General features: G+C 48.3%; 1 protein-coding gene across 1 annotated transcript; it reads left to right on the top strand.

Annotated features, from left to right (window-relative positions):
• The first annotated feature begins 378 nt into the window (after positions 1-378).
• On the top strand, positions 379-99,371 carry LOC135808288 (uncharacterized). The gene is made up of 13 exons (XM_065321456.1): positions 379-1,186; positions 4,032-4,349; positions 5,220-5,531; positions 6,402-6,713; positions 11,220-11,489; positions 11,903-12,181; positions 13,262-13,522; positions 18,041-18,316; positions 29,041-29,319; positions 47,548-47,805; positions 55,024-55,091; positions 64,671-79,207; positions 98,039-99,371. Exons 1-12 carry the CDS (start codon positions 619-621, stop codon positions 79,176-79,178), a joined length of 17,709 nt encoding a protein of 5,902 aa, XP_065177528.1. The 5' UTR covers positions 379-618; the 3' UTR covers positions 79,179-79,207; positions 98,039-99,371.
• The last annotated feature ends 37,399 nt before the right edge of the window (positions 99,372-136,770 follow it).

The raw sequence follows: 136,770 nt of genomic DNA on the forward strand, positions 1-136,770 counted from the left end.
GAGACAGACAGAAAGGCAGAGCGAAGCGAATACGTGCACGGGGACTTGCACCATCTACGATCGATGAGCAACTAACTGCCTTGGCTCGTCTCCCCTGAGTCCCCTCGCATGTCTCTATTCGCCTCTATGACATGTATATTTGTATATTTGTAATGTTATCCACAGTGACCTGTGTGGCATAGCGGCGTGACGAGCGTTGTAGTAGGCAGGCACCAGTCGACTATGTTGAGGCTACCAGGGCACCCTGGCCTTGCTTGTCTCGGACACGTACATGTCTACCCCTGGATGGGAGTCGGCACGAAGTCTTTTTCTTAGAGCGCAACTCCTTGCTGCTGCCTATTTGACATCGAATTTAGAGACGAATGGTTCGTAGTTTCCTCAGTGAAAGGCGGATATCGAAATTTTTGTTGGAAACGGAGCTGCTGGTCGCTTTTTTCTGAACCATAATCCTATGCTGCATTGCAGTCCAAGATTACTATTAGATCGCCTACAAACTGCTACTTGCTGTGATCAGGTCATCTTCCCGACTCTAGCTCCCAGTAAGTGTCCAGTACACGCTATGTTGAGACAAGAAGCCTGTTTTTCCAGCTTTCAACTTGAGTCCTTTTGACCTGAACCATGAGCGAGCAGTCGTCGGGGTTGCAAGTGCGGAAGAAATCTGGCCTCAAACCGCCGAGAATCGAGCACTTCTGTGTCGTGGTTCGCGATACTACCCACTGTGAAGATGAAGAATTACAGCTCAAAGACGGAACTCATGTTCTCGTGCTCCCGGGAGAGGCGAAGAAATCCCCCACTTTCAAACGGCTAAGGACAAGACTTGAAGGCGACGGACGTGGAGATTGGGTCAAAGTGGAATATTTCGACGACGATGGACAGCAAGTCCATCGCTATGTTGACACTCGTGATCTTCGTCCGGAGACACCCATCAAGGTGAAGGAAACTGCCAATTATAAGAGCAAATATTTTCAGCTGTCCGAAGGCGAGCGAGTTCGAGTCCTTGGAAAGGCCACACAGGCCAGTTCGTTCATGCGGAAAGCAATTGAATGTCAAATTCCAGTTCCGCAGTGGGAACACTGGGTCAAGGTGCAGCGTATCGACGGCGGAGGTAAACTTTATAGTCAAATTCGCTACGTCGATGGAAGGAATCTCTCAGAGTCGCAAGTAGTGGTCGCTTCTTCACGTGCAGGTAAGCTGAGCAATAAGCAAACTGCAAGGTTGGTTGTTTTTTATTTTACTTCGCACATTCAAACGGGATGACGAAAATGATCAGATGATGGCGAAGGCTTAGCCTAGAAGTGACCATGGTGACTATGGAAGAACATAGTAAAGGCTATGGAAGAACATAGTGACTAGGATACTAATAATTGCGAGTAAACGGGGGGGGGGGGGGGGGGGGGAGGATATGATGTATCTGTGATACTACATGAGGATTACTGAACTGCACGGGGAGGGAGAGCAGAGCTATCAGCAGTAACTCAAACTACTCCCTACAGGCGTATGGTACACATGCATGCTTAAACTCAGGTAGCCGGGTAATCGTGCGGACCTCACCAGGGAGAGCGTTCCACAGCAGAGCACCAGCAACAGAAAATCTCCGCTGACCGCAGCAACTACGGTTTGCCTGGCTTAGTAGGCCATTTGGCTGCTGATGGCGGGTAGGGGTGCCTTGTGCCGGGGTCAGAAGCTGGGCGAGCACAGGGCTGGTGCGGGCGTGGATGCACCGCCAGATGGTAATCAATATTTTCTGCCTGTATAGCTCGCTGACACGGTACAGGTGTAACCCGTATACTCTCAGTAGCGTCTTCCCAGCCGAGGAAAAAAACGCCGACTATTTTTCCGCTGCCACCATTGTAACCCCCTATACTCTCAGCACTCAAGACTCTCAAAGCACATACTTGTAGTAATACGTACTTCCTCCGTTAACAAAAACTTCGTGATGGACTTTTGAGGGACTGGTTTGCGCACAAACTGCCGTGAAATGAGTCGTGATCACTTTCTCGGCCTTCCCTGGCATGCCATGAAAGAGGTATGATGCGAGGAAAGCGACCTTTCACAACAAGCCGAGCGGAATCGATGGTTGCGCTGTGGCAACATAGGTACTAGGTGATGACAGTCGTGGCGAGCGAAACTGAAATACCACTTCTCCGAGGGACAATGCGCTGCTTGGCCTCTCTACTACTCTAGCACTGAGTTAGAGAGGGATAGGGACTTATGGAACGGAGCAGCGAGCCCACACAATGAGCGAGTGAACAAGGAGCTGATCCGATCGCACGGCGCAATGAAATAAATTTGAATTCAAGTAAGTTCTTGTTCAGCCTGCGCAAAGCCCAGATTCGAATGCTGATGACCATGAATTCGTTTAGAAGTCTGCAGTCCGACGCGAGTCTCGTGGCTAAGGAAAGTCGACTGGACTTGCTAGCCGCTGCCGTTCAGTGCTGGTAAGAGTATCGATCAGAGAAATTGGAACCCGTTTGGCTGGGACTTTACTCCTCGTTTCGCGGAGTTCTGGAGAGCGGAGATGAAACCAGGGAGTCGTAAAATATTTGTACAACTCCGTGGTGGAAACGAGTAATCGCCACCGCGGCGGATCATGCAGATTGAAAGCCAACTTACTTGAACCACAGCGACATCAAGTTTAGCGGAGTGTGATCAAAGAAGCCGAGGCAAGACTGAAACGAGCTGAACAACGACTCTAGAGTAGAGAGCTGACGACTCGCGTGCAGCAGATGACGACAGCGACGCAGGGTCAAAAATGAGTCGAGCGAAAGCGACGCAAACTGAACTCTCTGCTCATTCCGCCAACAGTTTCTTTAGTAAAGATGCTGTACATAGGCTGAACTACCTTCGTCGAGTGATTTGCAGTCGATACAAACTGTTCTTGACCTGTTCTAAGCGTTTTCATATCCATCAAAATCCATCACGAAGTTTTTGTTAACGGAGGAAGTAAGTTATCAGTGTTCATTGTCTCACAAGGAGAAGAAGAAAAACAAGGCAGTGCGAGTATGCGCACAGCTATCCAGGCATTCCGGCTACGGTGTACTATTTATGTGTATACAAATTACGTGTCATAAAGTAGCCATGCCACACAGGGAGTGAGCAGTGAGCAGCGGCTGTATGGCTGTCCGGAGCGGGCTGCCATCGGTACAGCGAATGGCTCTGTTTTGCGCGGTTTGCAGTTGTTTCAGTTGAGCCTCTCGCATTGCGGCTGAAAAGCAGCAGGAGCCATAAAGCAGGTCGGGCATTATGACCGCCTTCACATACACCTGACGAGAGTGTCTTTATAGGCTTCCGCGTGCATGCCACAGGGCGCCAATTTTCTTGGCAACCTTGGTGAGCACATAGTTTACATGGGTGTCCCAATCTAGGCGATTGTTCAATTAGTCAACAAGGTGCAGTGTACTGCTGTAGTCCACATGCAATCGTCGTAATAAGATTGGGGCGCTAAGTATAATTAATTGTCTTGGTCCGTGGAGGCTGCAGCCTTTCGTTCGTCAGACATTCCCAATCGAATGTGAGTGTTGATGTGATTTGATGCTCGTGTATGATCACGTGACTATTACGTCATACATGGATATTTTGTCTGTATGTCACGTCACAACCAGAATGCGCCATGGACTAGTCAGTCGCCCCAAGTGCATGCTTGGCTTGATCTTGTAGTCTGTTCTTTGACTCGTCTTCTCCACACATCGGGCCAGAATAATGACAAGCCAAATGGATTTTTTGCCAAGCTTAGCATAATGGGCTGTCTCAAGAAGAAGAAGAATTAGTGTGTATGTATGCACGCATGCTTGTGGTGGTGTGTGTGTGTGTGTGGGGGGGGGGGGGGGGGGGGTGGTGCGTTCGATGGTGTGCTCGGTTTTCACGTGTTCCTAGCATGGTAGTGTAGCGGGAAAGTTGCGGTTACCACAGAGCCTCCCTGGATTTCTCTGTTGAAACTCAAACTTGTTTTGAATGAAAACCGTCACCTGTGTTTAATCATTGTACATTCTCTTTACTGTTCATTCTGGATGTGCACTCTGTACTCTGGCTAGGTGTGGCCTATACACGTGTCTCTTCGACATCAACATCGCCGAGTGATGACAATTCTGAGGGCGGGAGTGCTCCAGTGTCAACTAACCCTGCGTCTGCGCAAGCGTCTCGGCAGAATGTAGCATCTACATGTACTGCAACTGTCAGCCAGATGGGACATCAGGAAGTACCACCCAATTGTGGTGATCTGGTTGGTTCTTCTGAACCAAAAGCTGCCCGTGGAAAACCTGTAGCTCCGGGCACAGTCAGTGGCAGTCTTTCCAATGGTGGTCAGTCCAATGGTACTTCGATTGGTTCATCTGGAGCAGTATCGGGCAAGAGTAAGTCAGTAGTACTTCTTTTAGGTGTACGCCTCGCATGCATATGAGTGCTGTAATTTTTGCGTACGGTGGAGCTCGGATAAGACGTACCCTGTCGGGGAATGGAAAAAAAGTACGTAGCATCCGAGGTACTTCTTATCCAAAAATGGCTCCTGCGGCTCCACAGTCCACAGATACGATACATGTACAGTACAGCCAAACCTCGTTAGGATGAACAAGTTTGTTTGTCCTATCGAGAGTTCTTCTTATTCAAATCTGGCAAAAAAATTGCTATGCATATCATATGGATTGTGTTAATATGTGAAGGTGCATGCTGTGGCAACTGTAAAACATTTTTCATAACATAACCCAGCAACAGGTAAATACAATGTGCAATGAATTCATGACAGCATTGCATCTGCCTTGTAACATGTTTTGCCAGTATAAGAGGCCTCGGCTATCGGAAAACAACTACATCCAGCGTACCCATGGGGACCGAAAGGTCGTACTACACGCTGATTTTGTTCAACTCACGCTTGAAGTTAGTTCATCTTCACGAAGGTTCGCCGTACAGTGTTCGTCGTAAACGAATAATTTTGACTTGATATGATGTCTGGCCAACCATAGAATTGGCCCTAGTTCGTACTAAAGGAAAGTTCGCCTTCTCAGTGTTCGTCCTAACGAGGTTTGACTGTATGTCAACATGCTCAAAATTCTTTCTTGCACTGCGAAAATATGTACTGGTAAGTGCGCCAAACCAGGCTTCCCATGCTGCAAACAGCCTCCTCCGCACATTCAACATACCGTATTTCCGCGAATTTAAGTCACACCTTTTTACACTACGCTTCTCTTTACTGTTCATTCTGGATGTGCACTCTGTTCTCGGGCTAGGTGTGGCCGATACACGTGTCTCTTCAACATCGCCGAGTGATGACAATTCTGGGGGCCGGGGTGCTCCAGTGTCAACTAACCCTGCGTCTGCGCAAGCGTCTCGGCAGAATGTAGCATCTACATGTACTGCAACTGTCAACCAGATGGGACATCAGGAAGTACCACCCAAGTGTGGTGATCCGGTTGGTTCTTCTGAACCAAAAGCTGCCCATGGAAAACCTGTAGCTCCGGGCACAGTCAGTGGCAGTCTTTCCAATGGTGGTCAGTCCAATGGTACTTCGATTGGTTCATCTGGAGCAGTATCGGGCAAGAGTAAGTCAGTAGTACTTCTTTTAGGTGTACGCCTCGCATGCATATGAGTGCTGTAATTTTTGCGTACGGTGGAGCTCGGATAAGACGTACCCTGTCGGGGAATGGAAAAAAAGTACGTAGCATCCGAGGTACTTCTTATCCAAAAATGGCTCCTGCGGCTCCACAGTCCACAGATACGATACATGTACAGTACAGCCAAACCTCGTTAGGATGAACAAGTTTGTTTGTCCTATCGAGAGTTCTTCTTATTCAAATCTGGCAAAAAAATTGCTATGCATATCATATGGATTGTGTTAATATGTGAAGGTGCATGCTGTGGCAACTGTAAAACATTTTTCATAACATAACCCAGCAACAGGTAAATACAATGTGCAATGAATTCATGACAGCATTGCATCTGCCTTGTAACACGTTTTGCCAGTATAAGAGGCCTCGGCTATCGGAAAACAACTACATCCAGCGTACCCATGGGGACCGAAAGGTCGTACTACACGCTGATTTTGTTCAACTCACGCTTGAAGTTAGTTCATCTTCACGAAGGTTCGCCGTACAGTGTTCGTCGTAAACGAATAATTTTGACTTGATATGATGTCTGGCCAACCATAGAATTGGCCCTAGTTCGTACTAAAGGAAAGTTCGCCTTCTCAGTGTTCGTCCTAACGAGGTTTGACTTTATGTCAACATGCTCAAAATTCTTTCTTGCACTGCGAAAATATGTACTGGTAAGTGCGCCAAACCAGGCTTCCCATGCTGCAAACAGCCTCCTCCGCACATTCAACATACCGTATTTCCGCGAATTTAAGTCACACCTTTTTACACTACGCTTCTCTTTACTGTTCATTCTGGATGTGCACTCTGTTCTCGGGCTAGGTGTGGCCGATACACGTGTCTCTTCAACATCGCCGAGTGATGACAATTCTGGGGGCCGGGGTGCTCCAGTGTCAACTAACCCTGCGTCTGCGCAAGCGTCTCGGCAGAATGTAGCATCTACATGTACTGCAACTGTCAACCAGATGGGACATCAGGAAGTACCACCCAAGTGTGGTGATCCGGTTGGTTCTTCTGAACCAAAAGCTGCCCATGGAAAACCTGTAGCTCCGGGCACAGTCAGTGGCAGTCTTTCCAATGGTGGTCAGTCCAATGGTACTTCGATTGGTTCATCTGGAGCAGTATCGGGCAAGAGTAAGTCTGTACTTCTTCTAGGTGTACGACTCATATGCATGTGAGTGCTGTAAATTTTGCGTACGGTGGAGCTCCACAGATACGATACATGTACACGTGTAGTATGTCAACATACTCGAAATTCTTTCTTGCACTCCGAAATGTACCGGTAAGTGGTAAGTGCGACCAAACCAGGCTTTCCATGCTACAAACAGCCTCCTCCGCACATTCAACATACCGTATTTCCGCGAATTTAAGTCACACCTTTTTACACCATGCTTCAAGGGCAAGGAAGGGTGTGCGACTTTCAATAGAGTGTGACTTCTTACTGAATGTATTGAAACAATATGGCTCGGACCTGAAAAATGGGTTGCGACTTGTACTCGGGGAAATACGGTAGTAAAGTACCTGTCAAGCGAACCTGTTACGTGCACATACGAAAACACCAACATAGTATGTAGTATGCGAGGCTAGGACTGTGTTTACATGAGGCGTTTCGACCCGGTTTGAGTTCGACCCAGGTCGAATTTCAACCCGCCATGTTCACAGATTGACTGGAGCGTTTACACGACGCACTGCACTTGACCCGGGTTGATTTCAACCCTCATCTTGAGGGGAGGGTTGAAATCAAGCGCCAGGTTTGCACACGCAAATGTTGCGCGAACCTTTTTCGAGTTTGACTTTTCATGATGGAGCAGTATGGTCAGTGCATACATTTACAAGTACCGGTACATGCACGTGTTGTACTGCACTCGTTGCAAATCGTTTTCGATTAGGTAATTTAGGGTCCTTTCGTCGGTTGTGCTGCATCAAACATGTGCGAGTCATGCAGATACATACTTTGTACATGTTTACAGCCTTGTCTGTCAGTTTAAGTAGTCAGAAGGTCGCTTGGCCGAGCCAGCGGTCTTGCTTCGGGAAAATAATTGATTTTAACCCTCAGGTGCCGGTAGGTCGATTTCGACCTATGCTGACAGTGCATACTAAAATCGAGCACAGAGCCAGTCTCGTGCATCGCAGGTGCCTGATTTTTTGTACAGAGACCCTTCAGTAGCTGGCCTGTAGATAGCAATAGAGAAAGGAGGGGGGTTGCATTTGAAAAAGTCGAGTCGTGATCAACGACGATCGCGCAGATCAGCGGAAGTCAATCGAGCGTGGCAGCCTACGCACGCGTCCCGCAACATGAACAAAACGTTGCTGTTTCGCTTCGTTTTCGACTAGTACAGTTCATGGCTACTACAGCTGACCTCCGTCATGGACGCTGCAGGAGCGCTTGAGTTGTTTGAAGAGCTGGAGGCCGATGATGCCTCTGTAGAAGAAGAATCAGAAGACTACGATGGTGAATAATCTGACGCTCTTTTCCCTGGCGGAAACCTGCCGTCATCAGATGAGGAAGACCGACTCAACGATGATTTGGTTTTCGGTGAATTTCTTGAGAACAGCAGCTCTTCAGACGAGGACAAAATTTCCGACGATGAGCTTCAAGAAGCTGTAGGGCGAGGGCAAGCGCAGCCAGTTCGTGGATGCGCTCCGCTCGCGCTGCGCGGAGGAATTGCTCGCGGCGCTGGTCGAGCTCAGCCAGCTGATGGAACAGCTGATCGTGGCGTGCGTGGCGCGTGTGGTGGAGGCCGTGGCGGAGGCCGTGGACGAGGTAGTGGATTCGGCGTGCTGAGTGGTGTTGGCGACCAAGATGTTCTTGGACTAGCGCAGTACCCTGACCCTATTGTAAATTTTTCTGACTTGAAAATTCAAAAATCGGATTTTGCTGTGTCTTGCCATTCAGAATACATACTTTTGTCACTACATCATCTAAGGCCGATTCCACACTACGCCGAAAGTGGCTTTGCCTTGAAGGCATAAAGTGGCTTATAAAGTGAAGCTGCATTCACACCTACAAGTGTCGATCACGGGACTTTGCTTTGAAGGTTAGACTGTGAGGCTTTCCTGTGCTTGATCTAGCAACGGCGGTAGTGGAGAGGCTCTTTGTTGGGCCAAATCCTCGAATATCACCCATTTTCGCGTGCCCAATCTTGAAATTTGACCACGCTAGCGCGCTGTGTAGGCGGATTCCAGATCATAGGTCGAATATTTGTCAACCTCGCCAACAGGCATTCCGGTGGCAGTTTTCGTTGTGTATGTCTCGTACAGTCCTTTCGCCTTCGTTTTCATGTTGTCGATTTTGGAATGGACGATCGACGCAGTGTATTGCCTCCTCCCGGAGCTGTTCAGCAAACAAATTCAGCTTGATGGCGATCTCCTCCGGCGTAGCTCCTGCGAACTGTACCGGCCGGAGGTCGCCTCAAATATCCGCTCCAAAGCTCGATCAGCTTGCCCTCAAGCTCCTGGCTAAACATGACCCTAGGCATTGTTGACAGCTCACAACTCACCACGACTGAAAGATACGACAGGGAACACATTCGGAAAAAATCGAAAGGCTGAAGAAAAGTCAGAAAAGTGTCCTGAAAAGGTAAAAAGTTGCCTTGAAAGAGGGTGCTGGTGTTGCTTTGTAGACAACAAGCACTTTTCACTTTCGCGCGTTTCTCAAAGTGATCACCATGGCAACTTGCCTGAAAAGTGCCTGAAAAATGGCTTTTAGGCAGGATTTGGTGTAGTGTGGAATCGGCCTTAACGGTTGCGGAGATATAGGCTTTCCAAAAAATTGAGCCAAAACTACGAAAAATCTAAAATTCAGTCAGGCACCAAAGGGTTAATTGTCACCAGTGATTAGTTTCAGCCTCATATGTGCTGCACTGGCAAGTCCACAAAGGCCAAAATGGGAAAGAGCTCCAGGACCTAAAACTGTCAGATCCCGTATTGTTGTGAGCATTGGATCGAAGGGTCGTGACCATGAAGAAACTGCACTGTTTGCCAAAAGAGCAGCGTTCTAAGTAGGCCATGTTCGCACGAAAAAATGACTGCGGCAACCTGAAGGAGTCCAAGCAATTAGGCATCGAACAGCATTTAGTGCACTCACATCACTTTTCTCTGTGCCATCTGTTATGCTTAAATCCATGGTCTGTACATGATCTGTACGCCATACGCTGCTCTGTGTGTACTGCACATTGTACATGCATGCACTCTACACTGTTGTCAACTGCTTTGCCATGTGTACATTATTCTGTAGTGTTTGAAGCAAAGTGCGTACTCTGCCAGCGACCGTTGGTCTGTACACCAGCTATGTCAGTTATTAGTTTCCTGATTTCGAATAGTTCCTTGCTTGTCGTTCTGAAGTATAGATGTAATAATTGTACTCTTGCTCATGTAGTTCTCTGTCTATCTTATTCTGTATTCTGGCGAATATTACACCACCGACTCTGCTTTCCAGAGACAAGATAGTTAAAATGCTATTTTCCGTGGTTGGATTCACCCTCCCTTCCTAGTATTGGCTATGTATTATTATGTGCCATGAAGTGGAGATGATAAAATAAAATAAATAATTGTCGGTTTTGTCTACAAGAGCCACAGTGTTTCTTCTGCATTTGTTGCAGATGCATGGCTCACTTTTGACTGTCCATTGTGGGCAATTCAACATAATACCGAGGCTCTCAGCCCTAAACCAAGTGCATGAAGTTCAGGCATGGCGCCATCCTCACTCTCAAATGTAGAAAATGTCTGTGGTCTCATCCTGCTTATGTTTGGTTGACAAAATCATTTGAAATAGCATTGGTGCATTCACGCACTGCTGGGGGGGGGGGGGGGGGTACTGTGGCTGCATGACGTCACGGCAAGGTGCCCGAGCTTCACATATCCAAATCAAATCATCTCTAGGATGCTTCTTCGGAGAGATGTAGAGATGTGGGACTAGGACTGTTCAATTGAGCGGAATTTTTCATTTTTCACCGGACTGACCCTCTAGTCCAGGGTTGTTCAACCCCCTAAGTTTTGTACCACTTGTACCACTGCGATTCACTACTTGACTCAACCTTCGGCATTCGACTATCTTTTAGTACAGCACATCTGATCACCTAAGGCCGGACTGCTGGTGCCGAGGAACAACGGACTATGCGCAACCAACAAATTATGCACATGCCTACAAGTACAACATAAAAATATGTAACAATGTAACATCTATAACTGATCTTTGTAAGCAAAAAGAACATGCTGCAGCACTTAGGTCATTTTCTTGAGTCTACACCCCCTTGTTCATGAGTTGTTTCTGCACTTTTCATGCCCATTTGTCACACTTACATTCTATCTTTATCTTAGGCCTCGTAACCTGTTTTCTCACTTGATCACTTTGCGAACTTAGAAGTTGCGACTTCAGTCAAGTGTCAAGTTCGGCAAGAAGCGTGTGTTCCTAGTTGGAACAATCAACTTCTTGATAACTTTAGTTCCGTATTTCCAATGATGATTGGAGCTTGAAAATTGATTCTGGATACATAATATTTCAAATGTTGACCAAGTTGTCATGTTGCGTGGTGATGTCTGCGGCATTCATACTTTTTATGCTGTTGTTAACCATCTATAACTGCTTCTCATTGTTTCATCAGTATTTCTGTTGGTGTTGTGCTGTAATTGCTCATGCAGCAACTCTCAAGCAGCTCTCTGCCACGGAAGCCTTGCTGAGATTGCCACACCCTCCAGACTTCATTATAAAGGAAACATCTGAATGGACGATCACAGCTGGGCCAATTAGTCCGGGCGAGACAGCACCGTCGAGGCTGGTTGTTGATGCCAGGGTTTCAGCCATTGAGGAGCATTATATCTTGACTGGGCTTGAGCAAGGCACCACATACCTCGTTTCATTGCAGCGGCAAGGAACTGACCGTGTGCCAATGCAGCTAATATTTTCTCAACGTACGTAATCTGGTAGTAACCAACGCTCAATAGGTTACCCTCTTACATAATTAATTATGGCTAGATAATTGTATTTGATTGCAACTCACCTGATGCCTGACACCCTTTGGATCCTAACTGAGGCAAGTCACGTCATTGCTGGAAAGCTTAAGTTAGGCCCGGGAAAACATGTTGAGGCATAGCTCACTGTTACGGGTATCACGGCAATAGCAAATTCTGGGCTATGTTGTATCACATAGGTATGAAATGAATGTGGTAACTTGATGTACTTCACCTGGATAAGAGGACCATCTGGCCAACGTGACCACTTTTTCCAGTACCTTGGGCGGTCATTTTAGACACTTTTCACTGTACACAGAGGGCGAACATACTATTGCTTAGAGGTGCATATGCATTCTTTGTGACTTCTCCAGATGGCAAGCTTGAAATTTCACAGCCTTCCCGTCGATCAATAAAAATCAAGTGTCCTGCTGTGGATAAGAAAAGGTTCAGTTCTTACAATATCTCTGCGTTTGAAATCGATGATTCCAAAACCATTCGGGCAAGTGTGGAAGTGAATGAGTGTTCTTTTAGTACAGACCACTCATCAACTACCTGTGAAAACCTTCAATGTGGAAAGTCGTACCGAGTTGTTGTACAAGCTTGCGGAAATGATACTGAAGCCGCTGAATTCCACGAGGACTTTGTTAAAGGTATGTTAAGAAGTGCCCCTTCATTCATGTACATGTACCATGATCCCACTCATAATGTATGTTATTTTTTGCTAAGTTCCTAAGTTCCTACCTTCTCAACCCGTCACCACCCTACGCTCTCAGCCGAAACAATGCAGGGATCATAAACACACTAGCACAGCAAGGACACTTTCGTTGACAGATAATTGGTACGCCTCTAGACAGCTGTTTCGCTCCTTCGAGCTCATCAGTAGAGGATTATAATGCTGATAATGGAGTGTAAAGGAATGATCATTCTTATATAGCTTTCACACTATTCTCACGTTTAGCAGCTTTACTATGCCAATTTCCTTTGTGGAAAGCGCGCTCTTGCGCAATTTCTGCTGTATAAGAATGATCAAAAGAATGACAAAAATATATTATATTAACTGGTTTTGAGGGAAAGAGACAAACGGGAAAAGTCTGAAGAAAAAATTGACTGTCACCACCAGGACTCGAACCAGGGACCCTCGCTTGTAGCCAGCATTATATCAAAATAAATTCTGCTTGCCGGGCCTTCCCATTTTTTTCTGAAAAAAAGGACGATCATCAAGTACAGTATATTCTTTGGCCTGGCCTAATCTCAAATTGGCAATTGAGCATTCTGAAGTTGTCCATGGCGCCACTCTCATGAAATTTTAGTGGATCAGGCTAGCCCCTACCAGTCTCCTCCATTCCCATTCTCATCTGGACGTCCCGGCAACAGCCGTAGGACCTGATGTATAGACTGCTCGAGGCCTGGAAATGAACACAGCTTTTTGAGCAAGGGATTGCGTAACTGTTCGAAGGGATGGAGCCGCATCAAGCTGGCCACCGCAGGTTGACCATCCACTGTTACTGAGACAGTGTGGATAGGCCGGGCCCACAGGGACAGCACATAGATAGGAGAAAAGCTGTGGCATGCGCACATTTGCTTGTACACTCATATCCCTCAGACCTCTGAAGCACATTAGTTTCCAGATGAAAAGATAGTCTCGGAGAAAAGATAGTCTTGAGTGTTTCAAAGGCCATACTGGCTTAATCAGCTGTATTATGTTCTGGGCACTTCTTTTTGTACTGCAGCGGGTGACTTCAGTGTCAGATACGAAACAGCTGGCTCAGCAGTTATCGTGTTGCATCCTGGACAGTATCCAGCCCAGTATCAAACTGTTCATTGGAAGGTAGCTGGTACTACAACCCCAGGGCCTGGAAAGGTTATTGACATCTCTAAGGACAGCGTCAAAATTGAAGGCCTCAAGGCAGACAAGGAATACATTGTTGAACTTAAAGGCGAGGGTACTTCCGATCTATTGGCACGCTACACCCATCTGATGGTAGAAGAAAGTAAGAGCATGTGCTTAGTGCTAAATGTAACTGTAAGCATAAAACCAGAACAAGATGGAAGTAGCTAGGTGTCTGCTTACATGATCTATGCTTCGAATCCCGTCAGGCGAAATAGCACGTCATAGTACATTCGAGATCAGCGGGAAGAAGATGACGACGTCCACTAATTTAGTATCTGTGCACACGAATCTGCTATGTGTGTTACTCTGTGTGTCAGCTATGGCATCATCGCCTGTGGTTCCATGCCTAGCATGTACGTCTGAACCATCCTGCAAAGTTTGAATGACGTAGGCATAGCCAGCAATCGCATGTCACCACGTACTTTGAAAATCAACATAATTTTTCGAATCGACCTTTTTTCCGGATCACTTTTCAACGAGGACGAAGCAAAGTCGGCCGAACGAAGCCTAGAGGAAGAAAATCACCCTCTCCACTTCACCATCACGATACTGACATAGATACGAGATGAAACAACTAAAAAATCCACAAGAAAACTGTACGGCCATCATCGCGCTGACTTTGGTCTGACTTTGGTCTGAGAATTTCTATCACGATCAAAAATATACGAGGAGCACTCAAAAATAAGCCACAGACATACCTTTATCGCTCTCTACTCCTTTTTCAAGGCACAAAAGTCGAGTTTCCACTTTCAAACCAGGAACCAGACATACCAGTGGTCCTTTTCAGCTGGTCCACGTGCGCAGGAAAGGTTCACCAAGGGGCGCAGAGCAGCATCCATTCCAGAAAAAGAGCTAAAATACGAGTGAGACTGCATGACTGAGTACATGAGTACATGTATGAGTACATGCAGAAAATAGTCAATTTCAGCGTTTCTGCTCCAAACAGCAACTAGCTTCGACTAGAAACAAAGATTACACCAAAGGATCAAACAACAACCATTTTCTGCAGTTTTTTTGCAGATGGCTTCCTTGTGCTCGGCCCAGAACCCAAAAATCACACCTCGGAGGAGTACAAAAATTACAACTCTCAGATGTCCTCCATTGCTGGCCATGTTGAGCGATCGCTCCGCGAAACATACTGTCGTCGGGGGTTTTTAATCCCTCGCACGATAGCCCTTCCGATTACTCTCTTATACATCACACGCACGCCACACTCAGAGGACAGGTTATTTTCGTCTTACTCCAAGGAGAGTCTCAGGAAGAAGGCACCCAAAAACAACCAGGATGCGCACGATAAGCATGCAAGCATGCGCACAACAACAAGAACATGTACGATAATCTCCAACCGGCGCAGTCCGCGCGCGGTCCGCACCAACGTGCCAAAAGGGGCACACACGTGCCAAAAGGGCAGGGACAACATACTTCCACATGAAAAAAATGCATCCTCTCCTGAGGATGGGAGAGAAGAAAACAAAACGAGAAGACAGACAGGAGAAAAAGAAATCAAATGTGAACAACATACACATGCAGATACGCAGGGCCAAAACAGTAGGATACCATAGTAACTCCGGACAACGGGGGAAAAGCCAAAGCAAAGGGGTGGAAAGAAAACAGACTGGGCCCACCCATAGAGGGAACCGCCATCTTTCAGGCGTGGGCCCCCGGAAAACAACCACCTCGCCCTGGTGCGAAGCCAAGGCAAACCGATGGTACGGCGAAGACCGCGGCAGCTGAACCGGGTGACCAGTCATCTGACAGCACAGGAGTTGTCCGGAAAACCATCACGCAGCCGATGGGGCTACGAAAACTCACAGATACACACACAGAAAGAAAGAAACAAGGACTGACGCAAACATCTCAGCAATACTAGGAGCCAAAATTCAGACAAGAAAAACCACAAGAAGGAATGGCAGAACAGCAACGTTGAACACGCCTACGGATACAGGGGCAGTCTATCCATGAGGACACCAGATAGCACACAAACAAATCGGTCACCAATACGCAAACAAAAATTAACATAGAAAAACCACAGGGCGCTACCCTGAATAACCACAGGCCTCTAACCTGAAAAAACCACAGGTCTCTAACCTGAAAAAACCCACAGGGATTGAACCTGAATATCACGCGTGAAACACAACCGCTCACGAAACACAAAAAAAACACCGTCCTGAACCCTACTGGGACGCACAAAGGCCAGCCAGCAAAACACGGAAACCGAACACCCGCAAGGCGAACCGATACAAATAAGCGCTGGATCCCACCAGCCCACCAGGCAGACCGTGGCTCACCATGATCGGACGCCCCCCTAGGTGAAATGAAGAGACCCACGTGCCAAAAACACAAATACCAAACAACACGCTCACAGAAATATTGCCACCCGAACCGTCAACGAGAATCTCAGAAGCATGTTGCACCACTGGGCGTCAGCCATTCCACATGAGCGGGACAACCAGGCGGAGCACTAAAACGCTCGACACAAAACATGAATACTAGTAAAACGAAAAAGAAAGCACTTGTACTTGAAACTGGAAACGACGGAGTGCCACCACATCGAGTAAATCGATGGGGACATCTACCAAACTGAAACAAAAAATCAGACGACACAGGATCGGAGCAGTCCGACGACACCGAAACGACGTGCACCAGTGCACAACACAGGGCGAGTAAGCAAACACGAGCAAAGCTACCCATGCTGACTACCATGATGACGTACCAAGCAACACGATGAGCATGCACGACAGAACGGACAACAGAACTTTCAAGTCAGAAGGTGTGAAAACACAGTGCACACGACCACTCGAACAGCCAGAGGCCGGAGGGCGACAATGTACACTGGTTCAAAACACCGCACACACAACGTGGGCCACAATCATGTACTAACAAGAGCGAGGCTCGAACGAGGTACTTGTACACAAGAGAACAACCCGGGACTTCAATGCCACGAAGCGAAACAATTATTTTTAAAATCCCAAATCGAAGACTAGTACCAGGAGAACTACGTACAAGGTACCAAACATTACGCAGGGCAGACAAAGCATGCTCACCTGAGTAGGAGCTCCGAGGACAGGGTTGAGCAGATGGAGCAAAGCGGAGCCATGGCGAGGACGCGTGGAGAAGACAAGATTTGAAGCCACGGCGAAAACGAAAACGATCTCAGGGTCGTGGGAAACGATGCCACTAGCTGGGCGCCAATTGTCGTCGGGGGTTTTTAATCCCTCGCACTATAGCCCTTCCGATTACTCTCTTATACATCACACGCACGCCACACTCAGAGGACAGGTTATTTTCGTCTTACTCCAAGGAGAGTCTCAGGAAGAAGGCACCCAAAAACAACCAGGATGCGCACGATAAGCATGCAAGCATGCGCACAACAACAAGAACATGTACGATAATCTCCAACCGGCGCAGTCCGCGCGCGGTCCGCACCAACGTGCCAAAAGGGGCACACACGTGCCAAAAGGGCAGGGACAGCATGAGACTCTTAATCTCAGGGTCGTGGGTTCGAGCCCCACGTTGGGCGCCAATTGTCGTCGGGGGTTTTTAATCCCTCGCACGATAGCCCTTCCGATTACTCTCTTATACATCACACGCACGCCACACTCAGAGGACAGGTTATTTTCGTCTTACTCCAAGGAGAGTCTCAGGAAGAAGGCACCCAAAAACAACCAGGATGCGCACGATAAGCATGCAAGCATGCGCACAACAACAAGAACATGTACGATAATCTCCAACCGGCGCAGTCCGCGCGCGGTCCGCACCAACGTGCCAAAAGGGGCACACACGTGCCAAAAGGGCAGGGACAACAATACCTTTTGAAATTCTCTTCATAGTATATCTTCCACCATTGAAATTTCGAATTTCTTCGATTTTTGCTGAGAGGGGTGGCTTGCAACCTCGATATGGCTTGTTCCAGGCATGCTTTGGAGCCATCGCCTGTTGAAACAATGGCGGGAAGCTGCCCTGCAACTGTTCCAACAGGAAATTAATCGATCCGAGAAAGCGCGAGTCCGCGAATCTCGGTTGAATATTGAGTATTTCAAGCCGCGAGGCTTTTCACGACGAAGATGGAGTTCTTTTTGGAGATGGACGTCGCGGCAAAGGACATGGTGTCCGACTTCTGGCGTCTGGTGAAGCCAGGGATCATTTGTCCAGTCAGGTCGGCAGCCTAACCGTTGGTAAGCTTGTGTTTGGATCCCGTTCTGCTCGATGTGGCAGATCACAAACAATTTGATATCGCACAAATTGATCTCAGCATCGTGCGTACGGTATTTTATATTCAGAAAATCCCAAAGTGTCTCTGTATGGCCGTCCTATGCCACGAGAAACTCCAATCAGGCTCCTATGTCCTCTGCCTTCATGATTGAATGTCCACTTCGTTTGAACAACGAACACAACAATCGAGGACGGCTTTGCAATGAAAAATACAGCCATACAGGAGCTGAAAAAAAGAAGAAAAAACGTGCTCATGATGAGACTCGAGTACATGCATACTCTCCCAGCAGGTGAAACGCAAATTTTTGCGAAAAATGCGTGTCGCCGACTGACCAGTAATTTCGCCTGACGACTATAATATCAGCCAATGTTATTGTTTGCATATCTGTGTGTGCCCTCAACTCAGGGATTCGCTATATCTCCTCCAGACAGACCTCTTCCACTACATGTGAAATCATACTTAATGATAAAATGGTGCGCTCACCAGGAATAAGCAAATGGATAGTTGAATTGAAAAAAGCTGATTCCAATTTCCAGCCTATCGAAAACTCATGCAGGGAGATTGAGTGGCCCAAAGGAGAAACACGGCTCAACATTGATGGACTACAGCCAAATGTCTACTTTCTGTCAGTAAAAGCAGCTGGACGAGATGACCTGGAGATTGCGGCCATCTTCAATCAACGTAAGTGCATGGCATTTACTGAAAAACCTGTCAAACCAAATTAGGTCAAAGTGATGACATAGCAATTAACGATTACTATAATGCAAAGCGTTGTTTGCCTGTAATCGGGGCAGGGTATGGAAGTTAATGTTAGCTTACACGTCGTCCTACCGGTAGGACCCAAGAAATAGCTCTGCTCAGTGCTTTCGGTTGAGAATCGTTCAACAAAAATTGTTGAGAAGAAATCTTTGTATGTCAAAGCAATGGTATAAATTCAATACCATGTCTGGTGCATTGCGTGTCGGTGCAGTTTTGTAATTCAAAATGGCCGCACATACTCCGGTCTGAGTGCTGGCAACTATGCCAAGCATGGTTTTTGACCATGACATATCGCGTATGATGAGGATTTATGGTCTTTGTTGCTGCATGACAGCACTGACTCACAGCACCCTTTTCGTTTGTGCTTTGCCCGATTGGGCACCCACTGTAAAGAGCACGATACAACACTTTTCCATACATGTCCGACTCACTTTCCACACTATTTTTCCTATAATCCCACAACTCCCGAGAACAGGGACAGATCAATAAAGAACACCTTCTAACCAACAAGAGAATTAGGAGCTTGTGTCTGTGACGAGGGTTGTGCCACGGGGCACTAGGATCTCACGAAAACATTGGTCCTTCGAGCCGGATTCTCTGCGGAGAGGGTCCGGCATCGCCATACTCGAACCAACCAGAGAGCTGAGGAGCGTCGCGGATCGACGCCACAGCGAACCTATGTACACCACACGGAGTGGCCGTCTGTCTCGTGCACCGACGCGATTCGGAGACGACGACAACGCAACAGCAGCAGCGGCAGCCCAGGACGACGCCGGCAAGTCAACGCAGATGGCTGACATCGTCAAGACGGAACAAGAGGCTGAGCTAAGTGAAATCACTCGAGGTGGAGCTGGAGAAAGCACCAACCAGTTAGGTCCTGGTCTCCACACACCAAATAATTATATGCCTGTTTGTTCTGCTGTTCGTAATACTAATGTTAGTAGTTCCACGAATGAGTTTGTTCATGAAAGTCATGAAAACAATTTTGAAACATGTAATGTTCCCTCTACAAGTAGGCCGTTTTCATATTCGCACACACGCACCACATCATGTTGCTGTAGATTTAGCACCTCACCAGCCGTACGCTGGCCAGTCCTTTTTAGGTTCCGATTTGCATGACACTCACACGCGCTCTGTGACCCCGGCTGTTCCTTTTTTGCCTCATGCACACCAAAAGCGTGTCCAGTACACAAACGACGCGCAGATCGGCGAAAATGCAGGCCTTGCTGCAGCCAGCGCAGGGTACCAAAACGGGAGCAGGTCGATGAGCGCTCGTTCACTCACCACTTCATCAGCAACGTCTTGCAGCAGCCGGCGCTCGCTCCGCTCAATCGACGAGCTCGACGCGGAAGCGGAACGTATCGCCGCGGAGGAGCTTGCAGAAGTAGAACGAAAGCTGATCCGCAAGAAGCTAGAACTCCAGAAGAAGTTGAACAGAAACCGGTCAAGCGGCAGCAGTAATGCCAGCGTCCGATCAAGTTCGTCCCGTCGATCACGGGAGACCGGCAACGGATCCGAGCTGACATGCGCGGATCGCATTAGCCTAGCTGAGCGCGCACAGCGCGCCGAGCGCGCGGAGAGAAACATGGGAGCAGCGCTTGAGGAAGCCAATGGTCAAATCCAGGATCTGTTACTGGACCACCAAGTCCAAGGTGAGCAGGCTTCAGGGAACGAGCCCAATGGCACACGTCCTACCCCTACAAGTGCAAGGCAGTCACACCCCATGAATCTCACCACCCACCATTTCATGGCAAGGCAGTCCACTGCCAAGGACTTGCCTCAGTTCTCTGGACATGCTGACGAGTGGCCAGCATTCATCTTCGCCCTGGAGCACACGACCAGAGAGTGCGGATTCTCGAACGGGGAGAACCTTGGACGACTGCAAAAGGCGCTGCGCGGAAAGGCAAAGGAAGCTGTACAGGGGATGATGACTCTCCCCGACAATGTAGGGGAGGTCATCTCCATCTTGAGGATGAGGTTCGGCCGCCCGGACCAGATTGTCCAGAATCTCATTCTGAAGACGAAATCACAGAGAGGCATGAAGTCGGAGGAGGCCATCGAGGTACTGATTGAAATCAGCGCCCTGTGCCGAAACCTTGTGGCCACTATGCGAAGCACAAAGTGCACCGGCCATCTCTACAACCCTCAATTGGTCAAGGAGCTAGTTGGCAAGCTGTCTGGGGGGCTTCGGATCCAGTGGGGAGAGTACGTGCTTAAAACCGGCACAGACCCGCACCTGGACACCTTCTCTGCCTGGCTTCAACAGAGGGCCAAGGCTGCATGCCTAGTCGCTCAGCCGAGCCCATGTGACGTCACTCATGCCACTCCACGCACAGGCCAAACGTTCACAGTCGTGGAGGCCACCGCCGGTAAGCCACATTGCCTATTCTGCAGCAAAGCTGGGCACACCACAAGTAGCTGCCGTCAGCTAGCCGCGGAGCCACTTAACGCCCGTCGGCAGTTCGTTAGTGACAGACGGCTGTGCTTCCGCTGCCTTGGCGAAGGCCACCTGCCGAGGGTATGCGAGGAGAAGGCCTGCTCGTGTGGCAAACCCCACCATCCGCTACTACACCGTGATGGCCGCGGAAGTGTAGCACCGCTAGGACGCATGTCAGAGACGACATACACCTCGGCAACCCATGTGTCGGAACACAGTGGAAGGGTGCTGCTGAGGGTGATTCCGGTCACGGTACGAAACGGAGACACAGCGGCTGATACATACGCACTCCTGGACGAAGGCTCAACAGTGTCCTTGATTGAAAGCGAACTGGCGGAGGAACTTGGACTTGCAGGACCAACGCGGCCCCTGAGGCTGTCATGGACGGATGGCAAGCAGCACCAGGAGTCCAGCTCCAAGGTAGTAACATTCAGCATAGCTGGCAGGCAGAGACAGGACAGCTTCACCTTGACAAACGTCCACACTCATGCCAAGTTCAACCTGCCAACACAATCAATCAACCCTCAACGGCTGAAAAACTGCCCCCACCTGGAGGGACTTGAACTACCAACGCTGTCTTGTGCCAAGCCCAGACTCCTAATCGGACAGGATAATTACAGCCTGATCGCACCACGGGTGATCGCGGAGGGCCCTCCAAACGCACCCGTAGCTACACAGACCAAGCTAGGGTGGGTTGTTCATGGCAAAACGATCGCCGACCGCTGCAGAATCGATGAAGGCGTGGTCCTCTCCACCTGGGGTCTCGACAGCGACCTCCATGACCTGGTCCAGCAGTCGTTCGCCCTAGACTCCCTCGGGGTCAAGCCTGCGAAAATCCGCAGCAAGGCTGACGACCGCGCACTCCAGCTGCTAGACACTCTCACCACGCGTACCGGACGCCGGTGGCAAACGGGGCTTCTCTGGCGGGAGGACAACATCACCCTTCCACGGAGCAAGGCAACGGCTGCCCAGCGTCTCGAGCAGCTGGAGAGGCGCCTGCGGAAGGATGACACGCTTGCACAAGGCTACCAGAGCAAGATCGACAGCTATTTGGAACAGGGGTATGCCCGGAAGCTGTCACCTGAGGAGGCCACCCACCAGCCAGAGCGGACATGGTACCTGCCACACTTTGCTGTGTACAACAAAGAGAAAGGCAAGGTGCGACTGGTGTTTGACGCCGCGGCAAAGTCGCATGGAAAGTCTCTAAACGACTTCCTCCTCACCGGCCCCGACCTCCTGACGCCGATCACACAAGTTCTGTACAACTTCCGACTGTATGAGGTTGCCTTTGGTGCAGACATCAAGGAGATGTTCCACCAGGTGAAGATGCGTCCCGAAGACCGTCATGCACAACGCTTCCTCTGGCGCGACATGGATGCAAGCAGACCAGCTGATGTGTACCAGATGGACGTGATGACGTTCGGCGCAGTCTGCTCACCAACCGCCGCCCAGTTTGCGAAGAACATCAATGCGCACGACTTGGCTTCCGGAGATGCGCGAACCGTGACAGCCATAGAGGAGTGCCACTATGTCGACGACTATTTCGACAGCACCCCAACAACCGAGGAAGCTGTAGCACTGACTCGCAAGGTGATGGACGTCCACGAGGGGGGAGGGTTTGTGATCCGTAACTGGGTGAGCAACTCTCCGACGGTCCTCGAGAGCCTTCCATCAGATCTGAGGTCACCAAGAATCGTGAACGTCCACAGCCACGACCTCCCCATCGAGAAGACCCTGGGCCTCCGATGGGACCCTGCGAAGGACACTCTTGGCTTCTCCTGCGGCACGAAGCCAGATCCAAAGGCACCAGTCACGAAGCGAAGCGTCCTGCGACACACAATGTCGGTATTCGACCCACTCGGCCTGGTGTCCTGCCACTCCATCATCGCACGCATGCTTCTCCAAGACGTGTGGAGAGCTGGCATAGGCTGGGATGATGAACTCCCTGCATCTCTTGCACTGAGATGGACAGATTGGGCTGCAGAGCTAGACCAGGTGGCCACCGTAGAAGTGCCACGGTGCTACACACCGTTGATTGCAGTCGCTACAGACATCCAGCTGCACGTGTTCGCTGACGCAAGCGAGAAAGCATACGGCGCCGCTGCGTACTTGAGAGTAGCGAACCACGGTACTCAGCTGGCAGTGTCCCTAGTTGCAGCGAAGGCACGCGTTGCTCCACTGAAACCGGCCTCGATACCCCGTCTGGAACTCCAGGCTGCGGTCCTCGCCTCGCGCCTATCCTGTACCGTACGGGAGCAGCTGCGTATTTCAATTCCACGGGTCATATTCTGGACAGACTCCAGAACGGTGCTGTTGTGGATACGCTCGGACGCCCGGCAATTCAAACCATTTGTGGCCCACCGGATCGCGGAAATAACAGACACAACAGAAGTAGATCAGTGGCACTGGGTACCGACAAGACTGAACCCAGCCGACGACCTCTCCAGAGGCATCTCTGCCCAGCGCTTGCAGCCGGACGATCGCTGGTTTGGCGGCCCGGACTATTTGAGGCAAGGCGAAGCAGACTGGCCCGCCGAGGAGACTCGTACGCCGGACCCGGATGATCTCGAGCTGAAGCGTGCATTCAGTGGCGTCCACGCAGCAGCCGGAGACAGCTCAGAGCCACCCAGCCTGAAGGCAGCACTACCAGAGATCGAGCGCTTCTCAAGCTGGTGTCGCCTGGTAAGAGCAACCGCCTGGGTGCTACGCTTCACTCGCCACCTGAGACACGGAGGAAGAGACACTGCCAAGCCGTCGCTGACAGTCCCCGAGCTACGAGCCGCGGAGAGTCTTTGGTGGAAAGCTGCACAAGCGGAAGGCTTCCCAGAAGAACTCGCTGCGCTCCGCAATGGCAAGCCAGTCAACAAGGACAGCCGCCTGGTCCAGATGACACCCTTCATCGACGACAATGGCATCATGCGCTCTGACAGCCGCGTACGGAACGCAAAGGTTGAAAACAAGAACCTGCGCCAACCTGTCTTGCTCCCGCCGAAGCACGCCTTCACTAGGCTGCTCATACAGCAACACCATGTCTGGTCGTTACATCAAGGACAGGATCGCGTAGTGAACGAGCTGCGTCAGAAGTACTGGGTACCCGGTATCCGCACAGCGGTAAGAAGCACCTGGAGCGAGTGCCAGCATTGCAAGAATCTCCGTGCCAAGCCGCAGCCACCAATCATGTCGGCCCTGCCAGAGTGCCGCACTGACGCCTTTCAGCGACCCTTCACACGGACAGGACTGGACTACTTCGGCCCGCTGTCTGTCACTGTTGGGCGCAGACATGAGAAGCGGTACGGCGCTCTCTTCACTTGTCTCGCCACCCGAGCCGTTCACGTGGAGCTGGCGCACGACCTGTCCACAGACTCAACGCTAATGGCCATCCGGCGATTCATCAGCAGGCGAGGCTGTCCACTGGTGATCCACTCAGACAACGGAACCAACTTCAAAGGCGCCGCCAAAGAGCTCCGCCAGGCCATTCGTGAGCTGAATGAAGCCCGCATCCAGGACCAGCTTTCTCATGACGGCATTACATGGTCGTTCAACCCGCCGGCGGCACCCCACATGGGCGGAGCCTGGGAGCGGCTCGTTGGATCCATCAAGACCGCACTTCACGCCATCCTCAAAGAGCGCCATCCCAAGGAGGAGACCCTCCTGACCGCACTGGCAGAAGCAGAGGCACTCGTGAACAGTCGACCTCTCACACATGTCAGTCTGGATGCCGCCGACGACGAGGCCTTGACTCCGAACCACTTCCTGATCGGTTCCTCGTGTGCCATTCTTCAAGGAATCGCGCAGGCAGGAGATGTCTCGCTGCGGCGCCAATGGCGCGTTGCGCAAGCCCTTGCAGATCTGTTCTGGCGCCGTTGGGTTCGCGAGTACCTTCCAACTCTCGCTCGCCGCACAAAGTGGAACCGCCAAACGAAGCAGCTCGTCGTAAACGACATTGTCATTATCGCGGATGACAACGCACCACGGGGTTCCTGGCCCAAAGGTGTCATCTCAGCTGTCCATCCAGGCCGCGATGGTGTTGTCCGTGTTGTCGACGTCAAGACCGCATCAGGTAGCGTTTTTCGCCGACCCGCTGCGAAAATTTGTGTACTGGACGTGCGTTCGTAGAGCTGTCATGCCTCCCGCACTTCTGAGCTGCAGCTAGCTGCGCTGTTTTTTTTCTCTTTTTTTCTTGTTTTCCTTTTTCTTGTTTCGTGCGTCCATGGACCGTCCACCCTTATTTCTACTCGAATAACACGATGGTTGCTAGGTTTAATACAGTCTTCTTCGCTTTTCTTCTGTTCTTTTTTGCATGTTTATGTTAACTCTCCCACGGTTCGTAACCAGGGGGGAGAATGTTGCTGCATGACAGCACTGACTCACAGCACCCTTTTCGTTTGTGCTTTGCCCGATTGGGCACCCACTGTAAAGAGCACGATACAACACTTTTCCATACATGTCCGACTCACTTTCCACACTATTTTTCCTATAATCCCACAACTCCCGAGAACAGGGACAGATCAATAAAGAACACCTTCTAACCAACAAGAGAATTAGGAGCTTGTGTCTGTGACGAGGGTTGTGCCACGGGGCACTAGGATCTCACGAAAACAGTCTTTCTCAGCTCGCCCTCTCCCTGGAGTACAAATTCATATCCAACTTTCGCTATTTCCATGAAGTTTACTAATATGCCCTATAAGATCACCTCCAAATTTGTGGACTCCATTGTTAGTCCATTATACATAGTTTGGGGTCAAGTTTTAGGTGAATGTTAGAACACAGGCCGTGTAGCAGATCAGTGTATGCTGACCGGGGTTGTATGATAGCTATATCAAATGCACACTCCACGTGCAGGCATCAAACCAGGTGTGTTGGGAAAAGCAGCTGGCCTGCAATTAATCATAAGCTCTGACCCGGATAAAGAGAAAGAGAGATTGGCCAGTCTGCACTTAGTGTTTTCAACTCCAATGGTGTCTCAAGGTCCCACCTCACCCTACATCATCATAATGCAACCATGGGGGAATATCCTTAGCAGATATCAAGGAAATATTATAGACAGTGATCAAGTGGGGAATCTGGAGGGGGGGGGGGGGGAGGGTGACACTAGGAAGGGCAACTGGGGAAGGGAACAAAACAACCACAAAACCCATTCCGGACTAGGAAAATTAAGGTGAGGGCCACAGTCAATAATTATTTACAGACCAACACAACATAGGCAGCGCTGAATACACTGGCTAGCTTCAATGATAAACAGGGCAAAAAGCCCTATTACAGCATATGCTGCATTTCACTGCCTCACCTGGCAAACTCGCACGACACTACAACCCTCGCACCCCTCCACCCTTCTTCCGTGCACAATGGGATGATGTGCTCCGCTTTAACCCTTATCTGCCCATTAAAAGACTTTGTGATACAGGAAGGGGTACTGTACCGGTTTGTCTCAGAGGGCTGCGTTCGCGATCGCCATCCTCGTCACAGCTAGTACTGTTTTCACTGTCACTGTCATCGACGTCCTCTACGTCTTCATCAGACTCTGAACCTGATGAAAATTCAGAATCCGAACCAAATAAATTTTCATCAGTGTTAGGTACCTCCTCCTGTACGTTGTACAACCTTTTCCAAGCTGGCCTTCATGCACCCTCGTACTCACATTTTGTCTCCTTTTGTCACCTTATGTTCCGTTGGCCTGGATAGCTACTTGCGCGCCCATATTTGCCATAGCTACCCAGTCCCTTTATCTTGCCGCCCTCACTCGATCTCGCTCTCTCTTCCATAATGTAGTCGTTTCGTTTGTCTTGGTCTCCGTCTCTTCGTCTTTAATAATTGTCTTCCCAACTACCCGTTCCCGTTGTCCGTTGTGTCTGGGAAGTACTCGTCCTCTTCGTACTCAACATCAGGTTCGCGCTCATCTGATTCACTCTCGTCGTCGAGAGTGCCCTCCTCGACGTCCGATTCACTGAATGCAACGATCTTCACATTGTCGTCGTCGTACTGGTTGAGCAAGGAGAGCTTTGGCAACTTGTAATAAAATTTTGACAAACTTTGTAACTGGCAGCCTATTGCTTTCTATACGTCGTTGGAAAACTGCTGATCTCATGCGCTGTCTACCAAACCACTATCGCCATGCCTACAACGATGTTTGAATTCGCACTTGAAGTGCAGCGTTGAAATACGACAATTTTTGTACACGTTGGCGGATAAGGGATAAAAAAATCTTGGGATGCCAACGCATCACTTCCCAAATACCATGTTAAAAAAATTAAAAAAGAGGAAGTCCGATGAAAAGTGAAAAGTTCAGGGTCTATAGAGTTTGGGGCGCCGAGTCTAATGGTGCTGGTCCCACGTCTCTGCGACAAAGCATTCAAGAGATATTGTGATTTGAATATTGTAAGTTAGCAGGGATGCTAATAAAAAGATCTGGCAGTTTTCTTGGAGACAATGATGTAAATATCTGGCAGCTCACACTTTTGAAATCTGAGCGTTTCAACTGGTGCGGACGGCTCAATCCTTCTAGTTAGAATACCTAACTGCCTTGGTCGTGAGGTACAGGGTAAAGTCAAATTGGAGCCAGAGGCTTGACTTGTACTGTGCAGGGAGCGGATAAAAGCTCCACCAGCACACAGGTAATGGCTAGCTGCACCCTAATGGCTACACTTCCCGTTGCCGGCAGCACACCTGCACCTGTTTTCCAGCTGCTGAAAATGATCCATATCCATGGCGAGGAAGACCTTGTCCTGTTTGTGCTTGGTCTGGCTAGCCTAGCAAGACACGCTGACTACGGCACCTCCCTTTCCCAGAGTCACGGACACCTAACTTACGTACCCTTCCACCACACATTTTTGACCGTGCTTGAATGTCGCAATCATCAGGCAACATGAGGATGGGGTGCCGACCATGCCAGTATATATGCCAGGAGAGGGTGGGTCTTGCGGCGCTGTATGAAAAGCTGTGTGTGAATGTTGGGGCTGTATAGGCTGAGGGCTAGCGGTGTTATTTTAGGCAGGAGGCTGTGTGCAGTGTGTGTGGTTGTTGTATGCAGGCGGCTGTAGGCAGGCGGCTGTAGAGGCAGTGACAGGGCTAGCAGTGCAATGTTAGCGCAGAATGTGTGGCTAGTGTGGGCAGGATGTAGTGAGCAAGGTTTGTGGATGTTGTAGGCAGGAGGCTGTGGAGGTAATGACAGAGCTAGCAGTGTGATGTTAGCGCAGAGTACAAAAAAGCAACATGTATATGGCTGGTTTGGGCAGGGTGTTGTGAGCAAGGTGTGTGGTTGGTGTGGGCAGGAGGCTGCGGAGACACATTACTTCCTCCATCAAGCAAAACTTCATTGCATTTTTACAGTTCAGTCCAAAGCATTCTATGGCTACCAAAACGCTTTGCAAAGTGGCAAAGCAACATATGAGAGATAGATATTTACAGATGTCACACAGCTCGTTCGAAGCAGTCCAGCTTCATTCTTCATCTGAATTTGATGACGACTCACTCCTTGATAACATTGAGTCGGCATCCTTGCTGGCTTTTGCCTCCAGCGCTGCCAGCTTTTGTCCTGCAGCCTTTACAAGTTGCCCAGACACGATTTGATCGAGGAGATCGCCAAGTTCTTCGCTCGAACTGTAAGCTTGATGACCTCCACGGCTTCGCTGGTAATTGTTGTCTCTGCTGCTCAGACTCCCCAGAATGCCATGGAAAGAGCCATACAGACACAACCAAACGCTCCTCATCTTGGCAGCGGGGTACTCGTGCCAGCATGTTTCCACAGCCTGCAGAAGCTCCTTTCTGGTTTTCTTCACCACGACTGACACGTCTGTCTTCAGGCTGTGGAAGAACGCCAAGTCGTCAACGTTGAGATCAGGATTTGCCCCCCCCCCCCCCAGAGCTGCGAATGAGTCAAATTTTCAGTGCCGGCTAGGCGGCTTTGGAACATCGTCTATAGAGCAGCAGTGACTGTTTCAACATGGCACACCACTAATTTTGCAATCGGCACGGTTCTGTTTCTCCGTAAGGTTGGCAAGGAGGAGTCCACTGAATCCGTGCCTGGAAACATTGGGATGCCCCAGGGGGGAATGACTCATCCCAATTCTGTTCATCTGTTGCATACATGTAGATGAGGCATTGCCCAGGGATGATCGCTTCCCACTAATGCCAGACTATGATCACCGTATGTGGCTATCATGAAAATAAATCTCCCCTAATTCACCATCTACTTTGTGTTGGTATGTTTCAGTTGGGAACTGCTCTGCCAGAACAGTAGCCGGTGATGTTATGATTTCGCTGCCACAATGCAACCTTGATCTGGTAGAGTACTTCGACCTGACGGCGTATGAAGAGCAAACATTTGCAGGAGGCTCACCATATCTGACTAAACGTCTGTCACGGCAAGGAGAACACAACATCCCAAAGCAGCGATTACCCAATGGAAACTGTGTTTTTCGGTTGGTGCCAAGGATGAAAGAAACAGATACCGAAATTCTCTGCACAGATATGGAAATTCAGTACAATCCACGTGAGTTTACCTGCTATCGCGTACTACAATTGTATTCACTACTGATTCATTGGATTTACCTGGCTGTCTAAGCTGTAAAGATAATCCAAATTCACAGACAGAGACCAAACAAGAGGTCCATAATCTTACCTCTTGCACGACCCGTTTGAAGCACCATGTATTGTATGAGCCAGGGACTATAGAAGCTGCCCTACGACGTTTAATATCAAAATCAAGTTACGAGGTTTCAAAGTCACGTGATTCAAAGGTACTTCTCTTTTTTCCCTCTCATTTTTAAATTTAAACTCCAACGCAGCCACTTACACACTTAGGACACTTCACTTCTCAACTCCAAACTCCAGAAACGGTCTCTTCACTGCGATTTCAAATTAAAATTTACATGCCGCCAAATTACCGGGCCTGGCCTATCATCAGGATAATGCCCATCATCAGGATAATGTAAATTTTAATTTGAAATCGTAGTGAAGAGACCGTTTCTGGAGTTTGGAGTTGGGAACTGAAGCCTAGTTTTAATTAGGCGTAGTTGGTTACCACCTTCATCTCATTCTCACCATTGGCAGGCTTACCTCGAGCCGTGGGATGTTGTACTTCCTCCGTATACTAAAACTTCGTGACTTTTTCAACGGTGTTTTGAGCAAGAACCTGCTCAGCGAACCACGCCAAAGGCTGTCATCGACAACCTACATTCATGTTGAGGTAATTTTGGTTGATCCCGAACAGATTCTCCATGGAAGCCATGCGTGTGAGGATGTTGCCGACAGGAACTCACGAGTCAAATGGAAACAAAAAACTAACACCTACTTGCTCGAAATTGACATTGTGACAAAGTGGAGCTCGCGGCTGGAACACGGAGGCACGCGACACTCGCTGCCCTGAATTGAAGCTGGCCACGCTCGTACTTGCGGTGCGCGGCCCCATAGATCCACGCAGCGTGAGAACATAATAATTTCGGTTCCTCTCGCACGGCAAGATGAAACATTTCAGTCGTAGTGCAACCAGCGCAGACTCTGGATCGGAATGTCAACGACCTGGCTTTCTTCGCCTCTCTCCAGTCAGACGTCTCCTTAGTCGCCAAGGGGAATCGCAGGGACCTCCTCAAAGCAGTTGTAGAATGCTGGGAGGGTTATCCTGCCGAGAAAATGCAAAGCTTGTGGATGTGCTTGAGCGACTCGTTTCACGGCATAATGGAGGCCGCAGGTTGGAACGACTGCATATAGTTGGCAGCGATTCGTACAGAGCTCTGGAAATGAAGAAGAAGTAGCCAGAGTCCCGCGTCATATCATCACTGCAGCTGAAAAAAATCTGAACGAAATGCGAGGGAAGCAGTGACTGTTGGCAATGCGGGGTCAGCGTCGTCAGGTGACAATGACACGAGCGACAAAGATTCTGAATGAACTCAATCTCATTCGTCTCACTTGCTTTTTCTTTGTATACATCTTGGAAACAGGTTAGACAATGCCACGAGTGTTATTCCAAGTCAAACGGAACAATTCCAGAGCTGTGCGCAGCCTTCAAAGAATGTCACGAAGTTTTTGTATAAGGAGAAGTATAAACAAATGAATAAGCTCCATGAAGCGCAGGTTGTCAGTTTTTGTTTTGTTTTGACAAGAGCTGTCCTCTTGTCGATGACAATCTTCTATGAAAACAAAAGGCTGCCACGTGATTGTTGAGTACTTCTCAAGTGTCCGCTTATGTACATTGACTATGGCTACAGCAAAGCAGTTCGAATCTCGCTGGAGTTTCTGATGCGGCAGCGAAAGTGCTTTGATCAGGACGAGAACATTTTACGGATCAAGCGTCAGCACGTTTGAGTCGTCGATTTAGACTCCGAGGTGGACACCGATCGTGACACCACACCACCTCAGAAGAACACATACAGCACTGGAGTTACAGTAAGTAGTTCGAGTGCTGCTAGTGATGTCAAGCCCTGAAACCGGGGAAATTCAAACACTGATAGTGATGCCTCTGTCGACAGCTCACGTCAGGCGAAATTACTGGTCAGTCGGCGACACGCATTTTTCGCAAAAAATTGCGTTTCACCTGCTGGGAGAGTATGCGTGTACTCGAGTCTTATCCTGAGCAAGTTTTTTCTTCTTTTTTTCAGCTCCAGTATAGCTGAATTTTTCATTGCAAAGCCGTCCTCGATTGTTGTGTTCGTTGTTCAAACGAAGTGGACATTCAATCATGAAGGCAGAGGACATAGGAGCCTGATTGGAGTTTCTCGCGGCATAGGACGGCCACACAGAGACACTTTGGGATTTTCTGATTATAATACCGTACGCACGATGCTGAGATCAATTTGTGCGATATCAAATTGTTTGCGATCTACCACATCGAGCAGAACGGCTCAGGATAAGACTCGAGTACACGCACACGGTCGGCAGGACCTGACTAGACAAATGATCCCTGGCTTCACCAGACGCCAGAAGTCGGACACCATGTCCTTTGCCGCGACGTCCATCACCAAAAAGAACTCCATTTTCGTCGTGAAAAGGCTTGAAATACTCAATATTCAACCAAGATTCGCGGTCTCACCCTTTCTCAGATCGAATCATTTTTTGTTGTAGCAGTTGCAGGGCAGATCCCCGCCACTACTTCAACAGGGGATGGCTCCAAAGTATGCCTGGAACAAGCCATATCGAGGTTGCAAGCCACCCCTCTCAGCAAGAAATTCGAAATTTCAATGGTGGAAGATATACTATGGAGAGAATTTCAAAAAGTATGTTTCGCGGAGCGATCGCTCAACCTACGTCATTCAAACTTTGCAGGATGGTTCAGACGTACATGCTAGGCATGGAGCCACAGGAGATGATGCCATAGCTGACACACAGAGTCACACACACAGCAGATTCGTGTGCACAGATACAAAATTAGTGGACGTCGTCATCTTTTTCCCGCTGATCTCAAATGTACTGGGACGTGCTATTTCGCCTGACGAGAATCAGGTGACAATTCCGCTGTGCACGCACCTCAGCTACCAGCAACGGAGCAGGTAAAGCAGGGTCTCCTGGCAAACGTGATTGATTTCAGAGGGGCTGTGGCTGTAAATCGAAGAATCGTGGACATACAATGAACACGAAAAATGGTGCACATATCATTTGCTGCAAAATCACGTAGCATATTATGCTATCATAAAATAGGTAATTAGGCCCATTTTGGCAGGTCAGATGAACTTGAAATGTTGTGTGAGCACCCTTCCATACCGTATCAACATTTTGAGCGAAACATATTTTCACCAAAAAGTGCAGCAGGGTGGTTTCTCTAGGCCCTGGCTCAATATTATTATCAGCTTTTTCGCGTTGACATCACCAAGCAAGCTTCGCTAGTCTTCGCTTAAGCCAAATTGAATGAAGAATTGGGAGCGCGCAGGGTCAATGAGATGCATGCACATATGCATGTAACTCCAGAATAGGCAACACAGAAAATATCAAAACAGTCCTAAAACACGCATATAATATAATTGGGCCGCAATCAACGAAAACGACCCTTAGAGGTTTCGTAATTATTTTCTTCGAGAAAAGGTCGATTTGTGGCGTGCAACTATTTTTTGATCGCACTGTGAACAGCGCAACAAGTTCTTCTTGAACTTCTTGCTTGATGTACTGGTTGAAGTAGTGTCGAGTGTTGACTTAGGTGTTCCTTCGTCTTGTTGCGATGGCTGTGGATGCCAGAGCTGCTCGCAGAGCACGGGCGACGGTCATTCCGTACAGCTCGAACCTGGCAGGGAGTGGATGCTGAAGTAGCTCGCAGAAGTTCAGAGTGAGGATGCCAGTAAATTCCAACACTAAAATAGCTATGATGTCCAGAACTGTTTTAGTTGACAATAATATTATTATGATTGTGGCAAATTCCAAACTCACAGCCTGTGATCAAAGAGTCCATCACATACGAAGCACACCATCACGGGCACCCTGTCATTCTGATCTCGCGATAAGATGATGAATATCTCGAGGTGCACAAGCCATGTCGACAGGATGGTGTAATCACAAAAGTCATCACCCGCTGCGAAGCGGCTCAAGCTGGCCGATGACTGTTCAGAGTCGGAAGATGAAGAGTCTCCCTCTGAGATAACATCTGAGTCTGAGGCTAGTGATAGCAGCAATGTCGGGTCTTCCGCTAATAGTCCATCGGCCAAGTCTCAAAATCGAAAGTGGTGATGCACTGAGCTTCCAACTAAACGCGACCATACCCAGCACGTAGAGAATATATCAGAGAACACGATTCCGTTTGTTGGACGTGCCGAATTCAGTCCAGGGCGTCGATACGAAGCGTTCTTCGTCGCCGAGTTTTTTACTGTGCGCTCCATTTGAGAGTGCGCAGAGTTCTGATCGAGAGTTTTTTGAGCAGATTTTCAAATTTTTGAGGCTGTCAGCTGACAGCTGTCAACCCTAAATGGCACTTAGTATGTGACAGGCAATAGGTTTTGGTGCCACCGTATGCCTTCTAATAAGTTCTATCTTCCTTCGTTTCACTTCGCTGCTTCGCCCACTACCTCAGGAGATGACAGCGTACCTGCACTAGTCAGCTCTCGCTAACCCTGTCTCTCTTTCTCCGTCTTAGCGCTCGTCATTCGTGTCCTTCTGCTGGGGCGAGCTTGATACTGTTGTGTCGTAGTTTTTAGGCAATAGTGGCTGTTGTTCGCGTGACGATCAGGATTTATGGAGAAAGACGACGACTCGCCAAGTTCCCATGCAGCCACAGACGGCGTAGCAATTCTTACCGCCAACCCTTCGAGCAACGGAACCGGCCTGAGTTGGAAATCGTGTCTGTGTAATTGTGCCACGATACGGATGAAACACACAGGCTCACATGTGACGAGATGAAGATAATCTCAACAGGCTGACGGAAATCCAACAGGCTCACGGGAACGCTGCAGTTATGGTCGGAGACGCGGAGTTATTTAGTCACTGGTTCGAGTGCTGTGTGCTCTAACACAATTGTAAAAAATCATGAAAAAGCGAAAATAATGCAATGGTGGGGCTGAGTGGTGTTCTGTGGAGGAGACGTCGCTGTCTCAGTATTCAACGCCGGACCCTGTATTTCAAGTCTGTGGTCATGCTTGATCATAAGATCCTGTATGGCTCCAATGCCTTCTCAGCATTGTTGGCGGGTAAGCACCTGGATCATGTCCAAGTACTGCGGCTCTGGTGGCTTGAGGGACGTACGGGTGCTCGCCGTGCACCCCTGCCGGCAATCTGCTAGTGAAGCTTGGTACCTACTGTGTCCGGGAGATTTTCATCCAGAAGCTGATCCCATGGGCTTGTACAACGAAGTGTCGTGATGTTTGAACATGGCCTGGGCTTATGCGGGAGCATGGGTTTATACGTGGGTAGGCTTATCCGCAGGATTTTACGAGAGCGTTACTTCCTCCGTAAAGTTTTGTTTTCCACGGCTGAGCGTAGCGAAAGAGTGCAAAAAACCTATTTTTCATTCACAAATATTTTCGTGCATTTGCTCTTGTTCTGCGATATTCCGTTGAACCTGCCATTGTGGTCTTTGTGTTTCCTCGTGGTAGTTGCAGTTGCCCGCCCACCCACCCTGGTTTCATGGGGGTCTTCCGCTGTTCGTCTTGATATTCTATGCCGATGTGTGTGGCTTATGATTATGACATACACCGGTTATTACATACAATTTCTTGTTGTCTCTATTCTTGGGTCCGACTGGCAGCGGGGCAGGACTTAATGATATAGAAAGGTTTTTGGCCGAAATGCGTGTTTTCCTCTAGCCCGGTTGAGCGGTCACGGCTAGCAATGTAGGGAGTTGTCACTGAATCGTAACCAGCTCAAACAAAGCACTCACACATTTACAACAAGACACTCTTTCTTGATGTTATACATAGTTTCATACAACAATGGAGGAATAGAAGAAGAGGGAAGAGAAGGTCATAGTTACAGTACTTGAACAGTAGCCAGCAGCAGCTCACGACGCCATCAGGACCGAAGAGAAAGAGAGTGAAATGAGGAGAAACCACTGCCGTTATGTTATACACATCCCATATTTGGATCTCGACCCCGGCATGGTTCATACACACTCCATTACCCCCTACCCCTGCATGCAGTAATTGATACACATTCCATTACCCCCTACCCCTGCATGCAGTAGTTCATACGCACTCCATTACCCCCTACCCCTGCATGCAGTAGTTCATACGCACTCCAATACCCCCTACCCCTAGCCCTGCATGCAGTAGTTCGTACGTACACACTTCATAACCATATTTGACCCATTTCCCCGCTGCCCCTAGGCCCTGCATGTAATAATTAGTACCATACACATTTGTAGCCCGTTTCCCCTCCTTCTGCCCCTGCACATAAAAACCATCGTACATTTGATCTAATTACATCCCTTTATAGTGTACATAGTCGGGCTATAGACAACATTTATACCAGGGCCAGGCACTGGCGCCTAGCAACAGCCAATCAGAGAAGCTCATGTAACTACTCTGTCTACTACAAAGAGTAATGAGTAATGATTACATCATTGGCATAAATGGGAAAAGACACAAAAAGGTAACACATGCAATTGTGGGATTCGAACCGGCAACAGTCATTCCAAAGGTCAAGGAATTAGCAGTAACTTCTATCAAGGCCTCACTGAGTGTCACCATGCATTATCACTACTACTACAGAGTCATTGTTTTCAGGCGCTCCCCTGCTGCCCAGTCACCCATGTTCACCACTGGCCATGCTGTTTCACTTGATTGTGCGTCCTCTTCTCCCGCTTGCTGGCGGTTCTTTGACTGATTTAGATGTTTTCGGCTGTTTATCTATTATGTGGCTGCGAGTGTGGTTTTTGCTTCTACTCATTTCTGGAAAACCAGTATGGTGGTGAGTGTGATTGCTCCGGTAGACCGATACCCCATGTACTGAACAGTTGCTTTGTGAGTGAAAACAAAAACTTTGTGATGGATTTTGATGGATATGAATACGCTTTGAGCAGGTCAAGAACAGTGTGTATCGATTGTACTTGAAACCACTGGACGAAGGTAGTTCAGCCTACTTACAGCATCTATACAAGCGAAACTGTCGGCAGAATGACCAGAGAGTTAATTTTGTGTCGCTTTCGCTCGACTCATATTTACCCTGCGTCGCTGCCGTCATCTGCTACCCTCGAGTTGTCATCTCTCTCGACTCGTCTTTTCAGCTTGTTCAGCCTTGTCTCAGCTTCTTTGATCACACTCAGCTGAACCTTTTTGATGCCACCGTCGTTCAAGTCGGCTTTCAAGCTGCGTGAGACGCCACGGTGGCGTTTACTCGTTTCCACCAGGGAGTCATAATTCTCTCTCGAAATATTTTATTCCCGTAGCTATGCAGAAGACGTTACTTCAGTAACGTCTGGCGCTAGCCAGGGTCCACACAGCTTTCATTTGGTGCTTTTTTTTTTTTTTTGGCGGACGGACCTCCGTCTGGCGCTATCCCGTATCTGTCCCGTACTGTACCGTACCATCAAAGACAGCTGGCCACAAACAGCTGGCCACAATATTCAAATAGGGCTTTCAAATGCAAGATCATAACGTGAAGCAACTTGGAAGAATGACTATGAATGCGAAGTGTATCGGGTAATGCATGTAGGGCGATTGTGCGGGTTCGAGTCCCAGGTTATGCCTTGAAAAAAATAGGAGAATTGAAAAATTTATAACATCCCTATGCTGTTTTGTGTAGGTCATCAAGGTGGTAGACGGTGTTGTATTACCCTCGACCGTACCTGTCCCGTACCGTACCGTACCATCAAAGACGGCTGGCCACAAACAGCTGGTCACTATATTCAAATAGGGCTTTCAAATGCAAGATCATAACGTGAAGCAATTTGGAAGAATTAGTATGTATGCGAAGTGTATTGGGGATGCATGCAGGGCGATAGTACGGGTTCGAATCCCCGGTTGTCTTGAAAAAAATAGGAGAAAAGAAAAATTTGAACAAACGGAAGTAACAACAATTTGATAACCGCAATCAGTAATACAAGCTGGATCGACATTTGTGTACACTGTATTCATGTATTGTAAAACTGTGGAGACAATGTGCAATAAAACGATGAAAAATGTGAAGAAATTGTGTAGAGAAAGAAAGGGATTCAAACAAGTTTTCGTACAACACTCATCAGGAATCGTCGTTGTACTAAAGGACACTGAAACAAAAATTGAACTATTATAGAAAATCTAAGTTAGAGAAATAACACTAAGAGCAACAACAGTGAAATTTACAAGTGTGAATTTTAACAATCAAAGCGAGAAATGAAGGAGAAAGGAAGGAAAGACAACGTGATAACACATAACAGCAGTACATTAAACCTAGAACATTAACGGCCAAGCTTGGCCGCACTAAACACGACAAAGTTCCAGACCATCGGCCCGGTTGAAAGTTTTGATCGAACAGAGAAAGTAGAAAGAGAACTAGTAGCTTACTTTAAGAAACTGAAAGCCGACGGAGAAATATTCTCCAATGATTTCGATCGCATAAAACCGACAGGCACGCTCCGGCCTAGGCTATATGGCTTACCAAAAATACACAAGCCCACATGTCCAGTACGTCCCATCCTTTCTATGACGGCCTCGCCTCAGTATTCTATTTCCAAGTGGCTGTGTATTTACTTACAACCAGTGCAGGACCACTATTGCGAGCGCACTGTAAAAGACAGTTTTGATTTCGTCGAAAAGCTCCGCAACAAGCCTGTACCACCCAACGCACACATGTGTTCGTTTGACGTCGTCAGTTTATTTACTAATGTGCCGATTGAAGAAACTGTTGACATCTGCATGGATGTTTTGTACCGTAATAATGACATTGACACTCCTTGGATATCTGAAAGAGCGTTTAGACGATTGTTGTTGCTGGTCACAACTGGAGTTGAGTTTTCGTTCAACAATGTCATGTACAAACAAGTCGATGGTGTCGCGATGGGTTCGCCCCTTGGTCCAGTATTGGCAAACGTGTTTGTCGGTTACTGTGAGTCGAAGATTGATGATTCATTGTGGCCTGACCTTTATGTACGTTTCGTGGACGACTCATTCACATATTTTAATAATGAGGAGCGTAGTAACGAGTTTCTGGACGTGTTAAATGGTATTCACCCTGCCCTTCGTTTCACATGTGAGCATGAACAGTCCAACAAGTTGTCATTTCTGGATGTGCTGGTGGAAAAAACGAGTAGTGACGTTCTGACAACCGTTTATCGTAAGCCGACGTTTACTGGTCAGTACATTGTATATGACTCTTATTGTTCGTCTCAATATAAAGTAAACTTAGTGCGTAACCTTGTAGACCGTGCGAAGCGTATTTGTTCGTCCTGTAAGCTGCAGGAAGAGCTTGACTTTCTCCGGTCAGTTTTCGTTAAGAACGGGTACCCTGAGTTTTTGCTGCAGAAGTTGTTGAAAGTCGAACAAACTACTAAGGCTCCTTTGTTTGGTCCTGCTCGTTGTCCCGTCTATTTATGTTTGCCTTGGAAAGGACAGGAGTCAACTAAAGTTTGTAGTGCAGTCAAGTCCGTTGTTCGTCGAACATACTGTAACTCGTATACTCTCAGTCTCAGCACTCTCTGCACATACTTGTTGTTACGTAAGTAGTTATCAATATTCGTTCATTGTCTCACACAAGGAGAAGAAGAAGACAAGGCAGTGCGAGTATGCGCACAGCCTATCCATGCATTCCTACGGTGTACTATTTATGCGTATACAAATTACGTGTCATAAAGTAGCCATGCTACACTATCCTCCTCCTACCAAAGATTCACGCCCTCGTGAATAGAGAAAGAAAACAGAAACATAAAAAATAAAATAACTCAGGACATAGCAAAATCAGTAAACCGAGCAGGCAGTCCAGCATTGCGAGCAAGATGGGCTCTGGTTGACTGCGGGAGCGTAGACGACAGCGGACTATGGTCGCTGTCGAGGGCATGTGGGACATACTGAGGCATCACTGGAGCAGCAGGTACTGGATCCTCCAGCGGCAGGGACGCAGATGGCGACGGCAGGTAAGCGAGTTTCAAGCGGTTGAAATGCAGCGTCTTATGGCGACCATCAACATCGACAACGTAGGACGTTGATCCAAAGACGGACACAATACGAAATGGACCACGCCAAGGGCGGTGGAATTTGCGGTGTTCACCAGGGTGAATGACAGCATCCTTTACGTAAACAAACTGGCCAGCAGCTAATGGCGCACCCTTGGTTCGGCGGTTGTAATGTTCTTCCTGGTGCTCATGGGACAGATCAGCGAGCTCTCGAGCTTGAGCATGTACAACACGCAACGCAAACTGTAAATGGCGAACGTAACTAGTGGATTCAAGAGACGCTGGTTGTGGCAAACCAAACACAACATCTGCCGGCAAACGCAATTCAGTGCCGTACAACAACTTGGCAGGACTGTGACCCGTGGACGCATGGACAGCAGAACGGTACGAAAGCAAGACAAGAGAGAAGGTAGCATCCCACTCAATAGATGTAGGGGTGATGTGCGCACGGAGTAGACCGAGCAAAGTGCGATTGAGCCGCTCTACAAGTCCGTCACCTTCCGGATGGTAGGGAGTAGTACGGGTCTTGTGAATACCCAGCAGACGACATAATTCAGCAAAAAACTTAGACTCAAACTGCGGACCCTGGTCGGAATGCAGTTGCTCAGGGGATCCAAACCGTGCTATCCAGCCATTGACAACAGCCACAGCGACAGCTTCTGCAGTAACGGATTGGAGTGGAAAAGCTTCTGCCCACCGAGTGAAGTAATCAGCCATAACCAACAGATATCGATTACCACGGGGTGTCTCTGGCAATGGACCGACGATGTCGAGGGCTACGAGCTGAAATGGGTAGCCGGCATACATTGGCTGGAGCGGAGCACGCTGGGCATCAGACTTGAGCCTAATCTGTGCACAAGTGACACAACACGCCACAAACTCCTGAACATCTGATGCCATTCCAAACCAGAAAAAACGTAGCCGCGCTTGAGCTAATGTTTTATCTACACCAGGATGATTACAAGACGGAAGAGCATGAACAGCCAGCAAAGCTTTGCGTTGAAGCACAAATGGGACGACAAGACGGGGTGCAGTACCGACATGATCATGATCGGAAAATGGAGGTGATATGTACAGAACGCTGTCAATGAGACTTAGCTGCTCGGCATTCGCCCAGAACAAACGCATGGTACGACTAGTGCCAGAAATTAAATCTTCAGGAGGACGCACAAATTTTCCACTCACTGCATTGTACCATGACAAGACCACTGATAGATCAACATCCACAGCTTGGGAAGCGGCCAACTCAGGTGCGGAGAGACCAGCTAGTACAGGAGTGGCGACCTCCACAGACGCCGTTGTGGCAGAGGAACTAGCTTGCTCTGGCTGATTTGCGGGAGTCTCGAGATGGGAGGGTTGCACCTCCGGCAACAAGGAACGCGACAGACCATCTGCATTCAAGTGCTGCCGACCCGGCCGGTGAACAGTAGTGAAGGTGTACTCAGCGAGTTGCTCCACCCATCGAGCTTTTCGACCGCGTGGTTCCTTCACGGACATCAGTGCGGTGAGGGCAGTGTTGTCTGTGCGAGCAATAAAATTCCGGCCAAGCAAATAGTGCCGGAACTGATTCGCGAAATGGACAAGGGCAAGCGTTTCCCGGTCTGAGGCATCATAATTCCTCTCTGCCTTCGTCAAGACCCGGCTGCCGAACGCAATGGGGCGTTCCTCGCCATCTTGCATTTGGCTGAGGACAGCTCCAATGGCCACCTTGCTAGCGTCAGTGTCCAAAATAAAGCCGCCAGACGAAACAGAAAAGTCGGGATACGCCAACACGGGGGCTGTTGTCAGTGACCGTTTCAGAGAGGTGAATGCCGCATCACAACTCTTTGTCCACATAAAGCTGGCATTCTTCCCTGATAGAGCAGTCAGGGGTGCAGAGCGCTGAGCAAAGCCACGGATGAACCGACGGTAGTACCCAGCGTAACCCAGAAACACACGTACATCTCTCACCGACTTCGGTACAGCCCACTGCTCGATAGCTTCAACTTTGGCCGGATCCGGAGCCAATCCGTCAGCCGAAACCTGATGACCGAGGAAGAGCACTTTCCGTTGGAAGAACGAACATTTCTTCAAGTTGAACATCAGTCCAGCAGCACGAACGCGGTCAAACACCGACTTGAGGATCTGGAGCTGTCCAGGCAAGGTAGAACTGGCATTCAGCACATCGTCGAAGAAAACGCGACAGAATGGCTGGGTCGGCACATTGCATAAGCCATGAAGCACCGCTTCCATCACACGCTGGAAAGTTGCCGGACCATTTCGACATCCCATTGGCATCACGGAGAACTCGAACAAACCCAACGGTGTGGTAAAGGCAGTCTTGGCCTTATCTTCCTCGTCCATAGCGATCTGCCAATAACCTGAAGCTAAATCCAGGCAAGTGAACCAGGAACAGCCGGAGAGTGAGTCTAGCATGTCATCAACTCGTGGGATGGGGTACGCATCAGGCTCCGTAACACTGTTCAACTTGCGGTAGTCGATACACAATCGAAGAGATCCGTCCTTCTTTGGAACGAGAACTATGGGTGACGCCCAGGGACTAATAGACTCTGTGATTATACCACGGGCCAACAGATCATCCAGCAAAGCTTGTAAAGCCTGCCGGCGGTGGTAGGGTACACGACGCGTAGGCTGCTTAACTGGCTTTGTCTCACCAGTACTAATACGATGTGGGAAAACATCACAATGACCAAAATCACCCTCCTGCAAGATAAACAAGTCATGATTCTCCCGGAGAATCTCTGTAAGTGTGCTCTTCTCAGGTACTGACAGATGACTCTGAGAGTCAACATATGTACGGATTACCTCGGCACGTTCAGGGGATAGCACAAGCGGTGGCGTATCCGCAACGGACGAAACAGTAGGATCATTATCCTCGACAATGAAGTCCTCGGGTACAGGAGATAACTCGGCAATGTTAACATCTTTAGCAAGAAGCACTGGGTGGTCAGAGTGATTTTCCAACACAACTACCACACGGGACCTGTCAGGTCCAACCGTAACCACACCGGGGGTCACAGACACATCTGGAAACTTTGTCAAGAATGAGTCAAGTGGATCAGCAACACAGTCCACAGTTACAGGTGCCTCTTGCACAGACATGCACGGCACCAACACTACATGGCCGGCAGGCAGAGTTAATGCACGACCAACAGTGACACGAGAAGAGTACGTGCTCAGGTCTTCCTGAGAATTACTATCACTAACACAAGAGTCAGATACTGGCGCCGGGTCCTCCGCAACGGCCGTACTAGGTTCCGATGGACCAAAACTGGTAGCTTTCACTCCTAACGGGACTGACAGGTCTTTAAAAGTTAAGGTGCCTTGAGCAATGTTCAGTAATGCTCCATGGTCAAACAAGAAATCAGATCCCAAGATCATATCACGGCGGATATCAGGGGACACTACAAATGCATGCAAAAATGAGCACCCTCCAATGCAGCATTCGATATCTACAGCACCCAGAACCCGAAGTCCCTCACCATTCACCGCACACAAACGGGGGGCAGCTTGCAAAGGCACATCACCATACGTGGACAATAATGTTTGTTCATGCAACAAAGAAACACATGAACCAGAATCAATTAGTGCAGTTACGCTCTTGCCTTCAACATTGAGGTCTAGGGTAGGGACGACAGATGATACAGCTTCGATTCGCGCCTCATCTGATGGCTCCTCGTGGACGACTGGTAGTTGTCCCACACCACCAGTCGTACTCAGTTTCCCGAGCGCCAAGGGTTGTGTGGGCAATCAACAGCAAAGTGGCCAGGTTGTCCACACCCAAAACAAATCGGCGGTTCATCGCGACCACCACGACCATACGCCCGTCCCCGTCCACGACCACGTCCACTGACACGAGACTGGCCATCGGGACTTGCTCCTGCAGTGACTGGTGTTTGCGGAGCGACAATTATTTCTAAACGACCGAGTCTCTTTTCAAGATCTGACATTCTTGAATCAAACTTCTCAAGCACTTGGGCCAGTCGATCACGCTCTCCAGCGTCATACGCACTTGCCTTGGCAACAGAAGCACGGTGTACAGCTGGTGATGGGCCAGGTGGCTGGCTGCGGAACGGCAACGCGGCGCAGGCCGAGCCATCGTAGTCACCAGTTACATGTACAGCCTGAGCGAAGTGAGACTCTACAGGCATCCGGCTCTGTTCCCTGGCGTAGATTGCCGAGACCTCAATTGCTTTTTGGACCGCCAGTTCAATGCTTGCTGGTCGTGGCGACGACAGAGCCAGGCGCATATCTTTTGTTGGCTGACCATCGATGAAAATTTGCAGCAGCATCGATTCTAGTAACGGGCCCTGTTGGCCTGGATATGCTTTGGCAGCAAGGCGGCGGAGCTCCATGGCATATGCATACTGCGTTTCATGGGCGAGTTTCAGGCGCTGGCGTAAAGCTGCTTCGTGCATTTGGGCCTGCTGTGGTGGCTCCAGGCGACTGCGGAGCGCTTCAACGGTGTCATGAAACGAAATGTCTGCATCAGATAGGAGAATGGTCTCCAGCAGTTCATGGGACGTGCCTACGAGTCTTGTGGGTAATAACAATAGTTTTTGTTCCTCACTGTACCCGTTCAGGTGGCATGCATCGTTAAAATGTTTGAGGTAGGCCGAAAAATCTTCATTTCCAGCACGACCAAATACTTCGGGTAACAGGATTGGTCTCGGTAAGGCTGAGGCACTGGCAGGCTTGTCATACATCTCGAATGACAATGGACTAGGTGACCGTGTCTGCTTTTTCGACTTGCCCATCTTGCGTTCGAGATCAAGTTCAAAATTTAAACAAAATTTAAAATTTAAAAAAAATTCTACAAAAAAAACCCTGCAATGCAAATGTCACTCGCGGCCTACCCGCCGGCGCGGCCCGTACCGTGAATCCGTGATGTGTCAAGCTACGTAGTGCGTATAGGTCTAGCTAGCTAGCTACACAAGTAGTAAGTACTGCATTGTACATATGGAGTTACGTCATATGCAGGTGCATGCATGCACAATCTAGTACAGTAGTACTACAACAAGTACAAGACCAAGGCCAGGGCAGCTGTAAGTATGCACGCACACCCACGTCCACGTAGAACTATGTGCAAAAATAATTGTAGTGAAAATTCTAGCCCTTTTTACACCAAACAAAACTGTTACTCATGCACAGCGAACGATCAGTCAAGAAGTAAAGAATGGAAAACGAGACGAAGGATAGAATGACCAATACTAGTAAATTAGAACTTAGTCTGTGGGCTGGTCTCCCGAGTAGCTGGAACTGGTCTCAGACTCTCTGGAACTTGTCGACTCTGCAACTTGTCTCTCCTGCGGAGGCGTCTTCCCAGCTGAGGACAAAACCGACGACTATTTTTCCGCTGCCACCATTGTAACTCGTATACTCTCAGTCTCAGCACTCTCTGCACATACTTGTTGTTACGTAAGTAGTTATCAATATTCGTTCATTGTCTCACACAAGGAGAAGAAGAAGACAAGGCAGTGCGAGTATGCGCACAGCCTATCCATGCATTCCTACGGTGTACTATTTATGCGTATACAAATTACGTGTCATAAAGTAGCCATGCTACAATACTATGCAGTACACTTTGTGTCAGATTTTACGACGATGCGTGCGTTTACGGTGCGGAAGGATGTCCTACCAGCCCTTCACCTTAGTCATCTTATTTACAACTTTGAATGCCGACAATGCGCTAGTCGGTATGTTGGTAGGACTGTTCAGCACCTGAACGCACGCATCAAACAACACACACCACGTCACATACTTCCACCTTGCGCACAACAACAAAGACCGAAGCGAGGGCGACCTAGAAAACAACCATTAACCACACAGCCGTTGCCTACACAACCCGCGGATCCTGGCTCTCGGACTGTGCTTGCTCCGCCGTCGTTGGTGGCGGTGGTGGAGGAGAATGGGCGTGGTGGCTCATCGGGTCGGCTTGTGTCGCCGCCTTTGCTCCGGCCGTCGGTGGTTCCCTCGTCAGTGCCCCCGGCGGCTTTGGCTGGGGCGGTGCCGCTTGCGGTCCCGGTCCCACTGCCTCCTCCTGATCCTCCGCCATCGGTTCTTGCGGCGGTGGAGCTTGCCAGTGGCAGACCGCGAGCAACACTGACAGCTGCATTAACACTACAAATGCCGACTCAAAAAGACCCACCTTGCATATCAGTAACTCCCACGCCAACACCAACAACGCAATCTACAGCAACTACAACTAATCCACCATCCAAGCCCATAATTGAAAGACCAAGACGATCAACAGCCAACTACAACAGAAGCTACGCACTCAGCGGACGAGGGCGAAAGGAGGGACGTGATAGCAGGGGGACGGCCGAGTTGAGTTCAATGGACCCGGTCAGGCGGTATGGACGAGACAGAGAGAGTACAGAGGAAGCGGAGGATGGAACGGACGGCGGAGGGAGCAGTGAGTCGGAGAGCGGTGATGGGAGTGGTGGTGAGAGTGCCGGTGAGAGTGTTAGTGTTGTGCGTAGGTTTCGTGGTAGCAAGTCTTCAGTGTACAATCATCTGCTGGCTAGTCCTGATTGTTGCGGTGCGTATTCCGACTCTTCGTTCACTGTATTGTGCCGTGGTCGTCATGGTTATGGACTACAGTTAAAAGTGTTGGAAGCTATCTATCAGCGTCTGTACAAGCCTAATTTGTGTGTACAGAAAGATAGTATAATTGGGTTGAAATTGTTCAAGTAACGTGTCGTGTTTAGTGCGGCCAAGCTTGGCCGTTAATGTTCTAGGTTTAATGTACTGCTGTTATGTGTTATCACGTTGTCTTTCCTTCCTTTCTCCTTTGTTCATTTCTCGCTTTGATTGTTAAAATTCACACTTGTAAATTTCACTGTTGTTGCTCTTAGTGTTATTTCTCTAACTTAGATTTTCTATAATAGTTCAATTTTTGTTTCAGTGTCCTTTAGTACAACGACGATTCCTGATGAGTGTTGTACGAAAACTTGTTTGAATCCCTTTCTTTCTCTACACAATTTCTTCACATTTTTCATCATTTTATTGCACATTGTCTCCACAGTTTTACAATACATGAATACAGTGTACACAAATGTCGATCCAGCTTGTATTACTGATTGCGGTTAAAGAAAAATTTACTTTGCTTTTTTTGCCTAGGTCATCAAGGCAAAAAATGCATAGCGTAGGGCCCTGAGCTTCCAAGCTCTCTCGTAACTCCCTGGTTTCCCCTCCATCATCCAGAACTCCGCAAAATGAAGAGTAAAGGCACATCCTAACTGATTCCATTTTCTCTGATGGGTACTCGTGTCACCACTGAACGGCAGCGGCTAGCAAGTCCCGTTGACTTTCCTTAGCCGCGAGGCTTACGTCGGACAGCAGACTTCTAAAGAATGCATGGTCTTCAGAATCCGAATCTGGGCTTTGCGCAGGTTGAACAAGAAGTTTTGAAATCGGAATCATTTCCAGGGGCGTAGGAGGGGTTTTGGAAGTGGTACGACCGAAGGTGGGTGCGGCCGAAGGCCGTGTTGGAGGGGTCCGGGGGACCTCCCCGTGAAAATGTTGTAAAAAAGACACAAAATCCTGCGTTCTGGGGACTTCTGGCACACTTCACACACACTTCTGGCGCAGTGTGCATGCAGTCGAGTCAAGTACAGTAGACTCAGTCCGACTTCAGATGAATAACAGATCTACGAGTCTAGAAAAAGGTCAAAGTCTGATGCGCATATGCATCGATGGATCCTGATTTTTTTATTACGGTCTTGCACGTTCCGGACGGACCACACTTTTCGAAAAGTGGTACAGCCATGGTCGTACCAGTCGTAGCGGGTGCTACGCCCCTGATTTCATTGCGTGGTGCGATCAGAGCAGCTGCTTCTTCACTCGCTCATTGTATGGGCTCACTGCTCCGTTTGATCGCTCTCTATCACTCTCAAACTCAGTGCTAGAGAGGTCAAGCAGCGCATTATGTACTCTGAGAAGTGGTATTTCAGTTGGGCTGCTGCCCAACAACATAAATGGATATAATGAAGCTTCAAGAAGCATCCAACTCTCATCAGGAAGAAAACGTTGTACTGAAGAACAAAAATGCTAGATCGAAGTAATTTCATCATTGTCCATCACATTTTTCGTTCTCCATATTGTTATCACATTGTTAAAATAAAGCCGTTACATATGTCGATTCAGCTCATCCTTTTGTTCGCAATTTTGAAACTGCTCACTATTTGCTGATGTAGCTTGTGTTGTCTTCCTTCTATGCAGGTGAAAGAAGCCTGCCAAGCCGGAAAATCACTAAACCTGTTTCATTTCGGGTTAATGAAAATCTGTACCAAGGTACAGGCCACATGTTTGCTTACCGAGCAGACATAATAACAATCACACCGCATTCACCGCATTTGAAATCCACTGACTATCGGATTTGCAACGACAGTACTGGTGAGGAAATGACTGCGTCTGCTGCCAGAGTCAACAAGCTGATGACAAGAAGACAGGAGAACATTGTCCACGAAGGCTATTTCCGTGAGTTAAATTCTAGTCACTGCACTTCTTTGGCTCTTCTTGCATTGTTTTACTCTTGTAGTCTGCTATTTTGATGGATGGATGATATGAGTAGGGGTGATGCTTTTGAAGTGAGAATACCTTCTCCCCTGGCCTCTGCCACACAACAGTGCAACGCTCTGTTAGCTTCTTACTACTTCTCACAATTATGGTAATGGCGGAGAAGGAGAATGGCGAAAACAGGACTCAACGAAAAGACAACGGGAGAAAGACACGAAGAAATAACAAAGAACAAGCGATGATAAAGCGACGACAATTCGGGACAACCAATCAGGGACCAATACGTACAGAACACATGACCAAGACGAAGACAGCGGATCCTCACACTCTGACAACGCGTGCTCTTGCATGCACCGCATACCTTAAGCGTCACACATCACACCATATTCGCACGTACACCTAGGCCACATACCGTAAAGTCGCGGATAAAAGCCGGGTTTCCATACAAGCACATCGCGGATAGAAGCCTGAAAATCAAACGGGTCAAATGCATATAAGCCTGTCGCGCGTAGAAGCCTGGCTTCTATGCAAGCGTGGATCGGGTAGGTCAAGAGTGCATGCGCTATGTACGGTGCATAGTAAAACTGCCGCCATACCGGTAGTCAGTGGTAGATCTACGCGTGTCGTGCGTAGAAGCCTGGCTTCTATGTGCATACAATCCTGGCAAAAATATCAGTGGTGCATATAAGCATGGTTTGCATACAAGCCTGGTTTGCATTAAAGCCTGATGCAGAAAGCGGCTTATATGCTTATAAGCCCGGCTTTTATCCGCGACTTTACGGTAATTATGACATCAGACATTGAACTCTACAGGACAAGAACCAAATACAACAACGTGCGTAAATCATAATCGCAACATAACGACACCTTTTGAATAAAGGTCGACCTCGACTCTCGACTCAGCGCAAACGAAGAAATTCCAAAGACCAGAAGAGGGGAAAAGAAACAAGCATGCATGTGATGTGATCTGAGCCACTCTGGGTTCCTGTCTATGTCGGGTCGGCCGCTGTTGTGATCCCTCTGATTCTTTTTTACTCTCTTTCTCACTCCTGTGTGCAGCCACACCATACGTGCTCCCACCCCTAACACACCTCAGTCACATGCACACCCACATACACACGCATACAGCAACAACAAACAGCCTCTGCGGAGACAGCAGCAACAGCAAGAAAGACAAAAAAGAACTACATTTCTCGTTTCTTTCCTACGTCAGCCAACGAGAAATGAGGCATTTCTCTTAAGTGTCAGGAACGAATGACCACACGGCATGAGGACAACTATTTCTTCTCAACAGTATAGTGACTTCGATTGAATATAATGACTAAATCTAGGACGGTTTCAAATTTTTGAAGGACGCTTCACGCAGCTTCATTACACTTGATTAGTTTGTAGGCAACCCGCCTACACTCAAGAGAGAACTGCATTTCACACAAATCCATTTGAAGTATCGTTTCAACGTTTCGGTCTTCATCACCATCATTCCTGATGATGGTCATGAAGACCGAAACGTTGAAACGATACTTCTAAGGCCATCATCTTTTCTATTTATGTTTCGCGTCGTCCGCACGCATACGTTTTGATTTGTTTCCGACAAAATTTAAAAAAATCGAACATGTACAGTGAGTGTATGATCGTGCGAGTCATCAGTGTGGACTGGTTGCTTGTTCGGCATCTGCGAGCAGTATTCTATGAGCTTACACCAGACCTCATCGATCGCCTCAAGCTGAGAGGATGTGTGGTTCCGGAGCTCTTTGCACCGCTGCTGAAGTCTGAGTACAATAATCCAGCGAAGCATGGGCACCAACGGTTGCCTCCTCTGTCCAAAGTGAATATTTACTCATGCTGATAACCCAGATTTTGTGCTTCGATGTACGATTTTTCTTTCGAATGTACACCACGCACGAGCTATTGTGCTATGTACAGTGCTATACACCTCTGATGAGCCTTTTTATTATTTTGCAACTTTATATTTTTTCCGCCTCTCGCATATGATTCTGGAAGTTGTACTGGCGCGAAACATAGATATAAAAAATGATGGCCTAATGGATTTGTGTGAAATGCAGTGCTCTCTTGAGTGTAGGCAGGTTGCCTGCAAACTATTCAAGTGAAATCTAAGACCGCCAACTATTTATAGCATGCAAACAGCGTATATGAAAAAAGCATACACATACATGTATATAACAGTTTAGCCTGTGCTTCACACAGCCGGACATGTACATGCGCATGCATGCGGACCCACACGCATGAACAAGCACACACAGAATAATGTGGGTGAGTTAAATTGGATAGATGGAGTGCTGGATTCGAGCAACTGGTGCAATGTCACATGACTCGGCAAATGAGTAGCAACGCGAAAAGACTCTGCTGAGTCGCGAACAGGCAATGACTCAACTGAGTCGCAAGCACGCAAACAGGGCAATCAGTTGTGAGCGGACATCTGCGAATCCAGCACACCACGTAAATATTCAGAATTGCTAGGCCAAAATTTACCAAATGGCTAACCTTTGCAAGCTGTGACGACACACTGTACTTAAGGGATGCTGGCATACCCATGTAGCGCAAACATACATCACTCTTCCAGCGTCCAGCGGCTGGGATCAGAGAGTCGGGCACACCGGCCATTGCGGCTGTCGTAGCAGCACCAATGCAGAATGAGTGCCCGGAATACAGGTGCAGATTTGGCACACCAGATGCTGCCAGCAATGAACGTGCAGTGGTGGTAAATGCCGCACGAGTAAGCTTTTGTCCGTCTGAGAGCACAGTGGCCCAGTGGATGGATGATGGCGGGTATTGAGCAGGTATGCTGTCATCGCTGCCACGAGGCAGTGCGGTTGCGTGGCTCGGCCAACGAACAATGTGCCCCCACTGCCCAGTGGATCTGTTTTTGACTTTGGCAGAAACAGCTGCATGTTGCCGTCTGCGAGTCGAGCATCAGTCCTCCGAATCTCCCCTGTAAACTCAGAACAGCGAAGGAAGCCGTAAAATGCAAGCAGCATACATGCTTGGTACAGCAGACGGTCATGTCGGTTCAGTAGTTCCATCAACTGGCACGCATCCACTATTTTGCGGAGCACAGGCATGGTGATAGGAAGGCGAGGTGTGATAACAGCTGTGCCATGGCACCGTCCAATGCCCTTTACTACTCATTTCAGCAGCCAGGCATCTTCCAGCGGATCCCCCAAGCCTTGTTCAATTTGGGCGTTGCACACTGCACTGAGGTAGACAGAGATAGTACATGGTCTTACTAAGCGAGCGAGGAATGCGGCAAAACAATTTAGCTGATAGTCAGTAGCTGGGAAGGGTTTCCAGAAGCACAACTGGCAGTAAGCACTATATCTGCTCTCACCGGTCGAATAGGTGCACCGTGTGTTCCGGGCAATGGCGCATGCAGCATAGCAGCTTACTTCCCTATGTACTGGGGCCAGATCACTTCGCCCGGCAGGTTCTTGGCGCTGGGAGCAAGCCACCGAAATGCCTGCATAGAGAAGCGTGACAGAGAATCAGCAATCTTGTTCCCTGCAATATGGATGGCTGAAATGGTAACGTTACGTTTGGCGCAGACAAAGAAAGTCCGCGGAGTAGTTGCATCACTGGGGCTGATTTGCTACTGCCCGACTTTAAACAGTCCACAACTACAGCATTGTCACAGTGAATACGGATACAGAGCTTTGCCCAGGAATGGTCCCAAGTAGCGCAAGCGACTAGCAGGGCATACAGCTCCTTCCAAGTGATGTCTCTCTCCACTTCTTCTCGGGTCCAAGCGCCGTTGATCCTCCAGCCGTTGTTGTAGGCTCCCCAGCCACGTGAACCACTTGCGTCTGTGTAGAGTTGTAGATCTGGCAATGGAGTCCAGTTGAGGTGCAAGAAGAATGATTTACCGTTCCAGTGTTGCAGCAGGTGCTGCCACCGCCTGATATCTTTCATAGCATCAGAGTCCAGTGTTATCTTGTAGCGGGGCTCTTAATACCTGGTGTACACCGACCAGAGCCGTCGAAGAAATGTGCGCCCTGGGACGACCACCTGTGCTGCAAAGGAGAGCTTCCCCAAAAGGAACTCGAGGCTGCACTGAGAAGTAGAGTAACGCTGGAGGGTGGCTGTAAGCAGAGATCTGAGCTTAGTCAGTTTGTCGGATGGGAGCCTGACTCGCTTGGAAACGCAGTACAACTCGATTCCAAGAAATGTAAGACACTGAGCACGGCCTTCCATCTTGTCTGGGGCCGGGGTACGCCTAAGAGCATGAATGTGTGGAGCAAGATAGGCGGTTAGCAACAGAAAGGCTAGAAACGGCGTTCAGAAAGTCATCTAAGTAATGCAAAAGATCACTTTTGGAGAAATGATGCTTTATGATCCATTCAATAGCATCAGCAACGGTGTTGAAAATGAAGGGACTAGAGCGCAAACCAAAAGAGAGCACTTGTTTGTAATAGTAATGGCCTTGCCAAAAAATACCAAGCAGCGGGAAATCTTCGATGCACATACTTGACCTTTGACGCCCCATCTCCAGTGGAGATGATAGGCTACTGAGTTGGGCAGTACTTGATGTGACGCTTCAAATCGACACTTCTCCTAAACGCTCTGCCGCATGCGCAGTGAAAGTCCTTTGGTGCCGGGGGAGGAAGACGATGTTGATGGACCCGCCTGCGCCATTCCGGGCGATCTTGCGCGAACCGATACCACTCGGACTCCGGAATATCCAGTGAGCGCAGATCACCGACAATCGTATCTCGCCAACGCTTCTTTGACCCGTGGGGGGGGGGGGGGGATCTGCCTGAAGGCGCTCTTGGCATCCAGTTTTGACAGGTAAACTGGAGGGGTAAAGACATAATCATATTGATGGCATCATCAATAGTAACATATTCAGCGAGAATATATCAGTAGGTATGCCGTCATTGACACTCGTCCCGAGTGGACTAGACAGGTGGTGGATCATGCGCATCTTGCGGTTTTCTTTGGCACTGCACCGACGCCCGAGCAATGCATAAACGAAAAAGGGGGTCGAAGTGAAGGGGCCAGCAGTTTCCCTTCGACTACAGGAGGCAGCTAACTGGTCTGATATAAACTGAGCGTGTTTAGCAGCGGAAGGGAGATTAGGAGAATTAACGTTAACAGTACGATCACCTGAAAAGCCAATATCGAAGCCATGATGCAAGCCACGCAGAACATATCGTGAAAACTGTGGGTCTGGGTGGGTAGATAGCAAGGAAGAAAAGCGGGTAACATACAAAGGTGAGCAGAATGTGGAAGCGTGGAGAGTAATGGCTGAAGGCAAACTATTGGAGTTGCTGACCTTACTGAGAAGTGGTTCGGGATTTGGTCCCAGCCTTGGGGCACTGTTGGCCGGAATGGTTGCCGCCGCATGTATTGCAGACATGATGGAAGCGGCAGGACGACTTGTGCTGGCATTGGCCAGAGTTGAAGTTACGGCAAATGATGCGGCCGCTCTCAGAACGGGTGAGCGTGGACCCGTGCTGATACTGCTGGGGGCTTCTATTTGGACGAAAAGGACACTGACTGGATGGAGGGTGCACGGTGTGGCATGATGGACATGCTGGTCTGGCCTTACCTGTGACGGATAGCTGCCACAAATTGTTGTCGATAATGTCAAGACGCTTGCCTGGCTGGAGTGAGGCTGACAGCCGAATTTGCTGGTCATAGCTGAGCCAAGCAGCTGGCAAATACTGGCGGTTGGCTTTGAGGATGATGGACTGGTACGCCAACAATTCGTGGAGACAGTGTGGTGCGTGAGTACAGACAACCCATGTGTACAAGGTCCAGGCCTCTAGCCATGTTGCGATGTTGTGCACCCGCCGTTTGACTTGGCGACCGTCACTGGTTTCAACCAGTTCCAGCGACTGCTTACTTCACCCAGACTGATTGGGGGTACGAAGCTCGAACGAGCGGGATTCAGGTTGAGAGCAAAATTGCTTAGCCCCTCGGGCAACAGTAAGTTCAGCTCAATGAACTCGCCTTTCACGATGCGATCTTGCAGTGACTTGGGCACGGAGAGGTGAGCTGCTGCCGAGGTTTCGGCACTGCTAGCCACTGGCGCAGGCGCAATCGAGCTCAACCCGGGGATAGAAGGAGCAGGATTGGACAGGGTGACAGTTGCCGTGGTTTGAGAGGCCGCCTCTGGTGCTCCCGACAATGCTGTGCCGATTGCAGCTGATACTTCTTCGCGCACCAGACGCCGCAGTTCCTGCTGAAAGGTGTCATGATCCGAATTATCCCGGTCCACCGTCAAAGCAACAGAAGCCGCAGAAGCCGCAGTAGCAGGAACGGAGTCCTCACGTTCGTCTACGGCTCCCTCGTGGCGGTTTATCAGGACCGATTTGGTGCCAGATGGGTCTAGGTCGCGCTACGAAGAATAAGCTAGGAGCAAAACTGTGAAAGCCAGGCAACAGCAGCGAACTCAACTTTCACAAAGGCAACACTCAAAGTAAAGCATGTGGGAAAAGTTTGGAGCAGAAGGAATACGAGGTGTGAGCTGCAACCTCTCTTGGCGCGATTTCGGAGCTGCGCTGTAGATTCGCGCCGTGAATCTGCGTCATTGATTAGTGTAATCAAGCTGCCAGCTGGCAGGTGTTTATGCGGCGCTAACACGCTCTAGCCACTGGCTAGTGCGATAGTATACAGTAAATCGCACCTAGCACATATCGCGTATACCATGCAGTAAACATCAGCGGTACGGCGGAGTCGAGATACAACATTGAAACGAATACAATGTCATAAGCGAGAAGGCCTCTCACACTTGAGAACTTGCGGTTTTGTAACAGCCGCCCTCCATGGTTATCCCTGCCAGCTCCTTCACCCGGTTATCCCGTGATGCCACCAGCACTTTCTGTTTCTCTCTGTCGGTTGTTGCCTCTTCTTGGGCATGGGACATGCTAACATGTTTTTGAGAGCAAAGTGAAAGAAAGCAAACAAGTAAAATTTGAAAGGAAGAGAAAGAGACTGCTTTCTCAATGAAAGGATTTCTGAGAAAGACATTTTGCTCGCACTCCAAGTCAGAAATTCGTCCATTGAGTAAGCAGTCTCTTTCCCTCCTCGGGTTCAAATTCTTTCTATGTGCACATTTTAAGTTTCTGTTTTATCGCTACTTTCTTCATTTGTTGAGCAGTTGTAATACTTTTTCAAATGCTGACATGGACGATATGTTTGGCTTCTATTCTTTGTGCACAGGATCAGATTATAAATCCCATGAACCTAAACATGGATCAGATAGGCCTGTACCTCACTTTGCACGCGAAGTAAGAATTTTGCCTGCAAGTTGTTCAAGAGCAATGTCTGTAACGACCACATGTCATCGGGCCTGTCCATATTTCTGATTTGCTCAATGTTGGCTCCTTTCTTGGAGACATAGTTGGTTTTGTTGCCAACTTTGAGCGAAATCATAAACTTGACCATGCCCACTGATAATTTGGTCATTCCACAGACAATAGTCGTAACATGGCAATAAATAAGATGAGTGCACTCATAACAACACCAAAGAAAGTCACTGATGAAAGTCACGAGAAAACGTTATGGAACTTTTAACTCTTGATTTTTTGATGTTGTTATAACTTATGAGTGCACAATTGATCATATTAAATTTTATTGCCATTCCACAGACATTGACTCTTTTTGAATTTATAAGAGTGGTGAGGTGTCGTCCGGGTTCGTATGTGGAAAGTGGGTAATGCTGGTGAGCAGAAGCAACCTGCTTTTCCTGGCTGGAAATAGATGGTAACTGACAGATTGCGGTTAAAATTGAAAGCAAATGAGTTTTAACTGTGCAGTACTGAAGAAGAGAATATGTTTGCTCGCCAGTATTTCCCACCGTTTAACCCTCTGGACCTGGAAGATCGATAACAATCGATACATATTATGTACTTCCTTCGTGTCACTAAGTTGCCACTCCATTTCAACAATGTTCAACAATATCAATGTATGGTATCGTGCCTAGCACGGGGTAGTGTGAGGGGAAGGGCTACTAGTATGCCGTGAATGGATGAAAGAATAACTTGATACAGGATAGGACATCTCCCCCTTTTTGAAAAAAATCGAAGGGACCGAGGGGAACAGAAAAAAAGGATGAAGAGGAATAGAAACATAACAGCTGGAAAAAACTGTAATGGAGCAAAGGCAAGACAGAGACATGTACAGGGTGTACAACACCAATCACAGAGAACAGAACTAGTCAATGATCGGGAGAGAGAGAGAGAGAGAGAGAGAGAGAGAGAGAGAGAGAGAGAAAGAGAGAGTTACATGGTAGTGATCAGTCTCTGCGGTGGCTGGATGTTATGGCGAGCACGGTCAGTTGGCTGCGGTGTAGGCACAGGTTGTTGTTGCGGGACTAGCGCGGCCAGTGGTACTGTTGGCACCGGTCCGGGAGGAGCCACTGGGTGGAGTAACTTCCCTGCAAGACGGTTTCGGCGCAGAAGACCGGATGAGGTGGCAATGTTGTAGGAGCAATCGGTGAGTTGCTCAACCACTGTACTCTCGCGCTTGTTGTCCACCCACACTTTCACTCCCAGTGGCAGAGGGAAGAGCAACTTGGTTGCGTACCTGTGGCCAACAAGGCTCTTCAATAATACTTCACACAAGGGTCGTAGTAGACATCGTAGGCAACCTGGTTCCAACAATCACTCGATTGAAAGACAAAGAGACAAAAGACAAACGACAAGAAAACCTGAACAAGAAGGCCCGAAAAGGACCAAGATGTCCAGAAAAGGATAAAGAAGATAACGTAGTACCAAATTATCGTACAACACAGCAAGATGTGGGGGAACCATGCGCGCGACCGCGCGGGTTCACAAAAGCTCCCGTGGAACAGATATGGATACGTGATGTCAAAGAAAGCGAAAGGGTCAAGAGTACAAATCTGACACGGCTTCTAGAGATGGATACGTGATGTCAAAGAAAGCGAAAGGGTCAAGAGAACAAATCTGACACGGCTTCTAGAAGACACACTACACTACTACGTCATGAGTACGCGACTGCACAGTCAGCGTAACTATAGAAAATATGGCGACTGGTCTGCAAGCAACGACCAGGTGCAGAACAAAATCAAACAAACAGAAATATTCAAAATACGGTTGTGAAAGAAAGAAGAAAAGAATGAAGCTGAAGGGTTACACCTGTCAGAGGGTGTTAGCACCCGATGCTGGGTGACAGCAAACCCTGTCAGGTAGTGGTAAATAATCCTAACACTTCTGCAGCAGAACTTCAATCGCAGCGAAAATACATCTCAGGTAAGAAACTCTAAAACTCTTGCAATAATTCGAGCGTCTCAATCTATCGCGATCCACTCACAACATACGCATGCAAACAACTCGAAACAGAGAATGTATCGGTCTGCGACAGTACCATTGATCGAAGTGATCTTCCTGGCGATGCAAAGTCTCCTGCTCCTTGGCCCGGAGGGTGGTGATGTCTGGCCAGGATGGTTGCAGGAGATCAGGTGGGCACTGAAGATTGGTGCGGAGCCTGTGGCCGTACAAGAGTTCGGCAGGGGAATAGCCATTGGCCACGGGTGTCGAGCGAAACGCTAGGAGGGACTGGTGTAGATCACCCGGTGCACTGATGAGACGCTTGGCAGTCTGCACAGTGAGTTGTGCTTCGCGGTTGCTCTGTGGATGCTTCGGGCTGCTTGTCCGATGCGTGACGCTGCAGGACATCATGATTTGGGCAAAGGCGTCGAAAGCAAACTGCAGGCAGTTATCACTGACGAAGATGTCCGGATAGCCATGGACAGCAAACGCACTCTTTAGGTGAGTAATGACGGCTTGAAACGTAGTAGATGAGAGGCGAGCGACATCAATGTATGACGAGAAATAGTCGACGGCAAGAGAACAAAAACCAGAGTATGCAACTCGGGATGGTTCCTGTGGGAGCGTAATCCGTGCAGTACGTCATTTCTGACGGCATGGTAAGCCACAGGTACGGTGAAAAGTTGCGTAACCAGTCGCGGTGGGGCAGGTCATTGAGTTTGTCCTGATTTCGGTTTTTTGATACGGATAGCCTGGTGAATTTACTTGCCAGCGGATGTACGCAGCGTACACAGTAACACAAAACACCGAAATCCTAAAACAGGACGTTTAAAATCCTGTACACTCGGCTGGTTTCCGACTGTGAAACGCGAAAATTTGAGCTGTATGCAAGTCGCTGCTTGGATGACCCCATCAGGGTGACGTAGTGCACAAACTGCGCTGTTTCAGATCTGATATGCACAGGTGCACACTCTGGTTTATGTACTCTTGTCGACGGTGATCACATACTGGTGGCCATCAACATCGCAGAGATCCGCTGCCATGGGCGTTCTGGGCTCTTTGAGGTACCTTGGTGACCGTTGTGCAGCTTCTGGAGGATCTCAGGCTGTAGCATGGATGGAACAACCAGGCGAAAGCCGTGGCACAGGACACCTTGCATGTCGGACAATTGGCCTCGCTCAAGGTGGAACGGCTTGATGTCATCGGGAATGGATAGCTGGCCAGCCATTGGTGATGTAGCGCATAACACTGGACAGCACCGGATCTTCTGATGTAGCTTTGGCCAAGTTGACGAGAACGGATGGGCTCGTGAGATCCTCGGCAGTAGTGGACAAAAGCATGCTGATATCATCTAGCAGAACATTGTTGACTGATGCCGATTCTTGAGCTCGTGAAAGTGTGTTGGCCACAACCAGATCCTTGCCTGGAACATGTACAGCATGGACTTCGAACCGGAGGAAGCGGACAAGCATGCGTTAGCAGGAAACCTTGTCCAGGTCTCTGGTGTTAATCAGTGGCACTAGCGGTGTGTGATCCGTCTGCAAGGTGAACCGTGGAGTGCAGAAGAGGTACTGGCCCAGGCTCTTGCACGTCCACTCAGCTGCGAGGCATTCTTTTTCAATCTGCACATAGCCTTGTTCCGTCTTGGTCAGAGCACAAGAGGCGTGGGCCACTGGGCACCAGCCACCATCGTGCTTCTGCAGAAGATCACCACCAATGTCGTAGCTGCTGGCATCTGTACTGACCATGATGGGACGCTTGGGGTCGTAGTGCACTAAGCATGAGGCTGAAACGACGAGCTCTTTCAGCCGACGGAATTGGATTGGTTTATTTAACGTCGAATAACAAACAGGCAGTGTTGCCTTATCACATGAGATCGACTAAAGTTACAGGTACACAAATGTAAGGAAAAGATTAAAAGAAAAAAAAATAGGAAAGATTGCATAATTATTTGATCAGTGAGCAATGTAAGTCAGTGAATTTTCAGGTGGGGTAAGAGGGCGGTCCGGAATTGACCTGGTTTCTTCAGTGATCGTAAAGATGCAGGCAACTTATTTCAGAGAGCGGGACATTGATATGAAAGGCTGTGTGTGGCAGCGGCAGATATGATCCTCGGGAAAAGAAGCAGGGGAACATCTGTGCTCCTCGTTCGACGGGTGTGAGTGCGTCCTGCTGCGGTGAGTCCCTGGACCAATCGGTGTCAGTGTGCAGCAGGAGCTGACGGAGGAGCGCTGAGATCGTAGCCAATTCAGGGATAAATCTGGCGACGTAGGTAAAGAGACGAGGAACGGTGGAGCTCGGGAACATTCGTAAGCTCCTTGAGGTCTTCAATGGCAGAGACTTTGCTGGTGTCGGGTTTCACACCAGACCCGCTGACGATGTGTCCCAGGTGCTTGACCGATGACTGCTTGAGGTGGGATGTGTCATTGTTCAGAGTGATGCCGGCATCGGTGAGCCCTTGCACGTTGTGTCCAGCTGGTGGTCGTGTTCAGCTTCGTTAGCGGCGTGGACCAGAACATCGTCCGTGAATACCTCCGAACCTTTGACGTGGGACAGGAAATATTGCAGTCGTCGCTGGAAGATCTCCGGTGTAGAGGTTATACCGAATGGCATCCGGAGGAATCGGAACCGACCCACGGGCGTGATGAAGGTAGTCAGTTTGGATGCGGACTCTGTGAGAGGCACTTGGCAGAGGCCATTGTTGGTATTCAGAGTAAAGAAGACAGTGGAGCCGGCGAGCCTAGCCAGTGTGTCCTCAACTGTCGGAAGAGGGAAGTGCTCGCGCTTCACTTTGCCGTTAAGCCTTTTCAGGTCGACTCAGAACCGTACGCGACCATTAGGTTTACGCACCGGCACCATAGGAGAGCACCAGTCAGAGGGACCCGTTTCCCGGATGATGATGCCCATTTCCTCCATACACGCGAGCTCTTCTGTGACCTTGTCCTGTAGAGGCAGAGGCACGCGGCAGGAAACACCACAGTGGTGCGGCGTGTCATCCTCAATGAGCTTAATGTCAGTGTTGTGAAACCACAAGTTCTCGAGAGTGAAAGGCCTTCTCGCTTGTGGCATTGTGTTCGTTCCAATGCAGTTGTATCCCGACTCCGCTGTACCGCTAATGTTTACAACGTAGTATACGCTACATGCGCTATGTGTGGTTTGCTGTGTGCGCTGTAGTTGTATGTTGTATGTGTATGTTTTTCTCATATACGCTGTAATTTTCCTGCTATAACTACCTGGTGGTTTAAGTGGTATTCATACATTCATTCATCCATTCATTGTTCATTGTTATTAGTCGATGGAAGTGAAATATACTGTTGAGAATAAATAGTTGTCCTCGTGCCGTGTGGGGTCGTTCGTTCCTGACACTTTAGAGAACCAGAGGGTTCACAACATTTGGCGACCACGCCAGGATACGAAGCGAGCATGGCACAGGAACTATGCATCATTGAAGCCAGCTTTATCGCTAGCGGAATTCCGTATGGATTTAAAGGCGATAGGTTGAGAGAATACGTGGAGAAGAGGCTCTGACAGAGCGAGGAGTTTGAAGAGCGCAGTGCTAGACGGCAAGAGGGTGCGCTCCGCTCAGAGTTTGACGAAAAGCTCAAGAAGATGAACGAGCGCATCGCCAGCAGTAAATATGAGGGAGCAAAGCGAGATTTGCTTGCCTCACGCGAAAGGACGCCGGACAAGGCGCGGAAGACTTTGCTTACAGACAAGCAGCGGTCAGAGGAGTATTCGAAGCCAGTAGGAGGATCAGATCCAAGGCCCACTGGGTCGGTGCAGTGCATGGCGACATCGGTCGGAGACGCTCAGAAGCAGCAGGAGTCTCGGTCGAACGACGTAGAGGCGCAAGACATAGAGGCGCAAGACGCAGAGGCGCAAGACGTAGAGGCGCAAGACGTAGAGGCGCAAGACGTAGAGGCGCAAGACATAGAAGCGCAAGACTTAAAAGCGCAAGGCGTAGAAGCTGAGAAAATGAGAAGGGCGATACTGGCTAGCACGGAAGAAGTAAGCGGCGAGACTGTGTGGAACACGGAGATCGAATGCAGGTTATCTGGTCCAGCGTCCGCCCCACGAGGCAGTGGCCCAGTGACTGTGTTGTGTGTGATAGCCCAGATCGGCAAGCTTGGTGTTGAGAATGTTGAGGTGAAGCCGTTCGGTGCGGAATCAACCCAACAGCGGATGGACAAGTTCGCCATCACGATCCTGGGTAGCTCCGCAGTCATTCCGGTATGTGCTCTCGTGAAGCCAACGTTAGAGCTTCATCTGAAGTGCGCAAGCCCGCAGACCATTGCTCAGTTGGCAGAAATGGTGAGCACTCGTAATATTCCACCTTGGCCACCGCCACAGCAGCGAATGACTCGTTCTGGGCGTGTAGTCAGAGCCCCGATCTCTTTTGACTTATGAGTTGTACGGCGGTGAGAAGCCCTTTGGTGGGGAGAATGTTGTGAAACCACAAGTTCTCGAGAGTGAAATGCCTTCTCGCTTGTGGCATTGTGTTCGTTCCAATGCAGTTGTATCCCGACTCCGCCGTACCGCTAATGTTTACAACGTAGTATACGCTACATGCGCTATGTGCGGTTTGCTGTGTGCGCTGTAGTTGTATGTTGTATGTGTATGCTTTTCTCATATACGCTGTCATTTTCCCGCTATAACTACCTGGTGGTTTTAGTGGTATTCATACATTCATTCATCCATTCATTGTTCATTGTTATTAGTCGATGGAAGTGAAATATACTGTTGAGAATAAATAGTTGTCTTCGTGCCGTGTGGGGTCGTTCGTTCCTGACACTTTAGAGAACCAGAGGGTTCACAACAGTCAGCGAGAGGCCCAACTATACAACCGATGGACTATGTTGAGTTGCTGGCACATGATTCTGCTGCATCTAAGCGCTGGATCAGGCGAAGTCGTAGACAGTTTCTGCGACCCAACAGGTTGGTAGATCCGGGACCATCAATAACTACGATCTCCATAGAGAACAGTTCACTCTTGTGCATGGTGTTTGCAGTGAATTGAGGCTAGGAAGCCAGCATAGCGGATGTATTGCCTTGACAGCTCACTCCTGCACCCAGTCCAGCCGATTCAAGTGGAAAGGAGCTGCCCCCATCCAGACGATTGAGCAATACTCCATAACAGGCCGGACAAAGGCTTTGTAGGCTCGAAGTCAGGCAAGAATAGCCAGCAAGTGAAATGCCTTGCGCAAGGCTCCAAGTCTCTGCGTTGCTCGGACTACAACGGTTCTGATATGCTGGATGAATTTTTGCTGTTGGTCGAATGTGACACCAAGTACTTTGATGGAGGGCTGCTCCTCAACAGGAGTTCAATTGAAGACAATGGGGGGGGGGGGGGGATTAGCCAGTCACGGCGATGGTGAGAGCTTGTAAGGGCCTGGGATTTGGCTGGCTCGAACTGCAATTTCCAATCCGAGCCCCAGCTGGATACGAGGTCAACAGCAGCCTGGAATATATTCTAGAGTTGTCAGGAACAGCAGCGAGAGTTGAGATTTTGGCGTATAGGGTTGTATCATTGGCGAATGAGGCGAGGTTGGAGCCGATTGGGAGGTGGTCTTCGAGGTCGTTGACCGTACGTGTGAGTATGGTGTGATGTGTGACACGTATGGTACTCAGTATGTGGTACATGCAAGAGTACGTGTTGTCAGAGTGTGAGAATCTGCTTCCGTCTGTGTGAGAGTGACTGTCAAGTGAATGTCGTGCATGCACAGTGCTAGTTTCGTCTGGGAGTGAGAGTGATGAGTGATTCATCCGTGGTCTGGTTTTCTTGGTCTTGGTCATGTGTTCTGTACGTATTGGTCCCAGATTGGTCGTCACGAGTTGTCCTCGCTTTATTACTGCTTGTTCTTTATTTCTTCGTGTCTTTTCCCGCCGTCTTTTTGGTTCAGTCTCGTCTTTTCGTCTTTCTCCTCCTGCGCCCCAAGTAATTAGTTTATTATTGTGAGAACTACTTGTGAGAAGCTAACAGATGATCTGTGCTTTGTCGTGTGGCGGGGCCGGGGGTGGGTGGGGGGAGGAGGAAACGGCATTGACACAACCCTTTTGTGTTTCACAAAGCTTGGTGAAAAGCTACAACAAGCAGCAGCTGGAACACCTGGTGGCAACTATTACAATAATTACAACAGGATGGGTTGTGCCCATTGTCGCTCACTGTCTGCCGGTAAAAAACTCGACCATCATGCTTTAACCCTTTGGAGTCCGTAACTTTTTTGCTTCCGCAGAATTTGTGGCAGTCACGAAAATGCGCACACCATTTCCAACATAACTTTGGTTCTACTTCACCAATTTTGAAGATCTTGGGCTTGTTGGAAAGCTCTTGATGAGAGAAATACAATGAGCCCAAACTCGCCAAGCGAACTATTCATTGTCCGCCACAACGTGCCCCAAACGCGAGTCCAGCTCCAGATCTAAGACGAAATCGGTCTCCTGTAGCCATTTCACTGAATCTAGCTCGGAACTGTTCAAATTTTTTCGAGTAGAAGCTTACCTTGCCGTGACTTCGCGCCGCGCCGGTCCTGGCACGTGCCGCCTGTCATTAAGCTGGGAAAATCCCATTTTTCACGCACTGCTGACTCGCAGCACGCTGCGCAGAAATTTCGAACTGTTTGATCGCTCGCCGCTCACTCAAACTTCATCTCAGAGACTTTGGACCTGTTCGAGGCGATAGCTGAGAGTTTTCTTTACCATCTAGACCCTTCGATTGTTGAATTTGGTCAGGATTTGGCCGAGAACCGAAAGTTTGACTGCGCCCACATGCCTACAAAATGCCCATGGTTCGAAATCGAACCATGGACTCCAAAGGGTTAATCATGTGATGCAGGCTGCAAAAGAGGGAATTAAGGGTTCGCAAGAATCTATTGAATCATGGGCAGTTCTCGAAAGTGGAGTCGCTACAACCTTGCCGGAGAGCAAGGCTGAGTAAACACCACAACAATTCTTGCGCCTGCACTATCTACTATAAATGTAAATCATTGCTGCAATGTTTGCTTGCTCGTGGGCCGTAGGTCCGTTGTGTACACAATAAATAAGTCGTAATTAACTATTTGAAAGTAAGGGACAATTATATTGATGCAGGGATGGCGGACGTAGTACACTCATGATTAATAAATCCCTTGGTTATGGAAACGAATGTTGCTGCTGTGGTGATAATTTGATAATGTCGAATAAAAAGCTGAAACAGGTTGCACTTTTTGGCAATGCAATCATTATGGGCTCTATCAACACTGAATTAGGAGCAGCACTCTTGTGGTTCATCCTTGTTCTGGCCAGGAAGCCTTAGGTGCTTTTTATGAAAGTGACAGAAGTATGCGTACATTGACAACAACACCACCCCCGCCGTTGTGCCCTCTGGCCTGCCACACACACTTCCCATAACAACAAGTGGTTCCTTTGGAGCACTGAAGTATAATTCCTTCTGAGGGCTGTTTCGGTCTCTGAGACCTCATCAGAGAAAGTTGATTTGGTGGTGGTGTAGTCAATGTGCACAGAATTTCTGCGACCAAATGCTGCTGCTTACATTCTTCTAGAGTTACAGAAGGTTTTCTTTTGCTTTCCCCTTTTTTGCAGGCTAAGAAGAATTGGAGCTTCGGATTCTACTGTTGGAAAGAGTTATCAAGCCAACTGACATGGTACATGGATGATGTCAGCAAGAACAAGGCTCCAATGAAGTTGACCAAAATGACAGAAATCACTTCCAAGATGCACAGTTTCAACGATGAATTGTTCTGTCACATTGTCACACAATTCTTGAGCCAGCAGGGTGGTTCACCAATTGGAACAATGTTATCACTGGCATTTATTGATGGTGTCCTGGCAAGAATACAACATCCCACTGGAGCCGAGTGGTTGAACCTCCTGGCAAAGTTTAATTTTGTTGTTTACAAGCAAATGACACAAGCACATTTTCTGGAGGACATGTTGGGAAATATATCAACGCCAACAGAATTCGCATCTGAGCTTATCCAATGGCAACATGCAACTTCAAGAAGACTCTGTGATAATGTTATCCGACATTTGGCCACTAAATGTGATCTTAGAAGCTCACATTTGCTTCTGTGGGTCATTGCAATTGACTGGTGGCTTGATCTTCAACAAAGTACACCTGATCTGCATGGCTGGGAGAAATATTTTCGACTTTTCCACTTGACTGACCCGAACACGGACATTTCCTGTTTCCTGGATGCACTGGATTACTGTATGCGTACATCATTTCCAGAGCAAATCACCTCAGCGCTAAAGCCATCCATCCTTCTCTCACTTTTGGAGAAACTGTGTCCAAGATCTGGAAAGGGCTTGAATGAGAAGACCATGGAAATTACGTGGAGACTGTTTCTCTCGTTCTTTTCTGGCGAGGACTGCACTTGGATGACTCCGTTACTTTACTTCTTCATTGAACGAAGTAGCCAGGATCTGTCCGTACTTGCTTTGATTCTGAGATTAGCTCCAAAGCTCATCACAACTACAATGGCCAAACAGATATTGGACAAAATGGTTCACAGCACATTCTTGAATGCTGCTCGTGGCGTGGATGCTGAATTGCGCAAGTTCACCTCAAGTCATGGTCCGCCCAAGTCCAGTCAGGAAAGTCAGTTGAGAGCCATGGCACTGATTGGTGATGCTTTTGTCGACATGTGTATCACGCGACACTTGCATCCACCTCTCGATGAGTTGTCTACGGCGATTCGAGAATTTCCACAGTACAGCTGTGCTTATCCTGCAGTTACCTCCGTGTTGAAATCGAAATTGTGCCTTGAACCAACCAACAACTCAGCGGATTCTGTTGCACACTTACTTGACAACTACACAGCTAGCCATCATTTCAATCACAAAAACAATCTGGACAATGTCTTTGAGAACATTCCAGCCATTTTGATGATTTGGGGTCAATGTTGTGACTGGAAATGTAAACCATTGGCCAAATCTATCTCAACGTGCTCAGTTATGTGGATGAAGCTTGATGACACACTTCAATCTGCTCCAACTGGTTGTTCATTTACATTACCTGAGTATAACTTGCAGGGAGTGGACAAGCTGAGCAGCGAAATCATCAGATGTATGCAACAGATGTCTGAAAGCGGGAAGGACATCAGTCTGAACTCCGGTGCCGGCATTTTCTGGAGAGCCTATTGCCAACGCATTCAAACCCAGACAATCAAGATGCTTCAAGGTACTGGGAGCAGCAGGATCAGCAATGCAGAAACTTTATGTTCAAGCATAAGCAGCCCCGATAGAAATTCCAAACCAGTTATTGAATCCATGGTGTTTGAAGCAATCCTCAGCGCATTCCAGAACGAAAATGTGCTTACTCCGTTTCACCTTCATCCCACTCTTTCTGGCATGATTCTTGCTGGCCACACTGCACTGAGATTGAAAGAGGATTGCACCTGGTTTCATGGGCTCGTTCCTGTAATTTCGTCAACGCTTGAAACAATCTCAGGCCTCAACCGATCTATCCAACGCTTGGAGTTCACAAAGGATGGGCATACAGTGTACGAAAGAGCCTGGAGCAACTTACAGTATCTTTTTGAAAAACTGGGCCTTGATACAGTTGGCGACCTACGTGGCTTTGACGATGTCACGGAATATCTTCAGACAACTAGACCTGTTCTGGCCTGGCTTCACAACCACAGTGTGCCACCCTCTGGTTCACTTCTTTCTGAAGTCGACAAGGTACTTGGAAGCCCCAAACCTACTCTAAGAGAGCTGGAAGGTCTTAGACTAGCAATAACGCATAAGATCACTGAACACCTTGATGTGGAAATCTCATCCGACTGTCCAGTCACAGTGTTCAAATTCATTCTGCACTTCTCATCCAGCTCTTTGTTCCAGAAGCAGACCGACAGAAGGGTTCACGGACCTTTTCCTGTTGGGATGGAATGGCCTCGTGTAATACGCACAGAGATACAGAAGGCTCACCGTTTCTTTCAGAGTATCCTGCGAGGAACTATTCCGTATGGAGAATTCCAACCGTTTTCAAGTATGTTGACCTCCACTTCAACAGAACTTGGTATTCTTACCAACTTTCAGTCCTACCAGCAGCACATGTCAGACATTGACATTGAGCAGACCCTTGATATACTCAACTGGATATCTTCAGAGAAAGAAGCCGACATTGTTCATGCCATCAATTCTATTCAGGATGATACTGATGGCAGAGTGATTCATGAAGGAGACAGCGACTTTGACTACCTTCAGAACATCCGATACAACATTAACGAAGACTCGAGCATCAAAGACCTGGCAAGCACTCACAAGGATCTAGTTGAGCTGCTATCCCAGCTTGACAAATGTCACTTTGATTTATTCAAAGAGATCAGCCAGGGAAATTGTAGCAAGATCATTGACTACTTCCGCCACGAGGATTTCTTCTCACCGTTGGGACAGCGTGACTTTTTGGAGAAATACGAGATATTGAACAGACAGATAGATGCTCCTGCTGACACTGGAATCATACAAGCCACATTGGATGCCCACCGTGCCCTTTCTCCAATGCTAACACCGTGGCATGACAAAGAGATGAAGGGTACTTCATTAAAGAAAGTTTTGGAGGAAATGTCAACATCTCAGGTGAATGCTGGTCACCTCATTAACTACAATGCAGACTTTGAGCGGGTCGCTACTCTATTCGGCACAGCAACAGAAGGCATGATGGAGTCTTTTGAAAAAAAGGTTCAGAAGCTCAATGCTGGAGCAGAGCTTTTCGTTTATCTTCAGAGAGACGCTACTAAGTGCTTAACCTATGAAATAGTGGAGCAAGTAGATGGTATTGGTCACGATGGAAAACTTGGATTACAAGCACATATCAGCAACACTACTCTTCATGAGTTTCAAGTAAATCTCCGGTACCTGAGTTGTGATGACGTGTGTCAAGGTAAACACAGCAACGTTCGACCCATTGCTGAGACTTCCAGAAGGTTCTCAAGGAAGCTCGACTATGCCTTGGAGCTTGTCCAGTGCTTCCGTGAACTCAATTCACTGGGTCATCCACTTTTTCAACAAAGTAAATGGAACTATCAACTAGAGGAAGATCGACTTTGCACGGAGGTCCAAGTGCTTCGCCAGATCAAAGCAGAATGGGAAAGTGTGCTACAAACATGCCGCCAATCTTGCAAAGTTCTGGCATTCTTGAGCAATATGGAAATATTCGACATGGTTAATTGCCTTCTGCCTGAGCAACTTCGTGCACATGGAAAATCGATCACTGGCCTGCGTGGAAAGCGGCAAGAATTACCGCGACATCGAACCTTCGCAGATTTGAGTTTCAAGAACCAATTGAGGCTTCTGGAGAATTTTATCTCTGTCGATGGAATTGCAAATATCGAGGACCAGATATCAACTTCCAAGTGCAGCATTGCAAATTTCACTGATGCGGTTGAACTACTGACGCATACTCTCCAAAAGGCGTTAACACGTCCAGTGAACTGTCCTGGCCACACTCATGGCAAGCAAATTGTCTGCTGCGCTCCGGATGGTTGCAATTTGACACAAGCAATCTGTGTGGCAGCTGCCATTTCCTTGACTGTCTACAAGAGTGTTCCTAGCAGCTCTCAGCTCCTAATGTGCTATAGGCATACAGCTGTGGAGGAAGTAATCATCTTCTTTGACCGAATATATGCCTTCAACCTGAATTACATCCTGGTGGGTGTTGATCTTCTCAGCTATGATTGCCGGCTGAAGTTACTGCAGCTACAGAAAAAGCTCCGCGCTATGCACTCGGACTACTCCAACTCTTCAACCGTCCATTACATCTGCGTACAAGAACGCTCTTGCAAGTGCTGGCCAAACGAGCATGTATCGATTTATCCCAACATTAACTTAACATTTGATGTGAACACCTTGAAACGTGCCTTGAACCGGTTGAGAGTGGAAGGAGGCAGAATGTTTCCGGTGTGCAAGGCAGTCCTCGGAGCATCTGGATGTGGAAAATCACACTTCATTAAGGAGAAAATCGGTGAGGACCATGTGATATGTATAGCAAGTGAGTCCGAGTCTGGAGAGTTGACAGCGAAGCTTTCTTCACTTACTACTCACTCCAAGGTCCACTTCAGCATCTCACACCAAGCCAACAAACATGACGTCAACCAAATCTTCTTTGAGCTATTGCTCTGTCAGAGTTTGAGAGTTACACTGCAAAGCAGATCATTCCTGTTACCTGCAGATTTGCAATGGGAGTTCTACATTGAGCTTCCAAGCGAGGATACATTTACAAGTGAAGAAGTCCTTCAGAAAAATGCTCACGAAGAGTTCCCCATCGTTTGCATCGCAAGTGATGAATGTTTTGTTGATTCAAAAATTCATCAATTTCAGATCAATGGGCAATCGCCTGCTTCTGCTGTGATAAGCTCTTCAGATTTGGAAAGGATAGCATCTGTAGTTCTCCACTATACCCACCATTGCCAAAAGGAAGTGGACAGCGTCATGTCAAAGATCGACCCAAGTCAAGATTGTTCTCTTGAGCTGCAATACAAGGACAAGTTTCAAAACTTACTGGCCTTATTGCTCAGCAAAACCAACCATGATCAAGACAAGTGGTCACGAATCCAAGAAGTGGCATTCATGAGATATCTTCGGGATAGGATTCAGTTGTTTGACAATGAAGTGTTCAAGGCGGCGCAAGCATCCAGCATGGCCAACTGCTTTTTACTGCTGTTTGAGCAGTTTATCACAGAGGCAAACTACCTTTGCACACGAGAGTTTGTTTGCTCATGGCAGCAATGTTCAATACCTCTCCTGTTCAGGGATCCAACATGCATTAGCTTCTTTGCTGCAAAACCACCAAATGCTCGGCATCTACCGCACCCGTTGGAAGGCTTGGTGCTGAAGTTTTTTGATGGTCATCGAAATGAACCCAATCGCAGCTGGTTGTTGAAGCTCTTTAGGAAGGGGTCGAATGCAGTCCCAGTGGAGCCCACGCTACTATCCTGGCGAGCTTTATGCGAATCTCCTGATGCTTGGGCAAAACATCTCGGCTATTCATCAGGAGATGATCTGAAAAAAGCTGTTGATGTCGAAAGATCTGAACTATCATGTCTAGAATGCCTGGAGTGGAATTTCGGATTGCCGCCTACTAAGGAGGGCATTCGTGTGATACAACGCCGGCTGGAACAAGAGAACTTTGTTCTTACTTGGGATTATACCTACAAACTTCTTCTAGTTGATGAGAGACAACGAGCAAAATTGCCTTTGATAATGGTTGGTGAAACTGGTGTTGGTAAAACATTTCTCCTCCAAATGTACACAAAACTCTCAATGTGCAGAAGTCTCTACAGTCCAGAATACGCAAACTCATCTTCTAAGAAGAGAGCAAGCCGTTGGATACAGGAATGGATCACCCGGCTTGATGAGCACCTCACTGCTGATTTTAAGCTTTGGTTTCGAAGCTCATTTCCTAATGTTGGCCATTTAGATCAGCGGGATGTCGTGCCAAAAGCTACGTTGCTTGCCAATGACGATGCTACCGAGGATGACCTTGAGATGGTTTTGGAACGCCTAGTAATTGACATCTCCTCGCAGTCGTGCTGGAACACAGTTGGCAGCCAATTCATTAAGGATTTCAAACACTACCTTCAGTCTTGTCAGGAAAAGACGCCCCTGGAGCCAATGGACGAGGAGTTCAACACCTTGATGACAATTACTGCTCCAACAGCCAGCCAATTCAAACACATGCTACGGAAGGTACTCGATGCTGACTATGAATCTTTGTTCTTGAACAAGCTTCTGGACCCTGGAACCAGTCGGCAAGACATCCTACAATTCATTGGCCAAGCATGCGCTCTTGCAAAGCGCTGCTCTCAATGTACGGTTGTTGTATTATTTGATGAGGTCAACACGTCTGAGCATCTAGGTATGTTGAAGGAAGTCATTGTAGATCACATGTTGGATGGTGAACGCCTGGAAGACAATATTTTCTTCACGTGTGCTATCAATCCACCACCAACACAGTATCCCATTCAATCTACAGGTCTGGATGATGAAGTACACAGGGTGGAGTACAATGTTAAACCATTGCCAAAAGTCCTGGACGAAATGAAGTGGATCTACAAAGGACTTTCTGATGGTGCACAGCTTGAGGAGTTCATTCATGGAAGAATAAAACTTCAACGGACTCTGATCACGTCATCCCGAGCCAATATCCCAACAACAGTGCTGCGCGAGTTTACACTGATCATGACGAGAGCACACACGTACTGTCGACAGTTTGTCGGTATCAATTCTGTCAGTCAGAGAGATGTACAGCGGGTGTTTATTCTCATCCCATTCTTTTGGATTGTAAATAGCAACGCTATCCAGAGTGCAGAGCGCGCTGGCAGGTTTGTGGAGTCCGGCACCAACGAGGATCTCAGGAAGTGTGTATTTCTGTCCATCGCTGTTGTGTACTACTTCAGGCTTGTGCTAGCTAATAAATCTGCAAGAGCCAGCCGCGAGGACTTTGCTCACTACATCCATCTCTCTGACCCCGCCATGTTTCACCAAGGTGACTACGAAGGATGTCCTAAATGTGGACCTATCAGCAGCAGCACTGACACCTTAACATCATTTCAGTGGATCATCAACAGTTTCATGGATGCCATTATCACCCGCGAATATTTCAGAATGGACGAAAAAGTAGCTCTAACTGATGCACTGAAGGAGAATATCTTGTGCACTGTTGCATGTGTGCAGACTGGAATTCCTCTTGGAATCATTGGCCAGCCAGGCACATCAAAGACCCTCAGCTGGATGATTGTCAAGGAAAACCTCCGTGGAGTCTATTCCCCAAAGCTGTTCTGCCGTCAATTCAGTGCTATTGACCCATTTCTCTACCAAGGCTCAGCTCAGTCAAAGGCAGAAGAAATCAGCCAGTGTTTTGAAAACGCAATTGCTCGCCAGAAACGACATGATGCTGTTGGTGCCCATGACCTTCAGAAAAGTGTTATTGAGCTCAACATTGCTACTGGAGTTAAGATGTTCAACCAGACAACCCGATGCGTTGTAATCCTTGATGAAGCAGGACTGCCGAGTGATGGTGACATGGCTTTGAAAGTGTTGCACCGGTACTTGGACGAGATGAAAGTATCATTTGTTGCGTTGTCGAATCGCCGATTTGATCCTGCAAATGCCAATCGGATGGCCACGGTCTACCGTTCTCCAGCTACGTTATGTGACCTGTTTACCCTTGCTCTTGGTTGTCTAATGAAAGGAGACGACCAGCGACTTGGAAGAGAAGCCACAAGAAGCGAGATGCTGAATGAGTCAGGCAGAAGCAAGCAGCATAGCACAACACTTGCTGAGCGACAGTACCTTCTGGCAATATGTGAAGGGTATCAGGAGTTAACTTCCAAAACTATTGAAGGTGTAAAAATGTCAACATTGTTTCACCACAGAGACTTCATATTCATGCTTCGAAGCTTGCTGCGTTATCAATCAAGATCTGATCTGCCAATCAAAATTGACGTCACTCACTTTATTCAGGTACTGGAAGAGAACTTTGGAGGCTGTGAAGCAAAAATATTTGAAGAAATTGTCAACACCTTTTTAAGGTTCATGGCTGATGTTGGTTTCCCAGAATCACTCCAAGGTCTTAATGCTCCAAAGCCAAGAGGACCTATCCAAACCCTTCTGTCCATTCAAGATCATTTGGCAACTGTCAAGGATTCCACTTCTGTGTACTCAACTGGTCATGACCTTGCCTCTCGGTTCAGAATGATAATCGATCCCACTGACAACTTCTCTTCTGTGGATGTAATGTTTCAACTAAACATTCTCTCACCCGAGGACTGTGAAGTTATTCATATGAGCACATTCCAAGGTGATCAAGATGAGCTCTATGCTGCAGAGGTTGTTGCTCGAATCCGACGTTCACTGGACCGGGCCAAAACAGTCGTTCTTGTGGGTGCAGACCGGGTGTATGGCAGCCTGTATGAGCTACTGAATCTCAGCTTCAAGCCAATACAGGACAAACATTATGTGAACTTGGTACTTGGTCAAAATGCCTATGCTTGCCCAGTCAATCCCCAGTTCCAGTGTATTGCTGTGTTGAAGGAATCTGACCTCGCACATACTGCAACACCACTTCTGAGCCGATTTGCAAAGTTTCGTATATCTCCAGAAGAGGCTCTTTGTGAGTTATCGACGTGGTTATCCCCCGAGGACAAGTGCCTTTGGTCTCACGTTGAAGCCAAATGCAAGGAATTTGTTACCATCATGGCGAGACACAATTTTCTTGGCTTGGATAAGATCAACGGCTTGTCTTCCATGTTGCTGAGCTGCTTCGATTCCTCGTGTTCGAATAGTCGACGTCACTGTAAACTGAAATTCTGCACTATTCTTATGCAGCAATTGGATAGTATTGTCCCTGGCCACCCCCTGGTGCAGCGATCAGTTCGAGCAATTTGCTCTCGTCTTCTCCAGCTAATGCCACCTGAGCACTTTATCTTGCTGTTCAAAAGAATCAGAGAACATGGCCTGTACTATAACATCTACTTTGACACTTTGAGGCACTTTGAGTTCCGTGGAACAGTTACTGAAGTTGCCCGAGGTGTACCAGCTACCACAGACGGACACCAGTTGTTGATACGCTGCAATAAATTTGCGGCGTTCTTGAAGTATTCTTCAGCTATCACCCAGCTTACTGAAGGGAACAATGCTTTCAAGGAAGCGACAGGATCCATTGCTGTGGCAGATTCTAATGCCTTCAGGAAGGAAGTTGATGCAAACAAATTCTTTGGTGAATTTGCTGCTAGTGATCAGATGACCTGTGCGTTAATTTTGGTTGATGTTTCGCAAGCATCAGGCGGATTTCGACTTGTAAGTTACCTGAAATGGTTGATGGATTGGTGGGATATGGAAATTCGCCGCAAAGGCAGACGCAAGTGTTTCTTCATGGTACTCTACAGTCAGCTCTTTTTGGAGTCTAGGGTGTGCCGCATACCAACATTCTTCCTCAATGACTGGGAAACAATGTATTTTGATCTCCCAGATGCTGGCGACATGCTTTTGGTAAACCTCAGAGCTCTCTCAAAAGTCTACGATGGACAAGGCGCTGGTGGCAACAAGGTTCATGTCGAAGATGTTGGAATGCAAAGGATGTTGCAAGATGGAGTTTTTAGACAGAAAGAAACATTGGTGGAGCGGTTCTGTCACCAGATATCAAATGGCCCCGGTTCAGGAATAGTTCAGAATTCAGCGTCCAACATGGCACATCAGAATCGGAATGATATACCATCAGATTTTTCTCCTTTGTATAGTCCCGACGCCTTGCCCAAGCAGCTACATGTCGCTGTTTCCTGTATACTTGATACGTATCCAGAGGTACTGCAGCACGCTGGGCTGCTTCTTGCTGAGTACTTTGGCCAGGATAGAACACTAACATTGATGGAAGACCTTGCTACCCGTGTAGCTGATTGGGACACCTTCGTCTCCTTTTCTCACTTGGTGGAGCTGCACATGAACCCAAAGCTGGATGCTATCATGAGGCATCTCCTGCAGTACTTGTGTAAGAACGGAACAATTGTCCGAATTGTCAACCTTGGCTTCTCTGGTGAACTGATGGCCAAACTGCTTCATCTCATTCCAAAGATGAGTGAGCAGGATGAGGAACAATATAGGACCAAGAAGAACCTCAACATGAGTGTGTATGCACCAGCTAGACTGCCATTTTATGGCCTCGTTAAAAGGCGCATTGAACAACAGATTCAGAAGCTCAAGATTGTAGATCCCACAGCTTATTTCGAACTCCACAAGAAGCTATCATCTGACCCGGTCACCAAAGGGCTCCTGGACTTTGAAAACTTCATCGACTTGTACTTGCAACAGCTGGTGGGAGAGAAATGCAACTGGTCCGGAGATTATGATCCCCAGGAGGTGCTTGAAGCAGTCAAGTACTTACGGTTGAAAAGACAATCTGTTCTATCTCAAGTGCCTTGCCAGTCTGAGTGTGGCATTGTGCCTTTTGCACATATGTATTTGGAGTGCGCTGACTCAAGGCTTGAAATCATGTTGCTTCTTTATGGCAAACGTGCAATGATGCAACTGGCACCATGGTGTGGAAACTCCAGTGTCACTACGCTTTCCACTCATGAAGAGGCGAAACTCTCAGGCAAGGAGTACCTTGAGACGTTTGCACTAAGATTGTTCGAGCACTTGTGGGACTCATTGCTTCGAATTGAAACAATTCAGGATCCGTCAGTTTCAATGAGTGAGATTCAAAAATGGCGTCAGAGCTTCCGTTATGTACAACTCTTTTGGAGTCCAAGGCGAGAACAACAGGGAAAGGCGCACCAGGAAGATAGGTCTCAGTACATCATACATGATATTTGCAAGCAGAACTCCTGCAAACTCAACTTGATGGATGAAGTGTATGTGATTTTGCACAACAGACAGATCTCTTGCAATCCAAATGTCATCAGAGGTGTTCTTGAAACTGCTCTGCGGCTGTTTCATGGTGATCAATTTGATATCCTTAAGAGCACCAAAGAGTTCATTCTGGCACTGCAAACTTCAAGCAAATGCTCACTCCAGGCCATCCAATCTACATTTCTTCAACTGTTGATACTGATGTTGAATTCACTGCATCCATCAATTTCCAAGAATGACGAGAAACTCAGATTCCTGTTTCAAGTAATCAACAACACTGGTCCTCAGCATCCATCGTCACTGCCTAAGCTTTCACTGTTGGAATCCGTGAATCTATTTGGCCTTGCAATGTCTCACATGGAGCAAGGCAATGGTTTCAAGACATCTCTTGGAGAGTGTGTCCACCGCCTGCTTGTGAAACATCATGGCTGCAAACAGGTCAGGGCATATTGCAAATCAGCTGACAACCCACTTGATACACTCTATCTGCCACGGGACTTTCCAAAGTCAGCACGATGTGATCTCGACCTGCTTCCGGAGGCAATCTGTGAATTCTTCGATCAACCCATGGTCCATGCCTACTACAACTTTGTATACAGGTCAGACAAGTCAATGAGGTTACCTATTCAAGAGTATGTCAATCGTGCGTCACAGCTGAATGAACGCCAACGACAGTCACCTCTTGTTATTCTGCTTGTAATCAACCTCGCCATAAGGTTACGGATAGCATTCGAGCGTGTGGCCGAGAGTATTGAGGAAAGTGCAAACCCAGAAGACATAGCGCGTGTCATTGATGACCTATCATCCCAATATTGTGATGGCGGAAATACATTCTGGCAGAAGTTTCTCGTGTCCAAGATGTGCGGCAATGTGCAGACAATGGCTGTGGTGAGCAAAGTCAATATAGCCCTCCGCACATATTGCATCAAGGAACTTGGTGAAGAAGCTGTGGAAGTGGAACTTAAATTCACCTGCCCAGTACTGCCACCCGGAAATGAATATCTAGCTGAACTACACCGGTCATACCAAAACTTCAGTGGCCTCTTTGACAGGAGTATTACTGCCAAAGACGGGTTGCAAGAAATTGCCCAGTGGTACCGTAGTCAGACATCTGAAGGTGCACCACCACTGGTAGCTGGCCTGCTTCCCAAGAACTGTGCTGATATGTTTGTATTCCTGAAAGTGTACAAATCCTGCTATGAAGCTGGTCACATGGATGCACTGCGTGAAGTGCGTGAAACACTGACAGGCAGTGATCGTCTGACTCGCAGTCTCAAGTTTCTTCAAGAAGGTCCTCATGTGGCAACAGACTCCATCAAACACATGTTTCCAGAAAGCAGGTATTCTGAGACTTCTACTGCTGGCGATGAATTGCGTCACCTGATGATGAATACTCTTGCGATTTTTCTTGGCATCGGCAATGAAACATTTCACTATGCCAACTACCTCTTTGATCCAGCCACACTGGAAGGAACTTATCTGTTTGGTACTCATCGAGGCCAGAAGGAAAAGCTGTGTCCATACAACGTGGACTGTTGTCTTGTTTTTGACAATGAAGGCAAGCCAGAGGTCACTCCAGGTGGATGCTGCTTCAGCATTGCGAGCAATTATATCAACACGATCATTACATTCTCGTCCTTTTTGCTTCTGGGACTCCTCTATCCAGAGAAAGCTGAAGGCATGTACGATTTGCTTCTGAGTTCATACATCATAAATCCAGAACAACAACGTTATGTCACATTTATGGAAAGAGCGTTGGAGTTTTGTGCTTGCAGAGTGATATCTCCACTGAAAAGCATGAAGATGAATGTTCAGTATGAATTCTCACATCGGCAGTATTGCATTGCAGTGCTGATGTCACTCGAGCGCATCCTGGGTCAATACTTATCAGCCTCTCCACTTCCCTATCGTTCAACTTACAAACACAGACGTTATCGTGCTGCTGCCGAGAAACTTGCCCATGATGAGGCTTTCGAGAAGGTGTTGCGTATTCTTGATGATACACGCAGAGCTGCTAGTGCCAGTGATTCCATTGTATCTGAACTTCGCTCATGGCATCGCAACCACGGTGATATAACATTGAGGAATTTGCTTTCTGCAGCTTCCAAAGATGATGCAGCAGACAAGAAGTTTCCAGTTTTGAAAGCCATTTTGAGTAATACAAAGGCCTGGAAGTTCCTACACCTTGTGAAGGACATGTTTCAACTTTATGCAGCGATTCATCAGTGTTTGTCCAATAAGCTTACCCGAACTGAAGTTGAACAGAAGTACATCACTCTGCACAGTCTCTGCTTTCGCAACTGTGCCAACCTGTCTTACGAAGACTCCGTCATGCTGAAAGGTGCCTATGTCGAGGGAGTACGTGCTTTCAACAGGTTCTGTGATGAAAATGATGGGCGAGTAGACATTGGTGTTTGCCAGAGAGAAAACGAAATTGTGCCCATTGTGCCCCGAGGCATGTCCGAAGAAAACAACTTCCTTGATGACCGCAATGAAGGCGAGGAGCACGGTGGCCACACTGCACTGCGCTATGTCATTGATGATGGAGGTGATAGCCATGGGGCCTTGGGAGATGTACTTATTTCCATCCTCAAGAAGCAAGAAGAATTTGTACAGAAATGTCAGAATTGGAAAATTAAAAGCACAACCGCAGATACCTACCACCATGATCTAATGACGGGAGAGTTTAGTCAGCCCATTTCGTTGACCACCAGAGGTGATGGATTGATGATTTTTGACGAAGAAGAAATGTTGCATATTGCTAGAATGCACACGTCTTCGTCTGATGATGGCGAAATTGACTTTGATCTAGAGGCAATTCAAAGTTGCTTTATTCAACAGTTTGTGACAAAAGCAAAGTTGTTAGACCTGGAGCAACCATTCAAGCCATTCGTCTTCAGCCTGACAGATGCACCTATAGTGCAACGTATTCTTCAGGTTATGCCTCTATCAGCTTTTGTTCTGGATCATGCTGGCTTTAAAGAACGGTTTAATGCAGATCTTTTGGAAAGAGTCTTCCAAGCACTTGACCAACAACGCCACTACAAGGAGTCACTTGAGCTGATAGAGCACCTCGTCAATATTTCCAATGTTGTCGAAAATGCTGGAGCCAGGGCTGACTTGAACTGCAACTTGGAGGATTTCACAAAGAAGCACATGACTGCATTCACAGTGCCAGAGAGTTTTGATAACTTTTGTCAAGCCGTGCCTGTGAAATTGTGCTACATTTTTCACCTGTACCAAGTCCTGGAGGAGCGACTGACAAGTGGCATACCGATCATGGGCATAGATGCCAAATTGCAACGGACCCTTGATAAAGATACAGAGAATGAAGTTGATGCAGCACTCTCCGCCTACCAAGATGAGTATTTGAAGAGGGAACCAATCCAGGACCTTATTGAAGAAGCTGATTCAGCTGTCGCAACTCTTCAGCAGTGTTCTAGTAACATACCCGTAGATGCTGAGTTTCATGACCTATGTAAGTATCTCTCAACCCTCGAACTTATCAATGTCGAAAATCGGAAGGACATCCTTGGCCGGCTACCTGGCTCAGTCAAGTGTTGTCATTTGCAGTCAATTATGATGAAAATCATCAAACATGGGCGTCGTGTTCGTCGTCAACAATCATGCTGCAATTCGGACAATCAGTCAATCGACACCTGGTCTGAATGTTTGACGCTACCAATCAATCCACTGCGGCCAGAGCACCACGGTGTACGCTTGAATGCTGCCGACTGCTGATGGTGAATGAAGCTACAGCCATGGTTACGGTGAGTCCGAGGATAGCACAGGAATTGCATACGTGTGCATGGATCAAATTATTATAAAGCCGTCAACTCCATTCTCATGCAGAAGTAAGGGGAGACTGCTTGCATTCTCTTTTAAAAGGAAGGCATTTGAGCTGGTGCACACGGTGCTATACAGTATAACAGAGAGGTTCCAGGCTGTCGAAGAGAGTGCTGAATACCGAGAGGCCTGGTTCAAACAATAAGAGGACAGAGAAAGTGTTTTAACTTCGAGTTTCACTCACTAAGTGATCATCAGCTATACATTATATATATCACTTTGTGTGACACCAAATTCAAGTAGGAACCACAGCACATTGACATGCACAACACACTGGCACATGCGTCCTGCTCTGTACAGCGGGATGTGCATATAGCTTTCCCTTTCCCTGCCTTGCACATTAACCCGATGATAGTAAATCCGAATTGTTCTTAAAATTGATATGAAACCAGTGTTCAGTGTTTTGCAGAGTGATAGGAACGAGCTCAAACGCCTCTCTATTGATTCTCTTTGCTACCCGTATTCCACAACTGCCATCTCATCCAGCAAATACAGATTTGGCAAATACACGTTGGCAAATACTAGTAGCTGTCTCGCTAAGTGGAATTGCATTTTGTAGCAAGCACCTGGAAGCTATCAAAGCACAGTATTTAGCCTAGTATACTGTCCTCTTACACGTATCGTACTTGCGCGATTAGTGCCCCTGGGACACTATTTTCCATTGTCCATCACAAATTGGGGCACTATTCAAGAGAGAGCAGTATTCAAGAGAGGGCACTATTTTCTCAATGCTGGTACATTTACATCATCCCGCATAAAAACAAAGAAGCCAAAGATAAACGGAGCCTAAAATTTACTGTAAACTACCCCGACTCAACAGAAAGGGCAACAAGAACTGCGATTTTGACCCTGAAACCACCAGCTCAATGACATGGACAAGAACATTACCTAAAGAACACCAAACTTGCACATGCGCTTGGCCCAAGTTACAAGCCGGGGGGGGGGGGGGGGGGCGCTATTCAAGAGAGAGAGAGCTTTATTATTTCACTGACTGTTAGAGACTGGGGCACTATTCGAGATAGGGCACCATTCAAGAGAGGGCTCTAATTGCGTGCGTACGGTATGTGTGCGTACTTAGACAATGTCTGGGAAAACCAGAAAAGGTGGGCTAGTCGACTCTGATCTCCCCAACTTTAGCTAAATGCTCCCCGGTAGGTTTCCTTTTTACGTCTGTAACAACCATGAAAAAGGATTTATTGCACACCTCAGCGGCTCATTGGAACCTCAAAATTGGCCCAAAAAAAACATTAATTTTCGGACCCAAAGTGACCGCTGGTCCAACGCACACAATGGAAGTAAGAACAAACTGCCGCGAAGCCTGTCACGAGCAGGAAGACTATTCAAATTACTTCCATATGGGGAGGTAAACTTATATAATATCCACATGGACATTTGACAAAACAGGATAGACAACACCAGCGTTGCAGAATAGAGCATCTTTACATCTACATATGCACCAACATGACCAAGAGGAAAATAGATAGCAAACAACTTTTACGGAAAGAGAAAATGACCTATTCCTTACTTGTACTAGTTATTACTTTGAGCCTCCCAAGTTGGGTGGTCTGTTGCCTTGCGTTTCGAGTTGTAGTTAGACCGGTTTGTCCAATGGTCTAACTAGTCTCGTCATCATCATCCCGTAACGTTCGACATTCTTTGTTGCCGAGGGACATAGCTCGTGCACATCTTCGTGTCGCATCCCTCCCCCTCATCGGAACATTCCGCACCTGAGCCTTCCAAGTTGGCAGGTTGTTGGTTTGCGCTTCGTAGATGTTCTGAAACTAGTTGTGAGGTCGTCGAAGGTCTCAATATCCCTGTCAGCTTTGTGATTTGTTGACGCACTATCTGACTGTATATTATTCCCGTAGCTATGCAAAAGACGTAACTTCAGTAACGTCTGGCGCTAGCCAGGGTCCACACAGCTTTAATTCCGTAGTTTGTTTGTTTTTTGTTTGTTTGTGCCTGACGACGTCGGCATGCCGTGTACGCTTCTCGTTGGCTGAGTATTCGAAAGAAACGAGAAGCACTGTTCTCTCGAACTTAAAATATTTGCAAAGCTTGTTTTTTGCTTACCGGTATAATTTTTTGTTGTGGCACGCGGTGCAGGTTGACGTCACTGTAGTGACGTAATCGTTGTTGAGCGAGCGCTGTGAAAGATTGCCCTTCTTTTTGTCTTGCTTGTCAAGGGCCCCACCCACCCGCCCTCTGTATAATATTGTTGCTCTGAATGTTGTGGTTTCCTTGCTGTATCTTTCTGCACTGCTGATTTTATAAGTTAGCCCCATCCCTCACACAAACAAGTCAACAAAGAGGCATCTTTGGATTGAGGAGTGCTGGTTTCGAAACAACTGGTTTGAAGCTCAAAGTAGAGCTGGTGTTAGCTCAGAGCAGAGCTGCTGTTAGCTCAAGGTAGAGCTGCTGTTAGCTCAAAGTAGAGCTGCTGTTAGCTCAAAGTAGAGCTGCGGTTAGCTCAAAGTAGAGCTGCTGCTAGCTCAAAGTAGAGCTGCGGTTAGCTCAAAGTAGAGCTGCTGTTAGCTCAAGGTAGAGCTGCTGTTAGCTCAAAGTAGAGCTGCTGTTAGCTCAAAGTAGAGCTGCGGTTAGCTCAAAGTAGAGCTGCTGTTAGCTCAAAGTAGAGCTGCTGTTAGCTCAAAGTAGAGCTGCGGTTAGCTCAAAGTAGAGCTGCTGTCAGCTCAAAGTAGAGCTGCTGTTAGCTCAAAGTAGAGCTGCTGTTAGCTCAAAGTAGAGCTGCTGTTAGCTCAACGTAGAGCTGCAATGCTAAATGGATGTAATATAGCGCAAGGCAGAGCCGCAGCGAATAGCTAGATAACACCAGTTGTGAGAGTGGACCCGATTAGTGGGTACGATAATTATGATGGTGTGAATAAGTTGGATAGGGAGGGATGGTGGGAAAAGAAACACTGCTGAAGCACGATCCGTTGTCTGGAAGAGCACAACAGGGCAAGCAAGATTTGTTTTTCTTTTCCGCAAAATGGGCTGGTGCCATTTGTGATTACGCAGCAAAACAAAGCGCATGACGTCAGTCTTGAATGCAGTAAAAAGCAATGCAGTGCAGTGTGCGCGCTAGTTCGGATTGTTGCTAACAAGTACTAGCACAGCTAGTACACCATTAGCCCCATCCCTCACACAAACAAGTCAACAAAGAGGCATCTTTGGATTGAGGAGTGCTGGTTTCGAAACAACTGGTTTGAAGCTCAAGGTAGAGCTGCTGTTAGCTCAAAGTAGAGCTGCTGTTAGCTCAAAGTAGAGCTGCGGTTAGCTCAAAGTAGAGCTGCTGCTAGCTCAAAGTAGAGCTGCGGTTAGCTCAAAGTAGAGCTGCTGTTAGCTCAAGGTAGAGCTGCTGTTAGCTCAAAGTAGAGCTGCTGTTAGCTCAAAGTAGAGCTGCGGTTAGCTCAAAGTAGAGCTGCTGTTAGCTCAAAGTAGAGCTGCTGTTAGCTCAAAGTAGAGCTGCGGTTAGCTCAAAGTAGAGCTGCTGTTAGCTCAAAGTAGAGCTGCTGTTAGCTCAAAGTAGAGCTGCTGTTAGCTCAAAGTAGAGCTGCTGTTAGCTCAACGTAGAGCTGCAATGCTAAATGGATGTAATATAGCGCAAGGCAGAGCCGCAGCGAATAGCTAGATAACACCAGTTGTGAGAGTGGACCCATGAAACCAGCACTCCGTTAGCTAAGCACTATTGACGCACAGCAAGGGTCAATTAATGTCAGCACAGGCAAGCATTGCACAGCTAGAGTTCAGTAGCCCATTACTCACCCGAGTTGGGGATCATGGCATCCATGGCACGGCAGCAAGCCGGGACGATAGCTGGCGCTTAGCGCTTGTTGTAGTCCGGATGTAGCATAGACACGCATCGCTCTTTCCACTGACCTGCTGCTCGGAAGAAGGAGTCGGGGGCACTAACCATAGCAGCGGTGGTGGCTGCACCAATGTGGACCGAATGCCCGGAGTAGTTCGACTGGGATGGTACACCGGCCGCAGCGACAAGGGACCATACTATTACTGTGAATGACTGCCTGGCCAGCTGCTGTCTGTTCGAGAGTACGAACAAGAGTTGCTCCGGTCCCTCGCGACGAGTGACAAATGGGTAGCTAACAATGGCATGGACCGGGCAGTACGGCGGTACAGACGGGCCAATGTCACTAGTAACGCCTTAACCGAATGGGTCCGTCTTGGATGAAAGCAGGAAGAGTTGCAGGCGTCCGTCACCAGGGGAGCTAGTACAGCCCCGTGTGATGCCATTAGTGAATTCAGCACATCGAAGAAATCCAAAGAAGCAGCATTGCGGCTTGGTAGAGCAGCGTGTCATGGCCATTCAGGATACTACTTTTCCGGCGTGCATCCGTCAGGCAGTCGTAGGATTGGCGTAGTTATAGGAAGGCGAGGGGTGAGTACAGCTGTACCATGGCATCGCTGGATGCCCTTCAAGACCCTCTTCAGAAGCCACGCATCTACTAAGGGGCCGGCAAACCCATTCTCAAGGTGTGCTTTATGCACCGCACTCGCATACACAGATACAGTTCAGGGCACGCTGATCATAGTTCACGCATGAATGTGTGTCCAGGAACGATGACTCGGGCAGCAAAAGTGAGCTTCCCCAGGAGGGACTCGAGTTGACGCTGGCCGATGCTGCGCTCGCTGATAGTAGCCATGAGTGGCGCACGGATCTCGGACAGCTTGTTCTCTGGTAGCCGAGCTTCGTGGCGCTCGCAGTCTAGGACAATACCAAGGAAAGTCAATGATGGTGACGGCCCTTCGAGCTGGAATGGAGCAAAGAGGAGTGCCGAGATACGTGAATGCCCGGAGGGGGATGGTGAGTTGCTGGTTGGCTGCAGCCAAACCAGTGGAGATATCGAGAAAGTCATCGAGGTGATGAAGTCGGTGATCTATGGCAAACTCGTGCTGCATGATCCAGTTGACTGCTGTGGCTACTGAGTCAAAGACGGCTGGGCTGGAGCGGAGGCCGAAAGGCAGAAAGCGCTCGTAGTAGTAGGAGCCTTCCCAGCGAAGTCCTGACGGCGGACTGGGGTCTGCCGAAATGCACTGCGTACATCGAGCTTGGACAAATACACAGGCTGTGGGCATGACATGGTGATGTTGATCGCGTTGTCAATGCTCGCGTAGTGCAGAGAGAGCGGCTCGGCAGGAATGCTGTCGTTTGTGCCGGTGCCTTCCGGACTAGACAGATGGTGGATCATTCGCCGCTTGCCGTTCTTTTTGGGGATGGCACCAATACCAGAGCGGCGCATGAACTGAAATGGAGGTGACGGAAATGGGCCTGTGGTCTCGCTGCGGGTGCAGGAAGCAGCTAATTGCTCGGCTATAAATGCCGAGTGAGTGAAAGCCAAGGGTAGATTATTAGAGAAAACCCAAATGTCGTGTTGGCCGGCAGATCCAAGAGTAAAGCCACGGCGCAGGCCATGGAGAACATACGCAACACATGATTGATCTGAGTGGTTACGTAACAGGCGGGCAAAGTGGTCAGCTAGCAGTGTGGTGTCTGCAGAGTGTATAGGAAAGAAGCTACGTATCGAGTCAAGCGATTCAGTAGCCATTCTGCTAGGAGCGGCGGGGTGGCCGATTGGCTCCGCGCTGCTGCTGGTTGCACATGATGCATGGGTGGTCCTTGCCACACTGGCTACAGGTGTGGGAGAAGCGGCACGACGACGAAGAACAGCGACCTCCATTGAAGTTGCGGCAGATTTCTTGGCCGTCGCTGGTATGGTTGCGACCACTGGAGGTAACTGCTGCTGGCTTGGGGACGAAAAGGACACAAACCGCCCCTGGATGGACCGTCTTACATTGAGCGCATTTTGGGTGTGCATGGCCTGTGACAGCTATCTGCCATAGGTTCACGTCGATGGTGTCCAACCTCTTCGTGCCTGGTTACTGGGCCACGAGCATCCGCAGCTGGCGGTCGTACTCTAGCCACGCGCTTGGGAAGAACTGGCGGTTAGCAGTCAGGATCAACTGCTGGTACGCAATCAGTTCAGCAGTGCGGTGTAGGGCAGCAGCCGTGATAACAGACATGCATGTGGTCCATGCCTCACCTGCTTCGCGTCATCCGACTCAACGATATTTAGCTGGCTATCGTTATCTGGTTATTCGGGCTGTGCACCAGCCGGAATGTTGGGCCGGAAGTGTGCAAGAATTTCAGGCAACAAACTTGAAAAATCTACGAACTCCCCTCGCAAGATACGTTCTTGCACAGCCTTGGGCACAGCTGGTGCAGGTGGCTGATCGGGTGGGTTACAGGAGCTTGGCCTGGCGTAGTGGCGGCAGCAGCCGCATTGCCTTGGCCTTGGGTGAGGAGCGGCACAATGCTCTCCAATAATAATAAAATGGCGGCCGACAAAGCCGACTACACCTCGTCCCGTGCGGGAGCGCAGAGATCCGTTGAGCCCGCGTCACCTGAGCTGGCGGAGGACGCATTGGTGCACGTCGGGCTTCTGGGCTCGCGAGCCGTGTCTGCACTGTCATGTTGCTGGTTCTCCTGGCCGGAGCAGATCTCACTACCAAGGGCTAGTTGTGCCAGCAAACGGTCCTGTAAAATACTTTTACTAAGTTTCCTTTCGGATTCAAGCCGCGCTGAGAAGGCTCGCCGCGGAGGTCTTGGCAAGGCATTGCCTTGACAGTGTCGACAGTTAGGTCAGACATACTGAAGAGATACAGTGTCGAGGTGACACTCGGGCTGGCAGCAAAGCTACGAAAGGAAAAGAAACACTGCTGAAGCACGATCCGTTGTCTGGAAGAGCACAACAGGGCAAGCAAGATTTGTTTTTCTTTTCCGCAAAATGGGCTGGTGCCATTTGTGATTACGCAGCAAAACAAAGCGCATGACGTCAGTCTTGAATGCAGTAAAAAGCAATGCAGTGCAGTGTGCGCGCTAGTTCGGATTGTTGCTAACAAGTACTAGCACAGCTAGTACACCATTAAATTAATTAAAATTTCACGGTTCGCGTGAGACTTGGCTGGAAGCCGAGTTTTCCGCATCCGCCGTGGGAACGCCACCACCCTCTAGGATCAAGGCGCAGATGCAGCGCCTAAACGGTGGGGGGTGAGTAGATCAGACCCACCACCAAGTGGTCAAAGACCGAAATCCCATTAGCTGCATCCATGTTACCCTCGTGCCAGGCCACGAGTTCCCAATTAACTGTGGGTCGCAGCACGGCTAGGAAAATTCCTTCCGCTTCCAAGCAGGACTTGAACCTGGTGCCCCCTGTTTCTCAACCATGGTCATAAGTTATAGTTGTTTATTTTCTATCTGGGTGGTCATTCTGCAGTAACTGTTGCTGTATCATTTTGCCTCAATTCTAGCAATCCTGTTTTCCCCTTGAAACAAGGCAATGTGGCTGTCCGCAGTCTTTTTGTCTTGCTTGTCAAGGGTGCAGTCTGTTTTGTTGCACAGCTGAAAAGTTTTCTTTTTTTTTGGTAACTTATTTTGCAATCATGCCGAGAGGTCGTCGTGCTGAAGCTGCCCGGGAGACAGCTGAAACCTCCTCGCAGGACCAGGTAGAGTTGAGGATGCGTCTTAACGTCTTTTTGTCTTTTAATGTGGCTGTCCGCAGCCGACCCTGCACTGTGGTTTTGCTGTTGCAAATGTGAGGTGTGAGAGAGAATGGTACTATCCCGTACATGTCACACACCATACCATCAAAGACAGCTTGTTACGTTTTCAAATTGGGCTTTCAAAGGCAAGACCTTAACGTGAAGCAACTTGGAAGAATATGTATATTGTATGCGAAGTGTATCGGGGAAATGAATGCAGGGCGATAGTGCGGGTTCGGACCCCATGTTATGTCTTAAAAAAAATAGGAGAACATTGCGATGATTTTTTGCCTAGGTCGTCAAGGTTGTAGACGGTGTCGTATTACCCCCACAAAACACATGTACGAAGACACTACATTACACCTCCACCAGAGATGAAGCCGAGAACAGTTGCCGAAGAACGCCAAACGGAAAAGATCTTGGAAAGGAAAAGAAAGAGTGAGCGAGGCGTACAAAGCGGAAAGACAGGAAAGGAACTGTACAAATAGAACAAAACGATACACTGAATGTGGAATACCGTTGTGTATGACAAGTGGACACAAGGTTCGAAACAAGGTAGACAAAATGCAGAAAAGGGAACGAGGAAACATGCGTGACAGAGGTGGAAGAATGTGTCCGAGTCAGCTTAGAGAAAGAAAGTAGGGAAAAGAACAAGGGAAACGTACGGCTGACAGAGGAGGACGGATTTTGATCTTGTCATAGGCGGCTGCGAGCTGGGAGATCGTTGTTGTGGCAGATCGTTAGATTTGCGGATAGGCAGATGGTGGACCAGTGAGGTTGTGGGCTTGGGCGCCTGCTCAGTGTTGGCCGTGGGGGTGGAAGGCACGATGGGCCTGCTCCATGCATCCAGAAAGTCAATAACTCCTGCCCAGCACAGTATCAGGGATCACCAAATATAGTGTTTTACGTTGACCATGACAGGTGCAATGGCCAACCAGACTGCAACGAAGTTGGGGCCAAACGAGGACAGAGGAGGACAGATCTTGATCTTGTCAAAGGCGGCTGTGGGCTGGGCGATCGTGGTTGTGGTAGATCGGCTGATTTGTGGATCGGCGGACGGTGGGCCGGTGAGGTTGTGGGCTTGGACGCCTGCTCAGTGTGGGCTCCGGAGGTCGAAGGCGCGATGGGCCTTCTCCATGCCATCCAAAAAGGCAATAACTCCGGCTCAACGCAGTGTCAGGGGTCACCAATTGTAGTGTTTTACGCGAGTCGACCATGAAGGCTACAATGGCCACCCAGACCACAACAAAGTTGGGCCAAAGAGAAAGTTTATTCCCGTAGCTATGCAGAAGACGTTACTTCAGTAACGTCTGGCGCTAGCCAGGGTCCACACAGCTTCAATTTGGTATTTGTTTGTTTGTGTGTTTGTGTCACGCCTGGAGCTATCCCGTATCTGTCCCGTATCTGTGACTACAAAAGCTCTACAGGATTGTACATAACAGCTGGCCACAATATGTGCTGGCTCCCGTATCTGTCCCGTACCGTACCATCAAACACAGCTGGCCACAAACAGCTGGCCACAATATTCGTCGTATTATGTATACGACTCCCTGATGTAGAGGGAGATTTGGGAAGAAATAGGGAGACGAGGAGGAAATGAAATTAGAATGGGCGTTAGTTGCCGAATAGGTGATAGGATGCGTCAGCAAAAATATACTTTGTAAGAGAGATCCCGTCGTCTCCAAAATAAGCGTGAACGGGTGATTCAGCGCCGGTCACAGGAAACGTCGGAAGAGAGATCCCGTCGACTCCAGAACGCCCGTGATCTGCAGAGTCAGCGCCGGTCCCAGGAAACGTCAGGACAGACATCCCGTCGACTCCAAAATAAGCGTGAACGGGAGAGACAGCGCCGGTCCCAGGAAACGTCAGGACAGGCATCCCGTGGACTCCAGAACGCCTGTGATCGGCAGAGTCAGCGCCGGTCCCGTAGCTATGCAGAAGACGTTACTTCAGTAACTCATTGAAACGTTTTTGCAATACAATGTTGTAGCTAATGTAGAAAAAAACAATTCCATCAGTTCTAACAACATGCGGGATGAGCTAGGCAACAAAGCATAGCGTAGGGCCTGAGCTTCCAAGCTCTTTCATTTGGTATTTGTTTGTTTGTTTGTGTCACGCCTGGCGCTATCCTGTATCTGTCCTGTACCGTATCGTACCATCAAACACAGCTGGCCACAAACAGCTGACGGCAATATTCGTCGTATTATGTATACGACTCCCTGATGTATAGGGAAACTTTCTGGAAAGAAATAGGTTGACGAGGAGGAAATGCAATTAAAATGGACGTTAGTTGCCGAATAGGTGATAGGATGTGTCAGCAAAAACATACTTTGGAAGAGAGATCCAGTCGTCTCCAAAATAAGAGTGAACGGGCGAGTCAGCGCCGGTCACAGGAAACGTCGGAAGAGAGATCCCGTCGACTCCAGAACGCCCGTGATCGGCAGAGTCAGCGCCGGTCCCAGGAAACGTCAGGACAGACATCCCGTCGACTCCAGAACGCCCGTGATCGGCAGAGTCAGCGCCAGTCCCAGGAAACATTTCCATCAGTTCTAACAACATGCACGATGAGCTAAGCAACAAAGCATAGCGTAGGGCCCTGAGCTTCCAAGCTCTCTCGTTTCTTTTATTTGTTTCCATTATTATTTAGGAATGGGTTTGCTCCCACACTGGAGCTCGCGCTACTCCGCCGACAACTTGACACTTGACTGACTCACGACTGCCATCCAGAGAACACGAGACGTCCATCGAACCTTCGAATCGGCAAACCTGCAAGAAAGCACCACTCCCTGCTCAATACACAGTGTTTCGGGGAATTAACCCCTCATCAGTTGAGCTTGAGTAGGCTGAGGAAGATTGTGCCTGAAGAGCACCACTTATATAGTGCTGTCCAGGCACAAACATCACCAGGGATACAAACTTACAGAGACACTCCGTTTCCAGCGCGACAAACACCTCGTGAACACCAGATAGCAGCGTGAGTCAGTTATCGCTCCTGGACGGTGAGAACAGACGTAGAGGACCCTCGGTCATTCACAACGCTGTCACCTCCAAACCAGCTAGTCGCACGCCCGCGCTGGGCACAACAGTACGAAATAGAGGTTGCGACTTCAGCGATGATTTTGTTTAGTCGAAGGTTTGATGTATAGCTTTCGCGTAAGCGGAAGCGACAACAGCCAAACAGGATATTGATGGCAATATAAAACGCGTGACAAAAATAGAATACAAATATTTCTTTCCATGCGAAAATATATAGAGTGGCCATTCTTACGAAAACATTATTTACATACACAAAACACATGTACGAAGTCACTACATTACACCCCCAGAGATGAAGCCGAGACCAGTTGCCGAAGAACGCCAAATGGAAAAGATCTTGGAAAAGAAAAGAAAGAGTGAGCGAAGCGTACAGAGCGGAAAGACGGGATAGAAACTGTACAAAGAGAAAACACATATCTGGTGCTAGTTTACGCGACGCATCCCGTGTTATGCAACGTAATGCGAATGGTATTGTATGCGAGTTGTTAGAAGGGAAAGTGCAGGTGGGATGTTGGATGTTAGCTGCACCGCGTCTATTGTGTTTTGGTATTCCATGGACACACATTAGCATTCCGAGCGATTGTGGAGCCACAGCATACTTTCCACAGCGTTGCATTGTCCACGATTTTTTTAAATTCGTTTAATCGTTAAAATTTAATGTTCGTTAACATCACTGATCTTACAGTTTCAAACACCACCAGCGCAGGCCACATTTTTCGGCACCGACAATTTGTTCGTCCACCAACAGTCGAAACAAATGTTTCTCACGTGAACACTCCGTAGAGCTGTCGCTGTTGTGCCAAAGCCCATTGGCGCATGGTGTGTCCAAATCTACATGTATGATGATGCGTAACTGCTGACGTTTGTGCTCTTGGATAGTGCAGATAAGTTGTGGCTCCACAATCGCTCAGAATGCTAGTGTGCGTCCATAAAATACTAAAACACAATAGGCGCGGCACAGCTAACGCCCAACGTGGATGAAACGGACAACAGCAGCAGCTATGAATCAGGCGACAGTAGTGGCGAGTGCGTTCTCCTTCCTCGGTGAACACTGCTGGACACCCTGTTTGATGACCCACCAAACACCATGGGTGCAGGCCACGTTTTTCGGCACCAGCGATTTGTTCGTCCAACAACAATTGAAATTAATGTTCCTCACTTGAACACTCTGTAGAGCTGTCGCTGTCATGACAAAGCCGTGTATACTCCAAATCTACATGTAGGATGAAGAGTAACTGCTGAAGTTTGCGCTCGTGGGCAATGCAACGCTGTATGAAGTAAGTTGTGGCTCCACAATCGCTCAGAATGCTAATGTGTGTCCATGGAATACCAAAACACAATAGGCATGGTGCAGCTAACGCCCAACGGACAACAGCAGCGGCTAGAGCGTTCTCCTTGAACTCCTTCCTCGGTGAACACTGCTACAAGATATTATGCTTGATGATCATCGAGTCACCAAACACTATCGTTAACATTGGGGCCAAGTTTTCGGCACCAGCAAGTTGTTCGTCCAGCAACTTTGAGTCTTTCTTCAACACTTCATAGAGCAGCCGCGGCAAGGCCTTTCCTTCACGTTAGGGTAGCGATCCTTCCTAGATGCTATCACCATTCATTTTTACTTTTACTAAGATGATACTCCAGTAATGTTTCTCCAAAAATAAAATCAGCTCCCATTACTTACACTCAATGCAGTACTCTCACAACACTAGCACTAGCACTAGCATGCTAGCAGCAGCTCGCCTAGCGCTAGCGCCTGGTCTTGTAAAAATTGCAAGTCTTCAATCATGTTTGCATGTACGCGCTATACTATAGCCAGCCATGTGGAGTGAACAGATTGCTCGACGTGAAAGGTAGCGAGGTACGCGCGTACACAGACGTCTCTTACACGTGAAACGACAAGTTTTTTTGGGCGGGTAGTCGGCAAATAAACTTGGCTCTTTGCTAGGGGATGCTGAAGACGCTGCGAGACGGAGACAACTTGCTGGCTGCGCATTCCGGTCCATGTACCTTATCTGGTTCCGACGTGGCGAAATCAGCGAGCGTCTCAGGCTGCGACTGTATGAGGCGTACATCATACCTGTCCTCACGTACAACAGTGGCACCTGGGGTCTTTCCAAAACTGAAATGGCCCGAATGGACAGTTTCCACTGGCGACAGCTCCGCTCAATCATTGACATGCATCATCCCCGGCACATATCGAACGAGACCCTGTACAGGAGGTGCTAAACCCAGCCATTGAGCGTCACCATCAACCGCCTGCGGATCGGACTCCTCGGGCACGTTCTGCGCTCACCAGTCGACACCCCGGCACAACTCGCTTTGGTGCGTACTTCCGCCGGGCCAGTGATCCAGCTGCACAACGCTTCCGCGGCCGGCCGCGTACCACCCTTGCAACCACCGTCATCGCCGACCTGACCAGTCATGGTATCCCCACTCGGACGCAGACCGATCTTGAGACCTGGCGCACCAGAGCCCAAGACAGAAAAGGCTGGCGCACCCTGAAGGCAACTTGCTAGAACCAAACTGTTCAAACCACTCCAGACCGAATATCCAGAAATGACGAGACAACTCACCAGCTATTATCAATGAACTAATATTTTTCACCTTTCTGTAGCGCAATCGATCACAGCTATTCCGCTCTGCAGCATTGTTCCTCAAGATTCTGAGCTTTCTGTTTGTCTTTCCCTGTATCATCATCCTGAATGGCACAAGTAAAGTAGGCATCCCCGCTTACATCGCGATAGTGCTTATAATATAGTCGGCAAAAAATTAAGTGACAGTCCCTTTAGTCCTTCGTGCCCAATATTATGAAAGCGATGACAACCAGTAACAAGAGTCCGAAATGATTGATAAAAATAAAATAAAAATAAGAAAATGAAAGTGGCAATGAGTTAAGCTCCGGAGGCAGGGTCAAGACGAGCAGAAAAAGAGATTTCAAATTCATTAATACAAGTCGGGTCATCGAAGCATGATTCTCTTGAGCCTCATCAGCAAGTTTCGAAAGCCATTACATTTAGCCGAGGTAAATACACGTAGCATGCGTTTGAACTCACGGACAGATACAATCGATTTCATACAGTTGGGCAGGCCATTCCAGAGGCGGTAGCTCTCTAGAAGCGGTCGGAATGAGCCAGACGCACTGTAGACCAGGGTGAGGGGAAAGCTGCGTCCCAACCGACCTCGAGTGGCCATGCCTGCCGGTGGGCTTTGCAATACAATGCGGGACGACAACAGCTCACTGACAATTCCAGAACGGATTCGAAATGTCAGGAGTCGGAGCTTGCATTCCCTTCATTCCAGCACTGGGCAGACACCCAACTTGGTGTACAAGGGAAGAGTGTGGGCCAGTGGGTGCGTATCGGTCACGAAACGGATGCAACGTTCGAGGGCGAAGATAAGTCAGGCCCGGACGAGATGCTGTCTCTGGCAGATTATGTGACTCGTTGTACTACAAGTAGAAGAGAATACAGCGAAGTTTGCCACATTGAAGGGGTTGCTCAAGCAGCCCTCGAATTGCCCCACCCTGGTTACGGCTATGATGACAACAAGAAACGACGAAAGCAAAGGTCTCATCGTTTGGAGACGCGCTGACTTCGTGACAGGATGCGTCGACAGCAAAAAACCGCAGAACAAGCATCAATCTACTAACTTGTTCCCTGTTCGGTTGGTAGAGCCGTCATCACGTGACGCACCATGCCTGGCCCTATCGGTTATCCCGGTCATGTCCCGTACCCTGCTGGCAAAGACTTCTGGCCACATGTGGATATAGGACTTGTGAATCGGTTTCTGTTTCTGTGAGAGTACATACTAGTAACCCCCCAAGAGTGTGCAACTCCCACATACCCTGCTGTCCCGATGCAATGCTTCTTGCAAGCTTGCACCAGTGATTTACAACATGTGTACGGTGTCAACGCAGAACACGTTTTTCTTTGCAATAATTTGTACAGGATCAGATGTGCTTTGGTCCACCACATGCACATATGTGCAGGTCCCTGGTTCCGGATTCGTCTGATAATCTGTGTACAGTGCGCATTGCATCATAAAAATGACGTCAACTTGAAATTCTGTCCAGACAGCACCCACAGTCGAGTTGCACACTCTTGGGGGTTATGTACTCTTTTGGGGGGTTATGTACTCTTGGTTTCTGTGATAGGGCCTTTCACGTGACGCGCCATGGTGTGCGCGGTATACCGTATGCGTCCCGTACCGTAACATGAGTATGTTGTGCGTACTGTAGCACAGATCTAGATTATCTTATGAGTACAAGCAAGAATACCCCCAGGGGTTATGAACAAAACGCAATGAAAATCAATAACAAACAGGAAGCTGACGTCTCAGGGCAAGATCTAGACATAGCATCTGAAGCGCCGTACCATCAAAGACAGCTGGCCACCTGCCCACCACCACCCACAAGTCGGGTTCACAACCATAGATGTAAACACGGGTGGCGGAGACCGTGCCATCTCCCGGTAGCATGTCGATGCAATTACCGTCCAATTGCAGAGTTGCTGCGACCAGCTTATCCCTGGTGGCGAAATCCCGCAGGGTCAGAACGCAAGACCCGGGCCGGCCGTGCAGGTCGGTCTGGAGGACATTTCCAAGCAAGAGACTGCAGGCTTGAAGTGCCTTTGTAATGTCTAGATGCTTCACAGACTTCGGTTGTTTGGACATTGGAAATGGACAGTTGGCCTGTCCATGTCAGAGAGCTCAATTTGCCTACCACTCGCACTAAAGGCATAGAAGAGGCTTAGTACGAGCACACATACCAAACCTGCGAGAGCAGAAGATTTTTGACTTTACTTCGTTAGGAACAACAGGAGCATCTGGAGCGCAGTTCGAGTTAGGATATGTTGCGGGAAATGTGGGCTCACGCATCAGTTTTGTTCAGAGGTTTTAGCGGAGTAAGAAAAGGCCCCAGCTTTGGCTGCTGGATGCTAGCTCGGTGGGTACCAACCTCCTACCTACCTTCTGCCGAGTGCTGATAGAGCGGAGAAGAAGAAAAAGAATAATAATACTACGTTTAAGAATACAATTTCGGTTAAGGATATACCCTAAGCTTTCAAGCTATCTCGTCTCGTTACCTTGGTGAACTGTTAGTCATTACTAGTATAAACAAAATGGTCCTTTTCTCTTTACATACTACCATTAGCTCAACATCCAAGTTTTTATTAAACAACTTTTAAATTATTAACTGGTTTGAGGGAAAGAGACAAACGGGAAAAGTCTGAAGAAAAAATTGACTGTCACCACCAGGACTCGAACCAGGGACCTTCGTTTGTAGCCAGCGATGCTCTAACCACTGAGCTATGGTGTAGTCGTCATCCCAGCAGAGGCCGTTCAACATTTTCTTCAGACTTCGTAACTCACACTTCCTATGAATCCACACAGGCGGGTGGGACGCAGCCCTCACTGTAACCCACACACTTCACGTACAAACTAGCACGCGGGGAGCCCCAAGTCATAAAATATTAACTGGTTTGAGGGAAAGAGACAAACGGGAAAAGTCTGAAGAAAAAATTGACTGTCACCACCCAGACTCGAACCAGGGACCTTCGCTTGTAGCCAGCGATGCTCTAACCACTGAGCTATGGTGTAGTCGTCATCCCAGCAGAGGCCGTTCAACATTTTCTTCAGACTTCGTAACTCACACTTCCTATGAATCCACACAGGCGGGTGGGACGCAGCCCTCACTGTAACCCACACACTTCACGTACAAACTAGTACGCGGGGAGCCCCAAGTCATAAAATATTAACTGGTTTGAGGGAAAGAGACAAACGGGAAAAGCCTGAAGAAAAAATTGACTGTCACCACCAGGACAAATTGAAAGTCAAATGAGAATCAACCAAGAGGCAGGGTCGAAATCATGCGTAAGAAAGCAATTGGCAACAACATTCTCCCAGTTGCTAATGGATGCAGCCCGAACATATCGGCTCTTACTCCTAAACATCAACAATGCAGATCCGCGACACTGGGCAAGGGAATATCCCACTCGCTGGACAGGCATCAATGGCACCGATCTTTCCATTCTTTCCAGGCTACACACCTTCAACGGTGCTGTTCGGCCAGCAGCCATGAGTCATCTGTAGATCAGCTATAACGATGATGCTGTTTATCTTGATTGGCTCTGTCCGCCTGAACCACTTTGCCTAGCACATACCGTAAAGTCGCGGATAAAAGCCGGGTTTGCATACAAGCACATCGCGGATAGAAGCCTGAAAATCAAACGGGTCAAATGCATATAAGCCTGTCGCGCGTAGCAGCCTGGCTTCTATGCAAGCGCGGGTCGGGTAGGCCAAGAGTGCATGCGCTATATACGGTGCACAGTAAAACCGCCGCCATACCGGTAGTCAGTGGCAGACCTACGCGTGTCGCGCGTAGAAGCCTGGCAAAAATACCAGTGGTGCATATAAGCATGGTTTGCATACAAGCCTGGTTTGCATTAAAGCCTGATGCAGAAAGCGGCTTATATGCTTATAAGCCCGGCTTTTATCCGCGACTTTACGGTAATTATGACATCAGACATTGAACTCTACAGGACAAGAACCAAATACAACAACGTGCGTAAATCATATTCGCAACATAACGACACCTTTTGAATAAGAGTCGACCTCGACTCTCGACTCAGGGCAAACGAAGAAATACCAAGGACCAGAAGAGGGGAAAAGAAACAAGCATGCATGTGATGTGATCTGAGCCACTCTGGGTTCCTGTCTATGTCGGGTCGGCCGCTGTTGTGAACCCTCTGATTCTCTTAAGTGTCAGGAACGAATGACCACACGGCATGAGGACAACTATTTCTTCTCAACAGTATAGTGACTTCGATTGAATATAATGACTAAATCTAGGACGGTTTCAAATTTTTGAAGGACGCTTCACGCAGCTTCATTACACTTGATTAGTTTGTAGGCAACCTGCCTACACTCAAGAGAGAACTGCATTTCACACAAATCCATTAGAAGTATCGTTTCAACGTTTCGGTCTTCATCACCATCGTTCCTGATGATGGTCATGAAGACCGAAACGTTGAAACGATACTTCTAAGGCCATCATCTTTTCTATCTATGTTTCGCGTCGTCCGCACGCATACGTTTTGATTTGTTTCCGACAAAAGTTAAAAAAATCGAACATGTACAGTGAGTGTACGATCGTGCGAGTCATCAGTGTGGACTGGTTGCATACGGCGAAGCTGGGCTTCAGAAATGGCCCCAAGACCAGCGTTGGTAAATCGTTTGTTCGGCATCTGCGAGCAGTATTCTATGAGCTTACACCAGACCTCATCGATCGCCTCAAGCTGAGAGGATGTGTGGTTCCGGAGCTCTTTGCACCGCTGCTGAAGTCTGAGTACAATAATCCAGCGAAGCATGGGCACCAACGGTTGCCTCCTCTGTCCAAAGTGAATATTTATTCATGCTGACAACCCAGATTTTGTGCTTCGATGTACGATTTTTCTTTCGAATGTACACCACGCACGAGCTATTGTGCTATGTACAGTGCTATACACCTCTGATGAGCCTTTTTATTATTATTTTGCAACTTTATATTTTTCCGCCTCTCGCATATGAGTCTGGAAGTTGTACTGACGCGAAACATAGATATAACAATGATGGCCTAATGGATTTGTGTGAAATGCAGTGCTGTCTTGAGTGTAGACAGGTTGCCTGCAAACTATTCAAGTGAAATCTAAGACCGCCAACTATGGGTTGGTAACTCAGCGGGTCACAGGCAAGACCGCCAACTATGGGTTGGTAACTCAGCGGGTCACAGGCATCTCCCTTAACCTTGTACAGGGGAATGCCTACCGCTGACTTCCACTCGAGAGGCTGCGTACTGCTTAAAAAAATGCAACGGTTTAAGAGTTCTGTTAGGGATTGGGCTAATAATTCAGCTAATTCCTGGAGGGTTTTAGATTATTTAAAAATGTCCTATCGAATATTCATTTCATGCTCAGGATGGTAACTTTATCTCATCGCTGAAACATAACCAGCCAAAAACGTCCGTAAGTCAGGTCAGTCACGGACGAGCAACAAGCTTTCTCCGGGTCTGGGAATGTGGAAAAACATTGTAGTGCGAAGTAGACGCACATATTCTAACATTTGCCGCATCCTTTGAAAAGATGATCAGACTGACCATATTGATTTTCATTCTGGTTTTGTTTCTATAGAGCGTTCAAAATCTGCTACATCCGTTATCTCCTGGCAACAGCTGAATTGAAGCCACAGCCGCGTTCCACACACTGCACGTGTGTGCTTGTTCATGCACGCACTTGTATGCGCACATGTGTGTGTGTGTGTCACGTGTGTGTGTGTGTGTGTGTGTGTGTGTGTGTGTGTGTGTGTGTGTGTGTGTGCGTGTGCGTGTGTGTGTGTGTGTGAATACATGAACTCTGCCTCTTGTTGTGATACAAATTCCATGCTGTTATGCCACGTACAATCTTTTTATTCCGATGTTTTTTCCACTAGGCCACTGTTTCATTCACATGTTTTTTACATTTCACATTGCATCCCGTGCTTCCTGCAAGACTTTGTGTATTATTGTTGCCATGTTCTGCATGTCATCTGTATGATTATTGCAAAATTTGACGAAAGTCCAATCAAGGTGCATAGGATTGTACTTCACTGCCTCGGCAATCATTCCATGCTTCTCCACTTGCCCATTGGCTGACGCAGCCGCTCTTCAAACAGATGTTTCCATTTTTGCCTTAGCAATGCAGTATTGATTGCAGACACAGCGTTCAGTTTTCTTGGACTTGGACCAGCCCTAAATGTCCAGTGTCCATTCTACAATGCCATGTCGTGCTTTGTCTGACAACAAGTTAGCTGCTCGTTACAAGTGTCACATGCAGTACAGTTGCTTTTTCTCTTCTTTTCGAGGATCCAATGTGCAGGGTATGTCGCACAGTGCATTTTCAAGTTGTCACTTCGTTCCATAGCGCAATTGCTAACCTTTCCTTGGCTCTGCATCATGTATTTTTTGTTTCCTAGTTCTTTCCTTCGCTGCAATGGCAAATAGCCAAATTATTCGTTTCAATTTTTGGAATCTGCTTACCAGGGTGTACTGCTAGGCATGCCGCACAACCTTTATCATGATTGTACTTCGAGTACATGCACGGTACATGTATGTTCATTTCTGTTACTCTTCTCTCGTTTATTATTATGATCATGCACAAGCAAATGATCGCCATGTATTGCCAAGCTCCTCCCTCCCCCAGCACCCTCAAATGTCTGCTACTGCTATGTTCAAATTATATCTGTGTTTGTTTCACATTGCATATAACTATTGCAGTTTCTTGTTTTCGTTTTCAAGTTGCATCACTGTGCACGCACTGTCAAATGAGGCAGCTAGCTGTGTGCATGGCTGCTTGCACGAAACACATTTTCTTTTTTCAGCGAACCTTTGTTGTTTCCTGGCCTTCTCCAATGCCAAAACTGTATGGATGCAATGCTCCTTCTATCCTTTGATGAATAATGTATAAAAAACAGTTTCGTATGTCTCAAGTACTGGCTAAAATACATTGTTCCAGGGCGTCGTATCTGTGATAGGCACCGGCGGATTATGCCGGCATAATTATTGGCATAATTTGGTGGTTGAAAATTTGGAGCATAATTTAGCATCCTTTAGGAGGTAGGAACATAACTACATGATTGTACCACAGTTCTAGTACCGGTATGTAGGCTACACAATTGTGTACAATGCACGTGATCAGTGCTTGGGGTCTGCATGGTAATTGGTTCGTTGGTCATGAAGATAGTGTTTTCAATGAAAAGCAGGGAAGATATCATGACAATACAATATTATATGCTCGAACTCGTCTTATTCAAAGTTCTTTCTCACACTGATACAGTTCACGTAGCAGAGGATGCGAGAGAATCAGGCTTTATCAGGTATCCCGGGGCGGACGAGATAGTGACGGGTAGTCCGCAAAACTCCACGCACATGTACATTATGCATGTTTCGAAGTCATGACCTCTGGATTTTAGCAGCCATGACCGTGCAGGCTATGAATATTGCTCTAACAATTAAAAAATGAGGTATAGTTTATGTTCGGTCATGATGGAAGGAGAGGTGGAGCTACGGGAGAGATGAGCTGATTTTGGAATATTCGCAGGGTGAGGGAGACATTGGTTGGACGAGTATGACGATTAGGAAGACAGTTGAACATGATAATTTTCAAAGGTAACTCGAACTAATTTGGCAATGAAAAAATCTTTTTACAAAAGAAGTCAACTAATGAATAGAATAGTAATTTTTTCTCTTTTCCATGTTGATCTCTAGCATGTATGGACACCTTGGTATGGGGATACTCATGTATTTTGTAGTAATTATGTCACTCTCGAGGATTGCCTCAACACTGCACGGGACAAAAAGCTATGGCTGGACTTCATTGACAAATGTACATCGGTGTAAAAAAAATGGCATGTACTTGTCATGTGCTAGAACCTGTAAAATTATGGTTTTTTTCGTATGCTATTCTTCCTGCTGCTATCTATTTCATGATGAAACAGTTGACAGATGCGTGGAACCCATTATTTGGGAGACATGCGACCTGTATTATTATTATTATTATTATTTTTTTTTTTACTGGTTTGAGGGAAAGAGACAAACTGGAAAAGTCTGAAGAAAAAATTGACTGTCACCACCAGAACTCGAACCAGGCACCCTCGCTTGTAGCCAGCGATGCTCTAACCACTGAGCTATGGTGTAGTCGTCATCCCAGCAGAGACCGTTCAACATTTTCTTCAGACTTCGTATTATTATTTTTATTATTATTATTATGGCCACGTACGAAAAAGGCACAATTTTCCAAACTTCGAGGCTCCGTAAGTACAAATTAAGGGATATGCATCCTAGGCCTTGGCAGATAATGCCGGCAGAAAAATTGGCAGAATTCGGTACCTTTTCTGGTAAATTTCATGCATGTTTGGTATGTGGACAATAGCCATTGGCGGACTATGCTCGGCCAATCGTCAAATTATGCTTTTGATTATGCCAACAAATATGCTGAATTATGCTGAATTATGCTCGGTCCCACCCTATTTTCAAAGGAAAAGCAACGGCCTTTTCAGATTAAAAACATGTATGCATGCATGGTTTTCGCATGCGTGGCTTCCGAGGTGACGACATCAGGAGTTCAGGACGCGACCTCTGTGCACTTCTGCACTTTTCTCCCATATTTCACTTTTGCAGCACACGCGCACGGTACGACATGCATACTTTAAAAAGACTTGGACATGAAACTATTACTATCTCATAGCACAGTGAGAACACCGGCCAATACAAAGAGAGAGGGTGTTAGCCAACCACGGCAAGGAAGGGGGAAGGGGAGGAGAAGAAAAAGGAACCGGCATGGATAAGCAGTGATTGCAACAAAATGAGAAACACAAAATCAAAGTCAAGGCGCGACAAGGCTCTTAAAAAGGCGGAGGGAAGAAAGGTCCTTAGCTTCTTGGGGAAGTGCCAGCCACGCAGAGTACGCAGTGAAAAAGGGAGAGTGAAGTAGAAAGGAGGACTTAGGTTTCGGAAGGGAAAGGGAGTTTCTCGTGCTACGGGAAGAGAACCAGTTGAAACAGTGGAGGTGAGGTGGACACAGATTGAGTTTGAGAGAATGGATAAGGGTGACAAGATGTGAATTGCGTCTCTTAGACAAAGGGGTAGTGTCAGCAAGGGCATAAAGGGTGGAAGATGGGAGCATGCGGGGTTTTCGGAGGAGGATTTTGAGAACTTTTTTTGTGGTGAATTTCGAGCTTGGCAGCACGGATTCTCTTGCATCTTCTGCTACATGCACTGTATCAGTGTGAGAAAGAACTTTAAAGAAGACGAGTTCGAGCGTACAATAATGTACCGGTATTGCCATGATTTCTACCCTGCCTTTCATTGAAAACACTATCTGCATGACCTCCGAACCCGTTACCATGCAGACCACCAGCAGTCCAGCACTGATCAGGTGCATTGTACACAATTGTGTAGCATACATACTAGAACTGTGGTACAATCATGTAGTTATGCTCCTACCTCCGGCGAAAGGATGCCAAGTTGTGCTCCAAATTTTCAACCACCAAATTATGCCAATAATTATGCCGGTATAATCCGCCTGTACCTAGTCGTCATCCCAGCTAGGCCTCGGCGGGTAATGCTAGTTATTTCAGCTCCTTATTTCAGTTCAAAATGATTTTAGCATTGCTAGTTATTCGGTCATATAATGCTCGTTAGAATGCTAATTTGGACTTGTAATGCTAGTTGAAAAGGCAATGTGAACCACTCATATGGCATTGTGTCATAATGTAAGTCACACTGCACGGAATACTGCTATTGGAAGTACCTAGTACTTTGAAAGTAGATTATGGTGATGCTATTTCAAAATGATGTGGAACTGAAGTTGCTACCATGAACTAGCAGTGAATAACAGTAAATCAGAACCCTACGTCGACAGTCTTCAAAGTACTTTGAGGGTGCATACGGAATGCTATTTTGGAAATTTAGTATATTGTGTGGTATGAAAAAGTACAATATAAGTGATCTAACCCTCGATGTGCTTGCTCCTTTGGCTTTAGGCAGTCGTGCGCATGCCTCACCGGGCTCATCCTCCACCTCTGCCTCGTTCTCGTCTTCCTTATTATCCTCCTCTGTCTCGTACTCATCCGTCAAGTTCCTTACTCTCTTCCTCCGAAAAATCAGAGACTTCCAACACATTTCCATTTGATGTACTCATGGTGCAAGCAAGCCAGCACTGCATGACTCTGTGAATAGGAAAGACAAGGTTTCTTTCCGTTTCCCATGATGGCATTAACGCGGTACGTCTATACCTAGCAGCTGCCGCTACAAATTTTTTTGTAAGATTCGCAACAAGAGACGCATGTTGCGAAGTCGCAGGCTAACACAGTACAGTAACAGTTGTAGTCTTCGGGGTGCTGAGTCGAATGGTCGTGGTCCGAGGAAGCTGAGACGCTCCCTTCCTACTTGAATCCCAATCGAACTCGCGCACTTCCACCGAAACTGGGTGACTGCGCCCTACTAGATGGGGATTTGTATGCAAAATGTCACTAAAAGCGTCATTTCGTTCTTATAAAAGCACGGATGACCGCGATTGGCCCATATGTTGTAGTCTTTTGGACGCTGAGTCGACTGGTTTTGGTCCGAAAAGGCTGCGATGCAGCGTTCCTCCTTTATTCCCAATTGAACATGGTTGAACAAGCGGTCACGTGCTCCTGCGTACGCCAGTCACCTGGTCACCGTGCCTGCAGGGTACAACTTACTAGCCTGTTTGACCTTTTTTGGGTGCAGTCCTGTCACTCGAGTTGAACCTTGGTGTGAAAGTTGTCGCCTGCTAGCGTGGTGACCAGGTGATTTGGGCACCCAGGAGCACGTGACCGCTTGTTCAACCATGTTCGATTGGGAATAAAGGAGGAACGCTGCGTCGCAGCCTTTTCGGACCAAAACCAATCGACTCAGCGTCCAAAAGACTACAACATATGGGCCAATCGCGGTCATCCATGCTTTTATAAGAACGAAATGGCGCTTTTAGTGACATTTTGCATACAAATCCCCATCTAGTAGGGCGCAGTCACCCAGTTTATTATTATTATTATTACAACATCTCAAGACTCGGCGGAAACACCGGCCAATGTTACGAGAGTGGGTGATTGCCAACCACGGCGATAAATAGAAATAAGGGGAGGGAAAAAGAAAGAGTAGCAAAACGAACAGCAACAACTCCGTAAAGAAAGATAATGTCAAATAAAAACAGTGAAAAACACAGAGACGCAAAGGAAGGAAGTGCGCGAGTTCGATTGGGATTCAAGTAGGAAGGGAGCGTCTCAGCTTTCTCGGACCAAGACCATTCGACCCAGCACCCCGAAGACTACAACTGGTGAAATTTTAATTTTTGCCTTAACTTCCCCTTTAAGCAAAACTGCCAAAAGCCGCTGGTACAAAGTACAGTGTGTACGTTTCAGTCAGTAATGCACACTCATGAAGTGAGAAAATGACACTTTTGGGCGCTAATGCTTGTTTTCGCTCCAAATCCGGGACGGGTACAATGCTGGAGCATTGCTAGTTTTGTTTGTTTGTTTCTTTTATTTGAATTCGTTTAGAGCACAGGCAATTCTGCCTTCTCACCAGAGGAAAAACCTCCGGTTTCTGCTAAGAACGAATATAATATTATGAGAGAAGGAAATATTAAAAAGAATCATAACATGATAATTCTAAAGAACAAAGTTTGTATATAATTCAAATGGGTGTGTGTATGTGTAAGCATGCAGTGAAGAAAACACCGAGAAAACATGCAGTAATGTGTAGGGATGCCGAGCAAGGTGGTTACAAATTACAATTAATTCTGTTCAGAGCCAGTTTAAAGGCAACCGCCGCACTGTGGAGGCGAATATCGCTGGGAAGGGCATTCCAAAGAGTGCTTCCCACAAATGTCAATGACTGACGACCGGAAGGTCCAGGAAGGAAAGGCACTTGCAGTAGCCGCTGCTCCTGTCCTCGAGTAATTCGGCGATCATCCCGGGATGCTTGGCCTGTGTTAGCCATCAACTGAAAGTAGGGGCAGAAAAGAGGACTTGCAAGATCATGTAGGCAACGGAAAACAAAAACAAAACCTTGTACTTAAAAATGTGAGTTAGGGATCGAATAGATAAGCGCACGAGGAGGGGGGCTGTGGATGCACGGCTGGAGAGTCGGAAAATTGCACGAATTCCGGATTTGCTGGATTTGATTAAACGACTCTGCAGCTGCTGTGTCAGCGACGGGAAGAATGCATTGGATGCGTACGTTAGTCGTGCTTGCACAATGCCAATGTACCAAAGTCTGCGGGCTCTTATGGGCAGAGATCGCCCATGGCGCCATAGCTGGCTGATGGTGACTGACGCCTTCTGCACAACACTGGAGACATGTGGCTGCCAGGATAGCTGGTCATCAATGGTTACGCCAAGGTATTTGGCAGTGGAGGTAACAGTTAAGGCTTGATCCTGACATTTCACGACTGGTATGTCGCCAGTGAGTCCCCGAGGTTGAATTACCATGACTTGGGTTTTGCCGGTATTCAGCAGAAGCCCAATTTCGGAGAGCCAGTCAGACAGACGTGTCACAGCCGTAGTCAACGTCTTGCAAACAGTGTCCAGATCTGAATCAGAATAATCTAGGATGATGTCGTCCGCGAACTCCTGATGAACAACAATGCAAGGTATGACGTCGGAAATGTCACTCGTGTAAAGGACAAAGAGAAGCGGCCCAAGAACACTGCCTAGGGGCACACCTCTTGAGCATGGGACTGCATCAGAAAGAGCCTCACACACCTTGACACGCTGAGTACGACCAGACAGATAGCTAGCCAACCATAACAATACTCTGCCATTGACTCCCAGGGTGAATAGTTTATCAATCAGACGTTGATGTTGGACACGGTCAAACGCTTTTGACATGTCAACCATCACAATACCTGTGTATTTTCGCTCTTGTTTGGCCAACAGCCAACGGTTGGCGGCTAGAACTAATGCATCCTCGGTAGAGTGCATTTTCCTGTAGGCAAACTGACTGCTAGGTAATATGCTATGTTGCGTGAGGTATGCTGTGAGTTGCTTCTTTACAAAGAACTCCAAAATCCGGGACAGAATAGGGAGCAATGACACTGGTCTATAGTTAGTAGGGGATGTTGCATCGCCACTCTTGAACAGTGGACTAATGTGTGATGTTTTAAAACACACTGCCACAGTACCTGATGTCAAGGATGCATTGACTAGGGTGGTAAATGGAGGTGCCAGGGCATCTGAACACTGCTGCAGTACTATTCCAGGAATGTTGTCACTCCCAGATGCTTTGTGAGGACTCACAGTTTGCAAGCATTGTGCAACATCAGACACGCTTACCGGCTGAAATGTTGAGAAGCTAGATGCAGAGGCTGGACCATGTGGTATATGCAGCTCAGGTGGCCGCATAGGGTCATGCACAATGTCTCCAAACAATTTACTGAGTGACTCAAGCGGCGCTTCAGGTTCTTTCCGTGTCTTCTGTCGGCCTGTGACATCGTTCATGACAGCCCAAAGTTGCCGTTGATCTGATGTATCACATCTCTTAGTGAAGTACAAGTTGCGCAGACTCCTGTCCAACTTCCGTGCTTTGGAGCGAGCTGATCGGTGTGCTTCTTGAAGGTTCTGATCGGTTTTGTCTCGGAGCCAGAGACGATGCGCCCGGTTCCGTTCACGAACACTTGCCACTAACTCATCTGTAATCCAGGGGCAAGGACGTCGAGATTTGCGGCGCCGTTCCCGAAGTGGAGCATGTTTGTCTAGAGTGGTCTGGATTCCCGCAGTGAGTGACGACGCAAGCACATCCACACAGACAGAGTCACAGGTAGTTAGCGTCTTCTCCAGGTCACATGTAAACATATTCCAATCCACTTTGTGCAAACAGCGAGTCTTGCGCAGATGCTGTCCCTTCAAGTGGTGACTTGCTGAAATTGGCAGCCTGGCAAGTATTGCAGAGTGGTCACTGATATCCAAATGTATGGTCTCGCAAACACCCTGGATCGGGGTGGTAGACAAGAATAGATCCAGTAGTGTGGCAGTACTGCTGGTTACTCGGGTAGGAGATGTGACGTGGTTGCGAAGGTTAAACTGGTTGAGTACATGATGCAAAGGAGTCACAGTATGGGCATCATTAAAGTTTACGTTGAAGTCTCCTACTAGCACAGTTGTGGTCTGCGGTCCACTGCAGGCAGTCTCTAGGTTTGACTCCAGCCCATCCCAGTAGCCCGCAGATTCACTAGGTGGTCGATAGCAGCAGCCCAGTAAGACCGTCTCATTGCCTGGTCGACCTGGGGCTAGAATCTCCAGCCACAGCATCTCCAGCTCACACTCGAGGTCACGTCTTCGACGGACTTGCAAGGACGTATGACAGTTGAAGGCAACACCGCCTCCTTGCCTGCCTTCCCGATCTTTGCGGAACACACTGAAATGAGGAATGTTTACTTCTCCGTCTGTTACATCGGCTGATAGCCAAGTTTCCGCAACGCCTAGGATGTGTACTCCACGGGTTGAGATAAAGTCTTCAATTTCTGCTACTTTTCTCCTAAGGCTACAGACATTTAAGAAAGCTACACTGGTCTCAAAACGATGCTCGTAATGCCAGTTACAATGCTAGCATTACCCATACCCGCCAAGGCCTAATCCCAGCAAAGACCGTAAAAACATTTTCTTCAGACTTCGTAACTCACGATGTCGCTTCTGGATGCTGTGCAATCTGCTTCTGATAGAGCTGCTTGGCTCGAAATTGTTAACAGATGCGTTGACCTCATGCAATGAGTGATATGCGAACTGTCATTATTATTATTATTACTATTCGTAACTCACGCTTCCTGTGACTCCACACAGGCGGGTGGGACGCACTGCACTGTACCCACACACTTCACGTGCAAACTAGCACGCGGGAAGCCCCAAGTAGGGTCCAGCGGATAATGCCGGTATTATAATTATTTATTTCGGCATTATGAGACTATCCGAGCATCAGAGCATTAGAAAGGAACAACACGAGCGAATGTGAGGATTGAGCGGCATAACGAGTTTCATAGGGGATAATGTCGGAAAATATCAGGTTTTTGGCAACAATCGGCTAAAGACATATACATGAGGTGCATGCAGGGCCATGTGTTGTACCGGCACATAATTTTTGTGATTTGTAGACACGTAACACCTTTAGCACTAATGCTACATTTTCCTGACTACAGGGTACCTCACTTCAAACTCTCCAACTACGGTCTCTTCGCTGCATAAGTTAGTTCACTTCACTTCCAAAAAATAAATAATAATTTTTAAAAGTAGAAAGGAAAAGGACATATGGAAACGAGTTAAGAGTAACTCTCCACCACTGTAACTAGATACTATATACAGTCAGAAAGTGCTCTCTCTCTTTTATTATTGGCTCAATTCCCGAGTTTCAAATTGCACACCTAATAATTTTTAGATATAAATAATACAAACTTAGAAGTTGCGACTTCGGCGGTAATAGTCATGAAGTTGATTGTTCCAACTAGGAACACACGCTTCTTGCCGAACTTGACACTTGACTGACTCACGACTGCCATCCGGAGCACACGAGGAGCACGTCGCACCTTCCACTCGGCAAACCTGCAAGAAAGCACCACTCCCTGCTAAATAATACAAGTAATAATAATAATTGTGCAACAGGAGGTGCAACAGGAGGCTATCCAAGGTTCGATTAAAATACTAAGAACCATCCTTAACATGTAGATGCACCTCTGATGCGTTTGCATGTTCAATAGCTAAGAGACTTGAATAACGACTGATAAAGACTGATAGCAATGAAAAGTATGAATGCCGCAGACATCACCACGCAACATGACAATTTGTTCAAGGTTTGGTTTTGTGTGTTTCCAAAATCGATTTTCACGTTCCGATCATCAGTGGAAATACGGAACTAAAGAGATCAAGGGAAAAACAAAGGTTAAAAATCCAAAGAAGTGTGACACACGACGGGTAACTTGTGGTAAGTATTACAAAAAGTGAGAACTAAAATAAAGAGTAAGTGTGACAAACGGGCATGAACAGTGCAGAAACAACTCATGAACACGGGGTGCAAACTCACGAAAATAACCTAAGTGCTAAAACATGTTCTTTTTGCTTAGGGCCTGGTCAGACTGCGGCAAATTTTGGTTGCCTGACGAAAAAAGAACAGCGTCCAGAATTTGAATCGCGATCACACTACACATGTGGGGAGAGTGAAAATTCAAACTTCATTTCGAGCGTCAAGTGGTAATCTCCACGAACGACGTCAAATTCCTTCACCTTGGAGATCGCCAACACCTTCAGTGCAATCCTTGCAACCATCCTTATGAGTTTTGTTGTTGTCCGTGGCCAATTAGCTCCTCGATATCGAGATGAAAAAATCAGTGATTATCAGCGTCAATGGCGTATCAGCGTCAAATCCTGTTTGGAGCGGAAAAGCGTGGTCCGTTCTTGCTTTTTTTTGGAGCGTCAACTCTCGCTTTTGCCGCTCTGGCGGCAAGTTACTATGGAGATTCGGATTATAATCCTAGGATTATTTCGATTTTGCCGCAGTCTGACCAGGCCCTTACACAAATCGGGCTTATGCGTACGAATACAAACAGCTTCAAGGACCTTCAACTGCTGGACATAACGGGCACGACATAGTACAGAGAAGTGGGAATCATCATACACACTCAAACAATCGGGACGAGATAACAAATGCAAATACACAGCTGACTTCTTACGAATTTCACCCTCATCAGCTCCATCACCTTCCCTGCCACCTGACTCCTCCTCGTCCGTTTTATCACCATCACCACCAGCCGTCTCACCGTCATCCGCCTCGTCTTCATCCGCCGCCTCGTCATCACCCGCCTCGTCGTCATCTGTATCCTCGCCGTCATCCGCCTCGTCGTCATCTGTATTCTCGTCATCCGCCGCATCATCACCCAACTCATATTCACCACCAGTCAATCGTCTGATACCATCCATGTTCTCCTTCCTACGTCTGTCCCGTGTCACTGTCCTTACATCATCTACGTCCCGAGATTGTGTTCCGTTTTGCCCCCGGCTTCCGGTCTCCTTCGATGCTCCGCGTGGGCCTTGGCCATTCCTAGCATATATTTCGGTTGAATAATTGGCGGTCGACCTCCGTGGTCTCTGGACCCACGGATCAAGCGCCGGAGGGTGCTGCGGTGTCCGCACAGCCGGATACTGTGTCAAAGAAATGGGCTCAATTTCTGTGATTGGCGGTACTGTTGTTGTTGCCGACTCCTCCCCAACCCCAGCCACCAACGGCACTGGTGGTGGCTCCGGTGGCGGCAAGGGCAACGGTGGAGAAGGCACATTCGGTTGGCTTAGTGATCCACCACTCTTCCTCTGCACCGTGTGTTCGACTTGCTCTGGTTGTGTCGGTGGTAGAGGGAGCGGGTTCTTGCGTGGTCTTCCCCGCTTCGGGCGCTTCGCTTTTGCTGCGTCCTGCAGCATGTGAAGTGGTACATGCTGCTTGATACGTGCGCTCAGGTGTTGAAGGGTCCTACCAACGTACCGGCTATCACAATTCCGGCACTCAAATTGGTAGACCAAGTGGCTCAATAGGTGGGATGGTAGGACATCCTTCCTCACCGTGAACGCACGTATCGTAGTGAACACAGGGATGAAGTGCGCCGCAAAGTATGTTTGTGTAACTAGCGTTTTGATTGTGCGGCACAATGTCTGTGATGCCTCTCCTTTCCAAGGTAAGGAAAGGTAGACTGGGCAACGACTTGGACCAATGATGACGACCTTTGGTTTTGATGCTGATTTTAGTAGCTTGTTTAGCAGTTCCTCCGGGTAACCATTTTTGAGAAACACAGATTTCAGAGAACCTAGCTCATCCTTGAGTCGAGAGGGGGAACAGATTCGCCGCGCTCTATCCACCAGATTCTTCACCAGGTTGACCTTATACAGGTACGAACAATACGAGTCAAACACGATATATTGTCCGGTAAATGTTGGTTTCCTGTATATTGACGTTACAATTTCATCGTTTGACTTCTCCACACGCACATCTAGAAAGGACAAGGTGTTGTTCTGTTCATGCTCAACCGTGAATTTCAGAGAGGGATGTAAGTCTTTCAATCGGTCCAAGAAGGCGTCACACTGTTGTACTGAATCAAAATATGTGAACGAGTCGTCGACAAAACGAACGTAAAACTCCGGCCACAGTGACTGGTCCACAAGAGATTCGCAATAGCCAACAAATATATTTGCCAACACTGGACCTAATGGTGATCCCATGGCTACCCCATCCACCTGCCTATACATCACGTTATCAAATGAAAACTCAACGCCCGTAGTAACAAGAGACATCAGTGTACGGAAGGAGGATTCAGGCAGCCATGGCGTGTCAACAGAGTTATTGTGATAGAGAACATCCGCACAAATATCTATGGTCTGTTCCAACGGTACATTCGTGAACAAACTGACCACATCAAATGAGCACATGTGCGCTGTAGCGGGAATCTGGCGAGTGCGAATGAGGTCTACAAACTGGAAGCTATCCTTGACAATGACAATGTGATGGAGCTGATGAGGGTGAAATTCGTAAGAAGTCAGCTGTGTATTTGCATTTGTTATCTCGTCCCGATTGTTTGAGTGTGTATGATGATTCCCACTTCTCTGTACTGTGTCGTGCCCGTTATGTCCAGCAGTTGAAGGTCCTTGAAGCTGTTTGTATTCGTACGCATAAGCCCGATTTGTGTAAGCAAAAAGAACATGTTTTAGCACTTAGGTTATTTTCGTGAGTTTGCACCCCGTGTTCATGAGTTGTTTCTGCACTGTTCATGCCCGTTTGTCACACTTACTCTTTATTTTAGTTCTCACTTTTTGTAATACTTACCACAAGTTACCCGTCGTGTGTCACACTTCTTTGGATTTTTAACCTTTGTTTTTCCCTTGATCTCTTTAGTTCCGTATTTCCACTGATGATCGGAACGTGAAAATCGATTTTGGAAACACACAAAACCAAACCTTGAACAAATTGTCATGTTGCGTGGTGATGTCTGCGGCATTCATACTTTTCATTGCTATTATTAAACTTTTATCTCCACGTAGATTATTTGATAAAGACTGATATTTCCTTTGTTACTCCCTTCATTGGTTGATGTACTTTGCCTGTCGCTACAAATTCATTATTATTGTTTTGATGTTGGAGTTCGGATTGAGTTTCTTTCCTTTCTTCCTCTTCCTTCCCCTATTTCTTGTCCCTTTGGTTTTTAGCTTTTTTTATTTTTCACTTTCTTTTTGCTGTCCCACCAATGGAAATATTTCCCGGTGGGTCTGGCTTATCGCCTTCGAAAGAAGTGAATAAAGGAGACATAACAATAATAAAACAGATCGCGTAATGAAGCAGCATAACGATAGATGTGCAAAGTCATGATGCCTGGTCCGCTTCTGTCCTAGATCCTGGGTTCACTACCCCATGCGTTGCAGCCGCGAGCAAAACCAGCTCAGGCTGAGTAGAGAGTTCCCCCCATGATTGCTTGTCCAAAGCGCGCATTCTGAGCCCACTCAGATCAGTCATGGTCTTCAGTGGCATGTCTCTGGCAGCTGTGCTTGCCTTGACTGCCGTGGCCAGGTTCGATTTCGGGCGTCCACGCACACCGGTGACATCTCGACGGAAGTAGTTGTCTGCTGTGGCGGGGCATCTGATGGCATCCTCAGAACATGACCCAACATCCGGAAACGGCGGACAGCAACGGTGTGCGAAAGTGGCTGTGTGTGTGCTCTGGAATAGGTCTTTGTTGGAGATGATGGCGGGATACCTAATTCCGAACAAGTAACTTGTTCGGAATTAGGTATACCGCCATCATCTCCAAAACTTGTTCGGAATTAGGTATCCCGCCATCATCTCCAACAAAGACCTATATTCCAGAGCACACACACAGCCAATTTAGTTCCGTAGTTGACGTCTATGGAAGGCGTTCAGCTTAATTCTCCAGTGCAGCCTCTGTCAGTCCCCAGCTTTCGCAGTTGTATAACAGTGTTGGTAGGACGATGGCATTGTAGAGACGAAGCCTGGTTTCCTCGGATACAAGTTGACGTCGTATCCAGAGCGAATACATGCGGCCATACGATGTTGATGCTTGGTCCATTCGTCGGCTCAAGTCCTCCTCTTCCCCCAAGAGAGAGATATAAATGGAATGCACCAAATTTTCGGGCATGGCTAGGGCCTGTTTGGGAAGTTTTTCTTCTCTCAATTTTTATACACAACGGCCAAGTGCTCCGTTTCCCCCGAAATGCTGCATCACGAGCCCAAAGTGCTGGGTTCGCGGATTGTACCGAAAATGCTCAAAAAAATGCCGGCATATTACACGGGGGCCTAGGCATGGCCCATCTTCAGGGTGAAAAACCATTCAAACTGAAACTCTGGCGGTAGTGCTGGAAATGTTTGTATGTGTGGAGGGCAGCAGCAATGGTGAAGTGTGTTGGTAGAAAGGGAAGGAGCGAAGGAGACCAGTGGAGAGCTGTGTCTGTAAGTGTGAATATGTGTTAGTGCGACGTGAAGGGAAAGCACGAGAAGTGTGGTTACCAGCAGCAATGGTAAAAGTGTGTTGGTAGAATGGGAAGGAGCGAAGGAGACAAGTGGAGAGCTGTGTCTGTAAGTGTGAATATGTGTTAGTGACATGGAGAATAGAATGCAAAGTATGCAATGTAGCTGGGTCCATGGGTGTGAAGACAAAGATGACGACAAATATTTGCTAAGCACTATAATAATTATATAACCAGCTAGCACACATAAACATCAAATATCAAATATTATCATGTCATATATTCGCAACATCACGGTCTACCACAATTTACAACGCCAGCATCTAACACAATAATTTCACACTGTGTCCAGCAGTCTCCAGCCACGATCCCTGTTAACACTGGGACGTCTATCACGAATGAACATTGCAGAAAAGTTTACCTGACTACTTACATGTAATGCCATTGCTACATAAAGTCTTTATGTAGCAATGTTATGTAGTCGGGTAAATGTACAGGCGATGTAGCATGCCCAAATTGCAACTGAGGCTGTTACACAAAATCCGTAACGATGATTTACAAGGAGTTCTTTTTTAGACATCATGGAGAGCCATGGAGGAGACTAGATGTACGCGAAGTGAATATCAAAAAGACGAAGAGGAGTTTTCCTGTTATGCCATAGGCTCTGGCCATAGCATCTCTAGCGATACTGAAGTAAACACTGATCTATTGATAAATTTGGACCTGGATGAAGGAGCGGCTATAAACAGAAAGAGCTTGTTCCAAATAACTGCCTTTGCCGAGTCCAGCTCAGCAGGCTCGAAAAGAACTAGGACTTCTCATGGACGCAGTACCAAGTCGATTTGAGTGCTCAGGAGCGCGTGTTTTACTTTCTTGGTGAAGCACGTACAGTTCGTCGTAGACGATTGTAATGCAAGGCCTACAGTCAAGCGCTATCAGAAAATAAGAGTATTGTGGGCAACCATTTGTCTCCATGCAACCTCAGGAGAAGAAGACAGCGCAAGTAGAGGATGTAGAGCGGCAAAATAACTTCTGACCACGTGTTTTCAGGATTTCTGCAAATGGGAGGGATCTTGATCTGAGTTCGTCTCTCAGGAACTGGCCTCACGTGAGCTGTTTCAGATGAAGATATCTTTTCACAGAGTGGAAGCAGTGACAGCTTGTCTGCAGGCAAGAATACCACTTCCCATGATAAGCTTCCAGCATCCAGATGATCACCAGCAATATTGGTTTTACCTCTCACTGCATGGACACGCAAGGGAAAATATTTGATACACCCACTATTCAGCCACAGCCCTGAATCAAAGTTGCAATGGAGAGCAGCCAATGGAAACACGATCATGTCTTACAGTGCTAAGAAGTGGTGGAGCTCATGTAAGATATTGTAGCAGCTTCAGAGGCAAATCGACTATATGCATCCTTTCCTGAAAGTTTGACAATGTGCAGCCTTTCTTCCATTTTTGTTCCAAACCAAGAGCATTATAGCTAGCCTTGTTGAAGCATTATACAGATCAGCATTACAAGGTAGTTTTAGGAACATTATGATAAGCATTATACGAACATTTTCGGAGCATTATCCGCTGGACCCTAGCCCCAAGTCATAACATCTTCACTAGTTTGAGGGAAAGACACAAACGGGAAAAGTCTGAAGAAAAAAATGACTGTCACCACCAGGACTTGAACCAGGGATCCTCGCTTGTAGCTAGCAATGCTCTAACCACTGAGCTATGGTGTAGTCGTCATCCCAGCAGTAGGCCTTGATGGATTATGCTAGCATAATTTTTCGCATAATTCCTACCAAAATCGAATAATCGCATAATTCGAGGCAAATTGCATACGAATCACATAAATTGAATTATTTCTTTGCTACTAGGCCTCGACCAAATATGCTAAAAAAAAGAGCATGTTATGCTCGTCGCATATCAGGGAAAACGTCCATAATATGCCAAAGGCTTAGCAAGATATGCAAAAAGATATGCCAAAATATGCCAAAATATGCTCGACATAAGCAGAAAGTGTAAATCATTTCAGTAAAATTACAACCTTGGAATATTCACTGGCTTCACGGCTATCATGCTTATGGTGCAAATCAAAACACATGCGGAAGAGTGTGGCTGGGGTGTGTCCCCAGCAACCGTAGCGATAGTGTTCATCCATGGGGAAATGTAGCAAATGTATTCATCCATAAAAGGCGTTTCTGAACGCATTTTGTCATTTCCCCATTTTTCTTGCGATATTTATGTGGGAGACTTCCGTGATAAGCATCCATTTGCTTTTGGAGAATCCTTTTAAATAAATACAATACAATACAATGTTAGGTACCTCCTCCCGTACCTTTTCTAGCTGGCCTGCATGCACTTGTACTTGCGTACTCACCTTTTGTCTCCTTTTGTTCCATTGGCCTGGGTAGCTACTTGCGCGCCCATATTTGCCATAGCTACCCGGGCCCTTTATCTTGCCGTTCAGACTTGCTCTCTTTTCTCACTCTTCAATAATCACCATGTAGTCGTTTCGTTTGTCCTGGTCTTAGTCATCCCGTCTCTAATAAATGTCATGAGGATTTTTCGTACGGGCGGCAGCACCTTTTTTGGCTCCCGAAAAGCGGCCTTTTTTGTAATTTCCTGGGCTTTAGGCCACCGGAAAAGTCCTTTATTTAGTAATAAAATGGCTAATAAGCCCGCTGCTGAAGTGGACATTGCAGTCCTGATCGACGGGGAGCTGAGGGACCTCATCAGGCAGCGTGGACTGGAAATCCCACGAAAAGCCACCAGACCCGATCTTGTTGCCCTGCTCAGAACATCGCTGGATGAGGACAAAGAAGTAAGTGAACCTACTAGCACGAGCCCCCTGGCTGCTAATGAGGGTGTTGTTGCCAGCCTGTGCTCAGCTCTGTCTGAACTCACTAATGTCGTCCGAGAGTTGAAGACTGAGTTACACGCCATGAGAGAAATAGAAGCTAAATTCAACGATTCTGCCAGAGAGGTGTTGTGCCTGAAGACGGAAGTACGGGAACTTAGGAACGACCTGCATGCCAAAGTTGAGAGGTACGATACGGTGATTCAAACTTTGAACAATGACCCCACTGAACCAAGCTTTACCAAAACCGTATCCTCCACCCCACAACATCGACCCACGTATGCAGAAACTTTGCACCAACAACCAGCATTGCAGCCCAAAAATACTGCCCCTGCAGCTGCCCCAGCTGCCCAAAGGCCACAACGCCAGCCTCCCAAGCCGTACAGGCGACAGGAATCGTCTCGCTGGCTGGCACCCAAGCTTCCAAAGAGCACCACCCGATGTGCACTAACGGGTAAGCCAAGAGTCAAAGTGTTCTACGTTGGCAACGTGGACCCCGAATGTGATGCCAAATCAATTGCAGAGCATTGTCAGGCACAGGATGTACACATCGTGCAGAGTGTTGTGTACACCTCGGAGCGCTTCCGAACAGGGTTTGCCAGGGTCACAGTGCTGGCGTCGGACGCCACCACCGTACAGGACAAAGCATTTTGGCCGGACTCGCTCGGTTTTGCAGTTCGTGAATGGCGCTTTGGTGCTGACGGCACAGCTCCAGCACTCACATAATGCCACACACCACCTACCGGTATTCACAGCCCCTGAACCCGCATGCTCCTGTGTTCACCCCTTCGTCTCCAAATCCCTCAACCCCAGCATTCTACTCTACAATTCATCCATCCAACCGACTAAATGTTGGCCACATAAACATTTGCAGCCTACGACATAAAACCCATGTTATAACTAAGCTAATAGATGAGCACTGCCTAGATCTGCTGGCGGTTACGGAAACGTGGCTCGACTCAAGCATCTCGGACACTGAGGTTTCTGTACCAGGCACAATTCTCTTACGTCGAGACAGGCCGTGCGCTGATGGATGCACTTGCCTATCCTCCTGCACTCCATGTCGTAAAGGAGGCGGGATCTGCATCTTCGTAAAGGAACATGTTAAGGCTAAGCACATCTTGGACCACTCACACTCCAGTCTAGAGTTGATGTGGCTTAGAGCTGGCACAGGCAAAGATAGTACCTTGTTTGGTTGCATATACCGTCCCCCATCCGAGCCGGTAGAGTTTTGGAATCGGCTCGCTACATCCACGGAGCAGCTGGACGGCGAGAATATTGTGTTGCTAGGTGACATAAATGTGGACTTTCTGCGTCAGACGTCCAGTGCGTTCCACCATCTCAAAGACACATTGCTACTTCCGTGCAGACTGGCCAATAAAGTAACTGAAGCAACAAGAATAACAGGCTCTACCCGTACATCCATTGACTGTATTCTCACAAACATTGATCGAGTTCCGTCAGCCTCTGTCGTGGACTGTGAGTTTTCAGACCATCGCCTCGTCATTACTTCCGTCCCAGTGCCCATCATGGATGCGCGGAGCAATACTACTACCCATCAAACACGCAGAGACTACCGGAACTTCAACGCTCAGCGTTTCTGCGATATGCTGCTGTCCTCCGATCTTCATATCTTTACATCCCGTACCCCAGACCTGATGTTGGACGAGTGGACAGGGAAAGTCAATGCTGTGCTTGATATCATCGCACCGTACGTAACCAGGAAACACAGGAAGTCCCGTCGGAAAAATTGCCCGTTCATGACCTCGCCCCTCCTTGCCTTGATTAGAAAGCGCAAATTGGTCTTCAAGAAACTAAAAGCTACTAACTTTCGAGACGAGAGCCTATCTGTACAATTCAAGCGGCTGCGCAACCAGTGCAATAACTTGTATCGACACCTACAGAATCTTTACTTTTCAGACCAGTGCCAGCGGTATGAACGGGAGCCTCGGCAGTTCTGGAAAGCCTTGAATATGATCACAAAGCGTTCCTCTCCGAAGCAAACGTTACCATCCCACCTGAGCGATTGAACGACTATTTTCACTCGATTGTCACAGATAAGGAAGCGAATTACAAGCTCCCAATGGGACCTGCTAAATCCGACGACCTTACTACGTTTTCAGCCGTTACAGTAGCAGAGGTGAAGCTTCGGATCGGTGACCTCCAAAGTAATAAAGCCCCTGGACCGGACGGCATTCTTCCGTGTCTACTTAAAATATCAAAAGACGTAATTGCTCTATCACTTGCTATCTTATTCAACACTTCCCTCTCGTCTGGTCAATTCCCATCCTTGTTCAAAATTGCAAACATTACACCAATTCTGAAGTCAACTCAAGGCCCCCGCGACTGCCCTTCTAACTACCGCCCAGTGTCTTTAACATCTATCCTAGCCAAGCTCCTGGAGGGGCTTGTGTTTTCTCGTATACATCTTTTTTTTAATGATCGTTGCCCATTCCATGTGGACCAGTTTGGCTTTCGGAAGCACCGTTCTACCGGACAGCTTCTCACCAAGGTTACGAACGACTGGCTTGTCTCGCGCGACGCTGGACTGCATACGGCGGTTGTCTGTATTGATTTGAAAAAAGCGTTCGATATGGTGAAGCATCAACAGCTTCTTCTTGCTCTCGCAGCTGTCGGTATTTCGGGAGTGGCCCTGGCCTGGTTCCGATCATACCTTTGTGCCAGACAACAGCGGGTGGTTACCCACACTGGAACATCTCCGTTGGTGGCAATCACTAGTGGCGTGCCACAGGGCACCATTCTGGGTCCGGTGCTATTTAACATATATGTACGGAAGCTCCCATTGACAGCAGAGGCCTTTTCTTGCAAGCTCCCGATGTTCGCTGACGACATGACGTTGTATGCCAGCAGACGTACACAAGCTGAGGCCGTCGCTACCGTTACTGATTCGTTATCTGCAATTTCTGTGGATCTAGACGAGCTTGGGCTGCGCATTAATACAACAAAGACTGTAACTTTGATGATTTCTAAGTCTTCTCAACCCCTCTCAACTCCAATCGTTTTTAACCAACAGCCTCTGACTCAAGTGTCTAGCACGAGAATCCTGGGAGTCATTGTAGACAGTGATGTTTCTTGGTCTGGTCACATAGACTTTATCGTTAGGAAGACTTGCACGAAAATTGGCGCTCTTCGACGGTGTTTTCGGCAACTAAGTTTGAAGGCAACACGGCAGTTTATCCTCTCGGTTATCCTGCCTGACTTATTATACTGCTGCTCTTGCTTTGCAATGAAGCTATCCGCCAAGGACCGACAGCGACTCTCGTCCGTTTATCGTCGTTCTGTACGCGCTGCTTGTGGCTCGAAACTACAAGAGGACGTCATGCCGCTGTTAGCTAGATTGTCGATTGATCCGTTTGAACATTACCTTATTCGTAGCATTGCTAAATTTATCCATGTTAATCATGTCGTTTTCCCTCTCCCAAATCTGACGGACCTTTTCCCTCAAGTTTCAACCGGCCCTAGGACAACAAGAAGCTCTTTTAATGCTGCTATTGCAATATCTAAATTCCGGACGACTGACGGTGTCAATTCCTTTTCAAATCGTGCTGCCCTGTTCTTTAATTCTTTGCCTGTGGAGTGGCGCACCCAGCACCGCACTACATTTGCTAAGCACCTTCAGACCATGCTAAAAGACGCAGCGTCTTTTCAGAAGTATTTTGATCTTCTTTTCAGCAAACTCCCTCATTGATCTGCACCGCCTGTATTGTATAACTGTGTTTACTGCGTCCCTAGTTTAAATTCGTTTTTAAAAACATCTCTTTAATTCTTGCACTATCCCATTATGACCATGCTTAAAGACGCAGCGTCTTTTCAGAAGTATTTAGATCTTCTTTTCAGCAAACGGCCTCATTGATCTGCATCGCTTGTATTGTATACCTGTGTTTACTGCTTACTGCTTACTGCTGCTTTATTGTTCCAAGTATCAGTTTAGTTTAGTTTAAATATCTCTTATTATTATTTTTTTCTCACCCCACACCCCTCTACCCTGTTATCGGCCCTCTTAAGAGTTGTGTTCATCACTGTTGAGGCTTCCGATGGAAAATAAAAGAATACTACTACTACTACTACTATGTCGTTCCCCCAACCTACCTGTTCCCGTTGTAATGTCTGGATAATATGTCGTCAGTCGTCCTTTTTCGTATTCAACAATAATATGAATGTTTTGTCCTCGTTTTCTTCAGAATATTTGAATTATATGCTGGCTTCATTCCAATATTCCCTCTGTCGCTCAATATGCCATATTGAACTGTCTCACAAAAATATGCGGAAATATGCGCAAGCATATTAATTATTTTGGTCGAGGCCTATTTGCTACTACCACTTCTCAAAAATCACTGGCCACCAAAGCTTGACCAGTTATTATTCATCACTATACTTCATGTCTGTCCAAGGCTGCCCCAGTTTACAATACCTGTTCTGTCATCACGTTAACACAATCATTCATTCTGCATACTTAGACTACATTTTAATACTTCCGTCGGTAATGGTGCTGTATGACATTTCCTCTTAGCCCTGTCTTATGTTTAGCAGTTAACAACTCAGCAATCATATCGCTGTGCATCTTGGTTTCCTGGTCACTTCTTATACTGCAAGTTTACTTTTGATTTTTCCTCTCTATTGTGGCCTTTAAATTTGTGCGATTATTTTACCACTCAAGGAGGGGATCTCTGAGACAGCTTAAGTAACGCAACATACAACTTGCAAGTACGAGCATGTGGTGTCCGTTTTAAAAGGCATATAGGCTACCAGCACCAACAAAGGGAATGAAGGAGAAAGAGAAATAGATGACTTAATTTAGATGTTCTAGTCGTTTCTTCGTTCTCCCTGCATGCAACTTTGTTATCTTCCTTGTTCCTATTTTTTGTCTCGAGCCGGGTTTGTGTTCTTTGTAAAATAAAATAAATAAAAAAGATGGAGAGAGAGAGAGATCGGGAGAGAAATAGGGAGAGGGAAGAGAGATAGAGAAAGAAAGAAAGAGAAACAGAGAGGGGGGGGGGAGAGATAGGTAAACAGAGAGAGGGATAGGGAGACAGAGACAAATAGATGGATGGATGGAAAGATAGAAATTGCCTTTATTGATTGGACTTCTTCCTTGTTAGAGGAAGTGGGAGCATTTAGTGCCAGAACAAGCGAGTTTCTTTCCTCCCTGCAGCAAGAGCAAGAGCTCTTCCATTTGCATTGAGCACATTCTCAGACGGGGCAACCCGGCTGATTCGTAAACCTACTTGCTCTACTGTCAGATATGATTTTTATGGTGTTGTTGACAAGATAATACAATCATGCACATACTCAATCTGCGGACAGAACTCACGGTGTCGTCCTTTGTGGACGCATCAGCAGAGCACAGAGAAAATGAGGCCGAACCAGATAGCAATGAAAAATAATTTCCCAAAGCCAGATTTAAAAGGCCCGAACAATAATGTACATAAAAGTACAACTATCTCTCTCTCTATCTATCTATCTCTCTCTCTCTCTCTCTCTCTCTCTCTCTCTCTCTCTCTCTCTCTCTCTCTCGCCCTCCCTCTCTCTCTCTCTCTCTCTCTCTATCTCTCTCCCTGCTGATATTCGCGCTTGCGACGTACGCCACACGTTTCAAGCATTGCTGTCTGGCTATGACCTCATCTCCCTCGTCCACTAGCTCTCCGATGTTGTGCCTACTGTCTTCTTCACAGATTCTGCCTGAACAGATGCTCATCAATTATGTTCTTGTCCTCTATTCTAGTCCAAATCCTGCCTTGCCCATGCATGACTCTCATGAAATGCCCGTACTAAATAGTCTATAGAACAAGAATATTGTATATCATACTTCTCTCATCAACTATGATAATACCCATTTCATACCCCCCCCCCCCCCTTCATAAAATTAATACCTACTGTTTTCTTTCCTTTCATTTCATCTTCTTTTCCGTTCCTTTCTTCTTCATACACATTTTAAACATTTTCATCATATTGTGAGAGCCGTGGGCCAACAGCCCCGGTGAGAAGGCAGTCTTGCCTGTTCATATGGTGAAGTAAAATAAAGAAACAACAACAACTCTCTCTCTCTCTCTCTTTCTCCCTTTCTCTCTCTTTCTCCCTTTCTCTCTCTTTCTCTCTCATGGATGGACGCCGGTGTCAATCAGGGTAGTAAGTTAGGTACTTGTGCACTAACTTGTACTGTGCTTTGCTGCACGAGGTCACCTATCCTTGGTGTGCTTTCATCTTACGCCTGATCTGGCTTCATTCTGCACTGAGGCCGAAGTGCATGTGATCTTTCAATAATGATATTCCTGTCGCGATGTTTCGCCGTCCGTTGAATGTCAGCACTATCAGTATCACTCAAGTCGGAGGTGCTAGTACAGCCTTTGTCAGCGTTTTGGACGTGTCTGGGGAGGCTCCCCTCCTACCAGGAAACTTCCGCTACACCATACAGCAGACCTTGTAGCCTTTGTATGTCAGGATCCCTGGAGACGGCTGACAACCACCAAGACACAGCCACTACAATATATCATGATCCGGATACTGGAGAGTGAGGTTTTTTTAAACCCAACAGTTGAATATCCGGAACGTTGTATTTCCCATGTTGCATGTTGGTGGACAAGCAACACTTTTCTTTTCTTCTTTACAAGATACGGTGAGCCACAGACCCCCTTGGTGAAAGGTTTGCAGTAACCGCCAGCAAAAATCACAGGGAGGGAAGGCACATAGCGATGATACTTGCGGCAATATACGACCTGCATTGTAAGACTAAGACCAGTCAGTGCAGTGAGCTTAGGGAGATTTGAAATTGGTTCGGATTTTGGGTGCGAGTATTGCCATCATAATTATCACGCGCACGCAACCATGATATGACCTGTCCAGTGGGTGGTGGTGCAGATACTTGTGGCACTTTTCATTGAAGGACTGGAGCTGTCTGGGTTGCGGCCCTGCTGGTAGGATGGTCGCTGGTAGGCTGTTCCACAAGGGAATAACACAGTCTGGGTAGGAACCCCGGAGGCTGCTACGAGTGCACACGGGCAACGTTGACTTGAGCTGGAGCGGGTGGTAGTGGCAGCCTCCGTTCCTAGCCTAGTGGATCGACCACCCACTAGGCGGGGGTTGGCTGGGGTAGGAGGATTGACCTCAGGGGGCTTGTTGTTGGGAGATGGACAGCTTGAAGGTGAACGAACGCGCAGCAACCAGTCGGCGGTGTTTCAGGCTCGGGAGCCAGACTCCTGGGTCAATACTAGTAACCTTCGGTGCCTTGAGCTGTATTTTGTCCAGCCTGGATATGCATGACCCCATCCACACCAGGCAGCAGTATTCCATTGTTGGCAGCACGAAGCCCTTAGAGCTTTGTAGACTGCCTTGCGGCCGCTAGAGTCCAACAGGGGCGCAGCATTTTTTCACGAAGTGAAGGCGTTGGGCTGCCTTTGAGGTCACGGCCCGGAGATGTGCTGAGTAGGACAATGGCGAATCGAGTACGCCCAGAAGCTTGAATTCCTTCTCTTCAGGAACAGTTACGCCATTGAAGATAACTGGTGGTAGGCTTGCGGTGGTCAATGATGAGGACCTGAGATTTGGGTGGCTCGCAGATGACCTTCCACTTGGAACCCAATGTGAGACGGCGTCCACTGCTTCCTGGAGTTGTGTTGCAGAGTCGGATATGCTGGCGGTGGCAGAGATGCACTGGTACAGTGTCGTGTCATCTGCATAGGTGGCAAGCTCAGCACCAGCAGGCATGGTATCCTCGCAGCCATTCACATACAGGAGGAATAACGTAGGTCTAAGGATGCTACCTTGTGGTATCGCTGCTTGGATGTGGTGCAGGGCACAACAGCATGCAGTCGCCGGTTGTGTAGGTAGCTTTCCATCCATCCGATAAGCGGGCCGTCTAGACTGTACACGGAAACCTTGTTCAGTAGGCCAGCATGGCTGACTTTATCAAAGGCGCCTGCTATATCTATCGCCAAACCATGGGCGGCTCCTCCAAGGCCGGCTGCTATGGACCATTCACAGTGGGCCATTCGTCAGCTGTGCTCAGGCTCTTTCTGAACCCGAACTACTTCGCGGAGATGACTTTGTGGGACTCCAGGAAACTGGTTATCTGGCGATTGACAACCTTTTCCATCACTTGGGATATTATAGGCAGCAGAGATAAAGGTCTGTGATGTTGAGGCAGGTCCTTGGATTTATTTTTGTGAATGGGTGTGACTCTAGCTGTCTTCGAGGATGTCGGCATAACCGTGCCATAGAAGCTAAGAGAGAACAGTTTGGAGAGTGGATTACTAAGGGGGTCAGCACACATCTTCAGAACTCGTTAAGCGCCAGAGTTCTCTCTTGATCGTGGCAGGGCGGAACCGAACCGTTGAGAGCTCTTCAGCCGTGTGCTGAGTAACATGGGGAAATCAGTCGCAGGTTGGGTGGCGGGGAGGTCGTCGGCACCCAGGCTGCACTTTGAGGCGAAATACTGCCCAAAACACTCTGCTTTTTCGGCATTCGATACGCATTCCAAGCCAGGCTGCGGCGTGAGAGTTGGGATGGAGGTGTTTCTGCTGATGCCACCTGCTTGCTTGACGGTAGACCACAACAAACGGTCACTCGAGCTAGCTTTGGAGAGCTTAGTGCGCAGGGTAGCCAGGCGGGCCACCTTGGCACGCTGGAGGATGTCATTACAGCGTAGTGTGGCTGCTGAGGCTGTCTGTCGCGCTGCTGTTGACTTCTGCCGTCTGGCAGCAGCCCACGCCCTCTCTTTTGCTTTTATGGCATTGGTTCACTGACTGGTCCACCAAGCTGGGTCCGTAGGCTGGTATATGAGTTGTCGGGATGGGATGAAACGTGACATGCCCTGGAGGATAATTTCGGTGATGGTGGCACACGACTTATCAGCGCTGGTGGTGAAGGCAGTTGACCAGTCATAGGCTATGAAAAAGTAACGAAGGCGGTCCCAGTCTGCTTGGTTGTACCGCCAGACAGTGCGTGTGGGTTTTGATTCTTGGAACGCAGAGATAGGGAAGTCCATAGTGAGGACAGCGTGGTCAGAGGACCCCAGTGGGGCATGGCATTTCACCTCAACCGGTTCGCCGAAGTCAGACATCACAATGTTGTCTCTGCCCTTTTGGCACGTGTGTGCCCCTTTTGGCACGTGCAGGTTGCGCATGCGTGCATGCTTATCGTGCGCATCCTGATTGTTTTTGGGTGCCTTCTTCTTGAGACTCTCTTTGGAGCATGAACGATAATCTGTTCTCTGAGTGTGGCCGGTCCGTGTGATATGAGATATCGAGAGTAATCGGAAGGGCTATCGTGCGAGGGATTAAAACCCCCCGACGACAATTGGCGCCCAGCTAGTGGCATCGTTTCCCACGACCCTGAGATCGTCCTGTCGTCCGCGGCCTTTCCGGTCTATTTATTTTTGTCTTCACCTGCCTCCGGCTTTCTTTGGCGATCCCCATGTCTCGGCAAGTCTCCTTCGGACGTCCAAACTGTCGGCCAGCGAGACGATTCAGGTAAGCAGCTGCCCGTTTAGTTTACTACTAGACATTGTTGTGCCATTAGTTAGTAACGCCTGTCGTGTGGCATTTGTTTAGTGTTGGCCTGCTTGTGTCTGCCGTCCGTAGTCCTACTCTGGATCCCTGTTCCCCCGGGCGTGGTTTTATTTATCCGTATTCTTTCGTTACCTGGAGTAGCCTCGTTCAATTGTTGTGGCCTCATGGCTAAAGTCACAGTAGAAGCGCCTGGAAGATGGCTGATGCCGAAACCGTTTGGTGGTTCCTCGGCGGAGGATCTCCAGGCTTTCCTGAACGATTTTCGTTTATGTTTACAGGCAAATAATTATGTCCCGGAAGCTCAACCCACTGACACGGTTGATGCGGATTCCCGGGAGAGGTTGGAACTGATGGCACGTGTTATTTTATGTAAGAGCCTCACAGGCAGTGCGGCTCTAATGTTACAATCCTTATCTGACACCCAGCGGGCGGATCGCGCGGAAATCGAGACCGCTCTCCATGCGCGCTTTGGGGACACTGGCAAGGAGTTGCTCCGCCAAACGGAGCTCCAGGCTCGGAAACGCCGGGCGGGTGAGACCCTCACCGAATTGGGCGATGCCATCCAGGTATTGGTCGCCAAGGCATATCCAGGGGCGCCTGGTTCCATTCTAAACACCGTGGCCATCCGTGCCTTTTTGGACGCCTTGTCTCCCGACATGCGCCGTCGTGTGGGAGACCACGAGCCTAAAACGCTCATGAATGCCGTTCAAAAGGCAGTCGTCCTGGAGACGCAGGACCAGTTGCACCCGGCCGCCGAACCTGTGTTCGTCGCGTCGGCCACGCCTGAAATCACGGCGCGCCTGGATAGTTTGGAGAAACTATGTGCAACACAAACCAGGCTCCTTGAAACCCTCTGTACGCAGCGCGAGAGTCCGGCTCCGGACCGCTGGTCCCGAGGTCCGCGCTGTTTTGGTTGTGGCCAACAGGGTCACCTCCGCCGCGATTGCCGCTCCAATCCACGTGACCGTGGGCGTGATCCTCGGGCACACCAGGGTAACCCTAGGTCTTTAAACTAGGTGAGGCGGCTGGTGCGGGTCGTCCCGCCGCCTCACCTTGGGGGGTTGGTTCTCCTGAGGAAATAGCTTTAGCCTTACCCATTTTTGTTGAGGATGAGAATGAGTGTGACCCTGATGCATGTATGCATGTGTGCATGAGTGACGCCGACCCCGCTGAGTCTGTGGCGGTACCGTCAGGTACGATTCCTGAAATTGTGATCACACCAGCTATTGAGCCTGTGTTATTTTCTAATGCTGCCTCTCTGTCTGTGTGTGATATGTGTGATGTGTGTGCTTTCGAGCACACTCCGGCGGAATCCCACCTATGCACTCCGGCTGCCGCTCCGCTGTCCACCCCACCGTCTATTCCGGTCGAGTTATCGGATTCCCTCCCGGTGGGGGCTGTCATGGCTGCCACCGACGCGGTGCCGTTCTACATCCACCGCGCCGGCACCAGTCTCTTTGCACAAGGTACGTTGGCCACCGATAGGGCTAGTTCTGTTGTGTCGTGTCTGGTGGACACAGGTGCCGCCATCACATTGGTGAATTTTGCTGTTGTAGAGAAGTTGAGTGCAGAACGGTTATTACGGCCTGCCTCTGAGTTGGGTGTATCGGCACTCTACACTGCGGGTGGGGGTACCCTAGATGTCAAGGGCTGTTTACCCCTGACATTTGCCTTTGGCAACATTACGCTTTCCGCCCGGGTATTGGCTGTTGCTGGGCTAACCGAGGAGTGTTTGTTGGGTGCCGACATTTTGGCAGCCCATGGTTTTACGCTGCATTTAAATGGTTCACCCCGTTTGACCTTAGAGGGGCATACGGTCCCATTGTCCAGGGAACGGGGGTATGTAGCTCGGAGTAGTTCCGCCAGGTTCGGCGGTGACGTGCGAGGCACGATGTGGTTAGGGTTTTCAACCCTGTTGCTCCTATTAGCCAGTGTATGCGGTTCGGCTCGGGTGTTGTTAGTGTTTAAGTTGGCTTTGGCGTTCACTTTTGCTGTTGCGTTTGTTGTCCGGGGTGGGGTGACTTGGCCCGTGTGTTCCCGTCCCCCGGTTGCCGTCCCCAGGGCCGCCCCGCCTTCTGCCCCGCCTGAACACTATTCTGTTTCCTTGGTGGCGGCCGTAGAAATTCCCCCATGGTCTCAGGTGCTGTTGCGGGGAGAGGTTACAGCTCCTCCAGACATGGTTGGTCTGGTAGAGACTGTAGTCGATTCCGATCTGGGCTATGCCCTGCCCCGTGCTGTATGTTCTGTCTCTGCGTCTGGTAATATTCCCGTGTGTTGTGCCAATGTGTCGGACGTGCCGGTGTGTCTGGAGCGTGGTGTGTGTTTAGGGCAGTTCCTGCCGGTCGAGGGCCCTCGATCGGATGTTCCGACAATGGTGGGCGCGGCAGTGGGTGTGCAGTCGGCGTCTTCTACTTCGGCCACATCTTCACCGGCGGACCGGTTTGATCTCTCTCGCTTTGCGGGCACGGCGCAGGAACGCCAATCTCTGGTCAGTCTCTTGAACAACTTTGGGGATGTGATTGCAGAAGACGACTGTGATGTGGGGGAAACCCCTATTCTCGAGCATGTTATTGATACAGGGACCACACACCCTATCCGCCAGGGCCCCCGACGCCTTCCCCCGCCCAGGGTTAAGATTGTTGCCGAGGAGGTGGAGAAGATATTGGAAAAGGGTATCATCTCCCCTAGTGTGTCCCCTTGGGCTAGCCCCATTGTATTGGTAAAAAAGCCCGACGGCTCGGTCCGGTTTTGTGTAGACTACCGTAAACTTAATGACGTCACCCACAAGGACTCCCACCCATTACCTCGGATTGATGATACACTCGATAGGCTGGGTGGGGCTCAGTTTTTCTCGACACTGGACTTACAGTCCGGCTATTGGCAAGTTCCGGTGGCGGGGAAAGACCAGGAGAAAACGGCCTTCATCACGCCGCAGGGTCTCTATGAGTTCAAACGGATGCCTTTTGGTCTGTGTAATGCTCCGGCCACATTTCAACGCATGATGCATGCTGTCCTGCGGGGTCTTTCTCCCCTGTATTGTTTAGTTTATTTGGACGACGTCATTGTTTTCTCGCACACGTTTCGAGACCACTTGCTCAGGTTGGAGGCGGTGTTGACCGCGTTGCGACACGCCAAGCTGAAGATTAAACCAAGGAAATGCCATCTTTTATTAGGAGAGGTTCATTTCCTTGGCCATGTGGTTTCGGCAGAAGGGATCTCGACGGATCCGGAAAAGGTTCAGGCAGTGCGTGAGTGGAAGGCGCCAACCAATCTAAAGTCCCTTCAGGCCTTTCTCGGATTCGCGTCGTACTATCGCCGCTTTATTCCTCGCTTTGCCGCGATCGCACATCCGCTGCATGATCTGCTCCGTAGGGACGTTTCGTTTGTGTGGTCAGCTGAACATCAGACTGCGTTTCGGAAGTTGTGTGTAGCGTTTTGTGAGGCACCAATTTTGGCATTTCCAGATTTTTCTCTACCTTTTGTTGTCGACACTGATGCCAGTGTTTCCGGCTTAGGTGCGGTGCTGTCGCAAGTCTCCGGCGACGGTCTAGAGCGACCCGTAGCATACATCAGTCGGTCCTGCTCGGCCGCTGAGAGAAATTATGCCATAACCAAATTGGAATTGCTAGCGGTGGTTTGGGCATGTCGTACATTCAGACCGTACATTCTGTTGCGCCCGTTTTTGCTTCGGACAGACCACGGCAGTCTGCGTTGGCTGATGCACTTTAAAAATCCAGAGGGTCAGATTGCCCGTTGGCTCAGCACGTTAGGGGAGTTTCACTTTACCGTGGAGCACCGGCCAGGAGCGCAGCATGGGAATGCAGATGGATTAAGTCGCCAGTTTGACACTGATCTATCCGTTAATGCAGTGTCGTTTTGTACGCCTACCGCTGGTGACATTCGCCAGGCTCAACACGATGATGCCGAGCTACGGGTCGTGATAGACCGGTTGGCTGCCGCTCAGCCCGTTCAGGATGGCGATAGTCCTGTAGTTCGTGCTCTGCTGACTCAGTCCGAGACCCTGACCATGGTAGACGGTGTTTTGTACCGTGACACATTGCCATCGCTTGCTCGCCAGTTAGTGGTTCCGGTGGTTTTGCGCCACCAATTTTTGGCCGAGGCGCATGCTGGTCAAACATCTGGCCATTTTGGTTCAGACCGCACATTGGCTCGTCTTCGTAAAGTCGCATACTGGCCGGGAATGTCGGTCGATGTCTCGGTGTTTTGTAGATGTTGTACAGTGTGCGAGCGTGGCAAAGATCCGCCTAGGGCTGCAAAAGCCCCGCTCGGCACTGTGCGTGTGGGTGCCCCGTTTGAGGTCATTGCCATGGATATCATGGGACCCCTACCTCTCACTGCTCGTGGTAATAAATATATCCTAGTGGTTGGGGACTATTTTTCTAAATGGGTTGAAATTCTTCCCCTGCGGGACATGAGAGCTGAGACGGTGGCGGACCTTTTGGTCGAACGGGTATTTATGAAGTTTGGTGTCCCTAGCCAGTTGCACTCGGATCAGGGCCCAAATTTTGAGAGCCGTCTTATGTCATGCCTGTGTCAGTTGTTGGGGGTGTGTAAATCCCGCACGACCCCGTACCGGCCTCATTCCGATGGCTTGGTAGAGCGGGCCAATCGCACTATTCAGGTGGCTCTCCGGGCGTACGTTGAGGGTGATCAGGCCTCGTGGGACAAACATCTTTCCCTGGTACAATTTGCCTACAATACGGGGGTCCACCGCTCTACCGGGTTTACCCCCATTTTGTCCTGTTTGGGAGGGAGGCCCGTCTACCCTTGGACTTGTTCTTACCTACACCTAATACCCCCATGGAAGCCCCTGTGCCTGTGTACGTGTCCAATCTTCGGTCGTCTTTGGGTCGGGCTTTTGGCGTTGTACGTGACCGCCTCGGTGTAGCCCACAGAGTGGCTAAGGCAGCGTACGATCGCCGGACTAAACTGCCCACGGTACAACCTGGGGACTATGTTTGGCTCCATGCTGTTCCGCCCCCTGGGTCCAACCCTAAGCTGTTCCGCCCGTGGACTGGCCCCTGGCAGGTGGAAGTGGTGAAGGGAGTTGTGTGTGCGATTGTCCGGGTGGGTCCTCCTCCTTCACCCCGACATGCTAAGCACCTGACAGTGCATGCGGATAGATTGCGGGTGGTGCAGGGTAAGGTGGTTGTTCCCCCAGGGGTTCCAGCTACCGGGCCCGCCACGCCTGAAAGACCGGCGGTTTCCTCCATGGGTGGGCCCGCTCTGTTTCTGCCGGCCCCATTTGCGAGGTCAGTCCCAGGGTTGGTTCAGCCCCCGGGTTACCTCCCCACACCTCCCCCATCTCCGGTTGTTGTGCCCCCAGCTGGTGACCAGGGTTCCCCTCCCTTGGTGGGTAGTCCCCCGGATACCCCGGCCCCGAATCCTCCTGATTCTTCATTGCCGGGTAGTCCGTTGTTGACCCCGACGCAGAGTCCTCCGGTTTCTCCCACCCATCCGCCCGGGACACCACGTCCTCGGCGGAGGTGTGCCCTGCCCCCGGGGGGCTATGCGGCCCTTGACGAGGGTCAGTTAGACCTCTCGTGGAGGGGTTGGTGATGTAGCTATTGTTTACCATGGATACTCCCAGTTGGTTGTTTTTTTTTCTCCTCTTTTTCTTTTTTTTTTTCTTCTTCTTTCTTGCTTAGTGTTGCCCTCGCCGACCCGGCCATGGTGTTGGAACTCATCGAGGAGTGGAGGTCGTTTTTCGAGTCGCTTCCCGCAGACATGCGTCCGGCTTCCCTACTGTCCGCTTCCTCGCCGGTGGTGGCTGCCGCGCCAGCGCCGCGTCAGGTTTCCCTTCTGTCCGCTTCCTCGCCGGTGGTGGCTGCAGCGCCAGCGCCAGTGGTGCCTCGTCGCCGACGGTCCCGCCGCTCTCGCAAGAGGCGTCGGGCCCGCCGAGCGGCGCAGCGTCGCGCCGCCCTCGCTGCTCCGTCGCCGGCTGGTGGTGTGCCGGACAGTGCCCCTTCCCCTCCCAATGTGGGGTCGGAACTGGTCTCCCTCGTTGAGGTCCATTGTGTCAATGAATTTGCTTAATTTTTTTCCTCCTTATGTATTTTTTGTTCGTCGTTTCCTTTGGGTGAGTGGTGTCCTAGGTTGGTGCTGTTCTGTAAAAGATCCCTACAAGGATAGGGCATAAACAGGTGGAGCAGCTCGCCAGCCGGGGTCCTCTTTGAAACTGTTGCTTGCAGGTTCCTCCATTGTTGCACGGTTTCGCGGGGCTCCCGGCTGGTGTCAACCCTCCTGGCCTACTCGTCACTTGCCCAACGGTCTCGTCTGTGTTTTTTTGTTTATATAATCGCCTATCTATGTTGTACATATTTCATTTCTTTCTTCTTCCTGTCTTCTTCTCCTGTCTGTCTTCTCTTTTTGTTTTTCTTCTCTCCCATCCTCAGGAGAGGATGCATTTTTTTTCGTGTGGAAATATGTTGTCTCTGCCCTTTTGGCACGTGTGTGCCCCTTTTGGCACGTGCAGGTTGCGCATGCGTGCATGCTTATCGTGCGCATCCTGATTGTTTTTGGGTGCCTTCTTCTTGAGACTCTCTTTGGAGCATGAACGATAATCTGTTCTCTGAGTGTGGCGTCCGTGTGATATGAGATATCGAGAGTAATCGGAAGGGCTATCGTGCGAGGGATTAAAACCCCCCGACGACAACAAGATCCGGAGTGTTATCTCCACGTGTGGGGATGTTGACATGTTGCTCCAGGCCATAAACATAGCAGTACTTGAAGTCCGTGGTGATGCCGGATCTGACCTACGCATCAAGTTGTTTCGTGTTCTGTCTAACTGCCCAGCAAGCAACGGATCTCCAGACACTGGAGAACAAAGCGGTCCACGCAGTTTTTGGCGCTCGGCCATACGACTCTGCTCAACCTCTGCTCCAACGGGTGGAACTCTACCGAATCTCAGAGCTGCACAAGCAAAAGGCGCTATTGCTCACCTGGCGATGCATCCACGGCATTGCGGGGAACCGGCTCTGTGGACTGATTTCAAGGTCACCAGATCGGCGTACCCGCTTGCAGAAGGACATCGGAGCGCACGTACCACCCGCCGCAAGCCGCGCTGGTCAGGCTAGGTTCTCTGTTGCCGCTCCCAAGCTGTGGAACGCACTACCCAGCGACATCCGCACCATCCCCCAACGCAGTGTGTTCAAGATGTCAGTCATCCCACATACGCTCGCTCCATGAAACGTATCACCCATTATTCCAGTCACTGTTGCTGTCGCATCCACTCGTAGTCCACGTCCACTGATGTCGACCGAGGTAGCTCTCTTGCTACTGTGTAATAGTGACATGTACCCAGCCAATGTCTCTGCTTCGTTCAGGGAATTCAGAATAGGAAGTCTGCTGTACCACCCGCTCTTTTCTTTTTACTTTTAAAAGCGATTATTTCTAACATGGAAATTTGTTCCTTGGCTCACCATCTGAGTTCTTAAAGCTATTATTCATTTTCTGCTGCCCCCGGTTATTTCTTTTATTAGTATTATTATTTCCTTTGCCTTCGCTTTCTTGTTATTGGGCAACTTGCCCGTTAGAATCTGCGAAGTAAAATAAACAACAACAACAACAACAACAACAACAGAGTTCCTCGGCTGCTTCCCCTGCCTAGGTAGTCTTGGTGCTCCCTAGCCATGCTTCATTGTGGACATTGAAGTCCCCTGCGAGGATAACACATAATCACCGTGGTTGCGGGCATCACGTAGGCGGGCATCAAGATATTCGATCAGCTCGGTGTCTGTCCCGGCTCTGGAGCCTGACCGGTAGAGCGCACAGATAACAATCCTTGACCGGCTAGCCCTTGATACAGATATCCATATCACTTCATGATGTTCCGTGCTGAACCGGCCTAAATGTTGGAAAGCCAAGTTTCATTCCTACTCCAGTGCGTTGACGCGTCAAAAGCGACTGGACATGATGACTTGCCGGGTATTGTCCTTAGAAACTCGGCATCAATACTGGCTCCCTCGCTCACCATGATTTTCAATAGTTCGCTATGTCAGGGGTGTGTTCCCCATCAGTTTAAAATTGCTAATGTGTCGCCGCTATTCAAAGGTGGCGGCCTTGACCCTTGTCAGCCTACTGCGTATCGACCTATTTCTCTACTACCAGTCGTTTCTCGCCTCCTCGAGAAGATCGTCAAAGCTCAGCTTACGTCCTTTCTGACCGATCACAGTATTCTCCCTGACTCGCAATTCGCGTACAGGAAGAACCTGGTACTAAACGAGAGTAAAACCCAGATTTTGTTCATCCCTGCCCATCGTTCTGTGAATCCTCATGTCAGCGTTATGTGCTCTGGAGTTCAACTGGCACAAGTAGAATCCGCAAAGTATCTTGGTGTCCACATGGACCAAGATCTCAAGTGGACCACCATGGTCAACCAGATCGCCAAGCGAGCTGCCTGTAAAATAGCTGTCCTGTTTAGAAACAGGCGCTGCATGCCCCTCCCGTGCCGCATCACGTACCTGAAGTCCCTGATCCTTCCTGACTTCCTGTATGCCAGCAACTGTTTCTCTGCTGGCCTCACCTCACATCAGCTCGAGCGCCTAGAGCGTCTACTCAAGCGCGCAGTCCGCTGTGTTTACAACGCTCCATTTGCATCCCCATCTGCGCCGCTGTATTGCCAATTGCGCTTGCACTCGCTAGAAGTTATGTACTGCCACAAGCTCCTTGGCTACACTTGGCGCTGCCTTCAGGGTAAATGCAGCACATTGCTTACCGATATGTTCAGTCCTCTTAATGCCGGCCGTGCCACACGTAGTCAGGGAAACCGAGCACTTAAATTTCCAGTCACTAAGACATTTGCTGGCGCACATTCTGCCTCATTCCAATGTGTATCGTTGTGGAACAGGCTCCAGCCCGACATCAGGAAAATCCCACAGTACCAGCGATTCATGCGATCCCTCCCAGCACATGCTGCTTTTCAGTAATGCCACTGCCCGCTGTATTATCATTTCCTTTACTGGCCTAACCGGCTTTTAATACTTCATTACCCACTCTACTCAGTATCATTACCCACTCTACTCAGTATCATTACCTTCATTGGCCTTTTATACTTTATTTTCCTTTTTAGTCGATATCATGTAATTAGGCAAATTTGCCTGTTTGTTCTTCGACTCTAAATAAACAAACAAACAAACAAACAAAAACCACAGTACGGAGGACGCTCTTGTGCTAGCTGTCAATCGCTGGCTGAAAGCGAAGTATGAGCGCAAACTCACAGGTGTAATATTCGTGGATATGTCGAAGGCTTTCGACTGTGTCAAACACACCATCTTGGCACAGGAGCTATCCGACATTGGGGTCGGCGGTAATGTTCAGCTATGGTTCACTGGTTACCTGAGTGAGCGGCTTCAACGCTTAGTTGTGGGCGGAAATTGCTCGGAATACGTCGCATGCGAGGGGTGCCGCAAGGATCCGTCCTCGGCCCCCTCCTGTTCACACTATACATCCGTAACCTTCGATTCTGCTTGCCCCAGCAGGTCACAAACCAGGAATTTGCAGACGACATTGCAATTGAAGCCTCGGGCAGTTGCGAACAAGTGTGCTCTTCTCTAAGCACAGCCATCACTGGCCTGTCGCAGTGGTTGGAGGACCGCGGACTAATGCTGAACCAAAAGAAAACGCAAGCTCTGTTGATTACCCCAAGAGGCCCAGCCCCTGACACAGATAACATTCGAATTCGCTGTGGGAATGCAACCCTTGCAGTTGTGGAACAAGCGCGGTACCTGGGCGGAATGGTAGATGGGAAGCTCTCCTGGGAGCCTCACGTCAATCACACAATCCAGCAGGTGCAGAAGTCTGTAGGTGCGCTGTGGCGGAGCCGCCGAAGCCTCACCCTGGCGTCAAAGGTCCTGTTTTACAGGTCGATGATCCAGGGTAGGTTGTCGTACGCTTCCAACGCCTTTTATCCGTCACTTCAAATTGGCAACATAAAGCCCCTCACACGTCTAACGAAGTGCGCTATCCGCGGCTTCTTTGGTCTGCCACCGTGGTCGCGCACGAGCCCGATCTTTGAACAGCTCCGCCTCACCACCGGTGACCCTGGAGGACATGTTAAACATTAAGCTCCTCATCTTTGTCCGTCGTTGTCTGTTCTCCCGAGCTAGCTCCCTCTTCACCAGCTTCTTCGTGAGAGTTACTGGTGACCGCACTCGGGGAGCAGCACATCACCTCGTTCGAGTACCATTTTGGCCCGGTCCTGCGGGTCGAGCTACCATGTAGTTCATCGGCGCAGTCCTGTGGAACCAGCTCCCGCCTGATCTCCGTTCCGAGCCCAGCCACCTTCAGTTCTGTGCCCTGGTAAAACTTAAAGCGCATCATGGCTCCGTTTAAATGCTTTTCGGCTAGTGTGTTTCTGTGGTATAGCGGACTGAAGAATAGTAAACGTGTTTTGCAATATACGTATGAAGCTATTTTGTAGTATGTTCCCATTCCGTTTTTCTTTTGTGTAGCCCTGAGGTTGATTTGCTTATTTATTTCTACCCTTCCTCTCTCCGTACTTCTGCCCCCCCCCCTCTCTCTCTCTCTCATTCCTTCTGTCGTCCACATGTATCAAAGGAGGCGAAATCGCCTGTTTGTGGTGCGACGTTAAATAAACTTCTACAACAACAACATTTCACCCAAATGGCAACTCCGCCTCCATGAGCGTTTCTGTCATGTCGGATTTGGGGAGCGTATGCGAGAATTGAGTCTCCGTTACAGCGATGCCATCAGGTGAGGAGCACTTTGCTGCATGTGTGAGTTCACCGAGCTTTGACTTTAGGCCTAAAGCATTGGCGAGTAGGAGCCCGGCTGAGGAAGCGCTTCATTGGCGACCATGTAGTTAATGTTGTGGCGCAGTTCCGGTTGATCCTTTGGGGTCTCCAGCCTCTGGTGGGGAGAGGCGGGAGTTTCTCCGTTCTCGTCCACCATGTAGTGGAGTGGAGATGATGTCTGCCCATGGTGGCGGCGGTGGTGGTGGTGATGGCGGTGGGGAGGAGGGGGAGGTTGAACCCGGCTGCTATTGTTGCTGTTGCTGTGTAGTCAGAAAGCTGACGGAGGTGCTGTTTCTGCTGCTGTGACTGCGACTGTTGGTGCTACCCTCAGAGCTGATTTCGGAGAACCTCTATGGCTTGCAGTATAGCCTCAGCCTAGTATAGCAGGCCTTGGCCAGAAGTTGGGCTCTGTCACTGTGTCACTGTGGAGAGTGAGGTGCCGGGCCTCGATGGTCACTCTGGCGGAAGCACGCCCGCTTTCTGACAGCCGTACACTGCAGGTGTGGACAGGAATGGAGTCACCCTTGTGCCAATTTTTTCCCCTGCTGCCGTGCTCATATTAGTTATCTAACTTATCTTCTTCTTTGTTCTGTTTGTCCGCTTATTTTGATATATTTTTCTTTTCTCTTATTATCAGTGGGACCATTGTCATTAGGTTTAGGCCTGTTTTGGAACTCCACTCTAAATAAAGCCACACAACAACAACAA

The sequence above is a fragment of the Sycon ciliatum genome, chromosome 2 (genome assembly GCF_964019385.1).
Source record: "Sycon ciliatum chromosome 2, ocSycCili1.1, whole genome shotgun sequence".
NCBI classification, from domain to species: Eukaryota; Metazoa; Porifera; class Calcarea; order Leucosolenida; family Sycettidae; genus Sycon; species Sycon ciliatum.

What these genes read in the sequence shown, in the direction of transcription:
- LOC135808288 (XM_065321456.1), top strand. Translation starts at nt 619, where the DNA reads ATGAGCGAGCAGTCGTCGGGGTTGCAAGTGCGGAAGAAATCTGGCCTC. An exon ending in CCACGAGGACTTTGTTAAAG is followed by an intron (nt 12,182 to 13,261) that starts GTATGTTAAGAA and finishes TTTGTACTGCAG; the next exon opens with CGGGTGACTTCAGTGTCAGA. An exon ending in GGAAATTCAGTACAATCCAC is followed by an intron (nt 29,320 to 47,547) that starts GTGAGTTTACCT and finishes CCTTCTATGCAG; the next exon opens with GTGAAAGAAGCCTGCCAAGC.